Raw genomic sequence first — 144,179 nt, forward strand, 5'->3', positions numbered from 1 at the left:
CAAAATAGTCAACAGGGTCGCAAGAAGCGTGTGGAAAAACCAAGGAGCAAAATAACTGCCCATGAACTGAGAAAAGTCAAGTGTGCAGCTGCCAAGATGCCACTTGCCACCAGTTTGGCCATATTTCAGAGCTGCAACATCACTGGAGTGCCCAAAAGCACAAGGTGTGCAATACTCAGAGACATGGCCAAGGTAAGAAAGGCTGAAAGACGACCACCACTGAACAAGACACACAAGCTGAAATGTCAAGACTGGGCCAAGAAATATCTCAAGACTGATTTTTCTAAGGTTTTATGGACTGATGAAATGAGAGTGAGTCTTGATGGGCCCGTGGCTGGATTGGTAAAGGGCAGAGAGCTCCAGTCCGATTCAGACGCCAGCAAGGTGGAGGTGGAGTACTGGTTTGGGCTGGTATCATCAAAGATGAGCTTGTGGGGCCTTTTCGGGTTGAGGATGGAGTCAAGCTCAACTCCCAGTCCTACTGCTAGTTTCTGGAAGACACCTTCTTCAAGCAGTGGTACAGGAAGAAGTCTGCATCCTTCAAGAAAAACATGATTTTCATGCAGGACAATGCTCCATCACACGCGTCCAAGTACTCCACAGCGTGGCTGGCAAGAAAGGGTATAAAAGAAGAAAATCTAATGACATGGCCTCCTTGTTCACCTGATCTGAACCCCATTGAGAACCTGTGGTCCATCATCAAATGTGAGATTTACAAGGAGGGAAAACAGTACACCTCTCTGAACAGTGTCTGGGAGGCTGTGGTTGCTGCTGCACGCAATGTTGATGGTGAACAGATCAAAACACTGACAGAATCCATGGATGGGAGGCTTTTGAGTGTCCTTGCAAAGAAAGGTGGCTATATTGGTCACTGATTTGTTTTTGTTTTGTTTTTGAATGTCAGAAATGTATATTTGTGAATGTTGAGATGTTATATTGGTTTCACTGGTAAAAATAAATAATTGAAATGGGTATATATTTGTTTTTTGTTAAGTTGCCTAATAATTATGCACAGTAATAGTCACCTGCACACACAGATATCCCCCTAAAATAGCAATAACTAAAAACAAACTAAAAACTACTTCCAAAACTATTCAGCTTTGATATTAATGAGTTTTTTGGGTTCATTGAGAACATGGTTGTTGTTCAATACAACTTGCCTAATAATTCTGCACTCCCTGTATATGTATTGAAATACACACAGCTCCCCTCACCTGTTTTTTACCCCATCGACCCTGAGGTTGTGAAGAATCCTGCATAATGGTGAGGTTGCTTATGGTATCTTTCTTTGAAATTAAAGGGACGTGATAATAAGAAACTGTGTTCAATCTAAAATATATTACGTTTCAATGGATATTCCTGCGCTGAACAGATCAACTTTTTCTGTGGGAGTCGTCTCTGGAAGTCATTGGGTAATAAATACCTAGGTATCGGCTGTTATTATACTTAGTTTCACTTTAAATTAAAAAAAACTTTTATGCAGAATTTATTATCATAATCATTTATTTGAGTAGCGCCGCCAAATTCCATAACGCTGGGTACAATGATAGGGGTATACAATCACAAGGATTTGTGATAAAATACAAAACATAACAAAACTAAACAAATCTAGTACAGGAGAAAGAGGGCCCTATGCCGGAGAGCTTACAGTCTACAGGTTTAGGGTGCAGAGACATAAGGTTGGGGTAGCTTGTCACATCGGTTGTAGTTGCAGCAGTGAGTCAGGCAGTTCATGTATTAGTTTGGTTCGGATGAGGGATGGAGGAGAGATATAAAGCCTCTCTGAATAGGTGGGTTTTCAAGGAGCGTCTGAAGCTATACAAGGTTGGAGACAGTCTGATGGAGCAGGGTAGAGAGTTACAGAAAACAGGAGCAGCACATGTGAAGTCTTAGAGGCGGGAGTGGGACGTAGAGATAACAGTAGTGGAGATACGTAGGTCAGAGCTTGATCAAAGAGGACGGGATGGGAAAAAATTTCACGATGAGAGAGGAAATATAGTTGGGAGTTAGACTGTTGAGTGCTTTGTAAGTTGAGGGTTAATACTTTAAATTGTATTGAGTGTATGGGGAGCGAGTGTAGAGACTGGCAGAGTGGAGCAGGTGATGTAGAGCGGTGACTTCGGTGGATGAGTCTAGCAGAAGCATTCACAATAGATTGGAGGGAGGAGAGGAGGTGTTCTGGAAGGCGGTTTAGGAGTAGATTGTAATAATCAATTGTGACAAAATGAGGGAATGAATAAGTATTTTTGTAGTTTTTTGAGTAAGGTAGGGATGAATTCTGGAAATGTTGCGCTGGTGTGAATGGCAGGATTTGGTAAGTGCTTTTATATGTGGGTTGAATGTGAGCTCTGAGTCTAGTGTGACCCCCAAGACAGCGGACCTTGGGTGAGGTGTTGAGAATAGAGTCTTCAACTGTCAGAGAAATGTCAGGTGTTGGATGTCTTGAAGAGGGAGGAATAAGAAGCAGCTCAGTTTTGGACAGATTGAGTTAGAGATAGTGTGAAGATATTCAAGAGGAAAGTGCAGAGAGGCAGTTGGAAATCTGGTTGAGTAAAGAGGGAGAGATATCAGGAGAGGAAAGATAGATTTGGGTATCATCAGCATATAAGTGGTCCTGGAATCCAAAGGAGGCTATAAGTTTTCCAAGGGAGGATGTATAGAGAGAGAAAAGCAAGGGGCCCAAGACAGAGCCTTGCGGTACTCCCAACTGATATTGCAAGATATGTTGTTAAAGGAAACTGAAAACAAGTGGTTTGAGAGATATGATGGCAACCAGGAGATGGCTATGTCTTGGATGCCAAATGAATGTAGTATTTTTAGGAGGAAAGGATGGTCGACTGTGTCAAAAGCAGCGGATAGGTCAAGAAGAATTAGTAAGGAGTAGTGGCATTTTGCTTTAGCTGATAACAGGTCATTTGTTACTTTTAGCAAGAACAGTTTCTGTTGAGTATTTAGGGTGGAAACCAGATTGTAGTGGATCAAGTAAGGAGTTAGTTGTAAGAAATTGAGTTAGCCGATTATAGACCAGTCATTCCAATAATTTTGAAGCAAAAGAAAGTAAGGAGACGTGTTGATAGTTAGAATGCGTGAAGGGGTCAAGCGAGGCCTTTTTTAGGATTGGTATGATTGACGCCTGCTTGAATGTATCAGGAAATGTGCCAGCGGTGAGAGATTGTTGAAGGAATGAGTTAGGGTAGGGGTTAGTGAAGCAGAGAGAGAGCGAAGGAATAGGGTCAAGTGGGCAGGTTGTGAGATGAGCCAAGGATAGGAGTACAGAGACGTTTTCCTCTGTTACAGGAGGGAAGTAGCATAGAGTTTTGTTAATAGAAGGGGTGGGTAGGATTGCTGGGTTTGAGTGGTGTGAGGTGCATATATCTTTTCTTTTCTAAAGAGACTTCTTGTGCAAAAACGTCTTGCAGTTTTTTACTGCTGTTTTTTCATAAGAACAGTTTTGAGCACAATGTCATTTTAAGGGCCCTGAGAACTTTATGAACACTCATTATACAGTATTGTTTATCTATTATTCTTAGATCAATTTAGTTTGATTTATGTGTTATCTTATTAAAGCAAATAAATTAGCATGAATTTCAAAACTATGCAAAAGCAGAGGTTAGGGGCTGTTGCTCTAGGGAAGTTACCAAAAATATAAACCCTAAGTGGTGAAAATATTTTATTCATAAATTTTTACAAATACATAAACAGTAAACAGTGGTCATAAGTTCCAACATTCTCAAGTCGCTCGGTACAAATCACATACATTACAAAGAAAAACATACGGGTTCATATGTGTCTCCACTCTCCTAAGATGTTTTGTGGTTTCATTCTATATAAGTTTTGCTTGGCCTAGTTCATTCCTGCCCCCCCCCCCCCTCCTCCTCGAGGCTTCATAGTAATGTATGAAGGGTTCCCACTGCTGAAGAAATGTTTTTTTATCGTCTAGATATTCTGCTGTGGCGCTCGCCATATCAAAGTGATATATCATCTTTTGTTTGATCATATCAAAACTAGGGGGAGTTCCCTTCCAAAATTGGGCTATGCTCAGTCTGACAATAGTACAGATCCATCTTGCTAACTTATTATTATGCTTGGAGATTCCTGGAATCGGGAAGTGTAGGAGAGCCTGCTCCATTGTCAACGTTATTGTTTTTTGGAGAATCTCACTCACTAGGGAGGAGGCCTGATTCCAAACTTCCTTAACTAGTCTACAATCCCACCACATGTGGGCGTATGTCCCAGGTTCGCCGCACCCTCTATAGCAAAGTTTGGTGAGTGGGTCCCCCCCTCCTCCCGACCTAGTTGGGAATAAGTACCATCTGAAGGCTACCTTAACGAAATTTTCCTTAAGAGCCGCATTTTGTGAGAAAGATAACCCACTGGCTAATGTCTCCCTCCATGTCTCTATAGACCAGGTTTTCCCTGTGTCATTTTCCCATTTTAACATTATGGGTGGTTTGCTATCTTGTGGAGCGCTGTTAAATAGTGTATAAAGGGTAGAGATCCCACCTCTAACATTCTGATCAGAAAGGCAAAGCCTCTCTAGTGTGGTACTTATAGGAACCTTCTCCCCCCCCAAAATTTGTTGTGCTCTTGATTTTAATTGAAGGTAATGATACCAAATATTTCTATCTTCGCTATCTAAGGCTTGATACTGTTCGTAAGAAATTAACTTGCCGTCTTTGTATATGTCTGCTATTCTGTAAAGGCCTTTATTATGCCATTTCTGTTGTGTAATTTTATCGAGTGGGGTGTTTTTGGGTGTCAAGGGGGTGATAATTGATTTCCTATTGAGAAGGGGGAATTTGGAGTTCATAGTTTTCCAAATGTGTAGGGTATGCTGAATTGCAATAAATTCACATTTTTTATGGGTAATAAACTAACATATTTTATATACCAATATAACCAATAATAATGTATTATACAGACTAAGGATTGAAAACAAAACGTTAAGAGTCCTTAATGAGGATTCCAATTCACTCTTCATTGGGAATACCAATCGGGATCCGCCTCAAATAGAACAAGAAACAGCTACTGAACACCTGCAATGTGTGAAAGTCTCTATTGTAAAAAACCATGTCTAACCTGCTGCTATCATGTAGTTCAGACCCTTCCTTGTGATTCACCTGCTGACAATTCCCATGATCATTTCTAGTTTTGCTGGAGGTTTTTAAATAGAGAGCAGTAAAGCTGATGAGCGCTCCTGATGCACAGCTCTTCCTTTTTTTTTTTTTTTTTCTTTCTTCCAGAGGCAATTTTTTAAATCTATAGTGAGTTATGCAACAGTTTTTACGCAGTACGCTCTTCAGTATTCGACAGTCTCGCACTGTGGTCTAGTACTTTGTGGCTGGGTTTTTATTTTCTGCTAGACACTTCCACTTCACAATAATATCGCTTACAGGTGACCAGGGCAGATCTTGTAGGGCAGAACTTTCAATAAACTGTGGCATCCTTAAAGTCACAGTTATGCCACATCACAGTTTTTCAGTATGACATATTGTACTGCCTATGTTTACCAATGTTTCAGGGCTATGTGCTGGATTCTGTTAGCAATAGGTATCAGTGAGAACACCTGAACTCAATAATTATTAGGGGTGTCCACGTACTTTTGCTCATATATTGTGTGTAAATAAAATAAATTTGTTACACCTATCTTGACTAACTTATTTCAAGTTTGTTTATATAGTAGTGTGTATTTTTGTTTGATAATATAATTTTGAAAAAGTAAAAAAAAAAAAAACATTCAGAATGGCTCCACGGAAAATCTTAGTGAATTTAAATTCTTAATGTGGTGTGAGAAGTGCTAAAAAAAAGCTTAAGCGGTACTTTAATATTGTCAGATGGAGGCCAACATGTAATGAGGCCAAATTTGAGTGGCATAAAACAAATCCCACAAAGCATATATCTGTTTATCCAAACATATAGAATATGATGAGAGAGATCTCCGTATGTTCTATATGTATGTGTGTGTGTGTGTATATGTATATATATATATATATATATATATATATATATATATATATATTCTCAAAAAAGTGTCCTTTTCCAATGTGGGCAAGTGAATGTAGTGTATCCTTTCGTGTGGAAAAATATGATATAGTCCTATATTATCCTTAAGTGCCGGCTCCCCTGGATTCACCTTCCCAGCTGAAGAAGCTACCCCATGAGGCTTTCCGAGCCATCAAAGACAATGAAGAGGAGATCAATAGCTACCTCCAAGTATTTGAGTTCGAGTTGTAGGGTGTTGCCAATACTGACCGAGTCACTATCCTGCTCGGAAAGCTGTCTGGACGAGCCCTAGAGGCTTTCAAGACTGTTCCCTCGGGAGACCGAAAGAACTATGACCAGGTAAAGAAGCGCATCCTTTCCTGCTATGGTCTCACGCCGGAGGCTTACCGGCAGAGGTTCCAGGAATTAAAGAAACAAGAGTGGCAGCCTTTCACGGAGTGGACAGACCAGTTCACCCGTTCCTTGGACTCTTGGTTTGCAGGCTGCCAAGTAACTACTCTGGTTGAAGTCACCCAGCTCATCCTGTTGGAGCACTTCTATAACCTCTCTCCGCTGGAGCTACGAGACGTGGGTCAGAGATAGGGGCCCTGAGACAGCCGACCAAGCTGCCGTCCTGGCTGATCAGTACCTGGATGCCCGGTGTCAGGCCTGCCCTGAGGCAGGACCACTGACCCTCTCCTATACAACCCCTGCTCACCTCCCCGGTACCCCCAGATCCAACCAGCACCTGTCCGCCCTTCCAGGACCAACTCACCCCGGAGGCGCTTTTGAGTGCAGTCAGATGGGTCATATCTGACTATACTGCCCGGCGGCGGAGAAGCCAAAGTATCCCCCTCAGGCTCAGTGCACATGGGCCCCTGCTGAAGGCTACAGAGCCGCCGCTTACTGTTTAGACTCAGAGGGCTCTGCGGATTATGCCGAATGGGCGGATGAAGAGGTCGGATTCCTACATGAAGTGGACCCCACAATCAGAGACAGCTGCCTGCACTATCGTCTGGACCAATGGCGGCCCAGGGATTATGAGACAGTGGGGCAACTGTTACCCTTGTCCAGCCACACATGGTCACCAATTCGGACCAAACAGGGAAGTCCCTTGCAGTTCGTGTGGCTGGGGATAAGGTGCTCCAGATCCCTACTGCACGGGTGCACCTGGATTGGGGTGCCGGCTCCCGTGCTGTGGAAGTAGGGGTTATGAGGGCAGTCTCCCAAGCACCAGTTGGTGGTACCGCAAAAATATCAGTGCGACCTGCTGTGTATATGGCAGGACATCTAGGAGTCACTAGGACACGTTACCAACTGACTCGGACCTTCTTTTGGCCAAGGGTTACCGGGGATGTTAGGCAGTACTGATGGACCTGTGATGTTTGCCAGAGAGTAGGCAAGACAGGAGACTACTTCAAAGCCTCCCTGCACCCTCTCCCCATCATTGACTAACCCTTCAGCAGGGTAGCTGTAGATATTGTTGGTCCCCTGTCCCATGCCCAGCTCCTCCGGGAAGAAGTATATACTGACAGTGGTAGATTATGCCACCCGGTACCCAGAGGCAATCCCCCTGTCCAATATCCAGGCAGAGACCATGGCGGATGCCCTGCTCTGGATATTTGCCAGGGTGGGTTTTCCCTGGAAGTGATCTCAGACCAAGGAACCCAGTTCACTGCTAAGCTCAGCCAGCAGCTGTGGAGGCTTTGTTGGATAAAACCCCTGCAAAGCGCTCCATACTACCCCAGACTAATGGGTTGTGTGAGAGGTTCAACGGGACCCTGAAGCAGTTGCTTATGATGCTCTTGGCCTCTCACAAAGACTGGGAAAGGTACTTGCCACACCTCCTGTTTGCATACTGAGAGGTGCCCCAGGAATCTACTGGGTTCTTCCCCTTAGAATTAGTATATGGCCGGAGGGTGAGGGGGCCCCTAGATCTATTGAGAGCCCACTGGGAAGGATCAGTGGGGGAGGAAGTACCCTTCATTGTGGGGTACATCCTAGAATTCAGAGACTGAACTGAAGGACCTCACCGAGAGGGTGCGAAAGAACCTCCAGGTCGCTCAATGTAGGCAGAAGTGGTGGTACGACCGGAATGCTCATAACCGAACCCTAGAAGTAGGGCAGAAGGTCCTGTCCCTGAAGTCTGTCAAAACAGAGAAGCTACAGGCTTCCTGGCAGGGACCCTATCGAGTGGTAGAACAGCTGAATGACACAACCTATCTGGTGGCCAAATGCTCAGATGACTGGGTCCGTCTGACTTTTCATGTGAACATGCTGAAGGCATACCAGGAGAGGACGTAGCCACCATATGTGCCCCGGCCGTGGAGGACTCAGAGTCTTCTCATGCCGGAGCTCCCCGGGCAAAATAAGATGCCTCAGGCATGCTAGACATATAGTTAGATGAGAGGCTAGGGACAGAGGGAGCAAGTCAGACAGGTGCTAGGGAACCAGCAAGATATGTTCTCCACTACCCCTGGGTACACCACGGTAGTCCCTGAGGCAGTTAGGGAAAATATACGCAGCGAGCTCAGGGAGATGCTGGGCATGGGTGTTATTGAACAATCCAACAGCCCCTGGGCATCCCCGGTGGTACTGGTACCCAAACAGGACGGGACCACCTGGTTTTGCATAGACTACCATAGGCTCAATGACAGAACCACCACCGATGCCTACCCTATGCCCCGAGTTGATGACCTTCTAGATCGCATCACCTGCTGCAACTTCCTGACCACCTTTGCAAGGGGTACTGGCAGATCCCCCCCCCCCCCCGGACCCGGAGTCTATTCCAAAGACGGTGTTCATCACCCCCTTCGGCATATACCGGTTTACGGTCATGTCGTTTGGGATGAAGAATGCTCCAGTGACTTTTCAGAGGATGGTTGATCACCACCTGGATGGCCTCAGGATTATGCCTGCGCATACCTAGACGATATTGCGATCTACAGGGACACCTGGGAGGACTATTTGGTCCATCTAGGCATCGTTCTAGACTGCATCAGGGCCACTGGTCTGACCCTGAAGCCCGACAAATGTACGATAGGACGCTCGGAGGTCCAGTACCTTGGACACAGAGTAGGTTGCGGGAAGCAGCAAACGGAGCCGTCCAAGATTGAGGCAGTCGCGAACTGGCCAACCCCCAAGACCCAGGTCTTAGCTTTCCTAGGGACCGCAGGGTACTACCGCAAGTTTGTCCCCAACTACAGTGCCCTGGCCAAACCCCTGACCGACCTAACCCGAAAACAGTTGCCCCGACAGGTCCTGTGGTACCCTGAGTGTGAGGCCTCCTTCCAAAGCCTTAAGACAGCCTTGATCTCTGCCCCTATCCTGGCCACTCCTAACCTAATTAAACGTTTTTGTGTCCATACAAATGCCTCCATGTTTGTGTTGGGAGCAGTGCTGAGCCAGGTGGACTAAGAGGGACATTACCCCCTTTCCAGCTGGTTGGTCTACTGGAACTACTGACCGGCCACGCCTCCGTGAATACCCGCTAACCTTTACCCCAGGCCACTCCAGCGGCCCTTCACCCCAGAGCTCCACTCTTCTGGGGATTGGTGCCCCCTGGTGTGGGCAAGAGGTGGGGTGATTACCAGATGGGAGCTCCTTTGGGAACTTGGGGTTTTGGACCCCCCCACACCTCCTCCTTCCCATGGCTTTCCCGGTGTACATTTGATCACCCGTAGCTGTGGCCCCCATCAACAGATCATGTTGCGTTTTTGGACTGGGGCATCTGGGGACCAAGAGATTTCCAACGACACCCTGAAAGCACTGCCGCTCCCCCGGGATCACCCCGGAATAACCTCCTCCATATCACTGGGACTCTAAGGGACTTTAACTGCTATGGGGGGCGCCAACCTGTCTGTAGGGGTGGGAATGGCGGGAGATTTGGGGGTCTGATAAGGCTCCTTTATCAAGATGAGTTGGTGTATAAAAGTAGTGTCTTTCTACAATAAAGTTGTTCTTTGTTTCACCCGAATACTGGATATTTGGGTAGGCTCCGCTATCATCAAAGTGTGAGGTATTTTTTCTTTATTTGAGGCTAATAGTGCATAGGAGTGTTTCGGTGTGCAATGTTTATTTTGTCGGACAGAAACGCGCGCTTTTTTAGTGGCGCAGTTTCTTTTCTCAGTCCGATCACGTGTCATCTGCCTTTCTGCTTGCATTCAGTGAGAGCGGAGTGGATATCCAGTGCGGTTGTTTTCCTCTGTGGTTAAGACGATCCCATATTCTGACTATATTAACTGTTTTACCGATCTGGATCACAGTTTTCAGAGCTAACAGCATATCTGACAGCTGATTGAGTAGATCTGCATGTGAGAGTTCTTCCCTTTACTAGTGTCTACTCCACCGGTGCGGTAAGATCTCCTCAGCTAGTCTGAGGTATAGAGGTGCGAGGGACTCTGATTAAAATTTGCTTCAATAAACTTTAGCATAATTTTGTTTTTTCTGCACAGTTAAGGTTTTTCTTAAAGTGACTTAACAGTTTTTTTTTATTTTTCACTGTTTATTGAAGACCTTTCTCAGCTATGGACACAGACTAAGATTCTGTTTCTATGGATAAGTGTTTATTATGGTTAGAGGCCCAAATTGTTTTACCTATGCAATTTTTTGTTCCTCGTGTTTACCTAAGACTCTAAGATTCAAAGATAAATTACTCCCTTCTGAGCCAATTGTTTCTCATGATAATGCTGTTCAGGATATGCCACAGCTTTCTCCTCAGATGTCCCAAGCCTTAGTTGTTTCAAATACATTGCCCTGCAGTTCCTTTCAACCTCCTGGGGGTGTTTATTTTCCAGGAGATTTTGCTGCATAAATAACTTCTGCAGTGTCTGCAGCTTTATCTGCTTTCCCTACTGCAGGTAAGCGTAAGAGAAAATCTAAACATATTTCTGCTGGTAAGGTTTTCTGACCCCTCTAAATCTGCGTTGGTCAACCTTTCCCAAATGTCTGAGGAGGATACTTTAGTAGCTTCTGAAGGTGAAATCTCAGACTCTGACATGATGGGGGAAATCTCTTCAGAATCTGAAAAAGTTAATTTCAAATTTAAGCTTGAACATCTCCGTTTGCTACTGAAGGAGGTTCTAGCTACTTTGGATGACTCTGAACCTTCGGTTGCTGTCAAGCCTAAAAAGTCTACTAAACTTAATACAGTTTATGATTCTACCTCTTCTGTGGATGTTTTTCCTGTTCCAGATAAGATGTCTGAAATTATAGCTCAGGAATGGGATAAGCCAGGGGTTCCTTTTTCCCCTTTCCCTGATTTTAAAAAGATGTTTCCTGTTACTGACTCAATTCGTGACTCATGGCGCACTGTGTCTAAAGTAGAAGGAGCTATTTCTACTCTAGCTAAAATAACTACCATTCATATAGTGGATTGTTGTTCCTTTAAGGATCCCATGGATAAGAAGCTAGAGGCTTACTTAAAAAAAGATGTACATCCATCAAGGATTACAGTGGCAAGTAGAGCTTTGTGGTTAAAATCTTGGTCGGCTGATGCATCTTCAAAGAACAAGCTTTTGGCTTTACCTTATAAAGGTAAAACCCTATTTGGTCCTGGTCTGGCAGAAATCATTTCAGAGATTACGGGTGGAAAGGGATCTTTCCTACCTCAGGACAAGAAGAATAGACCTAAGGGTCGACAGACTTCTAATTTCTGTTTCTTTCGCAACTTTAAGGGACAGAAGTCTTCCTCCTCTTCTTCCAAACCAGACCAATCCAGGTCCTCTTGGAAGTCCAGCCAGCCTTGGAATAAGGGAAAGCAAAACAAGAAGCTTTCTGCTTACTCTAAATCAGCATTAAGGGCCCGCCCCAGATCCAATTTTGGATCAAGGGGGTGCAGGCTTTCCTTCTTTCGACAGCCTTGGATACGCGATGTCCCAGATTAGTGGGCTGTGGACATAGTATCCCAGGGTTACAAAATAGGATTCAAGTCTTGCCCTCCAAGTAGCAGATTTCTCCTGTCAAAACTATTCTCAAATGAGATAAAGAGGGAGGCCTTCTTAAATAACTCCTCCCTGGGAGTTATTGTACCAGTCCCTCTAGAGGAACAAGGTCAAGGATTCTATTCAAATCTATTTGTGGTTCCCAAAAAGGAGGGAACTTTCCGTCCCATCCTAGATTTAAAGTGCCTCAACATATTCCTCAGGGTTCCGTCCTTTAAGATGGAAACTATTCGTTCCATTCTTCCATTGGTTTAGGAAGGTCAGTTAATGATGACTATAGACCTGAAGGACGTGTATTTACATGTTCCCATTTACAGGGATCATCACCAGTTTCTAAGGTTTTGCTTTTCTGGACAAGTATTTGCAGTTTGCTGCACTTCAGTTTGGTCTTGCCACGGCTCCCAGAATATTCACAAAGGTTCTGGGGGCTCTATTGGCAGTGATAAAATCCCAGGGAATTGCTGTGGTGCCTTATCTAGACGACATCTTGGTTCAGGCATCATCTTTTCATCTAGCAAAATCTCATACAGAGATGTTGTTGTCTTTTCTATGTTCCCACGGGTGGAAAGTGAATCTGGAAAAGAGTTCTCTAGTTCCAGCTACAGGAGTGTGTTTCCTAGGGACAATCATAGATTCCCTGTCCATAAAGATTTTCCTGACGGACTTCAGAAAATCCACATTTTTTTTGCCTTTCTCTCCAGTCTGCTATTCATCTATTAGTAGCTCAATGCATGGAGGTGATTGGTCTGATGGTGGCTTCCATGGACCTTATTCCTTCTACGACCTCTGCAGCTTTGCATGCTCAGTCAATGTGACGGAGATCACTCAGATTTATCTCAGAGGATAAATCTGGATCCCCTAACAAGAAGCTCTCTCTTGTGGTGGATTTCACAGGAACATCTGTCTTGTGGCACTTGCTTCCTGAGACTTCCTGGGTGATTGTGACTATGGACGCCAGCCTGTTAGGCTGGGTAGCTGTTTAGGGTTCTTTAAAAGCTCAGGGCCTGTGGTCTTGGGAAGGGTCTTCTCTTCCCATAAACATCTTGGAGTTGAGAGCAATCTTCAATGCCTTGATAGCTAGGCCTCAATTATCCTTAGTCCGGTTAATCAGATTCCAGTCAGACATTACCTCAGTAGCTTATATCAACCACCAGGGAGGAACTTGGAGTTCCTTGGTGATGAAGGAGGTGACTCGCAGTGGGCAGAAGCTCACGATTGTCTCCTACCTGCCATCCACATTCCAGAAGTGGACAATTGGGAGGTGGATTTTCTGAGCAGACAGACCTTTTATCCCGGGGAGTGGGCTCTCCATCCAGAAGTGTTCTCAAGGATAACCCTCAGGTGGGGAGTTCCGGAGTTTGATCTGATGGTGTCTTGTCAAAACGCCAAGTTTCCAAAGTACAGATCAAGGTCAAGAGATCCTCAGGCCGCTCTGATAGATGCTCTCGTGGTTCCTTGGAATTTCGGTCTAGCATATGTTTCTTCCGTTTGCTCTCCTTCCACGAGGCATTGCTCGTATCAAATGGGAGAGAGCATCTGTAATTCTAATAGCTCCTGCCTGGCCTTGCAGTATCTGGTTTGTGGATCTGGTGAAGATGTCATCTCTTCCACCTTGGAGGTTACCTCTGAGGAAGAACCTTATAGTTCATGCAGATAAGGTGGTCCTTCGTACTAAATTGGGGTTTCTCCCTAAGGCGGTGTCAGATCGAAACATTAATCAGGAAATTGTTGTTCCTCCTTTTTGTCCTTATCCTTCTCATAAGAAATGTCTTTTGCATAACCTGGATTTTGTGCGTGCTCTAAAATTTTACCTACAAGCTACTAAAGATTTTCGGCAATCTTCTGCCCTGTTTGTTGTTTTCTCTGGAAAGCGTAAGGGTCAGAAGGCAACTTCTACTATTTTTTCCCTCTGGTTAAGAAGTATGATTCATTTGGCTTATGAGACAGCTGGATGGCAGCCTCCTGAGAGAATTACGACTCATTCCACTAGGGTTGTCTCCTCTTCTTGAGCTTTCAAAAATGAAGCTTCTGAGAAACAAATTTGCAAGGCGGCAACATGGTCCTCTTTGCATACTTTTTCTAAATTCTACAAATTTGATACTTTTGCCTTGGCTGAGGCCTCTTTGGGAGAAAGGTTCTTCAAGCGGTGGTGCCTACTGTTTGGGTCCTTCTGCCTTGCTCTCCCTCCCTTTTCATTCTGTGTCCTCTAGCTTGGTTATTGGTTCCCACTAGTAATTGGAATGACGTTGTGGACTCTCCATGCCATAGGAAAGAAAACAATTTATGCTTACCTGATAAATTTCTTTCTTTTCGGGCATGGAGAGTCCATGACCCCGCCCTTTTTTTAAATTATAATTCAGCAGTTTTTTTTAAATAAACCTCAGGCACCTCTATACCCTGGTGTTTCTTCTTTTTCCTTTGACTGAATGACTGGGGATTATGGGTAAGGGAAGTGACACTTAGCTTTTCTGGGGTGCTCTTTGCCTCCTGCTGGCCAGGAGTTGAATATCCCACTAGTAATTGGAATGAGGTCGTGGACTCTCCATGCCCGGAAAGAAATTTATCAGGTAAGCATAAAATATTTGTTTTTAGCAAATACATTCTCTTGGCTATATGTGGACTAAAACGGACAATATTTCTACCCACTTCAAAAAGCAAAGAAACAATATACCACAGTATACAACAACATCTAAGAACTAAATATTATTACCACAACATGAGTGAAGAAATTGATTTATCTGTAAACAAAAGTCTTATTTCGATCTCAATCAACATAGGTTCCGTTGTAACATATTATGTTTTCTGTTTGTAATTATACAGAATACAGAAGATATTTGTTAACATGGGTGATCAAGACACCATGACTGAGGTTCCAGCTGCCTTAAAGCGCCTTGCAAAGTATATGGTTCGTGGTTTCTATGGGTTGGAGTACTCACTGACTCTTGATGTGCTTATCAGATACCCTTGTGTGAAGGAAGAAGACATTGCTCTGCTACTCAAATTTGACAAGAAGCAGCTCCGGACCATTCTCAATACACTAAAATCTGATAAATTTGTCAAGTGTCGTATGCGTGTTGAGACACTACCAAATGGAAAGAGCACCAGACACAATTACTATTATATAAACTACAAGGTGCTTGTTGATGTTACAAAGTATAAACTTGACCATGTTCGCCGCAAGATAGAATCTGATGAAAGGGATTCCACTACAAGAGCTTCTTTTAAGTGTCCTGGATGTCTCAGTACCTATTCTGACCTGGAGGTGAACCAGCTCTTTGATCCATTCTCAGGTTAGTGGTTTAATTTTTAATATAGATGTATTACTAATAAATCTCATGTGTTCTGTAACAGTGAATTGTAACCGCAAATAATACAATAATTTAATAGTTTAAATACATATAAAATACACACAAAACAATGATTGTGATCATTTGAATCATTTAGCCTGGAAATGTTTAACTTCCTACCAAAAGCTATAAACGTACTAAATCCTCTGTGAGCCCTATCCACAACCTTCTTCAATCGCTTTAAAATCCTCAGTTCAACTTGAATGTGTTACCTTTGTTTCTAGTGTTTGTATAAATAAAATCCCCAGAAATGTGCTCCCCTTTTTTTTTTTTGCTAGACCACAATATAAACCTGAATAGATTTCCATTGTGTGAACAATAAAACGTTAGACTATTTTATTACTTTTTACCTAGATGAGTCCATATTATATTGTCAATATATGTCAACTTCTGTATGATTTTTATATGGGGGTTTTTCTGAACAGGATGATATTACTTTTTAGAGACAAAGTGGGGCTTAAAAAAGGATAATGGGTAATATTATCGTTTTTCAGTAAATCTGTAGAGCTTAGACCAACATTTGCAACTCTATCCTCCACAATTTACTTTGGAACTTCATTATTCTTCTATAATCCAGCTACCTTCCTTACTCTGAATGTTCCACACTATTCATGGACCATCATGTCACAATTTCAGTTTTAGTCTCTGCACCTGTCATTTATTTATCTGTACCCCTCAACTTAAGACTTAACTAGACATTTTTATATACAGAGATAGCTGTTGAACAGTATTCATATACTGCACTACACTGATGTTTATGTCTGCATAGTTTTACTGGTATACCTGCTTATTGTTTATGTATTTTCATTGGCTACTGCTGGTCTATAATAAAAAAATAAAATAAAAAAAAAGTAATGTGATATAGGCTTGGACAGATTTAATGTAAATATGTGTATATATTCATCTTATCCCATTTATATTAGTTTGGTTCCTAATAAACTCTTTGCAAATAATGGACAGGTTTTTCTGTGTTTTAATCACATTGTTGTAATGGTTTAGTAGTTTAATCATAAAATGATATTTGGTTTCTAAATACATCCGATTTAGAACATTCTGCTGTAATCCATAATATATAATTTGCTATTAAATGCATATTATATTAAAATAAATAGGGTCTATAGATACATTACAATGCATTTTACATATAGAATATATTACCTTTATTAATTAAAGACATTTGTATCTTCTGATAACAATTTGACATCCACCAATTACAGAATTATTTCGCTGTACCTACTGCAATATGGAAGTTGAGGAAGATGCATCTTCTCTGCCAAAAAGAGATGCCAGGACCTTACTAGCTAAATTTAATGAGCAGATAGAACCTATTTTTGTGCTTCTAAAGGAAACAGAAGATATAATCCTGCCCTGTGAGCTACTTGAACCCCAACCAACAGAAATCCCAGAGCTAATGGCAAGGTATTGCTTGGGTATACAACTGTATGAATGGTGGGTAAAGATTAAGGCACTCAGGAGGAAATGAGCAGATACACATGTAAAAGATAATTTAATTCAAAATACTTGCACTATCAATGGGGAATTTTTAAACACAGAGACCAATGGCAGCATACATACATGGATTGCTTTTAGGCAATTAAATAAGGGACACTAACGTAATTTTGTTTTGTATATCAACAATCAAGTACTGAATCGAAAAAATATTATTGTATTTACTACTGTCCCTTTATTAATTGATTTGCAAAATTGTGCACATTGTGATTGTGGCCATTTAGGGCTATCTGTAAATAAATTTTTGTACCGCTCTAAGCACACACTGTACTATTAAGCTGTAACAGGCAATTGGCAGCACCTGTGCAGTATTTGCCTTCTGAATTTTCTAGAGAGTTTGGGACAATCACAAATTTACAGCAAAATCAAGATATTTTACATAAAAAAAAATCAATATAAATGCAGTTTTGTTTCTTTTTCATTAAGTTTAATGTCTATTTTATCATCTGCTCTGTAGGTAGCTGTTTTTATTGATTTTCCTTGCCTAATCCAGAGTTAAAAATAAAGGTTTATATAAAAGCATCAGAATTTTATTTAATTTGTGTCAACTGATTGCATATGCTTGTGGCTTAGAAGAGTGTTACAGGTCAGGTTGCCAGCTCTCCACCACAAAAATACTGGGGGAGTTGGGTAAAATGTTAGGTAGAGCTCAGATCAGATATTTTCAGATCAGACCATGGTTCTGAGGCCTCTGTCAGCCTCCCCCCCCCCCCCCCCCCCCATTTAAATTTTAAAACAAACCTCATTCAGTTGGTTAGATCTTTGTTAGATCAGTTAAGATTAATTGTTGTTTTCGTTACAGCTAGCATAAAAGAAGTGGTATTAACAAAAAAAAATGATGGGGTCTAACCTATCAGCCCCCTCCTAACAGAAAAATGTACAAAAAGTTATATAATTTGATAGATATTTGTTATATCAGACATGATCAGTCATTTATTTTGTAGATCTAACACAATTACAGAGATATTAGGTATTAACTTAGGGAGCCAGCCCCCACTTAAACATTTCAGGTAAAAAAAATCATTCTGGCTTATAGACCTTTGTTAGATCAAGTGTTTATTAAAGGGACAGTCTACCATAGAATTTGTATTGCCTTAAAAGATAGATAATCCCTTTTATTACCCATTCCCCTGGTTTGCAAAAACAACAGTTATATTAATATACTTTTTACCTCTGTGATTACCTTGTATCTAAGCATCTTCTGACACCCCCTCATCACATGACTTTGTATTTATTATCTGTTGACTTGCATTTAGTACTGTGTTGTGCTAAATCTTAAATAACTCCTTGGGTGTGAACACAATTGGACTAGATTACGAGTTTTGCGTTAGAGGCTGTGCGGTGCTAACGAGCAGTTTATGCTCACCGCTCACTTACAGGCAGCGCTGGTATTACGGGGATTTTACAAACCCGGATTTTACAAACCCGGCGTTAACCGCAAAAAAGTGATCGTAGAGCAAAATTTTGCTCCACATCTCACCTCAATACCAGCGCTGCTTACGTTAGCGGTGAGCTGGCTGAACGTGCTCGTGCACAATTTCCCCATAGGAATCAATGGGGGAGAACCGGCTGGAAAAAAACCTAACACCTGCAAAAAAGCAGCGTTTAACTCCTAACGCAGCCCCATTGATTCCTATGGGGAAATAAAATTTATGTCTACACCTAACACCCTAACATGAACCCCGAGTCTAAACATCCCTAATCTTACACTTATTAACCCCTAATCTGCCGCCCCGACATCGCCGACACCTACATTATATTATTAACCCCTAATCTTCTGCTCCGGACACCGCCGCCACCTACATTATAGTTATGAACCCCTAATCTGCTGCCCCCAACATCGCCAATGCCTACATTATATTTATTAACCCCTAATCTGCCACCCCCAATGTCGCCGCAACCTACCTACACTTATTAACCCCTAATCTGCCGCCCCAACGTTGCCGCCACATTAAAGTTATTAACCCCTAAACCTAAGTCTAACCCTAACCCCCCCTAACATAAATATAATTTAAATAAATATAAATAAAATAACTATCATTAACTAAATTATTCCTATTTAAAACTAAATACTTACCTGTAAAATAAACTCTAACGGCTAGATTTAGAGTTCTGCAGCCAAAGGGGTGCGTTAGCTACGCGTGCTTTTTTTCCCCCGCACCTTTTAAATACCGCTGGTATTTAGAGTTCACAGAATGGCTGCGTTAGGCTCCAAAAAAGGAGCGTAGAGCATATTTACCGCCACTGCAACTCTCGATACCAGCGTTGCTTACGGACGCGGCCAGCTTCAAAAACGTGCTTGTGCACGATTCCCCCATAGAAAACAATGGGGCAGTTTGAGCTGAAAAAAAACCTAACACCTGCAAAAAAGCAGCGTTTAACTCCTAACGCAGCCCCATTGATTCCTATGGGGAAATAAAATTTATGTCTACACCTAACACCCTAACATGAACCCCGAGTCTAAACATCCCTAATCTTACACTTATTAACCCCTAATCTGCCGCCCCGACATCGCCGACACCTACATTATATTATTAACCCCTAATCTTCTGCTCCGGACACCGCCGCCACCTACATTATAGTTATGAACCCCTAATCTGCTGCCCCCAACATCGCCAATGCCTACATTATATTTATTAACCCCTAATCTGCCACCCCCAATGTCGCCGCAACCTACCTACACTTATTAACCCCTAATCTGCCGCCCCAACGTTGCCGCCACATTAAAGTTATTAACCCCTAAACCTAAGTCTAACCCTAACCCCCCCTAACATAAATATAATTTAAATAAATATAAATAAAATAACTATCATTAACTAAATTATTCCTATTTAAAACTAAATACTTACCTGTAAAATAAACTCTAACGGCTAGATTTAGAGTTCTGCAGCCAAAGGGGTGCGTTAGCTACGCGTGCTTTTTTTCCCCCGCACCTTTTAAATACCGCTGGTATTTAGAGTTCACAGAATGGCTGCGTTAGGCTCCAAAAAAGGAGCGTAGAGCATATTTACCGCCACTGCAACTCTCGATACCAGCGTTGCTTACGGACGCGGCCAGCTTCAAAAACGTGCTTGTGCACGATTCCCCCATAGAAAACAATGGGGCAGTTTGAGCTGAAAAAAAACCTAACACCTGCAAAAAAGCAGCGTTCAGCTCCTAACGCAGCTACATTGTTTTCTATGGGGAAACACTTCCTACGTCTGCACCTAACACTCTAACATGTACCCCGAGTCTAAACACCCCTAACCTTACACTTATTAACCCCTAATATGCCGCCCCCGCATATTATTTTTAACCCCTAATCTGCCGCTCCGTATACCGCCGCAACATACATTATAGTTATGTACCCCTAATCTGCTGCCCCTAACACCGCCGACCCCTATATTATATTTATTAACCCCTAATCTGCCCCCCACAACGTCGCCGCCAGCTACCTACAATAATTGACCCCTAATCTGCAGATCGGATCTCGCCGCTAGTCTAATAAATGGATTAACCCCTAAAGCTAAGTCTAACCCTAACACTAACACCCCCCTAAGTTAAATATAATTTAAATCTAACTAAATAAATTAACTCTTATTAAATAAATTATTCCTATTTAAAGCTAAATACTTACCTGTAAAATAAACCCTAATATAGCTACAATATAAATTATAATTATATTGTAGCTATTTTAGGATTAATATTTATTTTACAGGCAACTTTGTAATTATTTTAAACAGGTACAATAGCTATTAAATAGTTAATAACTATTTAATAGCTAAAATAATTACAAAATTACCTGTAAAATAAATCCTAACCTAAGTTACAATTAAACCTAACACTACACTATCAATAAATTAATTAAATAAACTACCTACAATTACCTACAATTAAACCTAACACTACACTATCAATAAATTAATTAAATACAATACCTACAAATAACTACAATGAAATAAACTAACTAAAGTACAAAAAATAAAAAAGAACTAAGTTACAAAAAATAAAAAAATATTTACAAACATTAGAAAAATATTACAACAATTTTAAACTAATTACACCTACTCTAAACCCCCTAATAAAATAACAAAGCCCCCCAAAATAAAAAAATGCCCTACCCTATTCTATTCTAAAATTAAAATAGAAAAGCTCTTTTACCTTACCAGCCCTGAAAAGGGCCCTTTTGCGGGGCATGCCCCAAAGAATTCAGCTCTTTTGCCTGTAAAAAAAAAAAACATACAATACCCCCCCAACATTACAACCCACCACCCACATACCCCTAATCTAACCCAAACCCCCCTTAAATAAACCTAACACTAAGCCCCTGAAGATCTCCCTACCTTGTCTTCACCTCACCGGGTTCAGCGATCGGTCCAGAAGAGGGTCCAAAGTCTTGATCCAAGCGGCGGCTGAAGAACTCCATCATCGGGCTGAAGTCGGAAGTCCATCATCGGGATGAAGTCTTCTATCAAGCCGCATCTTCAATCTTCTTTCTTCCGGAGCGGAGCGGAGCCATCTTCTTCCCAGCCGACGCGGATCCAACCTCTTCAAGTGACGCCTACTCGCCGAATGACGGTTCCTTTAAATGACGTCATCCAAGATGGCGTCCCTCGAATTCCGATTGGCTGATAGGATTCCATCAGCCAATCGGAATTAAGGTAGGCATATTCTGATTGGCTGATGGAATCAGCCAATCAGATTCAAGTTCAATCCGATTGGCTGATCCAATCAGCCAATCAGATTGAGCTCGCATTCTATTGGCTGATCTCCTCTTCTTCCTGGATAGGATGAAGACTTTGGAGCCTCTTCTGGACCTCTTCAGCCGACGCTTGATAGAAGACTTCAGCCAGATTATGGATCGCCAGCCCCTGCTTGGGCTTGGATGAAGACTTCGGAGCCAGGACGGATCGGTGTGATACCCGGTGTGGTGAAGACAAGGTAGGATGATCTTCAGGGGGGTAGTGTTAGGTTTATTTAAGGGGGGTTTGGGTTACATTAGGGGTATGTGGGTGGTGGGTTTTAATGTTGGGGGGGGTTGTATTTTTCTTTTACAGGCAAAAGAGCTGAATTCTTTAAGGGCTGGTAAGGTAAAAGAGCTTTGAACTTTTTTAATTTAGAATAGGGTAGGGCATTTTTTTATTTTGGGGGTCTTTGTTATTTTATTAGGGGGCTTAGAGTAGGTGTAATTAGTTTAAAATTGTTGTAATCTTTTTCTAATGTTTGTAAATATTTTTTTATTTTTTGTAACTTAGTTCTTTTTTATTTTTTGTACTTTAGTTAGTTTATTTAAATGTATTTATTTGTAGGTATTGTATTTAATTAATTTATTGATAGTGTAGTGTTAGGTTTAATTGTAGGTAATTGTAGGTATTTTATTTAATTAATTTATTGATAGTGTAGTATTAGGTTTAATTGTAACTTAGGTTAGGATTTATTTTACAAGTAATTTTGTTATTATTTTAATTAGGTAACTATTAAATAGTTATTTACTATTTAATAGCTATTGTACCTGGTTAAAATAATTACAAAGTTACCTGTAAAATAAATATAAATCCTAAAATAGCTACAATATAATTATAATTTATATTGTAGCTATATTAGGGTTTATTTTACAGGTAAGTATTTAGCTTTAAATAGGAATAATTTATTTAATAAGAGTTAATTTATTTCGTTAGATTTAAATTATATTTAAGTTAGGGGGGTGTTAGGGTTAGACTTAGCTTTAGGGGTTAATACATTTATTATAGTAGCGGTGAGCTCCAGTCGGCAGATTAAGGGTTAATGCTTGAAGTTAGGTGTCGGCGATGTTAGGGAGGGCAGATTAGGGGTTAATACTATTTATTATAGGGTTATTGAGGCGGGAGTGAGGCGGATTAGGGGTTAATAACTTTATTATAATAGCAGCGCGGTCCGGTCAGCAGATTAGGGGTTAATAAGTGGAGGCGACGTTGAGGGGGGCAGATTAGGGGTTAATAAATATAATATAGGGGTCGGCTGTGTTAGGGGCAGCAGATTAGGGGTTCATAGGGATAACGTAGGTGGCAGCGGCGTGCGGTCGGCAGATTGGGTGTTAAAAATTTTTAATAGAGTGGTGGCGATGTGGGGGGACCTCGGTTTAGGGGTACATAGGTAGTTTATGGGTGTTAGTGTACTTTAGAGCACAGTAGTTAAGAGCTTTATAAACCGGCGTTAGCCCAGAAAGCTCTTAACTACTGACTTTTTTCTGCGGCTGGAGTTTTGTCGTTAGATTTCTAACGCTCACTTCAGACACGACTCTAAATACCGGCGTTAGAAAGATCCCATTGAAAAATAGGATACGCAAATGGCGTAGGGGGATCTGCGGTATGGAAAAGTCGCTGCTGCAAAGTGAGCATTAGACCCTTTCCTGACTGACTCCAAATACCAGAGGGCGGTAAAAACCAGCATTAGGAGCCTCTAACGCTGGTTTTCACGGCTACCGCCCAACTCTAAATCTAGCAGTAAGCTAGCTACAATATAACTAATAGTTACATTGTAGCTTGCTTAGGGTTTATTTTTATTTTACAGGCATGTTTGTATTTATTTTAACTAGGTACAATAGTTACTAAATAGTTATTAACTATTTAATAACTACCTAGCTAAAATAAATACAAAAGTACCTGTAAAATAAAACCTAACCTAAGTTACAATTACACCTAACACTACACTATAATTAAATAAATTAACTAAATTAAATAAAATTATCTAAAATAAAAAAGCCCCCCCAAAAATAAAAAAACATAATTTATGTAAGAACTTACCTGATAAATTCATTTCTTTCATATTAGCAAGAGTCCATGAGCTAGTGACGTATGGGATATACATTCCTACCAGGAGGGGCAAAGTTTCCCAAACCTTAAAATGCCTATAAATACACCCCTCACCACACCCACAATTCAGTTTAACGAATAGCCAAGAAGTGGGGTGATAAGAAAAAAGTGCGAAAGCATATAAAATAAGGAATTGGAATATTTGTGCTTTATACAAAAAAATCATAACCACCACAAAAAAGGGCGGGCCTCATGGACTCTTGCTAATATGAAAGAAATGAATTTATCAGGTAAGTTCTTACATAAATTATGTTTTCTTTCATGTAATTAGCAAGAGTCCATGAGCTAGTGACGTATGGGATAATGACTACCCAAGATGTGGATCTTTCCACGCAAGAGTCACTAGAGAGGGAGGGATAAAATAAAGACAGCCAATTCCTGCTGAAAATAATCCACACCCAAAATAAAGTTTAATGAAAAACATAAACAGAAGATTCAAACTGAAACCGCTGCCTGAAGTACTTTTCTACCAAAAACTGCTTCAGAAGAAGAAATACATCAAAATGGTAGAATTTAGTAAAAGTATGCAAAGAGGACCAAGTTGCTGCTTTGCAAATCTGATCAACCGAAGCTTCATTCCTAAACGCCCAGGAAGTAGAAACTGACCTAGTAGAATGAGCTGTAATCCTTTGAGGCAGAGTTTTACCCGACTCGACATAGGCATGATGAATTAAAGATTTCAACCAAGATGCCAAAGAAATGGCAGAAGCTTTCTGGCCTTTTCTAGAACCGGAAAAGATAACAAATAAACTAGAAGTCTTTCGGAAAGACTTAGTAGCTTCAACATAATATTTCAAAGCTCTAACAACATCCAAAAAATGCAACGATTTCTCCTTAGAATTCTTAGGATTAGGACATAATGAAGGAACCACAATTTCTCTACTAATGTTGTTGGAATTCACAACCTTAGGTAAAAATTCAAAAGAAGTTCGCAACACTGCCTTATCCTGATGAAAAATCAGAAAAGGAGACTCACAAGAAAGAGCAGATAATTCAGAGACTCTTCTGGCAGAAGAGATCGCCAAAAGGAACAAAACTTTCCAAGAAAGTAATTTAATGTCCAATGAATGCATAGGTTCAAACGGAGGAGCTTGAAGAGCCCCCGGAACCAAATTCAAACTCCAAGGAGGAGAAATTGACTTAATGACAGGTTTTATACGAACCAAAGCTTGTACAAAACAATGAATATCAGGAAGATTAGCAATCTTTCTGTGAAAAAGAACAGAAAGAGCAGAGATTTGTCCTTTCAAAGAACTTGCGGATAAACCCTTATCTAAACCATCCTGAAGAAACTGTAAAATTCTCGGAATTCTAAAAGAATGCCAAGAAAAATGATGAGAAATACACCAAGAAATATAAGTCTTCCAGACTCTATAATATATCTCTCTGGATACAGATTTACGAGCCTGTAACATAGTATTAATCACAGAGTCAGAGAAACCTCTTTGACCAAGAATCAAGCGTTCAATCTCCATACCTTTAAATTTAAGGATTTGAGATCCTGATGGAAAAAAGGACCTTGCGACAGAAGGTCTGGTCTTAGCGGAAGAGTCCACGGATGGCAAGAGGCCATCCGGACAAGATCCGCATACCAAAACCTGTGAGGCCATGCCAGAGCTACCAGCAGAACAAACGAGCATTCCTTCAGAATCTTGGAGATTACTCTTGGAAGAAGAACTAGAGGCGGAAAGATATAGGCAGGATGATACTTCCAAGGAAGTGATAATGCATCCACTGCTTCCGCCTGAGGATCCCGGGATCTGGACAGATACCTGGGAAGTTTCTTGTTTAGATGAGACGCCATCAGATCTATTTCTGGAAGCCCCCACATTTGAACAATCTGAAGAAATACCTCTGGGTGAAGAGACCATTCGCCCGGATGCAACGTTTGGCGACTGAGATAATCCGCTTCCCAATTGTCTATACCTGGGATATGAACCACAGAGATTAGACAGGAGCTGAATTCCGCCCAAACCAAAATTCGAGATACTTCTTTCATAGCCAGAGGACTGTGAGTCCCTCCTTGATGATTGATGTATGCCACAGTTGTGACACTGTCTGTCTGAAAACAAATGAACGATTCTCTCTTCAGAAGAGGCTAAGACTGAAGAGCTCTGAAAATTGCACGGAGTTCCAAAATATTGATCGGTAATCTCACCTCCCGAGATTCCCAAACTCCTTGTGCCGTCAGAGATCCCCACACAGCTCCCCAACCTGCAAGACTTGCATCTGTTGAAATTACAGTCCAGGTCGGAAGAACAAAAGAAGCCCCCTGAATTAAACGATGGTGATCTGTCCACCACGTTAGAGAATGTCGTACAATCGGTTTTAAAGATATTAATTGAGATATCTTTGTGTAATCCCTGCACCATTGATTCAGCATACAGAGCTGAAGAGGTCGCATGTGAAAACGAGCAAAGGGGATCGCGTCCGATGCAGCAGTCATAAGACCTAGAATTTCCATGCATAAGGCTACCGAAGGGAATGATTGTGACTGAAGGTTTCGACAAGCTGAAATCAATTTTAGACGTCTCTTGTCTGTCAAAGACAGAGTCATGGACACTGAATCTATCTGGAAACCCAGAAAGGTTACCCTTGTCTGAGGAGTCAATGAACTTTTTAGTGAATTGATCCTCCAACCATGATCTTGAAGAAACAATACAAGTCGATTCGTATGAGATTCTGCTAAATGTAAAGACTGAGCAAGTACCAAGATATCGTCCAAATAAGGAAATACCACAATACCCTGTCTGATTACAGACAGAAGGGCACCGAGAACCTTTGTAAAAATTCTTGGAGCTGTAGCTAGGCCAAACGGCAGAGCCACAAACTGGTAATGCTTGTCCAGAAAAGAGAATCTCAGGAACTGATAATGATCTGGATGAATCGGAATATGCAGATATGCATCCTGTAAATCTATTGTGGACATATAATGCCCTTGTTGAACAAAAGGCAAGATAGTCCTTACAGTTACCATTTTGAACGTTGGTATCCTTACATAACGATTCAATATTTTTAGATCCAGAACAGGTCTGAAGGAATTCTCCTTCTTTAGTACAATGAAGAGATTCGAATAAAACCCCAGTCCCTGTTCCAGAACTGGAACTGGCATAATTACTCCAGCCAACTCTAGATCTGAAACACATTTCAGAAATGCTTGAGCTTTCACTGGATTTACTGGGACACGGGAAAGAAAAAATCTCTTTACAGGAGGTCTTATCTTGAAACCAATTCTGTACCCTTCTGAAACAATGTTCTGAATCCAAAGATTGTGAACAGATTTGATCCAAATGTTTTTGAAAAAACGTAACCTGCCCCCTACCAGATGAGCTGGAATGAGGGCCGCACCTTCATGTGGACTTAGAAGCTGGCTTTGCTTTTCTAGAAGGCTTGGATTTATTCCAGACTGGAGATGGTTTCCAAACTGAAACTGCTCCTGAGGATGAAGGATCAGGCTTTTGTTCCTTGTTGAAACGAAAGGAACGAAAACGATTATTAGCCCTGTTTTTACCCTTAGATTTTTTATCCTGTGGTAAAAAAGTTCCTTTCCCACCAGTAACAGTTGAGATAATAGAATCCAACTGAGAACCAAATAATTTGTTACCCTGGAAAGAAATGGAAAGTAGAGTCGATTTAGAAGACATATCAGCATTCCAAGTTTTAAGCCATAAAGCTCTTCTAGCTAAAATAGCTAGAGACATAAACCTGACATCAACTCTGATAATATCTAAAATGGCATCACAGATAAAATTATTAGCATGTTGAAGAAGAATAATAATATTATGAGAATCATGATCTGTTACTTGTTGCGCTAAAGTTTCCAACCAAAAAGTTGAAGCTGCAGCAACATCAGCCAATGATATAGCAGGTCTAAGAAGATTACCTGAACACAGATAAGCTTTTCTTAGAAAGGATTCAATTTTCCTATCTAAAGGATCCTTAAAGGAAGTACCATCTGACGTAGGAATAGTAGTACGTTTAGCAAGGGTAGAAATAGCCCCATCAACCTTAGGGATTTTGTCCCAAAATTCTAATCTGTCAGACGGCACAGGATATAATTGCTTAAAACGTTTAGAAGGAGTAAATGAATTACCCAATTTATCCCATTCTCTGGAAATTACTTCAGAAATAACACTAGGAACAGGAAAAACTTCTGGAATAACCACAGGAGATTTAAAGACCTTATCTAAACGTTTAGAATTAGTATCAAGAGGACCAGAATCCTCAATTTCTAAAGCAATTAGTACTTATTTAAGTAAAGAACGAATAAATTCCATTTTAAATAAATATGAAGATTTATCAGCATCAATCTCTGAGACAGAATCCTCTGAACCAGAAGAGTCATCAGAATCAGAATGATGATGTTCATTTAAAAATTCATCTGTATAAAGAGAAGTTTTAAAAGATTTTTTATGTTTACTAGAAGGAGGAATAACAGACATAGCCTTCTTGATGGATTCAGAAACAAAATCTCTTATGTTATCAGGAACATTCTGAACATTAGATGTTGATGGAACTGCAACAGGTACATTACTAAAGGAAATATTATCTGCATTAACAAGTTTGTCATGACAATTAATACAAACAACAGCTGGAGGAATAGCTACCAAAAGTTTACAGCAGATACACTTAGCTTTGGTAGTTCCAGCACCAGACAGCGATTTTCCTGAAGTATTTTCTGACTCAGATGCAACGTGAGACATCTTGCAATATGTAAGAGAAAAAACAACATATAAAGCAAAATTGATCAAATTCCTTAAATGACAGTTTCAGGAATGGGAAAAAATGCCAATGAACAAGCTTCTAGCAACCAGAAGCAAAGAAAAAATGAGACTTAAATAATGTGGAGACAAAAGCGACGCCCATATTTTTTAGCGCCAAATAAGACGCCCACATTATTTGGCGCCTAAATGCTTTTTGGCGCCAAAAATGACGCCACATCCAGAACGCCGACATCTTTGGCGCAAAAGAACGTCAAAATGACGCAACTTCCAGCGACACGTATGACGCCGGAAACAGAAAAGATTTTTTGCGCCAAAAAAGTCCGCGCCAAGAATGACGCAATAAAATGAAGCATTTTCAGCCCCCGCAAGCCTAACAGCCCACAGGGAAAAAAAGTCAAATATTTAAGGTAAGAAAAATAATTGATTCAAGTGCATTATCCCAAATATGAAACTGACTGTCTGAAAATAAGGAATGTTGAACATCCTGAGTCAAGGCAAATAAATGTTTGAATACATATATTTAGAACTTTATAAACAAAGTGCCCAACCATAGCTTAGAGTGTCACAGAAAATAAGACTTACTTACCCCAGGACACTCATCTACATGTTTGTAGAAAGCCAAACCAGTACTGAAACGAAAATCAGCAGAGGTAATGGTATATATATATAAGAGTATATCGTCGATCTGAAAAGGGAGGTAAGAGATGAATCTCTACGACCGATAACAGAGAACCTATGAAATAGACCCCGTAGAAGGAGATCACTGCATTCAAAATAGGCAATACTCTCCTCACATCCCTCTGACATTCACTGCACGCTGAGAGGAAAACCGGGCTCCAACCTGCTGCGGAGCGCATATCAACGTAGAATCTAGCACAAACTTACTTCACCACCTCCATAGGAGGCAAAGTTTGTAAAACTGAATTGTGGGTGTGGTGAGGGGTGTATTTATAGGCATTTTAAGGTTTGGGAAACTTTGCCCCTCCTGGTAGGAATGTATATCCCATACGTCACTAGCTCATGGACTCTTGCTAATTACATGAAAGAAAAGCCCTACCCTACACTAAATTACAAATAGCCCTTAAAAGGGCCTTTTGCGGGGCATTGGCCCAAAGTAATCAGCTCTTTTACCTGTAAAGAAAAATACAAATCCCCCCCAACATTAAAACCCACACAACCAACCCTACTCTAAAACCCACCCAATCCCCCCTTAAAAAAACCTAACACTAACCCCCTGAAGATCACCCTACCGGGAGACGTCTTCATCCAAGCCAGGCAGAAGTGGTCCTCCAGACGGGCAGAAGTCTTCATCCAGACGGCATCCTCTATCTTCATCCATCCGGCGCGGGGCGGGTCCATCTTCAAGACATCCGACGCGGAGCATCCTCTTCTTTCCACGGCTATGACTGAATGAAGGTTCCTTTAAATGACGTCATCCAAGATGGCGACCCTTCAATTCCGATTGGCTGATAGAATTCTATCAGCCAATCAGAATTAAGGTAGAAAAAATCCTATCCTATTGGCTGATGCAATCAGCCAATAGGATTGAGCTGGCATTCTATTGGCTGTTACAATCAACCAATAGAATGCAAGCTCAATCCTATTGGCTGATTGCATCAGCCAATAGGATTTTTTATACCTTAATTCCGATTGGCTGATAGAATTCTATCAGACAATCGGAATTGAAGGGACACCATCTTGGATGACGTCATTTAAAGGAACCTTCATTCAGTCATAGCCGTGGAAAGAAGAGGATGCTCCTCGTCGGATGTCTTGAAGATGGACCCGCTCCGCACCAGTTGGATGAAGATAGAAGATGCCGTCTGAATGAAGGTTCCTTTAAATGACGTCATCCAAGATGGCGTCCCTTCAATTCCGATTGGCTGATAGAATTCTATCAGCCAATCGGAATTAAGGTAGAAAAAATCCTATTGGCTGAGGCAATCAGCCAATAGGATTGAGCTTGCATTCTATTGGTTGATTGTAACAGCCAATAGAATGCCAGCTCAATCCTATTGGCTGATTGCATCAGCCAATAGGATAGGATTTTTTCTACCTTAATTCTGATTGGCTGATAGAATTCTATCAGCCAATCGGAATTGAAGGGTCTCCATCTTGGATGACGTCATTTAAAGGAACCTTCATTCAGTCATAGCCGTGGAAAGAAGAGGATGCTCCGCGTCGGATGTCTTGAAGATGGACCCGCTCCGCACCAGTTGGATGAAGATAGAAGATGCCGTCTGGAGGAAGACTTCTGCCCGGTTGGATAAAGACGTCTCCCGGTAAGGTGATCTTCAGGGGGATAGTGTTAGGTTTTTTTTAAGTGGGGATTTGGTGGGTTTTAGAGTAGGGTTGGTTGTATGGGTGGTGGTTAGGGCTTTGGGCCGCAAAAGCGCTAACTGCCCTTTTAAGGGCAATGCCCATCCAAATGCCCTTTTCAGGGCAATGGGGAGTTTAGGTTTTTTTAGTTAGCTTTTTATTTGGGGGGTTTGTTGTGTGGGTGGTGGGTTTTACTGTTGTGGGGGTGTTTGTATTTTTTTTTTTACAGGTAAAAGAGCTGATTACTTTGGGGCAATGCCCAGCAAAAGGCCCTTTTAAGGGCTATTTGTAATTTAGTGTAGGGTAGGGCTTTTTTATTTTGTTAGGGGGATTAGATTAGGTGTAATTCGTTTAAAAATATTGTAATTTTTTTTATTTTCTGTAATTTAGTGGGGGGGGTTGTACTTTAGATAATTTTATTTAATACATTTAATTATAGTGGTAGTGTTAGGTGTAATTGTAACTTGGGTTAGGTTTTATTTTACAGGTACTTTTGTATTTATTTTAGCTAGGTAGTTATTAAATAGTTAATAACTATTTAATAACTATTGTTCCTAGTTAAAATAAATACAAACTTGCCTGTAAAATAAAAATAAACCCTAAGCTAGATACAATGTAACTATTAGTTATATCGTAGCTAGCTTAGGGTTTATTTTATAGGAAAGTATTTAGTTTTAAATAGGAATAATTTAGTTAATGATAGTTATTTTATTTATATTTATTTAAGTTAGGGGGGTTAGAGTTAGACTTAAGGGTTAATAACTTTAATATAGTGGCGGCGACATTGGGGGTGGCAGATTAGGGGTTAATAAATGTAGGTAAGCGTCAGCAATGTTAGGGATGGCAGATTAGAGGTTAATAAAATTTAACTAGTGTTTGCGAGGTGGGAGTGGGGAGGTTTAGGGGTTAATATATTTATTATAGTGGTGGTGATGTCCGGTTCGGCAGATTAAAATCTCCTTTCCTCCAACCTTAAATTGTGACCTCTGGTCACAAACATTTTCTTGGAATAAACAGTGCTTCTGCCATCTCTGTGTATTTGATAAAGCCCTCCTGGGGTGAAACGCGTAGAAATTTACTCCAGTGTTTTGTTTTTACTATTGGACACTAAGAGACTTATACAACACTAATAGCTGCGATCCAGCCCCCTCTTGTGGACGAACAAAGCTAACTGCCACTTGAGGACCAGGGATCTGATCAGCGCCAATATTAGTGGTCCTATTTTGCTGCTCATACTGCATGAAGTGCAGTTTTTAAGGAACACTTCCACCAAATCTAAGGGTCACAGGCACCTTGGGACGTTGTAACAGTGACCGGACGGTTACACCTATCATCAGAGATACCGTCACACATACTCAGTAAGAGGATCCATCCGGCCTATCAAAGAAAGGGTGTGTGGCCCAAACCGCCAATCATCACGAAAGCGGGCGGTTTGTTGTTTAGCCGCGAAATACCCCGTAAGACACAGACGCCGAAGTAAGCACTAGGAATTAATATATGGTCGAGCTGTCAGCTCCCGTAACTCCGAGTTCAGTAAGGTACCTTACTAGTTATAAAACTGTGACCTTCCCATCATACAGGAACTTTGTTGTATCAGACATCTGTTGATATATTCATTCTATTTGGAGCCAATATTTGTTTCTTGCCTATTACACTCAAGGGAGACGTCCCTAGTGTGAGTTTTATATATCAGTCAGCCACTTTTTTATACGAATGTTTAATGTCTAATATTAAATATATTTATGATTTTTAAACTATAGTCAGAGAGATTTATTTGCATATACCGGAACCTATATACTGCAACAGATTTTTGTTTCACTTAGCAGACCGCTATACACCGCATTTGTATTTTGATGTATTTTGATACATTTTTTTACACATTGTATTTTGATATATATTCTTACACATTGTATCCTTTACACACTGTATCCTTTTCCTGCATTTTAATACTAGTTAAGGCTATTGTTAGATTCTAGTACACACTATAGCACGGTTTAGACCACAGAGTTTCATTATTTGCTTTTTAAGGTTTGACACCAAGTAGCAAGTGCACTTGTCATTTATAGGTAATTCACATACATGTGATTTTTGCCATACGAGTTTTTATTTACCACTGATATCTAATATATAGGTATTGAATCTATTTTTACCGTAGGTAGTGTAATCCTAGCTATTCATTTAGCGCCAGTTATTCAATTCCAGTTTTCTTTATTTAACTTTAATCAAACTACTAAGGAGGAGTAGTTTTCATAACTAGGCTTTTAGGATTACAGTTAGCGCCAACCCTTATTCTTTACCACCATCTCTGTATATGGGCCTTGAATATATTTATATAAAGTAATCATGTCACCTCTTAGGCACCTTTTTTCTAAAGAAAACAGACCCAGTTCGGCTAGCCTCTCCTCATAGGTTAAATTCTCCAATCCCCTTATTAGCTTTGTGGCCCTTCTCTGAACTTTTTCTTGTTCTGCAATATCTTTTTTTGCGATCGGTCCCCAGAACTGCACTCCATACTCAAGGTGAGGTCTTACCAGGGCTTTATATAGTGACATAATAATGCTTTCCTCCCGTGAGTCAATGCCTCTTTTAATACATGCTAGTATCTTATTAACCTTTGAAGCTGCTGCCCTGCATTGTGCACCTATATTTAGCTTGTTATCTATTACTACTCCCAAATCCCTTTCCTCCTGTGTTTGGCTAAGTCTTGTCCCATTTAAATAATACGTTGCCTGTTTATTTTTACTTCCAAAATGTAGAACCTTGCATTTTCCCGTATTAAATCTCATTTTCCATTTACCTGCCAATACTTCTAATTTTTGCAGGTCCCTTTGTAACAAACGTTCATCCTGCTCTGACCTAATGACCTTACTTAACTTAGTATCATTTGCAAAAATAGAGATGTCGCTATTTAATCCTAGCTCCAAGTCATTTATAAAAATATTAAAAAGAATAGGGCCCAGCAATGATCCCTGGGGTATTCCACTGATTACGTTTGTCCAATCTGAGTATGATCCATTTACTACTACTCGTTGCTCCCTATCTTTTATCCAGTTATTTATCTACAAACTAACATTTTCAGCTATTCCCAGTCCTTTAATTTTGTGCATTAATCTCTCATGTGGCACTGTATCAAACGCCTTTGCAAAATCTAAGTATATCACATCAACTGATTCCCCTTTATCTATATTTTTACTTACTTCCTCATATAATCTAATTAGATTAGTTTAACGTCTAATTAGATTTGTAAATATTTAAAAATTAATTTTGCTGTATGTCAATTCTTATCTATTAAGGGTAATTATCAATTTAAACCAGGGCTCTCCTCCAAAATATTCTCACAATGGAGAGATAACGGATTAGTCAATATAGTCCAAATGATAAGTAAGGATCAGTTAATACCTAAAATAATAGACTTTGAATTTGCTAAAAACAAATTTTCACTGCCAAATGAACATTATTTTGCCTTTTTCCAAGTTAGGCAGTACTGCTCGAAACGTATAAAGTTATTTGGGGGTACATGGGACTCCCCAATATTAGTACCAGTAATAAATGCTTTTAAAAAGGGCAATTAATCAATCTCATTATTATATAATATAGTGAACAATGCAGAATGTAAAAAATATCTTGATAGAGGGATTGCAAAATGGAGAGAATTGTACTTTGACGACCTCAATGAACAAACATTATTAAAAAGCATTGAAAGAGTAGAGGAAACATCACTGTCGTCACTTATGTGAGAATCGCACATTAAAACTATATGGATGGCATATATTACTCCTGAAATTTTTTCCAAATGGGTTGCCACTGGGGAAGGAATCTTTTGTGGGAAATGTAGACAAAAAAGAGGGAGAGAGAGGAATTTTTTTTAATTTTTTTTTTATTATTATTATTTTTTTATCCTCTTGACTTTTATGAATATAAGGCAACTTAAAATATACTCATAAATGGTTGAAGTGTACAATGTAGTAACAACTCCTATAAAAGATTATATAGCGTGTTTAAATTATTTTCTTTTGTGTTTCAATGTTAAATAGACTGGAAACCCTGGGGTAGGGTTTATCTGCATATTGCAATAGAATGCTATGAGCGTTAAGTACATGAAAATTGTATATTGATCTATCAAAATGAAGTATAGATGATGTATTGTAATATTGATGTTTTCTTTGTCCTAATGATGGCAGAGGTGATTGTCTATTGGTCTATTTTTCTGTTTACCCTGCTTATTGTTCATTAACTATATGAAAAATAAAGATTTAAAAAAAAAAAAAAAAAATACCTCTAGAACAAGGAGTGTAAAATACCCCAGCACTGAAAAGGTTAAGTTAACAATGTGTTTTATCAATTAACTGATAAACGAAAATGAACCCCTGATCCATTCAGAGGCTAAAAGGTTCATATGTGTTGCCTTCTTTAAAATTTGGATTACCGACCATAGGTAACCAATTTGAAATCTTATACAAAATTTAGAAAATAAGGTATAGCTTATGCCATGCCAGAATTGCAATTGCATATTTACAGATATCAATATTTAAAGGTAATTCTTTCAGATCCATTTGTATGATTGCATTAAGGTAATATGGTTTAATAAGATTTTCCTCAATTTATTAAGCAGTAATGACCTACTTTTAATATCCAATCAATGACAATTATACTTAAAATTAGTAAATTATATTTTCTGTATCTGGTAGTTTCAAACTGCCAAAATACTTACATAAAGTTAATTTCTTTCTGCTAATTCAATTTTTTTTGTATTTCAAATAACATTTACAAAGTTATTAATAGTTTTCAGGTCCTTCTTTCTAATTGGTAAAGGTAGATTTTGTAATAAATATAGTAAATGCAGAAAAATAACAGTTTTAATATTATTTACTCTGCCAGTTAAAGACAGAGAAAATGAAGCCCATCTCTTCAAGTCTAATTCATTTGATTTAATAATCTCAATAGTTTAGGTCATACCAATTTGACGGGGACAACTATATTATGATTCCTAAATACGTTAAATATGATTTAACTATCTTAAAAGGGATATCTTTGATGGAGTTCTTATTTTCATATATCTATAGAATTTCTGACTTAATCCTATTTATTTTGCATCCAAAAAAGAACCCTGATTCTTCTGATATTTGATAAAAATTGGTACATTCTTAGTATTTTGAATAAAAATTAGCAAATCACCATCATACAATAATGTTTTAATCTCTGAACTTGCTAAAGATATATCATCAATCTTCAAGCTAAAGGATCCAGTGCCATGTTAAATAAAAGAGGAGATAAGAGGCATCCCTGTCTTGTTCCACGGTATAGTGTAAATTTATCAGTAGTTTTGCCATTTATGATTAAAGGGACAGTTTTTTTCCCCAATGACCCATTTTACCTGCTGGAATGTATAAAATTATTTACAAATAGCTCCGTAGCCTTTTATTACTGGCAGTTGAAAATGCATATTTAGGGCCAGATTACAAGTAAAGCGCAAAAAAACGCTTTAGCTAAAGCGGTATTCGCGCTCCATTTTGTAATACCAGCAAGCGCTAATGTGCACTGGTATTACAAGTTTACAACAATGCAAACGTGAGCTTGCATTTGCATTGCTGGGAAGCACTGCGCTCACAAGAGTGCGCTTCCATAGGCTCCTATGGGATCCTCGTTCTGATGCCATCACAGACAGCATCAGAACCTCACACAGCAAAGGGGGTAAGTAGCACAGCGATGGGCAGCAGTTAGTAAATATAGATGTATATGACTATATACATATATATTTGTGTTAATATAAATATATATGTATATAAGCATATACATATATATTTACTGGGAGCACACAGTTCCCATAGGGCGCAATGTAAACACCCCACTCCCACCAACTTAAAGCCCCAAAACTGCCTAGTTTATTTTTAAAAAAAGCTACCTTTTTTAAATATAAAAACTATATTGCCCTCTATTTTGAGGGCATTTGGGGCACTTTTAGAAAATTAACGAGAGATCCGATCTTCGGAGCACTAATTGCTACCGTGAGCCCACTGTAGCAATAACCAGCCACTTGTACTGGTTGGTTAATTATCATTCTCGTGATAATTTAGCACTTCACTTGTAATCTAGCCCTTAACCTGTAGTTTCTATACCTAGGTATAGTCTATTGACAAACTATGTAAACAAAGCCAGCAGAAGAAATTACACTCCCAGTGGGAGGTTGAAGAGATAAAGCTCTAAAATGTTAATTTACAATTGTTCTTTCTAAGTATTGTACAGAGATAAGAAAGGGAAGAATTTTAGTGATAAGATAACGAGATCCCGCTACTAGACCAGAGCGGAAGCGAGCTACTTTCATTTTAATGGCGTGACCGGGCACACTGTGACTAGACAGTGTAGCCGCGATGCACTATGTAAAAACCAGACCTGCTCAGTAGAGCAAGGTCTCTACATACAATTTCTCTGAAATAATTGAAACTATACATCTGCCGGTAAGCTAATGTTATATAATTTTACTGCTCCTTTAATGCACATCATCTCTGCCAATCCTCTGTGGAAGGCATACCTACATATGCATTGTATCAGTTGTTGTGCTAATTGAATTTCTCTATCAGAGGTTTTTCTTTTTTAATCGCGCAACATATCCAATAATATTTCCTCTTAATACAGCTCTCGCTGTCTATCCAAAGAACCTCCGGCTTACACTGACTCTTTATTTAAAATGCAATGCTTTTTCAATTTTTAATGCAACAAATGTTTGACTTTGAAATTAGACGACAAGACAAAGGGTATATGTTAACATATTTGGACTATTATATTGATATTTTCTAAACAAATTCAATATAATTAGAGAATGATCTGAAATGGCTACATGTGAGATGTCAGCTTTACTAACACCCTTAATCATTCTATCAGAAACAAAACAAAAAAAAATCCATACGCAAACATGTCCGGTAAACTTTAGAGATACACGTAAACTCCCTTTCCATGGGATTTTGCGCAAAAGGTTCATAATGCATTTAACAATAATGGTTTCGTTCTTAGCACCCTTGAACCTCACATAACCAACATTTTCTTTTAACCTATCCAGTGAAGCAAGCGCTGCTAGATTAAAATCCATGTAAATGATTTATTTCTGTAATTTGTTAGATCTATGTTATGTTATATTTAACAAAACCACTTACTGATCATACCTGTTCTAACAAATATCTATCAGATTAAATAATTTTTCATCCATTTTTTTGTTAAGGGGACTGATGGTGGGTTATCCCCCTCCACCAAATAATTGTTAATACCAGATTTTACTTGCTAGGTTTACATAATAAACACTTGCTTTAAAGGGACAGTCTACACCAGAATTTTTATTGTTTAAAAAGATAGATAATCCCTTTATTACCTATTCCCTAGTTTTGCATAACCAACACAGTTATATAAATACACCTTTTACCTCTGTGATTGTCTTGTATCTAAGCCTCTGCAAACTGCCCCCTTATTTATTTTTTAGAAATTAGCATATGAACCTCCTAGGTTTAGCTTTTAGCTAAGAATACCAAGAGAACAAAGCAAAATTGGTGATAAAAGTAAATTGGAAATTTTTTTAACATGGCATTCTCTATCTGAATCATGAAAGTTTATTTTGGACTAGACTGTCCCTTTAACCTGATCTAACAAAGATCTATTTGCATAAATGATTTTTTACCTGGAAATTTTGAGTGGAGAGGGGACAATCCCACCTACTTTAATAGTTAATATCTCTGTAATTCTTAGATCTAACAAGGCAACTGACTGATCATACTTGATCTAACAAATATTTATGAAATTATATAACTTTTTGTCCAATTTTTTTGTTAAAGTGGACTGATGATGGGATACCCCCCCCCCCCCCCCACACACACACACACACACACCAAATAATTGCTAACACCACTTCTTTTATGCTAAATCTAATACAGAGATTGGGTCTAACCAACTTAACTTTAATGAGGTTTCTTTTAAAATGTTAGATTTGGGAGGGTTAACCTGGCTAAGGTCTCTGTCAACCATACACAGTCATTAGACATCATATACGAATCTCTAGCTTAAAGCTCCTGTCAGTAATATGCTCAGATCAGATCCTTTGAATCCCATAAATTTTATGTCCTGGTCAGACCTCAGTTCAGGCCCACTGCCATAAATCCCCTGTCATTTATGTGCCTTCAGCACACTAAAGGATATAATGTATCAATTATTGTGCTGATCCAAATTATTGTGCTGAGTTCAAAAGGAATGTTGTAAAATTAGTAAAACCATATCAAAGGATCTTGATGTGTAATATTGTGTAACTCTAATCATGCTATAAAAGTGCTAAAGGGACATAAATCTGTATTTTATTTTGTTTTTTAAAAAAATTCTGATACTTCTGAGACAAATTATTTTTCGGATTTTGTAGCTCTTCTAGCTCATAGCAATGTGTTTTTATCCAAAGTCACTTATGTGCAAAAACTACAGATTCAGTATGCACACCAACAGGGTCTTGTAAATCTGCTGCTAGAGAGTTATTTTTCATGACGAAACACTTTAAGATTTTTGAATAAATGGTGGAAAATACTGGAGAAAAACAATATATTCTTTTAACATATATGGAATAATCCAAATGTTAGTATAGGTTTCATGTGAGAGTCTCTGCAATATATGTGACCTCCAGTGGAAAAGCTTTAGATTAAGTCTAACAATAACTTTTTTATTGAAAGGTCATCATTATTATAAGGTTGGTTTGTAAGGTGTATTCTATTATAGTATTTAAAATGTATACTTAAATGCTATAGTGCTGTGAACACCACCTTGATAATATGCATGTGATTTTTTAAATATATATTGTGACCATTTCCTTGATCACATTCCAGGTGTTTTCAATTGGGATTCAGGTCTGGAGATTGGGCTGGCCATGACAGGGTCTTGATCTGGTTGTTCTCCATCCACACCTTTATTGACCTGGCATGGAGCATTGTCCTGCTGGAAAAAATGATCCTCAGAGTTGGAGGATTGAAAGAAACTTTGTACGTGGCTTGATTCATGCATCCTTTACAAAGATAAATCTCATGAATTTCAGGTAATCTTCTATGATTAGTCTAATTTTCACCTTTTGCCCAACACCTGGTCATCTAATGGTTAGACAGAGACCTGGAGAGGCCTACAAGCCACAGTGTTTCGCACCAATTGTGAAATTTGGTTGAGGATCCGTGATGATCTGGGGGTGCCTCAGCAAGGTTGGAATTGGGCAGATTAATCTTTGTGATCAACGCATGAATCAAGCCATGTACAAGGTTATCCTGAAAGAAAACTTGTTTCCTTCTTCTCTGACAATGTTCCCTAATTTCGAGGATTGCTTTTTCCAGCAAGACAATGCTCCATGCCACACAGCCAGGTCAATTAAAGTGTGGATGGAGGACCATCAGATCAAGATCCTGTCATGTCCAGTCTACAGACCTGAACCCCGTTGAAAACCTCTAGAATATGATCAAGAGGAAGATGATCACAAGCCATCAAACAAAGCGGAGCTGCTTGAATTTTTGCACAAGGAATGGCAAAAAGTCACCCAACAGCAATGTGACCGATTGATGGAAAGCATGCTAAGACACATGAAGGCTGTGATTGAAAATCAGGGTTATTCTACTAAATATTGATGCTGAACTCTTGCTAGATTAAAGCATTAGTATTGTGTTGTTTAAAAATAAATATGAACTTATTTTCTTTGCATTATTCAAGGTCTCACAACATCTTTTTTGTTGTTTTGAACAGTTGTCATTTTCTGCAATGCTCTAAATGAAAATATTTTTATTTGGATGTTTGGGAGAAATGTCAGTAGATTATAAAATAAAACAAAAAAAATATCATTTTACTCAAACTCATACCTATAAATCGTGAAACCAGAGAAACTGATAATTTTGCAGTGGTCGCTTGTATTTTTTTCCAGAGCTGTATATCTAGTGTTTTCAGACCTTGAATAATGCATAGAAAACAAGTTCATATTATTTTTTAAACAATACAATAATAATGTTTTAAGTTAGCAAGAGTTCAGAAATCAGTATTTCGTGGAATTTTAAATCACAGCTTTCGTGTGTCTTGGCATGCTTTCCACCAGTCTTTCACATTGCTGTTAGGTGACTTTATGCAACTCCTGGTGGAAAAATGCAAGCAGCTTTGCTTTGTTTGATGGCTTGTGACCATCCATCTTTCTCTTAATCACATTCCAGAGGTTTTCAATGACTTTCAGGTCTGGAGATTAAGCTGGCTATTACAGGATGTTTATCTGATGGTCCTCCATCCACAACTTGATTGACCTGGCCGTGTTACATGGATCATTTTCCTGCTGGAAAAAACAATCCTCAGAGTTGGGGAACATTATCAGAGCAGAAGGAAGCAAGTTTTCTTCCAGGATAACCTTGCACACGCCTTGATTCATACATCCTTCACAAAGATAAATCTGCCTGATTCCAGCTTTGCTGAAGCCCCCAGATCATCACCCATCCCGCATTAAAATTTCACAGTGGGTGCGAAACACTGTGGCTTGTAGGCGTCTCCATTTAAACATTAGTCGACCAGGTATTGGTCAAAGGTGAAAATTGGATTCATCAGAGATGATGACCTGGAATCGGGCAGATTTATCTTTGTGAAACCAGGAAGTGAGCTTATCTTTTGTCATAAAATGCTTATTGTTAGACATAGACATTAATATAGTTGGACATGTTCTAAACGGTCTAACTGAGCTGTCAAATGAAATGCAATGATGTTTGTCTCTAAAGTAATACCCATAATATATCACCTTAAAATCTTTGGATATTGACACAGATCAATAAATATACAATTCAATTACAGTAAAATAGCAAAAGTTAAAGGCTATGTATATGTACATATGTGTGTATGTATATGTATGTATATATGTGTATACATATATACATACATAACACATTTTAAAACTTCCCTCTTTTTGATTAAAAAACAGTTGAGTACAATGACCCATTAACCTTAGATTCAGTTCCACTGGAATTCGATAGGAAACACAAGATGGAAACCATTTAATGAACAAATTTCTGGATATTACTGTATGCATCTAAGCTTCAGTTTAGTAATATGATATTGCAACTGATCCTAATTTTTAGACTAAAATTGGGTAAATCTTAATCAAATAGTACAAATCTACCTACTATACAAAAGTTTAGAGACAGCAAACTGTGCTTCAGCTTGTATGGTAGGAGTCACAAAATTTTAGCTTAACTAATGAATCTTCTTTCTTAGCCTCTTAAAGCCACCAGAACTAAGTCCTTTGCAATTCGCTTCTTTGACATGGTTTAGGCCTTTTTCCGAGGTTCTTCCTTATCAATAGAAAAAAAAACAACATAATTTATGCTTACCTGATGAATATATCTCCTGACCAGCAGGAGGCGGCAAAGAGCACCACAGCAAAAACTGTTAAATACCACTCCCCTTACCCACAATCCCCAGTCATTCAACAAAAAGGAAAGGAGAAAGGAAATGATATAAGGTGCAGAGGTACCTGATGTTTATAGAAAAATAAACTGTCTTAAATAAAGGGTGGGCCATGGACTCGCCATATCCGGAAAGAAAGAAATTTATCAGGTAAGCATAAATTATGTTTTCTTGCCTAAGATATGGTGAGTCCACGGAATCTTCAATTAATTGGGGGAATCAATACCCAACCTAGAGGACACATGATAAGGGAGGGACAAGACAGGTAACCTAAACAGAAGGCACCACTGCTTGAAGAACCTTTCTCCCAAAAGAAAGTATCAAAATTGTAAAATATTAAAAAAGTGTGTAAGGATGACCAAGTAGTAGCCCTGCATATCTGTTCCATAGAAGCTCCATTAATAAAAGCCCAATAAGAAGAAATAGCCCTGGTAGAAAGAGAGCCGTGATTTCCTCAAGAGGCTACCGTCCAGCGAAAAATACTCCTCAACAAAAAAAAAGAGAAGCCATAGCTTTCTGACCCTTTCTCTTCCCAGAATAAACAACAAATTAGGAAGAAGACTGACGAAAATCCTTAGTTGCCTGTAAATAAAACTTTAAAGCACGTACCACATCTAGGTTGTGCAACAAACATTCCTTATGAGAAGAAGGATCAGGACACAAGGAAGGAACAACAATCACTTGATTAATATTCCCATCCGAAACCGCCTTAGGAAGAAAAACTAAGGCAGTACGCAGAACTACATAATCAGAATTAAAAATAAGGAAAAGAGATTCATACTGCAAAGCTGAAAGCTCCGAAACTCTTCGAGCAGAAGAAATAGCAACCAAAAACAAAACTTTCCAGGATAAACACTTAATATCCAAAGAATGCATAGGTTCAAAGGGAGTATGTTGAAGAACTCTAAGAACCAAATTGAGACTCCATGGAGGAGTAGCAAATTTAAACCTAGGCCTGACTCTAACAAGAACCTGGCAAAAAGACTTAACATCTGGCATATCTGCCAGACGTTTATGCAACAACATAGATAAAGCAGAAATTTGAACCCTCAAGGTACTAGCCGATAAACCCTTCTCCAAACCCTCTTGGAGAAAAGACAAAATCCTAGCAATTTTAACTCTATTCCAAGAAAAACCTCTGGAATCACACCAATACAAATATATACACCAAATCTTATAATAAATCTTTCTAGACACAGGCTTATGAGCCTGAATCATAGCTTCAATAACTGATTCAGAAAAGCCATGCTTAGATAATATCAAGTGTTCAATCTCCAAGCAGACAGCATCAGAGAAACAAGATTTGGATGAAGGAAGGGCCCCTGAAGTAGATTGCCCTTCCGTAACGGAAGACTCCAAGGTGGAAGAGATGACATCTCCACCAGATCCACATACCAGATTCTGCGAGGCCACGCCGGGACAATGAGAATCACCAACACCCTTTCCTGTCTGATTCAAGTAATGACCCATGGTAGGAGAGCGAACGGAGGAAAAACATACGCTAGACTAAAGTTCCAAGGAACGGCCAGAGCATCTAACAGTACAGCCTGAGGATCTCGAGACCATGACCCATACCTTAGAAGCTTGGCATTCTGATGAGATGCCTTGAGATCCAGCTCCGGCTGCCCCCACTTGAGAATCAAGTTAGAAAATACCTCCGGATGCAGTACCCACTCCCCTGGATGAAAAGTCTGTCGGCTTAGAAAATCTGCTTCCCAATTGTCCACCACTGGAATGTGGATCGCAGACAGACAACAATTGTGGGACTCTGCCCACTGAATAATCCTGGCTACCTCTGTCATGGCCAAGGAACTCCGAGTCCCCCCCCCTGATGATTGATGTAAGCCACAGATGTTATGTTGTCTGACTGAAATCTGATAAACTGGACTTAAGCTAACTGAGGCAAGGGCAGAAGAGCATTGCCCTCAGCTCTAGAATAGTTATAGGAAGAACCGACTCCTCCCGAGTCCAAAGACCTTGAGCCTTTAATGAACCTCAGACAGCTCCCCATCGCAAGACTGGCATCCATGGTCACAAACACCCAGGTAGGTTTGCAGAAGCAGGTTCCCAGAGAAGATCCTGGGAAAACCACCACAGAAGAGAGTTTCTTATCTCCTGATCAAAAACAATACGTGGAGACAGATCCGCATAATCCCCTTTCCATTGTCTGAGCATGCACAACTGCAGAGGCCTGAGATGGAATCAAGCAAATGGAATGATGTCTATAACTGACACCATCAGATCAATAACCTCCATACACTGAGCTACTGATGGTCAGGGAAAGGCCTGCAGAATAAGACAAGGATTGAAGATCTTTGATTTTCTGGCCTCTGTCAGAACAAAACTTCATTTCTAGAGAATCTATTATTGATCCCAAAAATAGCACTCCTGTAGCCGGAATCAAGGAAGTTTTTCCTAAATTCACCTTCCAACCGTGGGAGCACAGAAAAGACAACAATATTTCTGTGAGGGAGCTTGTTGAAGAGATGGCGTCTGAACCAGAAAAATTGCCCAGATAAGGCACCACTGCAACACCCTGTAACCAAAGAACCGCCAAAACCAAATGGAAAAGAACCGCCAAAACCAAATGGAAAGGCCACAAACTGAAAATGTTTGTCTAGAAATGCAAATCTTAAAAACTTGTGATAATCCTTGTGGATAGGAAAATACAGATACACATCCTTTAAATCCACTGTGGTCATGAACTAAAGGAAGAATGGAATGAACGGTCTCCATCTTGAAAGACGGAACGCTGAGAAACTTGTTCACACTCTTGAAATCTAGAATAGATGGAATGTTCCCTCTCTTTTGGGAACTACAAACAGATTGGAATAAAAACCCAGACCCTGCTCCTGAAAAGAAACAGAAACTATTACTCCCATATCAGAAAGATCCTGGACACAACACAAGAACGCCTCTCTCTTTATCTGGTTTACAGATAACCTGGAGAGAAGAAACCTGCCCCCCTGGGTTAAGTCCTGAACTCTAGCTTGTAACACTGGGATACAATGTTCACCACCCAGGGATCAGAACATCCCAAACCCAAGTGAAAAAGAAAATCTGTCCCCCACAAGATCCGCTCCCGGATCGGGGGCAGACCATTCATGCTGACTTTGAGTCGGTAACAGGCTTTATAAATTGCTTCCCCTTATTCCAGGAATGATTGGACTTCCAGGAAGACTTAGAATGCTCCTGCTTGGAAGGGGAAGGTTTAGCTTAGAAGTTCCGAAAAGAATGAAAATTACTTTGAAGTTTTTGCATATGTCTGTAGAATAGAATCAGATAACGCATCAAAGCAATAAGCTGCTGAGCTAGTGACAGTAGCAATACACACTGCAGGCTGCCATAGCAACCCCTGATGAACATACATCCTCTTAAAAAAAGCTTCAAGCTTCTTATCCATAAGGTCCTGAAAATAACAACTATCCTCAATGGGAATAGTAGATCTCTTAGCCAAAGTAGAAATAGCACCCTCAACCTTAGGCACTGTCTACTCTTTTTTTTTTTTTTTTTTTTTTTTTTAAACTGACTTTATTGAAAAACTTGCATATTACATTGTAGGAGTCGCAGCTCCTTATAATGCTATAACATTGTCAGTTAGCTTTTACATAATAAACAACAATAACAGTAAGAGAAAAAAGAAGCCTCCTTGTACTTGCAGGATATGTGAAGTATATTTGGTATAAGGAGGTTAAGAAAGTGAGTAAGAAAATACTCATACCCAAGAAAGGGTACAAAGAAAAAGAAAAGAAAAAGAAGCTGCTATGACCTCGACCACATGCAGTTGTTATATTAAATTTATCTGAAACGTATTATCACCTAAAAGTGCCGGCTAGGTATGCTTATGTCTTTAGTTACTAAGTGGGTGTTGAGCTAGGTATCTGCTCTGTATTCATTCAAGCCATAGGCATGATATTATTACTCCCCGTTCAGGGTTAAAATCCCCATACTAGGTACTATGTCGAAGATAGTGCTCCCAGGTGGCTAGAATTTCTGCATAGGAGTCCATTTTGTCGTTTATCATGTAGTAGTATTCTTCTAATTCTAAGAATTCGGACACCCGATGCACCCACATCTTCAAGTTTGGAGTAGTTCTGCCTTTCCAGTTTTTGGCTATCAAATATTTTACACTATTTGTCATAATGTAAAATAACTTGTAATAAGGTTTGTATTTAATTTTGGGCGGTTTGCCCAACAACCATATTAATGGATCCAAGGTAAATGTAGTGTCCAGTATTTTTTCTATTTCAGTTATAACAGATCTTCAAAAAAAAGTTCCGAATTGCATTGCACCACCACCACATATGTGCCATGTCACTACCCCTGTGTCCACATCTCCAGCAGTGGTCTGATCTGAGGTGAAATAAGCGGTGGAGTTTCCGAGGGGTATAATACCATCTGTGTAATAATTTTAGGTTGATTTCAACTAGTGAAAGTGATACAGATGATTTGATAATATTCTGAAAAATGGAGATGCTTGTTTGAGGAAGAATTATAATGCCTAAATCATCTTCCCATTTCTCCATATATGGTGGGGTGTAGCCTGGGGGGTTAATAGTTAACATTTTATATATAATGGAGAGTGTGTGTGAAAGGGGGGGTGTTCTAGTGCATAGGTGCTCAAAATTTGTTAGTGGCCTCACCATGTTTCTGTTTTGCTCATGTCGGCTAATATATTGATGTACTCGATAATAATTATACCAATTTTGAAAGTAGAGAAATCCCTTTTCCAATAATTCAGATTGAGAGAGAACCCTCTCTCCAGTTGTTAACATATATATATTAATGTCGCGAGTATTGTTATCTGGCAAGATGCAAGTATTGTTGTGTCCTAGGGAAATTTGATCATTTTCTATGAGAGAGGTTAGAGGGGACGGCTTGGATGATATATAGTTGTTGTGGGTCAAAATGTGTTCCCACATAGCATAGGTTTCTGCTACCAATGGGGGAGTGTAAGTTAGTTTATTTTTTTGTTTCTCCATAGTCCAGCATAGTCGCCCCAAGTGTGGAGTCCCAGAGATTAAATGTTCCAAATGTACCCACCGTTTATGTTGGAAGTGTATGTGCCAGTCAACTATTCTCTGCAAAAAGATGGCTTGTCTGTAAAGGGAGATGTTAGGGATCCCCAGTCCACCCTGAAGTTTAGGAGATTGCATAATGTTAGTATTAATTCTAGGTCGTTTTCTATGCCAGACAAAGTCACTGAATGCTTTTTGTATGCTAGGAATATAGTTTTTGGGCAAAGAAATTGGTAGTGATTGAAGAACATATAGTAGCCGAGGAAAAATGTTCATTTTAATAACATTTATCCTGCCTGTCCATGTTAATTTTTTGGACAACCACGATGAAAGATCCCTAATAATATTTTTTTTAATCTGTTCATAGTTTTCTTTGAAAGTTACTTCCATTGTGTTTGCTAGGTCAATGCCTAAGTAGTGTAATGTCTGTCGAAACCACGTGAAAGGAGTTAACTGTTTAACTTTATGTAACATGTTGTCATCTAAGTTAATGTTTAGAACCTCTGACTTCGCTGAATTTATCTTGAAATTGGAGAGGGAATGGAATAGTTCAAATTCTTGTAATAGTGGTGGGATGGATGTTTCTGGTTCAGAAAGTGAAAATAATATATCATCCGCAAAAAGGGATAAGACATATTCCTGATTGTCAATCTGTATTCCTGTTATGTGGGGGTTTTGTCTGATTTTGGTCGCAATAGTTTCAATAAAACAGGCAAATAAGAGAGGAGATAGAGGACACCCCTGACGGGTGCCGTTTGAGATGGAGAAAGGCTTTGACAGGGTCCCATTAATTAACAATTTAGCATTAGGGTTTGAGTATAAGGAAAATATTCTGTCCAACATTTTAGGGCCGAAGCCCATGTGTGTCATGGTGAGGCGCAAAAATTCCCAGTCAACACGGTCAAAGGCCTTTTCTGCATCCATAGACAGTAAAACTGCCGGGATACGTTTATCTTGTGCATAAGAAATTAGGTTTAAGGCCCTGACTGTGTTATCTTTAGCCTCACGTCTAGGGATAAATCCCACCTGATCCTGGTGGATTATGTCCGGTAAAAGGCAATTTATCCGATTTGCTAAGATCTTTGCATAAATTTTAATGTCGGAATTTAAGAGTGAAATTGGCCTGTAATGCGAGGGGTGGTCTAGCGATTTATTTGGTTTTGGTAGTAATATAATATGGGCTTCTAGGGCTCTTGGAGATAGTATTTTGACTTTGTCAATGTATCGAAAGAATTGAGTAAGGTGTGGGGTTAGTTCCTCTTGGAATTGCTTATAATATATATTACTGAATCCGTCCGGACCAGGTGCCCTGCCATTTGGGAGATCTTTAATTACTAATTTAATTTCCTCTGCTGAAATGGGTTCCTCTAACTGTTTCATTTGAGGGGAGGAGATATGAGGGAGATGGAGGGAAGAAAGATATGCGTTTATAGCTTTAGTTTTTATCGTTTGGTCAGAGGTTTTCAAATCACTTGGGTTATTTAAATTATATAATTTTTGATAGAATTCCCTAAAGACGGTCGAAATGGATTTAGAGGAAAAATGTTCTATGTTACAATCATCTTTTATACGCAAAATATAGGATTTATGTGCTTTTTGTTTTAGATATCGTGCTAGAGAACGACCAGCTTTGTTTCGTCCTTCATAATGCGTTTGCTTTAGCTTTAATGTTTGCCTTTTATGTTCTTTATTGTAGAATGCTGCTAGTTTTTCTCGCTCTGCTTGTAAAGCTAATAACAAAGAATGATCAGATGGGCATAGTTTATGTCTTCTCTCCAGAGCCTCTAAGTTAGATAATAGAGATGCTAAGTATGTACGTTTTTGTTTTAATGTGAATGCCTTAATACCCATAAGCTCTCCCCGTATCACACATTTGTGAGCCTCCCAGACATCAGACTCAGAGACATCCGGTGTGCTGTTATTGACAAAATATTCAGTGAGTCTCTCGGAAATCTGTTGCTTTACCAATGGATCTAATAAAAGATAGTCATCTAGTCTCCATACAAAGTCTTGTATTGGTTTAGATGGCCAAGTTAGCGTACCAATCACTGACGCATGGTCAGACCAGGTTAGCGGGGTAATCTGTGAAGAGTCGAACAACGACAAACCGGTTACATCTGTAAATATGTAGTCAATCCTGGTATAAATCTTATGGGGGTATGAGTAGAATGTATAAATCACATTTCTCAGGATTAGAGACCCTCCAAAGGTCGTGCACACATAATCTTTGAAGATATTTAGTAGTGCGAGTAATTTGTGCTACAGGAATCGAAGAACTTGCGTTCGAACAATCTAATGGAGGGTTTAGTGGCAAGTTCAAGTCTCCAGGCACTGTCTACTCTTTAAGCAATAGAAAACAAAAAAAAATTAAATTGGAGAAGGGGAAGGAGAAAAAGGAATCCCAGGCTTCTCCCACTCCCGTGCAACAATCTCTGAAACACGCACATGGACAGGGAATACCTCCACTGCGGAAGGAAAATCAGAATATATAATAAGCTTGCTAGATTTCTTAGGAGTCATTACAACCATAGAATCAGAATCATCTAAAGTAACAAACGGAGGTGCTCTATTTTGAACCTTAATGACACAACTTCAGCATCAAAAAAAGGAAATATACTGTTAGAGTCAGAGATCTCACCCTCAGACAATAAAGAAGAATCCTCTTCCTCAGACTTCTGAGAAGAGACATTAGAAAAAAACAACCCCTAAAATAGGGGTCTCCAAATTTTTAAATTTTCTCTTGCGGTTCATCTGCAACATAGGGAAAGCAGATATAGCGCTTCAAAAACTGCAGAAGATATATGAGAAGCCATATCCTGCAAATAAAAATCCAGCTGGAGCATGAGAGGAACACAGGGTATAACATGCGGGCAGACAATTGTAGGGATGCCTGAGAACAAGGCTGCACTTGAACAGCGTCTTCCCCAGAAAAAAAAAAAACGGCTCAGATTCAAAAAGTTTATCTTTGTAATGCAATGTTCCCTCAATACATGAGGAACAGAAAGAAATAGGAGGTTCCACATTAGCCCCCAACAGAGTACAAATAACATTTTGCAGGGCCCCATCAAAACACTAAAAATAAATTACAAATAATTTATACAAAAAAAGAAGCCTAAAAAACATCACTATCCCTTTAAAAAAGTAACATTAACACAGACATTTATAGCAACAAACTTAAACTTTATAAAAGTAAAATAAACATGGGCACCTCTACACCTCAGCCAGATTGCTGAAGTGCCTACCCGAACCTGCTGATCAAACACAGAAAAAATAGGAACACTCCGGACTGAAACCACACTGCAGCAAAGAAACAGCCACTTGTACACAGCCCAGAGGTGCACTAAAAAACAAACACTTCCTGGTTTGAAAAAGTGCGCCAAAACTACCTCCTCAGCAGGCTCCTCCCACCAAAACATCACAACACACCCGGACACTCATAACCTTACCCAGGGAAAAAAATGTTGCAAAAAAACATTAAACTGAAAATCGCATACAAAGTAATAAAAAAATCATGAGCCAGAACTTTGTCAATGCCCTGTAATATATAACCCCTCGTCAGAAAAACTGAATTAACCGTTTAAGTGCCAATATAAGAATATAATATAATATAGCACTTATCATAAAAGCAGTGGCGTCGTTTACAGGGGGGCCAGGGGGGGGCATTTGCCCCCCTTGTATTATGGCTTGCCCCCCGCCCAGCACTTGCATAATGCTGAATGTGAACTGTCTGATATATACTTTTTTTTATAATTGTTTTATTCTGGGACAGAGTTTTTTCTTTCAAGAATGACTTAGAGTGACTGAGTAATATGCGCAGCAGCAGTGCGTCTCCCTATGTTCCCCATGTATGCTGGCGCTATTTGCTCCTCCTCTCCAGTTCCGGGCAGGTCATGTTCCTACACAGCACAAGGAACTGCTATACTAAGGGACTATGTGCTAACAGAAACTAATGTTAGCTATTTGGAATTCTATAATTATTGTGTAGGGCTAAGCTGCTGCTGGCAATGTTTGTGTTTTATACATACACAAACATTTTATATATATCCACTATCTTCCTTCTAGGGATGACTATAAAATTATACATCTAAACACACATACACATATAAATATTTTAACTTGAGAGAAAACATAATTTATGTAAGAACTTACCTGATAAATTCATTTCTTTCATATTAGCAAGAGTCCATGAGCTAGTGACGTATGGGATATACATTCCTACCAGGAGGGGCAAAGTTTCCCAAACCTTAAAATGCCTATAAATACACCCCTCACCACACCCACAATTCAGTTTAACGAATAGCCAAGAAGTGGGGTGATAAGAAAAAAGTGCGAAAGCATATAAAATAAGGAATTGGAATAATTGTGCTTTATACAAAAAAATCATAACCACCACAAAAAAGGGCGGGCCTCATGGACTCTTGCTAATATGAAAAAAATGAATTTATCAGGTAAGTTCTTACATAAATTATGTTTTCTTTCATGTAATTAGCAAGAGTCCATGAGCTCGTGACGTATGGGATAATGACTACCCAAGATGTGGATCTTTCCACACAAGAGTCACTAGAGAGGGAGTGATAAAATAAAGACAGCCAATTCCTGCTGAAAATAATCCACACCCAAAATAAAGTTTAATGAAAAACATAAGCAGAAGATTCAAACTGAAACCGCTGCCTGAAGTACTTTTCTACCAAAAACTGCTTCAGAAGAAGAAAATACAACAAAATGGTAGAATTTGGTAAAAGTATGCAAAGAGGACCAAGTTGCCGCTTTGCAAATCTGATCAACCGAAGCTTCATTCCTAAACGCCCAGGAAGTAGAAACTGACCTAGTAGAATGAGCTGTAATCCTATGAGGCGGAGTCTTACCCGACTCAACATAGGCAAGATGAATTAAAGATTTCAACCAAGATGCCAAAGAAATGGCAGAAGTTTTCTGGCCTTTCTAAAACCGGAAAAGATAACAAATAAACTAGAAGTCTTTCGGAAAGACTTAGTAGCTTCAACATAATATTTCAAAGCTCTAATAACATCCAAAGAATGCAACGATTTCTCCTTAGAATTCTTAGGATTAGGACATAATGAAGGAACCACAATTTCTCTACTAATGTTGTTGGAATTCACAACTTAGGTAAAAATTCAAAAGAAGTTCGCAACACCGCCTTATCCTGATGAAAAATCAGAAAAGGAGACTCACAAGAAAGAGCAGATAATTCAGAAACTCTTCTGGCAGAAGAGATGGCCAAAAGGAACAAAACTTTCCAAGAAAGTAATTTAATATCCAATGAATGCATAGGTTCAAATGGAGGAGCTTGAAGAGCCCCCAGAACCAAATTCAAACTCCAAGGAGGAGAAATTGACTTAATGACAGGCTTTATACGAACCAAAGCTTGTACAAAACAATGAATATCAGGAAGAATAGCAATCTTTCTGTGAAAAAGAACAGAAAAAGCAGAGATTTGACCTTTCAAGGAACTTGCGGACAAACCCTTATCTAAACCATCCTGAAGAAACTGTAATATTCTCGGTATTCTAAAAGAATGCCAAGAAAAATGATGAGAAAGACACCAAGAAATATAAGTCTTCCAGACTCTATAATATATCTCTCTGGATACAGATTTACGAGCCTGTAACATAGTATTAATCACAGAGTCAGAGAACCCTCTTTGACCAAGAATCAAGCGTTCAATCTCCATACCTTTAAATTTAAGGATTTCAGATCCTGATGGAAAAAAGGACCTTGAGACAAAAGGTCTGGTCTTAACGGAAGAGTCCACGGTTGGCAAGAGGCCATCCGGACAAGATCTGCATACCAAAACCTGTGAGGCCATGCCGGAGCTACCAGCAGAACAAACGAGCATTCCTTCAGAATCTTGGAGATTACTCTTGGAAGAAAAACTAGAGGCGGAAAGATATAGGCAGGATGATACTTCCAAGGAAGTGATAATGCATCCACTGCCTCCGTCTGAGGATCCCGGGATCTGGACAGATACCTGGGAAGTTTCTTGTTTAGATGAGAAGCCATCAGATCTATTTCTGGAATTTCCCACATTTGAACAATCTGAAGAAATACCTCTGGGTGAAGAGACCATTCGCCCGGATGCAACGTTTGGCGACTGAGATAATCCGCTTTCCAATTGTCCATACCTGGGATATGAACCGCAGAGATTAGACAGGAGCTGGATTCCGCCCAAACCAAAATTCGAGATACTTCTTTCATAGCCAGAGGACTGTGAGTCCCTCCTTGATGATTGATGTATGCCACAGTTGTGACATTGTCTATCTGAAAACAAATGAACAACTCTCTCTTCAGAAGAGGCCAAGACTGAAGAGCTCTGAAAATTGCACTGAGTTCAAAATATTAATCGGAAATCTCACCTCCTGAGATTCCCAAACCCCTTGTGCCGTCAGATACCCCCACACAGCTCCCCAACCTGTAAGACTTGCATCTGTTGAGATTATAGTCCAGGTCGGAAGAACAAGAAGCCCCCTGAACTAAACGATGGTGATCTGTCCACCATGTCAGAGAGTGTCGTAAAATCGGTTTAAAGATATTAGTTGAGATATCTTTGAGTAATCCCTGCACCATTGGTTCAGCATACAGAGCTGAAGAGGTCGCATGTGAAAACGAGCAAAGGAGATCGCATCTGATGCGGCAGTCCTAAGACCCAACATTTCCATGCATAAGGCTACCAAAGGGAATGATTGTGACTGAAGGTTTTGACAAGCTGATATCAATGTTAAACTTCTCTTGTCTGACAAGGACAGAGTCATAGACACTGAATTTATCTGGAAACCTAAAAAGGTTACCCTTGTCTGAAGAATCAATGAACTGATTGGTAAATTGATCCTCCAACCATGAACTTGAAGAAACAACACAAGTCGATTCGTATGAGATTCTTCGAAAATGAGAAGACTGAGCAAGTACCAAGATATCGTCCAAATAAGGAAATACCAAAACCCTATTCTCTGATTACAGAAAGAAGGGCACCGAGAACCTTTGAAAAAAATTCTTGGAACTGAGGCTAGGCCAAACGGTAGAGCCACAAAACTGGTAATGCTTGTCTAAAAAGAGAATCTCAGACACTAAAAGTGATCTGGATGAATCGGAATATGCAGATACACATCCTGTAAATCTATTGTAGACATATAATGCCCTTGCTAAACAAAAGGCAGGATAGTCCTACAGTAACCATCTTGAATGTTGGTATCCTAACATAACGATTCAATAATGATAGATCCGGAACTGGTCTGACAGAATTGACCTTCTTTGGTACAATGAAGAGATAAAATAAAACCCCAGCCCCTGTTCCAGAACTGGAACTGGCATAAATACTCCAGCCAACTCTAGATCTGAAACACATTTCAGAAATGCTGATCCTTTGCTGTGTTAACTGGGACACGGGAAAGAAAAGAATCTCTTAGCAGGAGGCCTTAACATGAAGCCAATTCTGTACCTTTCTGAAACAATGTTTCTAAAACCAGAGATTAAGAACGGAATTGATCCAAATTTCTTTGAAGAAAACGTAATCTGCCCCATACCAGCTGAGCTGGAATAAGGGCCGCACCTTCATAGGTACTTAGGAGCTGGCTATAGGTTTCTATAAGGCTTGGATATATTCCAAACTGGAAATAGTTTCCAAACTGATACCGCTCCTGAGGATGAAGGATCAGGCTTTTGTTCCTTGTTGTGAGGAAAGGAACGAAAATGATTATTTACCCTGGAAAGAAAGGGAAAGCAAAGTTGACCTAGAAGACATGTCAGCATTCCAAGTTTAATCCATAAAGCTTTTCTAGCTAAAATAGCTAGAGACATATACCTGACATCAACTCTAATGATATCAAAAGATGGTATCACCAATAAAATTATTAGCATGTTATAGAATAATAATAATGCTATAAAATTATGATCTGTTACTTGTTGCGCTAAAGCTTCTAACCAAAAAGTTGAAGCTGCAGCAACTTTCGCTAAAAATATAGCAGGTCTAAGAAGATTACCTGAACATAAGTAAGCTTTTCTTAGAAAGGATTCAATTTTCCTATCTAAAGGATCCTTAAATGAAGTACTATCTGCCGTAGGAATAGTAGTACATTAGCAGGAGTAGAGACAGCCCCATAACCTTAGGGATTTTTGTCCCAAAAAACTCTAATCTGTCAGATGGCACAGGATATAATTTGCTTAAACGTCTAGAAGGAGTAAATAAATTACCCAAATTATTCCATTCCCTGGAAATTACTTCAGAAATAGCATCAGGGAGATAAAAACACTTCTGGAATAACTACAGGAGATTTAAAAACCTTATTTAAACGTTTACATTTAGTATCAAGAGGACCAGAATCCTCTATTTCTAATGCAAATAACACTTCTTTAAGTAAAGAACGAATAAATTCCATCTTGAACAAATACAAAGATTTATCAGCATCAACCTCTGAGACAGAAACCTCTGAACCAGAAGAACCATTATCAGTATCAGAATGATGATGTTCATTTAAAAATTAATCTGAAAAAAGACAAGTTTTAAAAGACTTTTATGTATACTAGAAGGAGAAATAACAGACATAGCCTTCTTAATGGATTTAAAAAATAAAATCTCTTATGTTATCAGGAACACTCTGAAAATTAGATGTTGACGGAACAGCAACAGGTAATGTAACAGTACTAAAGGAAATTTTATCTGCATTAATAAGTTTGACATGACATGCAATACAAATAACAGCTGGAGAAACAGATACCAAAAGTTTATAGCAGATACACTTAGCTTGGTAGCTCCAGCACTGTGCAGTGATTTTCCTGAAGTATCTTCTGACTCAGTTGCAACGTGGAACATCTTGCAATATGTAAAAGAAAAAAACAACATATAAAGCAAAATTGATCAAATTCCTTAAATGACAGTTTCAGGAATGGGAAAAAAATGCCAGTGAACAAGCTTCTAGCAACCAGAAGCAATAAATAATGAGACTTAAATAATGTGGAGACAAAAATGGCGCCCATATTTTTTAGCGCCAAAAAAGACGCCCACATTATTTGGCGCCTAAATGCTTTTGGCGCCAAAAATGACGCCACATCCGGAACGCCGAAATTTTTGACGCAAAAAAACGTCAAAAAAATGACGCAACTTCCGGCGACACGTATGACGCCGGAAACAGAAAAAAAATTTTGCGCCAAAAAAGTCTGCGCCAAGAATGACGCAATAAAATGAAGCATTTTCTGCCCCCGCGAGCCTAACAGCCCACAGGGAAAAAGTCAAATTTTTTAAGGTAAGAAAAAATGATTGAAACAAATGCATTTATCCCAAATATGAAACTGACTGTCTGAAAAATAAGGAATGTTGAACATTCTGAGTCAAGGCAAATAAATGTTTGAATACATATATTTAGAACTTTATAAATAAAGTGCCCAACCATAGCTTAGAGTGTCACAGAAAATAAGATTTACTTACCCCAGGACACTCATCTACATGTTTGTAGAAAGCCAAACCAGTACTGAAACGAGAATCAGCAGAGGTAATGGTATATATAAGAGTATATCGTCGATCTGAAAAGGGAGGTAAGAGATGAATCTCTACGACCGATAACAGAGAACCTATGAAATAGACCCCGTAGAAGGAGATCACTGCATTCAAATAGGCAATACTCTCCTCACATCCCTCTGACATTCACTGCACGCTGAGAGGAAAACCGGGCTCCAACTTGCTGCGGAGCGCATATCAACGTAGAATCTAGCACAAACTTACTTCACCACCTCCATCGGAGGCAAAGTTTGTAAAACTGAATTGTGGGTGTGGTGAGGGGTGTATTTATAGGCATTTTAAGGTTTGGGAAACTTTGCCCCTCCTGGTAGGAATGTATATCCCATACGTCACTAGCTCATGGACTCTTGCTAATTACATGAAAGAAATATACATCTGTATATAATTAAAGGGACATTAAATCCAATTTTTTTTTCATGATTCAGATAGAGAATACAATTTTAAACAACTTTCTTTTTAACTTCTATTATCTCATTTGCTTCATTCTCTTGATATTCTTTACTGAAAAGCATATCTAGATAGGCTCAGTAGCTTCTGATTGGTGGCTGCACGTAGATGCCTCATTGAAAGTACTCACAGTAGTTTTATAAATTATCTAAATTCTTTAGATTAATTACATACTCTCTCCCTATCTTTGTACTATTTAAAAAATAAATATAAATATATATATATATATATATATATAATATAACTCAATGTGTTATGCAAAAAATCTGTACATTTTACAGGGAATTTAAATTTTGCTCTTTTCTGCTGCAGAAAAACATTGATTTTAAAGTCCCTGTAAAATGAACAGATTTGTCTCATAACACATTGTGAGTTATATTATATGTGTATATCTGCAATGATTTGCAGACAAGTCTACCAATCTTTTTCTCAAAGGGGTCTAAAACAGCTCCTAAAAGTAGCAACACTACCCAGAGTAGGCTTTTTATTATACTTTTGACTGACAATGGAGTACAGCCAATAACCTTATGAACAGTCAGTACCATAGGTTTTACAGAGCTGCTACCCTTTATTTATTGTATGAACTAAGGCTTAGGAAGGGCAATGTGAGCGCTCTGTGTTACCTATGGAGCAGGATGTACTGAATTTTCCACCCGTCACTTTTAGGTAGCATTTTTAACACCTTGGAGATAAGCTTTTTAGTACCTTTTACTTAAAAGCTGGTGAAATATTCTCTTTCACTCATGGACTGAAAACAATTAAAAGCTATTTAAATTAAAATAACACAATAGTATGTGTATGTATGTATGAGTGTCTGTATGCATTAATGTGTGTGAGTGTGTATGCACTAGTGTGAGTGTGTATGCACTAGTATGAGTGTGTGAGTGTGTATGTCTGTATATGTGAGTGTGTTATGCATTAGTGTGTGCGTGCATGTGTATGTGTGAATGCATTAGTGGGAGAGTGTGTATGTGTCAGTGTGTGTATGCATTAGTGTATGTATGAGTATTTTGTGAGTGTATGTATGAGTGTGTGTGATGTATGTGTGAATGCATTAGTGGGAGAGTGTGTATGCATTAGTGTATGTATGAGTATTTTGTGAGTGTATGTATGAGTGTGTGTGATTTATGCATGAATGTGTGAGTGTGTATTGTGTGCATGCGTGTGTGTTTATATATGTATGAGTGAGTGTGTATGAGTGTGTGAGTGTGTGTATGTATGAGTGTTTATATGTATGAGTGCGTGAGTGTGTATGTATGTATAAATGAGTGTGTATGTTTGTATATTCAGGGGTATAATTTAGTTGTAAAATTTATTAGTGTCCCCTCAGTTTTGACTGTGGTATCTTATGTGCTGCCCCTATATATTGTTCCTAGAGTCGCCACTGCATAAAAGTAACTGCCCTGCAGCAGGCAGCTCACAAAGTTAAAGAGGCACCCTCCTCCTATGGACCTGTGAAAAATGAAAAGACTGTGCAAACTTAAACAGGCTTTCTGACAAGGGCAGCAATAAATCAATTGGGAGGCACAGAGGGGATTATACCCCCCAAGTTACCAAATGCTTAAAAGCCACCAATGCTCTACTGAAGAGACTGAAATGGACTACGGCTAAACCCTTAGCAAAGATCAGAACAGCTTGTCCTGCTTTGAAAATAACAAACTCTTGATTATAGAATCGTACAGACACCTAACTTTACCACCTCCTTGCAACTACTACAGGCAAAGAGAATGACTAGGGATTGTGGGTAAGCGGGGTGGTATTTAACAGTTTTTGCTTTGGTGCTCTTTGCCGCCTCCTGCTGATCAGGAGAGATATTCCCACTAGTAATTGATGATTCCGTGGACTCACCATATCTTAGGAAAGAAATAATCATTTGGGGCCAGAGCCGGCCTAGCACCTATATGACCGCCTTTCTGTTAGCTCCAATGGTCCCGCAAGCGACTCCTAATGCCAATACCTCTTCAGACTGCCATGTAAGCCACCCTGAGGTGCCCAGGAGGTCCCGGTAGATAGCAGTGGAGCTATTCTGGCCACGACGAGGAGGTTAAAGCCCCTATGCACATCTGGCATCATGGCACTCGCTCCTCCTCCACGAGGTCTAGGCGCAGCACACAGTTAGTTATAAATAGACGCACCCTGCAGCTGCTATAAGACTTCCTTATGACAGGCTACAAGATGACATGCATTTTAATACAATGAGTGAGTCCTATAACCCTATTCACAGTTTTTATTGCACACCATACTTAAGATTGGGGCCTTGATAATGATAATATAAAAAATTGAGCACAAGGTATATATGAAGTTGGGAGCTCTCCACTGAGTTTTCAACAGCAGAGAGACTTACTCTACACCGTTGTTTTGTGAGGTTTTACTTGCAGACTCCCTCTCAATTAAGGCTGAAACCACCAGATAGAGCCCCACTGCGTGACATCATTCTTCAATTCAGAGACTATAAGGATTAAGAGGAAATCCTGCAACTGGCCACAAGGCAACAACTAGTGTCCTTTTAAGAACTGCTTCTTACAATTTTATACTGATTTAGCTTGTCAGACTCTGTTGAAGCGTAAATCCTTAGCTTCTCAGAGAGCAAAGTATTCCATATCTCTGGGGTTTCCCTTTTCACATTTCAGCAACCCTTAACAGGAAAAGATAATCTTGTAAATCCACTCATGTGATTGTCTCTTTCTGTGATACTTTGGGAATAAAATCACCAAGCACCACTATATCTTCAGTCTAAAACCCCAAAGAAATCTCCAAGGAATCAATCTTTCAATCTCCTAAACCTCAGTGTCAGGCCTGGACTACAGTTGCCTCCAAGCAGGGTAAACTGAAAACTACTGTTGTGCAAGCAGAAGTACATTCGCACACCCACCTGTGTCTACCTAATAAGATCTGACACCTGTGATTCCAACAAGCGAAGTTCCGCATATCATGAGCGAGTTGCAAAATGTAATAGGAGATAGTGCTTTTATTATTATTTATATGGGATGCCATGCATCTTCAATTCTTTATCTTTCTCTATGTATTCTTGCCCCTGAGCTAGGGTAAAAAGTCAGCGGTATCCTCTAGAAACCCATTGACGATTAATAATGACACCCAACAGGGATGCCCACTTGTTTGCACTCTACATAAAACCTTTTGCTTCTAAAATACTGATGATGAAAAATACTTTTATGACCAGAGCTTGACATTTCCAGTGGTCCAGGACAACTTAGAAATTTGACTTTTTCCTATCTTTAAGGCTGAGTGGACTACTAACTTTTTCTCCCTCTGCGGCTGCGCTAGTAGCTTTTAAACCCTGACTAGTAAACCATAGTGATATTTTTCCACCCCTGCTTACGACACTCACTTTGCTTTTGCAATCTCTCTTTGCAGTGCAAGCTGAACAAAATTAAATTGGATGAGTGTCTTAATTTCTCTGTAAATCTTGCAAAATCTGAGATTTTACACCTAAATGTAAAGGTATGGATGGTCTGAGAGACTTGACCCCCTTCTCTATCATCACCTCAGCATTGAAATACTTGGGAATCTTGTTAACAAAGAACAGACGTTTGCTTTTTTAGGTGCCCTATGAAACGCTCTTTTTTAAAAAAAAAAAAAATCTTTTTATTCTGTTTCCGTACATAGAGCAATAAGAAACAGACAACAACAAAAAAATTACCAAGAATGAGTATATGTCAAGTTACCCTTATACATCCAAGAATTAACTTGTTACATCATAATACATCAGAAAATAAAATTCCTTCTAACATAATTCTTCTTTGCATAATTTTGTATCTATATTCACTGAATCAAATAAATAATGAGTTTTACATTTGCCTTTGTCCAGGGGAGGGAGGGGGCAAGCAGGGGGAAAAAAACAACAACAAAAAACAAAGGGCTCATGCTTCTAACCAAATGTTTGGGAAGTGGCCTGCATTAATGTTTTGAAGTACAAATTCAGTTTTGTTAAAGGATCTTACTAACTGAGCGTGTACGTTTTCCGGTAATGATTTAAAGGGATAGGAAAGTCAAAATTAAACTTGCCTGATTCATATAGAGCATGTAATTTTAAGACACTTTTAAATTCACTTCTATTTTCAAATGTGCTTTTGTTCTCTTAGTATCTCTTGTTGAAAAAGAATACGCACATATCATACACCAGTGGGAGCTGCTGCTAATTGGTGCCTGCACAAATTTATATCTTGTGATTGACTAGATGTATTTAGCTTGCTGCCAGTAGTATAATTCTGTTTTTTCAGCAAAGGATAACATAAGAATGAAGCAAATTTGATAATGGAAGTAAATTGGAAAGTTGTTTGAAATTGTATGCTCTATCAGAATCATAAAAGAAAATCTTTGGGTTTACTATCCCATTAATAACTGGTATCCATTAATTAAAAAAAATCTTCTTAGCTGGGTATTTTTGCTTTATGCTGTAAAGAATATTGTTCCATCATACAATGTGATACCAGAATTTTTTTAAGCTCAATAAAGTTTGGAAGTCTAGAAGACTTCCAATTTTTAAGAATAAGATTCTGTGTTGTTAGCATAATAGTATTGACTAGTTCATTATTTCTGTACTAATCTGAGAACGTAACTAGAAAGACTACTTGGAGTACATGGATCTCTGTTTCTATTAAAAGTATTTCCTTAAGGCAGTAATTGATTTGTGCCCATAATTGTAATACTTTAGGACAGGACCAGAAATAGTGGACCAGGTCTGCTATTCTTGAGCTACATTTAGGACATACTTGATTCACTTTATACCATTTATTCAAGGAATTTGCCGTTATGTAGCTCCTTTGATTTGTACCAAGTAGTTGGGACCTAAGTTTAAAACTTTCCTGTATCCCTTTTATCATTGATATTAGGAACATCCTTATGCCACTTAACTTTTATTTCTTCTATTTGTTTTGTGTTCAAATATGTGTTGATTAGTTTATACAAACAAGAGAGAGAGTGGTTCCCAGACTGGTATAATTTATTCCTGCTACCTAGTATTCCTGTTGACCAGTCTGGATTATACTGCCTTTTAAGATCGTTAATAAAATGTCTTACTTGTAAAAAAAGCAAAAAAAAATCATTTTTGTGTAGTTAAAATTGAGTTGCAATATTTTGGAAGGAGTTAACCATCCGGTCTGGTGTTAATAATTGTTTAATATTTATTAAGCACTTACTCTTTCAATGTTTAAAGATCACGTATGAAGTTCTTGGGGAAAACTCAGGATTTCCTAAGATTGTTAAGAATTCAGTACAAAATAGATTGTTTATTTCCATACAGTATTTTTGCCAGGCTATGACTATATTTTTAATAGAAAGGAAATTACCAACATTATTTGGCAGTTTAGTCTTGGAACAGTGTAGAATAGCTTTTAAATCATAAGGGGCAATCAGTTTGGTCTCACATTGTAGGAATGAGACATATTCCTGTTCCGTAATCAAGTCTATTGCAATTTTTAGCAATGCCATTAGATTACAATATTTAATATTAGGGAGAGCTAATCCTCCAACTTCGGTGGATCGCATCAGTTTTTAGTGCAATCCATGGTTCTTCCTATTCCAAATAAATTTTGAACAAAGTTGATTAAATCTAGATCTCTTTAGAAAAATCGGGATATTTTGCAATAAATATAGTAGTTTGGGAAACCAAGATAGTTTTGAACAATGTAACACGTGCGGTCAAAACGATTGGTAAATTTTCCCAATCCTCCATTTTCCTTTTACATTCTCTAAAAAAATTAACACAATTTAATTTGTATCAATCTTGCGGATTCCTGGTTAATGTTATTTCTAACTATTTTATTTGATTGACCTCTTTAAATGGGTGTTTTATCATAAGTTTCAAGGATTTATTTAACCACAGTAGTTCAGACTTCCCCAGGTTAATTCTGTAACCCGAGATAGCGCCAAATAGATGTATCTCCATTAGCAATTTGGGTAACGAGTCACCCAGATTACTTAAGTAAATTAGGAGATCATCAGCATATAATGAAAGAGTGAACTTCTGACCACCCACTTGAATACCTGTTAGCTGTTGTCTTAATAGTATTACCAGTGGTTCTACAGACAGATTAAAAATCAGTGGTGATAAAGGGCATCCCTGTCTCGTTCCTCTTTACAATCATGGCTTAAGTACCTCCAACCTAATAATATTTAATAAGTCTATAATAATAAGTCTTGAAAAATTGAGAAGTCAATACACTAGACCTCTTACCCCTTTTGAGCTAATATGTTACTTTTTTACAATTATTAGACAACCCTTGACTTATGCTCTCCTTCTTGCGCCTGCACAGCATACACGCCGCTCCTACACTAAATCATGGAATAGAGAGCTGCCACAACCACTCTCTGCTAAATATTCAATCTATTATAAGACTCTCTTGAAACTAATAAACACACAATGTGGGGAAATTGGTTCTATGTACCATATATGGTGGTGGTGGGGGGGGGTTATTACTTTTTATAACTTATGGTTATAACTTTTAATTAAAGGTACATAAAACCTAAAAATCATGATTCAGATAGAACATAAAATTTTAAACAGCTATCCAATGTTCTTTTTTTTATCAAATTATCTTTGTTTTCTTGTTAGCCTTTGTTGAAAAGCATTACTATATGGCATCAGTTTTCAACAATGTTATACATTAGAGCACTAGATGGCAGCACTATTTCCTGTCATTTAGTTTTTCAAGCATGTGCACACTACCTATCTAGATATCTTTTCAACAAAGAATAACATAATGAAGCAAATTTGATAATAAACATAAACTGGAAACTTTTTTAAAAATTGTATTCTTTATCTGAATCATGAAAGAAAAATTTTGGTTTTAATGTTTAAGAACTATGCTAATAATGAAAGGATTAATAATTAAAATTTGAAACACACAAAAGACTGGTTTGGTTATTCCTGGAAAAGAGTAATACTCTTGAACAAGGCCACCATCAGGGGGTGAAAAGGGTGACTGGCTTCAGAAGCCCTGTGTCAAGGGGTTACGGGCGGTCTGTGGGCCATTCTAACTCAGTTACTTTTTTCCCTGGAGTGTGAGACACTTTTTTATTTTTACTTTTTCTTGTGGTGTGGTAGAGTGCTCTAATTCAGAATGCAGGGCAGGAGGCCCCAGGCTGCGCTAATCAGTAACTTTTCTGGAGTCTGACTGGAACACTTTTTTTGTTGTTGTTTTTTTTTTGTTTTGTTATTGTGTCAGAGCACAGGGCAGGAGTACCCCGGACCCAGAGCAGCGGTTACCTAACACAACCCCCCTAGCCAGCATCCTGTTGTACTGTCTTTCTACGTTGAAGGGGGGAGGGTGTCTGGGCTACGCTAAGTTAGGCAATGTGTTTGGCCTACTTGTTTCTTAAAGTATCGGGGGTCAATTTTCTTTCCTTTTTTTTTAAATGGCAGCAGGAAGCAGAGCCAGGGACCAGATTAATATAGGAGCTATTGGAGATTATATGTAATATATATATATATATATATATTTACATATAGCATCACATGTGCCATTTAGAAGGTGCCCATGCAGCCTTTACCTGCACATCAGTTAGCAGTTTGTAAGTGCCTCAGCCTGATGTGCAGACTGCTTAGACCAATGTCTGCTTAGACCAATGAAAAGGTAAGTGGGAATCTATTTTTCTTAAATTGACAGCAGCTGTTCATGTCAGTGTTGCTCTGTAGTTCTGTCCCACAAGATAAGGTTATACGATTGCTTGCATATCTTTTCTTTTACATTTTGTGATTAAAAATTAAGGAAAGGAAATGTGTTAGTGTCTCTGTGTGTGTCTGTGTCTATGTGTGTGTGTATGCATTATTGTCTGTGTGTGTGTGTCTTTGTTTCTGAGTGTCTGTGTTAGTGTGTGTATTTATTAATGTGTGTCTGTGTGTGTGTATGCATTATTGTCTGTGTGTGTGTGTCTTTGTTTCTGAGTGTCTGTGTTAGTGTGTGTATTTATTAATGTGTGTCTGTGTTAATGTCTCTCTGTGGGTGTATGTATTTGTGTTATTGTGTGTGTGTGTGTGTGTCGGTGTGATTGTCTCTGTTTGTATTTCTGTGTTTGTGTTGGCACACACTTACCAGACCCAAAAATTAACAGGGGGGCCTATTAATGGTTTTAGTATGGGGCCCCAACATTTCTAGTGGAGGCCCAGCTCATGAAAGCATGTGAAAAGGTTATGATTGCTTAATTATATTATAACATAAGTAAGGACAGATAAATATTGTGTTAATTACTTGTTCTGTAATTGACTGTCTATAATTTTAAAATCAAATTATTTTAGCCATGAATCGAGCTCTGGGTCACTAGTATTTGATCTGCAAGGAAATCATGGAAAATGGGCCAATAAGACTGCAGGCAATATGTATGTTCAAAATGTGACTATTAATGTCCGAGACTCTGATCTTAAGAAAAAAGTTAAGGATAAGAAGCCTAAGGAGCAACCAATATGGATGAAAGAGAGTACTATACAAGGAGCCCCTGTAGAAGAAACCAATAACATCAAAGGTGAGTAGTTATAAATAATATGGTGCATACAATTTAATAAAATGGTCTAAGATGTTCTAATTGTTGGTTGGTGAAGAACATTTCTGGCTTTCACTGCTTCCTTTACACAATGAAACATCATTAAATTAAATTTGTGTTCTTTCTAATAATAATAATAATAAATGGCTGTCTGTGGTACTACTGCATGTAGCTATGTCTGAAGTAAAACTCACACACTCAACAGCTTATATTAAAGGGACATGAAACTTAAAATTATAGTTTAATTAAAATGAAAAATACAATTTGTAAACACTATGGGCTAGGCTACAGGTGGCACACTAAAGTTAGTCTAAATATGTGTATGGGTGTGTGTATGTATGTATATATATATATATGTGCATATGTATGTGTGTGTGTGTGTGTGTGTGTGTGTGTGTGTGTGTGTGTATGTATGTATGTATGTATGTATGTATGTATGTATGTATGTATGTATGTGTATATATATATATATATATATATATATATATATATATATATACCTGTGTATATATATTCATATATATATATATATATATTTTACAATATATATATATATATATATTAAAATAAAAAGAACATTTTCTTCTATGTGAGGTACATTGGAACGGAAAATATTTATAATTACCTTCGAATTTAGCGTTGTGGGTCTAACACAGTGTCGGGTTAGCATGCAAACGATAAGTCTAAAAGATGAATATAAAGGGACAGTCTAGTCAAAATTAAACTTTCATGATTCAGATAGAGCATGCAATTTTAAGCAATTTTCTAATTTACTCCTATTATCAATTTTTCTTCGTTCTCTTGGTATCTTTATTTTAAGGTAAGCTTAGAAGCCGGACCATTTTTGGTTCAACACCTAGGTAACGCTTACTGATTGGTGGCTACATTTAGAGACCAATCAGAAAGCGCTACCCAAGTACTCAACAAAAAATGGGCCGGCTCCTATACTTACATTCCTGCTGAGTGTGTCTTGTCAGAGACAGAGCCATGGACACTGAATTTATCTGGAAACCAAAAAAGGTGACCCTTGTCTGAGGAATCAAGGAACTTTTTGGTAAATTGATCCTCCAACCATGTCTTTGAAGAAACACTAGTTGATTCGTGTGAGATTCAGCAGAATGTAAAGACTGAGATAGTAGCAAGATATCATCCAAATAAGGAAACACTGCAATACCCTGTTCTCTGATTACAGAGAGTAGGGCACTGAGAACCTTTGAAAAAATTCTTAGAGCTGTCGCTAGGCCAAATGGAAAAACGACAAATTGGTAATGCTTGTCTAGAAAAGAGAATCTCAGAAACCGATAGTGGTCTGGATGAATCGGAATATGAAGATATGCATCCTGTAAGTCTATCATGGACATATAGTGACCTTGCAGAACAAAATGCAGAATAGTCCTTATACTCACCATTTTGAAAGTTGGCACTCTTACAAAACGATTCAAAATTTTCAAATCCAGAACTGGCCTGAATTAATTTTCTTTTTTTGGGACAATGAATAGATTTGAATAAAACCCCAGACCCTGTTCCTGAAACGGAACTGGTTTGATTACCCCTGAAAGCTCTGGATCTGAAACACACTTCAGAAAAGCCTGAGCCTTCACTGGATTTGCTGTGACATGTGAAAGAAAAAATCTTCTCACAGGAGGTCTTACTCTGAAACCTATTCGATACCCTTGAGAGACAATACTCTGAATTTTGGACAGAATCTGCCCAAATGTTTTGGAAAAATTTTAATTTTCCCCCCACGAGCTGAGCTGGAATGAGGGCCGCACCTTCATGCGGACTTGGGGGCTGGCTTTGGTTTCTTAAAAGGCTTGGATTTATTCCAACTTGAAGGTTTCCAATTGGAACCAGATTCTTTTGGAGGAAGGATTGGCTTTCTTTTCCTTATTCTGTCGAAAAGAACGAAAACGATTAGAAGCTTAGATCTTTTATCCTGAGGTAAAGAAAATTCCCTTCCCCCCAGTGACAGTTGAAATAATTGAATCCAACTCAGAACCAAATAAATTGTTATCTTGGAAAGAAAGCGATAGTAATCTAGACTTAGATACCATGTCAGCATTCCAATATTTAAGCCACAAAGCTCTTCCTGCTAAAATAGCTATAGACATAGATTTAACATCGATATTGATCAAAAATAGCATCACAGATAAAATGATTAGCATGTTGAAGCAAGCGAACAATGCTATACAAATCAGGATCTGTTTCCTGTTGCGCTAAGCTTTCCAACCAAAAATTTGATGCAGCTGCAACATCAGCCATGGATATAGCAGGCCTAAGAATGTAGCCAGAAAATAAATAAGCTTTCCTTAGATAAGATTCATGTTTCCTATCTAAATGGTCCTTAAAAGAAGTATTATCTTCCATAGGAATAGTAGTACGTTTGGCAAGAGTAGAAATAGCCCCATCAACTTTGGGGATTTTCCCCCCAAACTCCAAACTAACTGCTGGCAAAGGATACAACTTTTTAAACCTAGAAGAAGGAATAAAAGAAGTACGAGACCTATTCCATTCCTTTGAAATCATATCAGAAATAGCATCAGGAACTGGAAAAACCTCTGGAGTACCCACAGGAGGTTGATAAACAGAATTTAACCCATTTACTAGTTTTAGTATCAAGAGGACTAGTTTCCTCAATATCCAAAGTAATCAACACCTCTTTTAACAAGGAACAAATATACTTCATCTTAAAGAGATAAGTAGATTTGTCAATGTCAATATCTGAGGTAGGATCTTGTGAACCAGATAGATCCTCATCAGAGGAGGATAATTCAGTATGTTGTCTGTCATTTGAAATTTCATCAACTTTATGAGAAGTTTTAAAATACCTTTTTACGCTTTAGAAGGCGGAATAGCAGACAAAGCCTTCTCAATCGCATCAGCAATAAAATATTTTATCTTCACAGGGATATCATGTACATTAGATGTTGAAGGAACAACAGGCATTGTACTAGTATTGATGGATACTTTCTCTACATGTAAAAACTTATCATGACAACTGTTACACACTACAGCTGGAGATATAATCTCCGCTAATTACACCAGATACACTTAGCTTTAGTAGAACTGTTATCATGCAGCAGGGTTCCAACAGTGGTTTCTGAGACAGGATCAGATTGAGATATCTTGCAAATGTAAGAGAAAAAAAACAACATATAAAGCAAAATTATCAATTTCCTTATATGGCAGTTTCAGGAATGGGAAAAAAATGCAAACAGCATAGCCCTCTGAGCATAAAAAGTGGCAAGAGGCATATAGGAAGTGGGGTTTAAATAATTAATTTGGCACCAAGTATGACGCACAACGCAAAATGAAATTTTTTGGCGCTAGCAACATCCGGAAATGACGCAACTCGCATCATGGCAGACGCAACCTTGTGCAAGGAAACCTGGCGTCAAACGAATTTCATAACCAAACATACCTTGTGCCAAGAATGACGCAATAAATATCAGCATTTTGCGGCCTCGCAAGCCTAATTTTGCCCACGAAAATTTATGAAAAAGCAGTCAATTTAAAAAAAAAAAAAGACTATACCCCAGGTAAGAAAAAATAACTTCCTAAATATGTTTCCCAAATTTGAAACTGATTATTTGTAAAAAGGAAATATACATAAACCTGACTCATGGCAAATATAAGTACAATACATATATTTAAAACTTTATATTAATACATAAAGTGCCAAACCATAGCTGACAGTGTCTTAAGTAATGAAAACATACTTACCAAAAGACACCCATCCACATATAGCAGATAGCCAAACAAGTACTGAAACCGTATCAGTAGAGGTAATGGTATATGAGAGTATATCGTCGTTCTGAAAAGGGAGGTAGGAGATGAATCTCTACGTCTGATAACAGAGAACCTTTGAAAAGATTTCCCGTGAGGAAAACCATAGAATCAATAGGTGATACTCCCTTCACATCCCTCTGACAAACACTGTACTCTGAGAGGAATCGGGCTTCAAAATGCTGAGAAGTGCATATCACAGAAGAAAATCAAACACAAACTTACTTCACCACCTCCATAGGAGGCAAAGTTTGTAAAACTGAATTGTGGGTGTGGTGAGGGGTGTATTTATTGGCATTTTGAGGTTTGGGAAACTTTGCCCCTCCTGGTAGGATTGTATATCCCATACGTCACCAACTCATGGACTCTTGCCAATTACATAAAAGAAAAAGCTTACTTCTAGTGCAATTAACGCTCAAGTGGGAGCTTTATAGTGCCATAAAACAGGTTGAGATCTGTGCATATCCTAAAAGGGCTAATTAATTAAAAATAGTTTGCAGAAAAAAATTGTTTAAAAATTGCTGGTAAGTATTTTAAAATAATTTTCAAAAATAAGCAAAAATATTTACTTAGTCATGCTGTCTGAAACACTGTGCTCCACCCCCCTTATCAGTGTTTAGACACAGGCATTGTATTTCAACTAAGTTCACAGCTTCTAGTCATGCTCCAGCAGATAATCCCTGTGCACTTTTGCCTTCTACCAAAACATCAATATAGATATAGATACAGCCATAGAAGGAAATGTGTGGGGAGAGTTAGAGCTTTACAATTCGGAAACTTAAATGAAAGGGTTAATGGCAAGGCACTGCAGTATAAATTTGCAGGTAAAGTAATTAAAAGTACATATTATTATATTTTGTCTCTATCCCAACTTGTTTTATGTCCCTGTAATATGCGCTCCACTCATTTCCAAGCCAAAAGGGACAGTCACGAACAAATGGTATTTGTATAGAAAGCAAATTTCAGGAACATGAAATGATCCCTGTGAATAGGGAAATAATCATATTTTAAGTCTCTGGTGGACATAGACCTTTCTGCACTAAAGGAAGTAAAGTGTGTCTCCATCTTGAAAATAGGAATTTCAAGAATTCCAAAACAGGCCAAAAATTACCCTCTTTCTTTGGTACTAGAGATTTGAATAAAACCCCTGGTCTAATTATGGAATTAGAACTCAAGAAATCACTCCCATTCATTCCAGATCTCTCATACAAGCCAAAAAAGGTTGGGCCTTTAAATGATCTTGAGGCACTCAAGACAGAAATAATCTTCCCCGAGGAGGCCTTGAATGAAAAATGTTTTGCAATACTCAGGGATCCTGAACAGAACTCTCCCAAGCCCCTCAAAAAAGACTCACTCTGCTCCCCACCAGAGTCTGATCTTTTATGGGGGCCATACCTTCATGCAGTCTTGGGGGCTGCGGAATACTTGTTGGACTGTTTATTTTTTTACCAAGAAGAAGATTTGGAATAGCCAGAACTCTTGGCAGATGGGGAATCAGAGCCTTAGATTGTCTAAAGGAACAAAATCGCCCAACAGATCTAAGCTTACCCTTTAATTTCTTATCCTGGGGCAGAAAAACATAATTTATGCTTACCTGATAAATTTATTTCTCTTGTGGTGTATCCAGTCCACGGATCATCCATTACTTGTGGGATATTCTCCTTCCCAACAGGATCACCCACAGCAGAGCTGCTATATAGCTCCTCCCCTAACTGCCATATCCAGTCATTCGACCGAAGACAAGCAAGAGAAAGGAGAAACCATAGGGTGCAGTGGTGACTGTAGTTTACAGTTAAAAAATACCTGCCTTAAAATGACAGGGCGGGCCGTGGACTGGATACACCACAAGAGAAATAAATTTATCAGGTAAGCATAAATTATGGTTTTCTCTTGTAAGGTGTATCCAGTCCACGGATCATCCATTACTTGTGGGATACTAATACCAAAGCTAAAGTACACGGATGAAGGGAGGGACAAGGCAGGTACCACTGCCTGTAAAACCTTTCTCCCAAAAATAGCCTCCGAAGAAGCAAAAGTATCAAATTTATAGAATTTTGAAAAAGTATGAAGCGAAGACCAAGTCGCCGCCTTGCAAATCTGTTCAACAGAAGCCTCATTTTTAAAGGCCCATGTGGAAGCCACAGCTCTAGTAGAATGAGCTGTAATCCTTTCAGGAGGCTGCTGGCCAGCAGTCTCATAAGCTAAGCGTATTATACTTCTTAGCCAAAGCGAAAGAGAAGTTGCCGAAGCCTTTTGGCCTTTCCTCTGTCCAGAGTAGACAACAAACAAAGCAGATGTTTGACGAAAATCTTTAGTAGCTTGTAAATAATACTTTAAAGCATGAACCACGTCAAGATTGTGTAATAGACGTTCCTTCTTTGAAGAAGGATTAGGACACGACGGAACAACAATCTCCTGATTGATATTCTTACTAGATACCACCTTAGGTAAAAACCCAGGTTTGGTACGCAAAACTACCTTATCTGCATGGAAGATCAGATAAGGGGAATCACATTGTAAGGCAGATAACTCGGAAACTCTACGAGCCGAGGAAATAGCTACCAAAAAACATAATTTATGTAAGAACTTACCTGATAAATTCATTTCTTTCATATTAGCAAGAGTCCATGAGCTAGTGACGTATGGGATATACATTCCTACCAGGAGGGGCAAAGTTTCCCAAACCTCAAAATGCCTATAAATACACCCCTCACCACACCCACAATTCAGTTTAACGAATAGCCAAGAAGTGGGGTGATAAAAAAGTGCGAAAGCATATAAAATAAGGAATTGGAATAATTGTGCTTTATACAAAAATCATAACCACCACAAAAAAAGGGCGGGCCTCATGGACTCTTGCTAATATGAAAGAAATGAATTTATCAGGTAAGTTCTTACATAAATTATGTTTTCTTTTATGTAATTAGCAAGAGTCCATGAGCTAGTGACGTATGGGATAATGACTACCCAAGATGTGGATCTTTCCACACAAGAGTCACTAGAGAGGGAGGGATAAAATAAAGACAGCCAATTCCTGCTGAAAATAATCCACACCCAAAATAAAGTTTAATGAAAAACATAAGCAGAAGATTCAAACTGAAACCGCTGCCTGAAGTACTTTTCTACCAAAAACTGCTTCAGAAGAAGAAAATACATCAAAATGGTAGAATTTAGTAAAAGTATGCAAAGAGGACCAAGTTGCTGCTTTGCAAATCTGATCAATCGAAGCTTCATTCCTAAACGCCCAGGAAGTAGAAACTGACCTAGTAGAATGAGCTGTGATCCTCTGAGGCGGAGTTTTACCCGACTCAACATAGGCAAGATGAATTAAAGATTTCAACCAAGATGCCAAAGAAATGGCAGAAGCTTTCTGGCCTTTTCTAGAACCGGAAAAGATAACAAATAAACTAGAAGTCTTTCGGAAAGACTTAGTAGCTTCAACATAATATTTCAAAGCTCTAACAACATCCAAAGAATGCAACGATTTCTCCTTAGAATTCTTAGGATTAGGACATAATGAAGGAACCACAATTTCTCTACTAATGTTGTTGGAATTCACAACTTTAGGTAAAAATTCAAAAGAAGTTCGCAACACCGCCTTATCCTGATGAAAAATCAGAAAAGGAGACTCACAAGAAAGAGCAGATAATTCAGAAACTCTTCTGGCAGAAGAGATTGCCAAAAGGAACAAAACTTTCCAAGAAAGTAATTTAATGTCCAATGAATGCATAGGTTCAAACGGAGGAGCTTGAAGAGCCCCCAGAACCAAATTCAAACTCCAAGGAGGAGAAATTGACTTAATGACAGGTTTTATACGAACCAAAGCTTGAACAAAACAATGAATATCAGGAAGAATAGCAATCTTTCTGTGAAAAAGAACAGAAAGAGCAGAGATTTGACCTTTCAAGGAACTTGCGGACAAACCCTTATCTAAACCATCCTGAAGAAACTGTAAAATTCTCGGTATTCTAAAAGAATGCCAAGAAAAATGATGAGAAAGACACCAAGAAATATAGGTCTTCCAGACTCTATAATATATCTCTCTAGATACAGATTTACGCGCCTGTAACATAGTATTAATCACAGAGTCAGAGAAACCTCTTTGACCAAGAATCAAGCGTTCAATCTCCATACCTTTAAATTTAAGGATTTCAGATCCTGATGGAAAAAAGGACCTTGCGACAGAAGGTCTGGTCTTAACGGAAGAGTCCACGGTTGGCAAGAGGCCATCCGGACAAGATCCGCATACCAAAACCTGTGAGGCCATGCCGGAGCTACCAGCAGAACAAACGAGCATTCCTTCAGAATCTTGGAGATTACTCTTGGAAGAAGAACTAGAGGCGGAAAGATATAGGCAGGATGATACTTCCAAGGAAGTGATAATGCATCCACTGCCTCCGCCTGAGGATCCCTCTGACATTCACTGCACGCTGAGAGGAAAACCGGGCTCCAACTTGCTGCGGAGCGCATATCAACGTAGAATCTAGCATAAACTTACTTCACCACCTCCATAGGAGGCAAAGTTTGTAAAACTGAATTGTGGGTGTGGTGAGGGGTGTATTTATAGGCATTTTGAGGTTTGGGAAACTTTGCCCCTCCTGGTAGGAATGTATATCCCATACGTCACTAGCTCATGGACTCTTGCTAATTACATGAAAGAAATAGAACTTTCCAAGATAAAAGTTTGATATCTATGGAATGAAGAACTTTAAGAACCAAATTTAAACTCCATGGCGGAGCAACAGGTTTAAACACAGGCTTGATTCTAACTAAAGCCTGACAAAATGCCTGGACGTCTGGAACATCCGCCAGACGCTTGTGCAAAAGAATAGACAGAGCAGAAATCTGTCCCTTTAAGGAACTAGCTGACAATCCTTTTTCCAATCCTTCTTGGAGAAAAGATAATATCCTGGGAATCCTGACTTTACTCCATGAGTAACCCTTGGATTCACACCAATAAAGATATCTACGCCATATCTTATGATAGATTTTCCTCGTGCCTGAATTAAGGTATCAATGACTGACTCGGAGAAGCCACGCTTTGATAAAATCAAGCGTTCAATCTCCAGGCAGTCAGTCTCAGAGAAATTAGATTTGAATGGTTGAAAGGACCCTGAAGTAGAAGGTCCTGTCTCAGCGGCAGAGTCCATGGTGGAAAGGATGACATGTCCACCAGATCTGCATACCAAGTCCTGCGTGGCCACGCAGGCGCTATCAAGATCACCAATGCTCTCTCCTGCTTGATTTTGGAAATCAGACGAGGGAGCAGAGGAAACGGTGGAAACACATAAGCCAGGTTGAAAGACCAAGGTGCTGCTAGAGCATCTATCAGCTTCGCCTTGGGATCCCTGGACCTCGATCCGTATCAAGGAAGTTTGGCGTTCTGGCGAGACGCCATGAGATCCAGTTCTGGTTTGCCCCAACGATGAATCGATTGTGCAAACACCTCCGGATGGAGTTCCCACTCCTCCGGATGAAAAGTCTGATGACTTAGAAAATCCGCCTCCCAGTTCTCAACACCTGGGATATGGATAGCTGATAGGTGGCAAGAGTGAATCTCTGCCCAGCGAATTATCTTTGAGACTTCTAACATCGCTAGGGAACTCCTTGTTCCTCCTTGATGGTTGATGTAAGCCACAGTCGTGATGTTGTCCGACTGAAATCTGATAAACCTCATTGTCGCTAGCTGAGGCCAAGCCTGAAGAGCATTGAATATCGCTCTTAGTTCCAGAATGTTTATTGGAAGGAGTGTCTCCTCCTGAGTCCACAATCCCTGAGCCTTCAGGGAGTTCCAGACTGCCCCCCAGCCTAGAAGGCTGGCATCTGTCGTTACAATTGTCCAATCTGGCCTGCGAAAGGTCATACCTTTGGAAAGATGGACCCGAGATAGCCACCAGAGAAGAGAATCCCTGGTCTCTTGATCCAGATTTAGTAGATGGGACAAATCTGTGTAATCCCTATTCCACTGACTGAGCATGCAGAGTTGCAGCGGTCTGAGATGTAGACGTGCAAACGGCACTATGTCCATTGCCGCTACCATTAAGTCGATTACTTCCATACACTGAGCCACCGAAGGGCGAGAAGTGGAATAAAGAACACGGCAGGAATTTAGAAGTTTTGATAACCTGGTCTCTGTCAGGTAAATCCTCATTTCTACAGAATCTATTAGAGTCCCCAGAAAGGAGACTTTTGTGAGACGGGATAGAGAACTCTTTTCTTTGTTCACCTTCCACCCATGCGACCTCAGAAATGCCAGAACTATGTCCGTATGAGACTTGGCAATTTGGAAATTTGACGCCTGTATCAGGATGTCGTCTAAATAAGGGGCCACTGCTATGCCCCGCGGTCTTAGGACCGCCAGAAGTGACCCCAGAACCTTCGTAAAGATTCTTGGGGCTGTAGCTAACCCAAGGGAAGAGCTACAAACTGGTAATGCCTGTCTAGGAAGGCAAACCTGAGAAACCGATGATGGTCTTTGTGTATCGGAATGTGAAGATTAGCATCCTTTAAATCCACAGTAGTCATGTATTGACCCTCCTGGATCATAGGTAGGATGGTACGAATAGTCTCCATCTTGAATGATTGGACTCTGAGGAATTTGTTTAGGATCTTGAGATCTAAAATTGGTCTGAAGGTTCCCTCTTTTTTGGGAACCACAAACAGATTTGAGTAAAATCCCTGTCCCTGTTCCTCCTTTGGAACTGGATGGATCACTCCCATAACTAGGAGGTCTTGAACACAGTGTAAGAATGCCTCTCTCTTTATCTGGTTTGCAGATAATTGTGAAAGGTGAAATCTCCCTTATGGAGGAGAAGCTCTGAAGTCCAGAAGATATCCCTGGGATACAATTTCCAACGCCCAGGGATCCTGGACATCTCTTGCCCAAGCCTGGGCGAAGAGCGAAAGTCTGCCCCCTACTAGATCCGTTACTGGATAGGGGGCCGATCCTTCATGCTGTCTTAGAGGCAGCAGCAGGCTTTTTGGCCTGCTTACCTTTGTTCCAGGTCTGGTTAGGTCGGTCTGGGCAAAAGTTCCCTCTTGTTTTGCATTAGAGGACGTTGATGCTGCACTCGCCTTAAAGTTTTGAAAGGCACGAAAATTAGTCTGTTTGGCCCTTGATTTGGACCTATCCTGAGGAAGGGCATGACCTTTTCCTCCAGTGATATCAGAAATGATCTCTTTCAAACCAGGCCCGAATAGGGTTTGCCCCTTGAAGGGAATGTTAAGCAGCTTAGACTTTGAAGTAACGTCAGCTGACCATGATTTAAGCCATAGCGCCCTGCGTGCTTGAATAGCTGTGCCTTTAAGAAAAATAAAAAAGGTCAGAATTTGAAAAACAGTGAAAAAAAGCAGTAAATCAAACGAAATTTTTACAGTGTGTATAATAAGCTAACAGAGCATTGCACCCACTTGCAAATGGATGATTAACCCCTTAATTAAAAAAAACGGATCAAAAAAACGATATAGACGTTTTTTAAAAGTCACAACAAACTGCCACAGCTCTGCTGTGGCCCTACCTTCCCAAACAAACGACTTTGGAAAGCCTAAGAGCCCTTTAGAGATGTCCTAGAGCATTCAGGGGACTCCTTGAGGAAAGCTGGATGTCCCAGTTTGTAAAAGTTACTGCGCAATTAAGCGCTAAATTAGGCCCCTCCCACTCATGTCTAAACAGTGGAAAGCCTAAGAAAACTGTTTCTATGCAAATTTAGCCAGCCATGTGGAAAAAAACTAGGCCCCAATAAAGTTTTATCACCAGAACATATATAAAAACGTTTAAACACTTCCAGCAAACGTTTTATATAACAGGAATTGAAAATGTATAAAAGTATTACCTCTGACAGTAAGCATGATACCAGTCGCTATTAAATCACTGTATTCAGGCTTACCTTACATAAATCTGGTATCAGCAGCATTTTCTAGCATTTACATCTCTAGAAAAAAATATTAACTGCACATACCTCATAGCAGGATAACCTGCACGCCATTCCCCAGCTGAAGTTACCTCTCTCTTCAGTTATGAATGAGAACAGCAATGGATCTTAGTTACAACCTGCTAAGATCATAGAAATCACAGGCAGATTCTTCTTCTATTTTCTGCCTGGGACAAAAATAGTACAACTCCGGTACCATTTAAAAATAACAAACTTTTGATTGAAGAAAAAAACAACTACGTTTCACCACTTCTCTCTTACTACTTCCATGCTTGTCGAGAGTTGCAAGAGAATGACTGGATATGGCAGTTAGGGGTGGAGCTATATAGCAGCTCTGCTGTGGGTGATCCTCTTGCAACTTCCTGTTGGGAAGGAGAATATCCCACAAGTAATGGATGATCCGTGGACTGGATACACCTTACAAGAGAAAGCTCCCTTACCCCCTGTGACGGTTTTAATGGTAGCATCCAGTCCAGGCGTAAACAGAACTTCACCCTGAAAAGGGAGAGTAAGCAGTCTGCACTTAGAAACTATATCAGCAGTCCAAGACTTAAGCCGCAAGGCTCTCCTAGCTAAAAAAAAAGCTAATGCTAATCATTTCCACTACTGCATCACAAATAAAGTAATTTGATATTCTCAGGAGATTTATACGATCCTAAATCTCCTCCAGAGATGATCACACCAAAGAGCAGTGGCAGCAGCGACACAGGCTACATTGATCTTCATGTTTGCTATCTAAAGGATCATTAAAAGAGAAAATAGCCTCTTAAGCAGTTTTTCCCAAACCCAGTCCTCATGACCCTTAACAGGACAGATATTCATTACATCTTACCTAGTGCACAGGGGAAATAAGCAGCTCATCCATCAGCTGATTATTTCACTTGTGCTCTAGTTAAGATATAATGAATATCTGGCCTGTTAAGGGTCTGAGGAAATGAGTTTGGGAACACTGCTCTAAAGGAATCGTGGTACTCCTGGCCAAAAAGGGAATAGCTGTGTCTACTTTAGGAACAGTTTCCCAGATCTCTGTATTAACAGAGAGGAAACCGATTTTAAGGGAGAGGAAACCAATTTAAATTTGATAGACAGAACAAAAGGAATATGTGCCTTCTGCCATTCCTTAGTAATAGTTTTAGAAATAGAGGAAGGTTGCTTAAGAGCAACAGCAGGGTCTGAGACTCAGAGAGACTATGCTCAGAGTTAGAGACACCCCTATTATTAGTGGGTAACTTAGAGTAACCATTGCTAAGGGAAGTCCCTGCTGAGCTAAAGGCTCATCAGCTGCACTAACAGCTGGAGGCAAGCAAGGTAAAACTTTACTAATAGCAGAGTTAGTATAATCCTTATGTTTTGGAAAAAGTTCAGATGAACTTTCCTGACAACTCTGAATAGCCAATCCCTGCACACTCTGAAGCGCAATAAAGCCCTGTTTAGGATAAGCAATAGACTAAGTACATGAGATACAAAGCAGAGCAGGGACACACACCTGAGAATCCTTACAAAGAAAACACAAACTGGAAGGGTTTAAAGGTAACAGAGGATCTCCCTTCTAGGTGATGAGCTGATAGACCCGAGGCTGGAGCTGCACCAGTGTGCTCCAAACCACCATTAACCCCTTAATGACAACAGTACTTTTCCATTTTCTTGTCCGTTTGGGACCAAGGCTATTTTTACATTTTTGTGGTGTTTGAGTTTAGCTGTAATTTTCCTCTTACTCATTTACTGTACCCGCACATATTATATACCGTTTTTCTCGCCATTAAATGGAATTTCTAAAGATACCATTATTTTCATCATATCTTATAATTTACTATAAAAAAATTATAAAATATGAGGAAAAAATGAAAAAAACACACACTTTTTCTAACTTTTAGCCCCAAAATCTGTTACACATCTGCAACCACCAAAAAACACCCATGCTAAATAGTTTCTACATTTTGTCCTGAGTTTAGAAATACCCAATGTTTACATGTTCTTTGCTTTTTTTGTAAGTTATAGGGCAATAAGTACAAATAGCACTTTGCTATTTCCAAACCACTTTTTTTCAAAATGAGCGCTAGTTACATTGGGACACTGATATCTGTCAGGAATCTCTGAATATCCATTGACGTGTATATATTTTTTAGAAGACATTCCAAAGTATTGATCTAGGCCCATTTTGGTATATTTCATGCTACCATTTCACCGCCAAATGCGATCAAATAAAAAAAAATTGTTCACTTTTTCACAATTTTTTTCACAAACTTTCGGTTTCTCACTGAAATTATTTACAAACAGCTTGTGCAATTATGGCACAAATGGTTGTAAATTGTTATCTGGGATCCCCTTTGTTCAGAAATAGCAGACATATATGGCTTTGGCGTTGCTTTTTGGTAATTAGAATGCCGCTAAATGCCACTGCGCACATACGTGTATTATGCCCAGCAGTGAAGGGGTTAATTAGGGAGCATGTAGGGAGCTTTTTGGGGTAATTTTAGCTTTAGTGTAGTAAACAACCCAAAGTATTGATCTAGGCTAGACTTTGCTATTTCCAAACCACTTTTTTTCAAAATTAGCGCTAGTTACATTGGGACACTGATATCTTTCAGGAATCCCTGAATATCCATTGACATGTATATATTTTTTTTTAGAAGACATCCCAAAGTATTGATCTAGGCCCATTTTGGTATATTTCATGCCACCATTTCACTGCCAAATACGTTCAAATAAAAAAAAAATCTTTACATTTTGCACAATTTTAGGTTTCTTACTGAAATCTTTTACAAACAGCTTGTGCAATTATGGCACAAATGGTTGTAAATGCTTCTCTGGGATCCCCTTTTTTCAGAAATAGCACACATATATGGCTTTGGTGTTGCTTTTTGATAATTAGAAGGCTGCTAAATGCCGCTGTGCACCACACGTGTATTATGCCCAGCAGTTCAGGGGTTAATTAGGGAGCTTGTAGGGTTAATTTTAGCTGTAGTGTAATAGACAACCCAAAGTATTGATCTAGGCCCATTTTGGTATATTTCATGCCACCATTTCACCGCCAAATGCAATCAAATAAAAAAAAAAAGTTTCCTTTTTCACAAATTTTAGGTTTCTCACTAAAATTTACAAACAGCTTGTGCAATTATGGCACAAATGGTTGTAAATGCTTCTCTGGGATCCCCTTTATTCAGAAATAGCAGACTTATATGGCTTTGGCGTTGCTTTTTGATAATTAATAGGCCGCTAAATGCCGCTGCGCATCACACGTGTATTATGGCTAGCAGTAAAGGGGTTAATTAGGTAGCTTGTAGGGAGTTTGCAGGGTTAATTTTAGCTTTAGTGTAGAGATCAGCCTCCCACCTGAAACATCAGACCCCCTGATCCCTCCCAAACAGCTCTCTTCCCTCCCCCACCCCACAATTGTTCCCGCCATCTTAAGTACTGCCAGTACTAAAATAAAAGGTATGTTTGTTTTTTGTTGTTGTTTGTTTTATCATATTTACATATGCTGCTGTGTAGAATCCCCCCTTAGCCCCCAATCTCATGGATCCCCCATCAAACAGTTCTCTAACCCTCCCCCTCTAGCCTAATGGGCGCCATCTTTATTAAAAAAAAAAAATATGCTTTAATTTTTTGCCCTTTTCTGTAGTGTAGCTATCCCCCCCCCACCCTCCCTCCCTCCCTCCCAGAACCCTTCGATTGCTTTAGAAATTAAAATTCCTCCCCTTTTCTCCCAATTTTTTATTTCAATTTTTCCCACATGCTCCCGCCCCGTGTACGCTCCCGTGGACTCCCGTCTCCGATCCCGCCCCCTCCACATGATCACAGGCCCATTGCAGGCCGCCCACCCGCCTCCCTGCTTTGCTCCCACCCACCAACGACGCTCTGGTGTAGAGAGGGCCACAGAGTGGCTCTCTCTGCATCGGAGGCTTGTAAAGGTGTATTGCAGGATGCTTCCATATCGAGGCATCACTGCAATACCCTAAGAGCTGCTGGAAGCGATTGCGATCGCTTCCAGCACTCGGTTAGACAACTGACGTACCTGGTACGTCAGTTGTCATTAAGGGGTTAAAGGGGCAGTAAAGTCATAATTAGACATTTGTGATTTAGACAGAACATACAATTTTAAACAACTTTCCAATTTACTTCTATTATTTAGTCTGCTTCTTTCTCTTGTTATCCTTTGCTGAAAGGTTTATCTAGGTAAGCTCAGGAGCAGCAAAGAACATAGGTTCTAGCTGCTGATTGGTGGCTGCATATATATATATATATATATATATATATACTGATTGTCATTGGCTCAACCAGTGAGAAACCAGTAGTGCATTGCTGCTCCTTCAACAAATGATACCAGGAGAATGAAGCAAATTTGATAATAGAAGTAAACTGGAAAGTTGTTTAAAATTGTATGTTCTACCTAAATCATGAAAAATAATGTTTTTGTTTCATGTCCCTTTAAGGAAATAGAATCATAAGTATCAGAGGTAGACTGGAACACATAAGCAGTAAAAAGCACAGAAATGGTTAACCCCGACAGAAAAAAGGCACAATATAAAACTGATTAACCCTTCAAAGGTAAACAATATAAACATAAGGTGCTGTTGACAAAAGTGCTAAAAACAGTAAAAAGACTTATACAGCAAATATCAGCACAAAACGGGATAAATACATTTGTACCTCAAATTAATGCCAAGCTCTGATTATCAAAGTGCCTTACCACTTCCAGCAGTCCTGAGAACCTTTTTACTGCAACACAGGAAAGGATTATAACAGAGTAAAGCAACACTAAAAGGCGCACTAAAATGGTAACTCAATGCGTCTGCACTACTGGTGAGTGCTAAAAGCTAAAAAGCCAAAGGTAACAAGCAGAAAATAGTGCAGGTGAAGAGTAAACATTTTGTGCGTAGCTCAGAAGCAACTTCTGAACGTACTACTACGCTAAATTTAAAGCAACAGTAACCTCAAAAAACAAAGTTTTTTTTAAAGTGCTATAGACTGCTAGTATAAGCTCTATGATGTATAAATATATATCCCTAGATTATTTGAACATGTTCATAGTAATAGCTGATGGGCTATGAAGGTGCAGGTACTTACCTCTCAGCCCCTCCATCCACTGCGCTCACCTCAGCTGCAGCAACTTGCTTCCAGTAGACGAGCCCATTCTAGGCAGTTCAAGCTTGATGCCAAGGATCTAAGCTTAGTAACAGCATCACAACCCAGGAGGCCTGTCAATCATCCACAAGGAGCTGCTCACTGTATACTAGGTGATTAGTGGACACATTTCACATGTGAGGCCTGTAAATCATCCACAAGGAGCTGCTCCCTGTATACTAGGTGATTAGTGGACACATTTCCCCTGTGAGGCCTGTCAATCATCCACAAGGAGCTGCTCCCTGTATACTAGGTGATTAGTGGACACATTTCCCCTGTGAGGCTTGTCAATCATCCACAAGGAGCTGCTCAATGTATACTAGGTGATTAGTGGACACATTTCACCTGTGAGGCTTGTCAATCATCCACAAGGAGCTGCTCACTGTATACTAGGTGATTAGTGGACACATTTCACCTGTGAGGCTTGTCAATCATCCACAAGGAGCTGCTCACTGTATACTAGGTGATTAGTGGACACATTTCACCTGTGAGGCCTGCCAATCATCCACAAGGAGCTGCTCACTGTATACTAGGTGATTAGTGGACACATTTCCCCTGTGAGGCTTGTCAATCATCCACAAGGAGCTGCTCACTGTATACTAGGTGATTAGTGGACACATTTCACCTGTGAGGCTTGCCAATCATCCACAAGGAGCTGCTCACTGTATACTAGGTGATTAGTGGACACATTTCACCTGTGAGGCCTGTCAATCATCCACAATGAGCTGATCACTGTATACTAGGTGATTAGTGGACACATTTCACCTGGGAGGCTTGTGACATTTCTTCACTCAGAAAAGACCTTTCACTGTTAAAACTCCTTGTCTGCCCTCTTAAAACAACAGGTGACTGTAAGGCGGATTAGAGCCTGAGATCAGTTAGAGGATCCACGTTCAAACGATCAGTAGATCTTGTAATTCACTTTCACCTCCTCATCAAGAAGGCAAAAGAAAATGGCTGAGGATCATGAGAAGTTGGAGGGATTTAAGGGGACATGAAACACAAAATTGTTCTTTTATGATTCAGATAAAGCATTCATATTTAAACAACTTTCCAATTTACTTTTTATTATTGATTTTGCTTTATTCTCTCAGTATCCTTTATTGAAGAAGGAGCAGTGCACTACTGGGAGTTAGCAGAACACATCGGTAAGCCAATGACAAGAGGCAAATATGTGCAGCCACCAATCAGCAGCTAGCTCCCAGATCCTGAGCCTACCTAGGTATGCTTTTCAACAAATGATACCAAGAGAACTAAGCAAATTAGATAATAAAAGTAAATTTGAAATTTGTTTAAAATTGCAGACTGTACCTGAATCATGAAGGGAACATTTCAGGTTTCATTTCCCTGGTGTGTTGGGGTGTCTTTTGCCTCCCAATTTTGGTTCAGCACCCTGGATAGTGCTCGCTTATTGGTGGCTACATTTAACCACCAATAAGCAAGCGTAACCCAGATTCTGAACCACAAATGGGCCAGCTCCTAAGCTTTACATTCATGCTTTTTAAATAAAGACAGCAAGAGAACAAAGAAAATTTGATAATAGGAGTACATTAGAAAGTTGCTTAAAATTGCATGCTTTATCTGAATCGTTAAAGATTTTTTTTTTTGGTTTAGTAACCCTTTAAATCACTTGTGCTTCTAAACATTCAATTCTAGAGTTATCTGGATTTGTTGTGAATACTACTACCCAAACAAGTTTACTTATTCACTACTGTTTATACCTAGCCAGGGGTAATTGTTTGTATTATGTGTACCTGGTGCCTTGACTTTTTAGTGAAATCTTTTTTTTGTCTATATTGCATTCTAATTGGTAGTGCCACTTTTTTATAACAATAAGTAAAGTCATAAATAAAAAGTCAGAACCCCTAAGCTTCTTTATTCTACCAAAGTTTACTGTAAACCAGAATTCCTTTTGGGAATAGGGAGAATAGTCCCCATATTCAAGCCTTCCATGCAAATAGTCAAGTGGATAAAAAAACACTTAAGTAATATTCATTTAATAAATCTATATTGTAAAGTGGTAGTACCTCAGTGGAGTGTATGTAGCCCATTTTTGAGATTTTGCTTCAATAAGGCTGCAGATCACCTATCCTCAATATTTTATTTACACGTCTATGACCATATTATATTATATTATATCGGCGTTAACATTTATTAGTTTTGTTGTGCATATGTTTTTGTTAATGTGGCAACAACTATATAATTCCTATTGATTTTGTTTCCTCAGTGGAAGATTCAGTGACTTTAGATGAAAACTCAAACACTGTGGACATCAGTGGCGATAACGAAGTAATAAGAACACTACTAATTCATGAGATGAAATCTACATCAGCGCCAGCTGTTGCTCAGTTTTCCAAAAGTGATTCTGGAAGTGATACCAGCGAATCTGATGAAGAAAAGAAACGTGCTAAGCCTGTGCAGAGTAAACAAAGTATTAACGTAGAACAAGAGGAGGAGGCGGAGGCAGTTGATCCAGTAGTAATGGTTGGTGGTCAACCTCATGTTTATAGTGAGGTCAGTCAGAACCCAGGACTTGTTTCTTTCATGAGTGATGAAGAAAGGGAAGTGTATATTAAGGTGGGACAAAAAATGTTCCAATCTGCTTTTGAATGATAGAAAATGCAGTGTATAATCAGTAAAACTCCATACTTTTTATTTCAAAAGAAGCATTTTCACATTTGGAAAATTATTTCAGAGGTTTTTTTTCCCCAGTAAAATGCTACCTCCCCCCCCCCCCATCCATTTGAATGTATTTCATAAACCTACTGTTCATATTACAGTAACAGATGGCAAAATGTATTTATTTACAGCCTTTTTTCAGATTTATTTTCTAATGGTTAATTTAAGTGGAGTAAATCTTTAAAGAACTTCATAATATGTAAAAAAAAAAAAAAGCTCTAATACTAAATAAAGATATGCAGCAATTAAATGGCTGGTAGTTTTCACTTGCTCAATAGTCACAACTCCTAAGTCATTAAAGTCATGCATTTATGTATCATGTATTTAATTGCAGTGAATCTTTAACCCCCCCCCCCCAAACCCCTATAATTCATTATGTAGGTAAGAGTTAAACTTAAAGTAATGGTAAACTTTTACATGTTTTAAAATAAATCCCGGAATCTAATTTCAGAGGGACTTTTATTGATTACTTCTGATAAAGATGAGCGATAAGTTACTTTTTAATCTTGCCATTCCATTATTATACCCTGCGCTCCGACTGCCCACTTCAAAACTCATATTTTTAGTGAGCTAACAGTTTGGACTGTTCTCCAATCGGTACTCTAGCTACAAAAAAAAGTGCAGTACGGCTAGAGTGCCGATGGGAGAACAGTTCAAACTATTAGCTCACACACACACACACACACACACAAAAAAAAAATTATGCTTACCTGATAAATTTAATTTATTTTATGGTGGTGAGAGTCCATGATCCATTACTCCTGGGAATTACTGTTCTCTACCACTAGGAGGAGGCAAAGATTCCCAAGAGCCCTCACACACATTACATACACATCCCCAATAAAAAATAAATAAATAAATAAATGCACTAAAAATAAATCAAATGGGCAAAAAAAATCAAACTGAGACAGCTCCCTGAAGAGCCTTCCTACAAAAGGCTGCTTCAGAAGAAGAATAAACATAAACATGGTATTCTTTGCATACTTTTACAAAATTCTACCAAGTAGCTTCCTTTCAAATCTGGACAACTAAGCATAATTTTTGAAAGCACAAGAAGTGGTAACTGATCTAGTAGAATGAGCAGTAATCTGTTGAGATGGAGGTTGACCTGCCTCCAAGTAAGGCTTGTGAATCAAAAGTTTAAACCAAGAGGCCAAAAAACAGCAGAAACTTTCTGACCTTTCCTAGGACCAAAAAAATTAATGAACAAACTAGTTTGTCCAGAGTCCTTAGTAGCATATGTAAATGTAATATAAGGAAGCATTATAGATAAAAAGTTTTAACCAAGAAACCAAAGACACAGAATCTTTCTGACCTTTCCTGGAAAACCTTAAAAGTTTGAAAACCTTAGAAGTGTCAACATAATATTTCAATGCTCTAACAACATCCAAATTATGAAGAAGTCTGAAGAATTCTAGAGATAAGGACACAAAAAATGGACAAGTTCCTGACTTATATTGTCTACCTTATTTTGATGAAAAATTAGATAAGAAGAATCACATGAAAGAGCAGATAACTCAGATATTCTTTTAGCAGAAGAAATAGCCAAACGAAACAAAACCTTCCAAGAAAGAAGTTAAAAAAAAATCCACATTATGAATAAGGTCAAAGGGAGAAACATGCAAAAGCCTTAAAAACCAAATTTAGATTCCAAGAATGAGAAATTGGTCTAAGAACAGGCATAATTCTAGCCAAAGCCTGAAGAAAACCACAAATTTCAGGAAGATTAGCAATCTTCTTGTAAAACAAAAATTAAAGAGAAGACATTAACCTTTCAAAGGACTGGTGTATAAACCCTTATCCAGGGCCGGATTTACCATTAGGCAGAGTAGGCATGTGCCTACAGGCGCCTTACATAGAGGGGTGCCTGTCTGCTAAAATGCAAAATGCCAGGGCTGTTACACACACAGGATAAACACACTTTAACAAAACAACTGACCCTTGGTTGATTTTGCACATTGCAGGCTTGGTCAGCAAAGTTTCTAAATGAAGCCCCAGTCTAGACAACCTGCACTTTTCTTGTATAAATTATATATTAAAAAAAAAATTACTGTTCTGACTGGAATCTCATCATACTGGGTAAATACTGTCTGGATTTTTTTGTTATAGATCATGGACTGCCTCTTATGTGGCAAAATTAGCAGCTGCTGTAAAAAAAAAAATCATAATTCTATAAAGTTTTAGGGTGTATCTATAGGTTCATATATGTGAACCGGGAGTGTGTGGGGGGCACTGAATGCCAGGAAAAAACATGAAACAAACTTATAAATAAAGGCCCTCCAGACCTTAGGATAAAACATAATTTATGTAAGAACTTACCTGGTAAATTCATTTCTTTCATATTAGCAAGAGTCCATGAGCTAGTGACGTATGGGATATACATTCCTACCAGGAGGGGCAAAGTTTCCCAAACCTTAAAATGCCTATAAATACACCCCTCACCACACCCACAATTCAGTTTAACGAATAGCCAAGAAGTGGGGTGATAAGAAAAAAGTGCGAAAGCATATAAAATAAGGAATTGGAATAATTGTGCTTTATACAAAAAAATCATAACCACCACAAAAAAAGGGCGGGCCTCATGGACTCTTGCTAATATGAAAGAAATGAATTTATCAGGTAAGTTCTTACATAAATTATGTTTTATTTCATGTAATTAGCAAAAGTCCATGAGCTAGTGACGTATGGGATAATGACTACCCAATATGTGGATCTTTCCACACAAGAGTCACTAGAGAGGGAGGGATAAAATAAAGACAGCCAATTCCTGCTGAAAATAATCCACACCCAAAATAAAGTTTAATGAAAAACATAAGCAGAAGATTCAAACTGAAACCACTGCCTGAAGAACTTTTCTACCAAAAACTGCTTCAGAAGAAGAAAACACATCAAAATGGTAGAATTTAGAAAAAGTATGCAAAGAGGACCAAGTTGCTGCTTTGCAAATCTGATCAATCGAAGCTTCATTCCTAGACGCCCAGGAAGTAGAAACTGACCTAGTAGAATGAACTGTAATCCTTCGAGGCGGAATTTTACCCGACTCGACATAGGCATGATGAAATAAAGATTTCAACCAAGATGCCAAAGAAATGGCAGAAGCTTTCTGGCCTTTTCTAGAACCGGAAAAGATGACAAATAGACTAGAAGTCTTTCGGAAAGACTTAGTAGCTTAAGCATAAAAATACAAAGCTCTAACAGCATCCAAAGAATGCAATGATTTCTCCTTAGCATTCATAGGATTAGGACATAATGAAGGAACCACAATTTCTCTACTAAGGTTGTTAGAATTCACAACCTTAGGTAAAAAATTCAAAAGAAGTTCGCAGCACCGCCTTATCCTGATGAAAAATCAGAAAAGGAGACTCACAAGAAAGAGCAGATAATTCAGAGACTCTTCTGGCAGAAGAGATGGCCAAAAGAAACAAAACTTTCCAAGAAAGTAATATAATGACCAAAAAAAAATGCATGGGTTCAAAAGGAGGAGCTTGAAAAGCCCCCAGAACCAAATTCAAACTCCAAGGAGGAGAAATTGACTTAATGACAGGTTTTATATGAACCAAAGCTTGTACAAAACAATGAAATATCAGGAAGATTAGCAATCCTTCTGTGAAAAAAGAACAGAAAGAGCAGAGATTTGTCCTTTCAAGGAACTTGCGGACAAACCTTTATCTAAACCATCCTGAAGAAACTGAAAAATTCTCGGTATTCAAAAAGAATGCCAAGAAAAAATGATGAGAAAGACACTAAGAAATATAAGTCTTCCATATATCTCTCTAGATACAGATTTACGAGCCTGTCACATAGTATTAATCACAGAGTCAGAGAAACCTTCTGTGACCAAGAATCAAGCGTTCAAACTCCATACCTTAAAATTTAAGGATTTGAGATCCTGATGGAAAAAAGGACCTTGCGACAGAAAGTCTGGTCTTAACGGAAGAGTCCACAGCTGGCAAGAGGCCATCCGGACAAGATCCGCATACCAAAACCTGTGAGGCCATGCTGGAGCTACCAGCAGGACAAACGAGCATTCCTTTAGAATCTTGGAGAATACTCTTGGAAGAACTAGAGGCAGAAAGATATAGGCAGGATGATACTTCCAAGGAAGTGATAATGTATCCACTGCTTCCGCCCGAGGATCCCGGGATCTGGACAGATACCAGGGAAGTTTCTTGTTTAGATGAGAAGCCATCAGAACTATTTCTGGGAGTTCCCACATTTGAACAATCTGAAGAAATACCTCTGGGTGAAGAGACCATTCGCCCGGATGCAACGTTTGGCGACTGAGATAATCCGCTTCCCAATTGTCTATACCTGGGATATGAACCGCAGAGATTAGACAGGAGCTGGATTCCGCCCAAACCAAAATTCGAGATACTTCTTTCATAGCCAGAGGACTGTGAGTCCCTCCTTGATGATTGATGTATGCCACAGCTGTGACATTGTCTATCTGAAAACAAATGAACAACTCTCTCTTCAGAAGAGGCCAAGACTGAAGAGCTCTGAAAATTGCACGGAGTTCAAAATATTGATCGGTAATCTCACCTCCTGAGATTCCCAAACCCCTTGTGCCGTCAGAGACCCCCACACATCTCCCCAACCTGTAAGACTTGCATCTGTTGCGATTATAGTCCAGGTCGGAAGAACAAAGAAGCCCCCTGAACTAAACGATGGTGAACTGTCCACCATGTCAGAGAGTGTCGTATAATCGGTTTAAAGATATTAATTGAGATATCTTTGTGTAATCCCTGCACCACTGGTTCAGCATACAGAGCTGAAGAGGTCGCATGTGAAAACGAGCAAAGGAGACTCTTGCTAATATGAAAGAAATGAATTTATCAGGTAAGTTCTTACATAAATTATGTTTTCTTTCATGTAATTAGCAAGAGTCCATGAGCTAGTGACGTATGGTATAATGACTACCCAAGATGTGGATCTTTCCACACAAGAGTCACTAGAGAGGGAGGGATAAAATAAAGACAGCCAATTCCTGCTGAAAATAATCCACACCCAAAATAAAGTTTAATGAAAAACATAAGCAGAAGATTCAAACTGAAACCACTGCCTGAAGAACTTTTCTACCAAAAACTGCTTCAGAAGAAGAAAACACATCAAAATGGTAGAATTTAGAAAAAGTATGCAAAGAGGACCAAGTTGCTGCTTTGCAAATCTGATCAATCGAAGCTTCATTCCTAAACGCCCAGGAAGTAGAAACTGACCTAGTAGAATGAACTGTAATCCTTCGAGGCGGAATTTTACCCGACTCGACATAGGCATGATGAAATAAAGATTTCAACCAAGATGCCAAAGAAATGGCAGAAGCTTTCTGGCCTTTTCTAGAACCGGAAAAGATGACAAATAGACTAGAAGTCTTTCGGAAAGACTTAGTAGCTTAAGCATAAAAATACAAAGCTCTAACAGCATCCAAAGAATGCAATGATTTCTCCTTAGCATTCATAGGATTAGGACATAATGAAGGAACCACAATTTCTCTACTAAGGTTGTTAGAATTCACAACCTTAGGTAAAAAATTCAAAAGAAGTTCGCAGCACCGCCTTATCCTGATGAAAAATCAGAAAAGGAGACTCACAAGAAAGAGCAGATAATTCAGAGACTCTTCTGGCAGAAGAGATGGCCAAAAGAAACAAAACTTTCCAAGAAAGTAATATAATGACCAAAAAAAAAATGCATGGGTTCAAAAGGAGGAGCTTGAAAAGCCCCCAGAACCAAATTCAAACTCCAAGGAGGAGAAATTGACTTAATGACAGGTTTTATACGAACCAAAGCTTGTACAAAACAATGAAATATCAGGAAGATTAGCAATCCTTCTGTGAAAAAAGAACAGAAAGAGCAGAGATTTGTCCTTTCAAGGAACTTGCGGACAAACCTTTATCTAAACCATCCTGAAGAAACTGAAAAATTCTCGGTATTCAAAAAGAATGCCAAGAAAAAATGATGAGAAAGACACTAAGAAATATAAGTCTTCCATATATCTCTCTAGATACAGATTTACGAGCCTGTCACATAGTATTAATCACAGAGTCAGAGAAACCTTCTGTGACCAAGAATCAAGCGTTCAAACTCCATACCTTAAAATTTAAGGATTTGAGATCCTGATGGAAAAAAGGACCTTGCGACAGAAAGTCTGGTCTTAACGGAAGAGTCCACAGCTGGCAAGAGGCCATCCGGACAAGATCCGCATACCAAAACCTGTGAGGCCATGCTGGAGCTACCAGCAGGACAAACGAGCATTCCTTTAGAATCTTGGAGAATACTCTTGGAAGAACTAGAGGCGGAAAGATATAGGCAGGATGATACTTCCAAGGAAGTGATAATGTATCCACTGCTTCCGCCCGAGGATCCCGGGATCTGGACAGATACCAGGGAAGTTTCTTGTTTAGATGAGAAGCCATCAGAACTATTTCTGGGAGTTCCCACATTTGAACAATCTGAAGAAATACCTCTGGGTGAAGAGACCATTCGCCCGGATGCAACGTTTGGCGACTGAGATAATCCGCTTCCCAATTGTCTATACCTGGGATATGAACCGCAGAGATTAGACAGGAGCTGGATTCCGCCCAAACCAAAATTCGAGATACTTCTTTCATAGCCAGAGGACTGTGAGTCCCTCCTTGATGATTGATGTATGCCACAGCTGTGACATTGTCTATCTGAAAACAAATGAACAACTCTCTCTTCAGAAGAGGCCAAGACTGAAGAGCTCTGAAAATTGCACGGAGTTCAAAATATTGATCGGTAATCTCACCTCCTGAGATTCCCAAACCCCTTGTGCCGTCAGAGACCCCCACACATCTCCCCAACCTGTAAGACTTGCATCTGTTGAGATTATAGTCCAGGTCGGAAGAACAAAGAAGCCCCCTGAACTAAACGATGGTGAACTGTCCACCATGTCAGAGAGTGTCGTATAATCGGTTTAAAGATATTAATTGAGATATCTTTGTGTAATCCCTGCACCACTGGTTCAGCATACAGAGCTGAAGAGGTCGCATGTGAAAACGAGCAAAGGAGATCGCATCCGATGCGGCAGTCCTAAGACCTAAAATTTCCATGCATAAGGCTACCAAAGGGAATGATTGTGACTGAAGGTTTTGACAAGCTGATATCAATGTTAAACTTCTCTTATCTGACAAGGACAGAGTCATAGACACTGAATCTATCTGGAAACCTAAAAAGGTTACCCTTGTCTGAGGAAACAATGAACTGAATGGTAAATTGATCCTCCAACCATGATCTTGAAGAAACAACACAAGTCGATTCGTATGAAATTCTGCGAAAAAGTGAAGACTGAGCAAGTACCAAGATATCGTCCAAATAAGGAAATACCAAAACCCTGTTCTCTGATTACAGACAGAAGGGCACCGAGAACCTTTGAAAAAAATTCTTGGAGCTGACGCTAGGCCAAACGGTAGAGCCACAAAACTGGTAATGCTTGTCTAAAAAGAGAATCTCAGAAACTAAAAGTGATCTGGATGAATCGGAATATGCAGATATACATCCTGTAAATCTATTGTAGACATATAATGCCCTTGCTAAACAAAAGGCAGGATAGTCCTACAGTTACCATCTTGAATGTTGGTATCCTTACATAACGATTCAATATAGATAGATCCGGAACTGGTCTGAAGGAATTGACCTTCTTTGGTACAATGAAGAGATAGAATAAAACCCCAGCCCCTGTTCCAGAACTGGAACTGGCATAATTACTCCAGCCAACTCTAGATCTGAAACACATTTCAGAAATGCTAAGCCTTTGCTGTGCTTACTGGGACACGGGAAAGAAAAAAATCTCTTTGCAGGAGGCCTTAACTTGAAGCCAATTCTGTACCTTTCTGAAACAATGTTCTGAAACCAGAGATTGTGAACGGAATTGATCCAAATTTCCTTGAAGAAAACGTAAACTGCCCCATACCAGCTGAGCTGGAATGAGGGCCGCACCTTCATGGGTATTTAGGAGCTGGCTATAGGTTTCTATAAGGCTTGGATATATTCCAAACTGGAAATGGTTTCCAAACTGATACCGCTCCTGAGGATGAAGGATCAGGCTTTTGTTCCTTGTTGTGAGGAAAGGAACGAAAATGATTATTAGACCTAAATTTACCTTAGATTTTTTATCCTTTGGTAAAAAAGTTCCCTTCCCTCCAGTAACAGTTGAGATAATAGAATCCAACTGAAAATCGAATAATTTATTACCCTGGAAAGAAAGGGAAAGCAAAGTTGACTTAGAAGACATATCAGCATTCCAAGTTTTAAGCCATAAAGCTTTTCTAGCTAAAATAGCTAGAGACATATACCTGACATCAACTCTAATGATATCAAAAGATGGTATCACAAATAAAATTATTAGCATGTTATAGAATAATAATAATGCTATAAAATTATGATCTGTTACTTGTTGCGCTAAAGCTTCTAACCAAAAAGTTGAAGCTGCAGCAACATCCGCTAAAAATATAGCAGGTCTAAGAAGATTACCTGAACATAAGTAAGCTTTTCTTAGAAAGGATTCAATTTCCCTATCTAAAGGATCCTTAATGAAGTACTATCTGCCATAGGAATAGTAGTACGTTTAGCAGGAGTAGAGACAGCCCCATTAACCTTAGAGATTTTGTCCAAAAACTCTAATCTGTCAGATGGCACATGATATAATTGCTTAAACGTTTAGAAGGAGTAAATGAATTACCCAAATTATTCCATTCCCTGGAAATTACTTCAGAAATAGCATCAGGGAGAGAAAACACTTCTGGAATAACTACAGGAGATTTAAAAAACCTTATTTAAACGTTTAGATTTAGTATCAAGAGGACCAGAATCCTCTATTTCTAATGCAATTAATACTTCTTTAAGTAAAGAACGAATAAATTCCATCTTGAACAAATACAAAGATTTATCAGCATCAACCTCTGAGACAGAAACCTCTGAACCAGAAGAACCATTATCAGTATCAGAATGATGATGTTCATTTAAAAATTCATCTGAAAAAAGAGAAGTTTTAAAAGACTTTTATGTATACTAGAAGGAGAAATAACAGACATAGCCTTCTTAATGGATTTAAAAAATAAAATCTCTTATGTTATCAGGAACACTCTGAAAATTAGATGTTGACGGAACAGCAACAGGTAATGTAACAGTACTAAAGGAAATTTTATCTGCATTAATAAGTTTGTCATGACATGCAATACAAACAACAGCTGGAGAAACAGATACCAAAAGTTTATAGCAGATACACTTAGCTTGGTAGCTCCAGCACTGGGCAGCGATTTTCCTGAAGTATCTTCTGACTCAGTTGCAACGTGGAACATCTTGCAATATGTAAAAGAAAAAACAACATATAAAGCAAAATTGATCAAATTCCTTAAATGACAGTTTCAGGAATGGGAAAAAAATGCCAGTGAACAAGCTTCTAGCAACCAGAAGCAATAAATAATGAGACTTAAATAATGTGGAGACAAAAATGACGCCCATATTTTTTAGCGCCAAAAAAGACGCCCACATTATTTGGCGCCTAAATGCTTTTGGCGCCAAAAAATGACGCCACATCCGGAACGCCGACACTTTTGACGCAAAAAAACGTCAAAAAATGACGCAACTTCCGGCGACACGTATGACGCCGGAAACAGAAAAAAATTTTTGCGCCAAAAAAGTCCGCGCCAAGATTGACGCAATAAAATGAAGCATTTTCAGCCCCCGCGAGCCTAACAGCCCACAGGGAAAAAGTCAAATTTTTTAAGGTAAGAAAAAATGATTGAAACAAATGCATTTATCCCAAGTATGAAACTGACTGTCTGAAAATAAGGAATGTTGAACATCCTGAGTCAAGGCAAATAAATGTTTGAATACATATATTTAGAACTTTATAAAAAAGTGCCTAACCATAGCTTAGAGTGTCACAGAAAATAAGCTTACTTACTTACCCCAGGACACTCATCTACATGTTGTAGAAAGCCAAACCAGTACTGAAACGAAAATCAGCAGAGGTAATGGTATATATATATAAGAGTATATCGTCGATCTGAAAAGGGAGGTAAGAGATGAATCTCTACGACCGATAACAGAGAACCTATGAAATAGACCCCGTAGAAGGAGATCATTGCATTCAAATAGGCAATACTCTCCTCACATCCCTCTGACATTCACTGCACGCTGAGAGGAAAACCGGGCTCCAACCTGCTGCGGAGCGCATATCAACGTAGAATCTAGCACAAACTTCACCACCTCCATAGGAGGCAAAGTTTGTAAAACTGAATTGTGGGTGTGGTGAGGGGTGTATTTATAGGCATTTTAAGGTTTGGGAAACTTTGCCCCTCCTGGAAGGAATGTATATCCCATACGTCACTAGCTCATGGACTCTTGCTAATTACATGAAAGAAATCCTACTTGTCACAGGCTTACAGGCATGAATCAGATTCTCAAACCCCTCTATTCCTAAGAACTAACCATCAATTTCCATGCCGTCAAGCTTAGAGACAGAAGGTCTGGACACAGAGAAAGAGGCCAAGGAGGACAACGGGACATCTGAACCAGATCTGCATAACAAACTCTACAAGACCAAGCCGGAGTAATCAGAATTACTGATGCCTACTCTTTTCTGTGGCAATCACTCTGGGAAGAAAAACAAAGGCTAGTTGAAATGACCATGGAGCCACCAGGGCATCCACAAACAATGCTTGCGGATAGCTGGAACTCGCACAGTACCTGGGGAAGTTCTTGATTTAACCGAGAGGCCACTAAGATTCACTATCTGATTGAAAACATTCAGATGGAGAGACCATTCTCCTGGATGCAGGGACTGACAACTGAGAAAACAGCTTCACAGCTGTCCACTCCTGGAATATGGTTTAACAGAATACAATCGATATTGTGCATAGATTATGGACAGCAACTCCAAGGTGTTATCTTCCAACAATAACCTGATGAGCAAATGTAGACAAAAGTGAAGGAGGGCGCTTTAAAAGAGCTAGGCTAGTTAGAATTTAAAATTTGATTTAATAATGTAAAATACACATAAAATAGACATAAAAATAAACATAGGGGGGCGGAGCCGACTGCCGAACATGGTGGACGTGTAGAGGCAAGCTCCGCTGTGTTCAAGAGGGGAATACAGCTGATCAAGATAGCACAATATAAATATCTAGCACATCGGTCCTCCTCAGATATACTGAAGATCAACCCAGCTGAAAAAGATCTCTGCAGCGCATAACGCGCACAGCACAAGCTACACAGGAGTCATAAACCGCCGGTCGCGGTCTCAGGTATAATAGCGGGGCCTAACCACGCGGCTCCCATCAATCATAGCAGAGGGTGAAAAGAGAGAGCGGACAGGGCTATTAAGCCTCAGAGCACAATAATCAGCCTGTCTACACCTAGCACATACACGGGGGAAGCGGGACAAGTCCGCCCATCAGATCCCCATTCATTGCACTGACCGGACACTTTTATAGCATCAGCCATTATACACATGGCTGCTATCTAGCACAGTGGAAGCCGAAAACGGCGCTTAAGGGGTCCCTATGGATAACGCATAAAATATTTCACCATAGACTCTGATGATATTACCAACTCATTTATAGCTCCTGCAATTTATTCTGAAATATACCCTCAGGGCCTACGTATAACCCTGCTGCCTGTGGGTCTCACCTACCTAATAAGAGCATTGGGGCACCAGGGGCACTACTACTGACAATGTCAGCACGGAAAAATACCAGGCCTGGGAAAGATCTAAAGCCCAGTAAAGGCCCCCAACGTGCTTCCACAGTACTAAAAGATTTTTTTAAGCCAGTAGAGCAGGCACCTGTGACAGACTCTCTGGACAATATTAGCGAGTCACCAATCCCTACTAAACCCCTCAGTCCATTAACCAAGGAAGACCTCAGCTCCCTACCTACAAAAGAGGAGTTTGAAAACTTATTAGCCCAGGTGAGCCAATTAATTAAAGATGGGCTTAAAGAAGTCAGAAAAGATTTAAATGAATTAGGGGAAAGGGTGGAATATCTTGAAGAGGGTGCGGATCACATAAACAATGAATTTGACACCATGTCAAGACAACTCTGCCAACAATCTACAATTATTGAGGGGTTGCAGTCACATGTAGAAGATTTAGACAATCGAGGAAGGAGGCAGAACCTGCGCATCAGGGGAATACCCAAAAAAATTCTGCCACAGCAATTGGAAACCTATTTGCAGAGCCTGTTCCACCATCTTACGGGCTCCACAGATGACACCATAATGCCTCTAGATAGAGCTCATAGAGCCCTCAGACCCCCACCCAAAGACTCTGACCCACCCAGAGATGTAATCCTGAAGTTCCAAGCTTACAAGGACAAAGAAAAGGTATTTATGGCTGTTAGAAAGACTCAAAACACTGCATTTGAAGGATCACAGATACAAATATATGCAGACCTCAGTCCCCTAACACTCGCTAAAAGAAAAGAAATCAGGTACATCACTCAGCATCGGCAGTCTCAACAAATCCCATACAGATGGGGCTTCCCGTTCTGCCTGAAGGTAGTGAGGGGATCACAGGTGTTTATATACAAGACACCAGACGACCTTGAAAACTTTTGCAAGAGCTTAAACATTGCACTACCCTCATTGCCTAGGTTAAAATGAAGACACAGACATAGACAGATCATCAAGCAATCACCTACCCAAGCCTCAAAGACCAAACTGGTCTAGAGTAAATAGAAAAAGAAGCAGGAAACACCCTGAATCATCTCAGGAATCTTCAACATCTCGCCCCTCAACATGAATCTCCTACGGATCTTTTGTATGAACTGTAATACAAGTCCCTTCTCCCCAGCAGGAGACGAAATCTAAATTTAGTTAGATTCTGGCGTTCCCGTGATACATAAATCCTTTTTTTTTTTTTTTTTTTTTCTTTTTTAAAAGAAGAGTGCAGCTCTAAGTGAAATAAAAAAAAAAGAAAAAAAAAAAAAGGGGAAAGGTTTTGAAAGCCGTGACTCTCATCCAGAAAATTTAGAGGTTTGGAACACGTGCTTTTATACTTGTTATATTATTTTTTGTGTTAGGTTACACATTCTGCTGAGCGACTCTTATTATTGAAATTAGGTTTTTAGATTTTGTATGTGTGAGATAATCTCTACTGCTATGTATAGTTCTTGCCTAGAATAAGTATTTCACACGCCTAAAGACCTCCTATAAAGTTATAATAATCCTTGGTTAGGTTGGGACTATGAAGCAGACTCCATTTTAACTCCCCTAATAATAATCCTAGAGACCACTAGAATACGGATCTTGTCATCTCTTCCACGGATAGACTCTTCATAAGAGAAGTTGTAAGCAACTCCTAGGTCCTCACTAGTTAAATGTCCCTTGTATTCTTAACTCCTTAAAGATCTTTAATGACAGAAAAGAATCTTAGTAGTGCAACCAATAGGACTGTTAAGATTATTAGTCTTATAGAGATGTTTTCTATATAATTCCCCTCTCTGAACTCAGTTCTCATTGTTAGAGAGCTAGAACCCCCTAGTTGTATATATATGTTTGTGGTTCAATGTTACCGCCTTCTTACTGATGCATTTAAATGTTATGTCAATGCATTTACATTGTTTTTTCATGCTATTAGCAGATCTTTATCTACTCTACTCCCAGAAGCCGTTCATCTGCTTTCTCTTCAACCTACTTCCCGTCTATCCCTCTACTTGACCTCCTCCAAGAAGCAGTTACAGTACATTGTGAGTGTCTCCTTTGTGTACAACATTCTAAAAGAACTCATCGGTCACACAATATCAGAATCTCTGAGGCTCATTTAGGTCTTATTCCATGAGTGGTCAGAACATTAAGTTTATATCCCAAAATGTAAAAGGGCTCAATTCCCCGACCAAGAGGTCAGTCGCTTTGAATTGGTTTAAAAGGCAGGGTGGGGACATAATTTTTATTCAGGAGACCCACTTTAGTCAGGACCTGGCACCCAAATGCTCCTCCAGCACTTACCCTTTGGGATATTTTAACCACAACACAGAAAAGAAAAATGGGGTAGGAATACTCATCCACAGACGCATACCATTTCAGCGTACCTCCAAACACCAAGATGATGAGGGGAGAGTATTGATTATTAATTGGGTTCTCATTAACCAATCAGTCACGTTGGTTAACGTATACGCCCCGAACAAAAAACAAGCAAAATTCTTCAAAAAAACACTTGACACGTTAATGACTTTGATACGGGGGATTGTCCTGATGGCAGGAGATTTTAATTTAGCACAAATTTCAAAATCCTTAAAGGAATACTTTAGGTTCAATCAAACTGACTCCATTTACCCTGCTACCCTTTGGGATGCTCATAAGGTGGTGATACGGGGAGAGTTTCTAAAACACAAAGCAAGGTTAGTGAAAACCAAAAGATTAGAATACAATGCCCTATTTGGTGCCCTACAGGATTTAGAAAAGAAGCACGCCTTATCCCCTATGGATGCTGGCTTACTTAAGGAGCTAACTAAGGCCAGATCTACATTTAACTCATTCCTCTGCAAAGAGGCACAAAGACGGGCCTTCTTCCTTAAAAAAACATAATTTATGTAAGAACTTACCTGATAAATTCATTTCTTTCATATTAGCAAGAGTCCATGAGCTAGTGACGTATGGGATATACATTCCTACCAGGAGGGGCAAAGTTTCCCAAACCTTAAAATGCCTATAAATACACCCCTCACCACACCCACAATTCAGTTTAACGAATAGCCAAGAAGTGGGGTGATAAGAAAAAAGTGCGAAAGCATATAAAATAAGGAATTGGAATAATTGTGCTTTATACAAAAAAATCATAACCACCACAAAAAAGGGCGGGCCTCATGGACTCTTGCTAATATGAAAGAAATGAATTTATCAGGTAAGTTCTTACATAAATTATGTTTTCTTTCATGTAATTAGCAAGAGTCCATGAGCTAGTGACGTATGGGATAATGACTACCCAAGATGTGGATCTTTCCACGCAAGAGTCACTAGAGAGGGAGGGATAAAATAAAGACAGCCAATTCCTGCTGAAAATAATCCACACCCAAAATAAAGTTTAATGAAAAACATAAACAGAAGATTCAAACTGAAACCGCTGCCTGAAGTACTTTTCTACCAAAAACTGCTTCAGAAGAAGAAAATACATCAAAATGGTAGAATTTAGTAAAAGTATGCAAAGAGGACCAAGTTGCTGCTTTGCAAATCTGATCAACCGAAGCTTCATTCCTAAACGCCCAGGAAGTAGAAACTGACCTAGTAGAATGAGCTGTAATCCTTTGAGGCGGAGTTTTACCCGACTCGACATAGGCATGATGAATTAAAGATTTCAACCAAGATGCCAAAGAAATGGCAGAAGCTTTCTGGCCTTTTCTAGAACCGGAAAAGATAACAAATAGACTAGAAGTCTTTCGGAAAGACTTAGTAGCTTCAACATAATATTTCAAAGCTCTAACAACATCCAAAGAATGCAACGATTTCTCCTTAGAATTCTTAGGATTAGGACATAATGAGGGAACCACAATTTCTCTACTAATGTTGTTGGAATTCACAACCTTAGGTAAAAATTCAAAAGAAGTTCGCAACACCGCCTTATCCTGATGAAAAATCAGAAAAGGAGACTCACAAGAAAGAGCAGATAATTCAGAGACTCTTCTGGCAGAAGAGATCGCCAAAAGGAACAAAACTTTCCAAGAAAGTAATTTAATGTCCAATGAATGCATGGGTTCAAAAGGAGGAGCTTGAAGAGCCCCCAGAACCAAATTCAAACTCCAAGGAGGAGAAATTGACTTAATGACAGGTTTTATACGAACCAAAGCTTGTACAAAACAATGAATATCAGGAAGATTAGCAATCTTTCTGTGAAAAAGAACAGAAAGAGCAGAGATTTGTCCTTTCAAAGAACTTGCAGATAAACCTTTATCTAAACCATCCTGAAGAAACTGTAAAATTCTCGGAATTCTAAAAGAATGCCAAGAAAAATGATGAGAAAGACACCAAGAAATATAAGTCTTCCAGACTCTATAATATATCTCTCTGGATACAGATTTACGAGCCTGTAACATAGTATTAATCACAGCGTCAGAGAAACCTCTTTGACCAAGAATCAAGCGTTCAATCTCCATACCTTTAAATTTAAGGATTTGAGATCCTGATGGAAAAAAGGACCTTGCGACAGAAGGTCTGGTCTTAGCGGAAGAGTCCACGGATGGCAAGAGGCCATCCGGACAAGATCCGCATACCAAAACCTGTGAGGCCATGCCGGAGCTACCAGCAGAACAAACGAGCATTCCTTCAGAATCTTGGAGATTACTCTTGGAAGAAGAACTAGAGGCGGAAAGATATAGGCAGGATGATACTTCCAAGGAAGTGATAATGCATCCACTGCTTCCGCCTGAGGATCCTGGGATCTGGACAGATACCTGGGAAGTTTCTTGTTTAGATGAGACGCCATCAGATCTATTTCTGGAAGCTCCCACATTTGAACAATCTGAAGAAATACCTCTGGGTGAAGAGACCATTCGCCCGGATGCAACGTTTGGCGACTGAGATAATCCGCTTCCCAATTGTCTATACCTGGGATATGAACCGCAGAGATTAGACAGGAGCTGGATTCCGCCCAAATAAGAATTCGAGATACTTCTTTCATAGCCAGAGGACTGTGAGTCCCTCCTTGATGATTGATGTATGCCACAGTTGTGACATTGTCTGTCTGAAAACAAATGAACGATTCTCTCTTCAGAAGAGGCCAAGACTGAAGAGCTCTGAAAATTGCACGGAGTTCCAAAATATTGATCGGTAATCTCACCTCCTGAGATTCCCAAACTCCTTGTGCCGTCAGAGATCCCCACACAGCTCCCCAACCTGTAAGACTTGCATCTGTTGAAATTACAGTCCAGGTCGGAAGAACAAAAGAAGCCCCCTGAATTAAACGATGGTGATCTGTCCACCACGTTAGAGAGTGTCGTACAATCGGTTTTAAAGATATTAATTGAGATATCTTTGTGTAATCCCTGCACCATTGATTCAGCATACAGAGCTGAAGAGGTCGCATGTGAAAACGAGCAAAGGGGATCGCGTCCGATGCAGCAGTCATAAGACCTAGAATTTCCATGCATAAGGCTACCGAAGGGAATGATTGTGACTGAAGGTTTCGACAAGCTGAAATCAATTTTAAACGTCTCTTGTCTGTCAAAGACAGAGTCATGGACACTGAATCTATCTGGAAACCCAGAAAGGTTACCCTTGTCTGAGGAATCAATGATCTTTTTAGTGAATTGATCCTCCAACCATGATCTTGAAGAAACAACACAAGTCGATTCGTATGAGATTCTGCTAAATGTAAAGACTGAGCAAGTACCAAGATATCGTCCAAATAAGGAAATACCACAATACCCTGTTCTCTGATTACAGACAGAAGGGCACCGAGAACCTTTGTAAAAATTCTTGGAGCTGTAGCTAGGCCAAACGGCAGAGCCACAAACTGGTAATGCTTGTCCAGAAAAGAGAATCTCAGGAACTGATAATGATCTGGATGAATCGGAATATGCAGATATGCATCCTGTAAATCTATTGTGGACATATAATGCCCTTGCTGAACAAAAGGCAAGATAGTCCTTACAGTTACCATTTTGAACGTTGGTATCCTTACATAACGATTCAATATTTTTAGATCCAGAACCGGTCTGAAGGAATTCTCCTTCTTTGGTACAATGAAGAGATTTGAATAAAACCCCAGCCCCTGTTCCAGAACTGGAACTGGCATAATTACTCCAGCCAACTCTAGATCTGAAACACATTTCAGAAATGCTTGAGCTTTCACTGGATTTACTGGGACACGGGAAAGAAAAAATCTCTTTGCAGGAGGTCTTATCTTGAAACCAATTCTGTACCCTTCTGAAACAATGTTCTGAATCCAAAGATTGTGAACAGAATTGATCCAAATTTCTTTGAAAAAACGTAACCTGCCCCCTACCAGCTGAGCTGGAATGAGGGCCGCACCTTCATGCGGACTTAGAAGCTGGCTTTGCTTTTCTAGAAGGCTTGGATTTATTCCAGACTGGAGATGGTTTCCAAACTGAAACTGCTCCTGAGGATGAAGGATCAGGCTTTTGTTCTTTGTTGAAACGAAAGGAACGAAAACGATTATTAGCCCTGTTTTTACCCTTAGATTTTTTTATCCTGTGGTAAAAAAATTCCTTTCCCACCAGTAACAGTTGAGATAATAGAATCCAACTGAGAACCAAATAATTTGTTACCCTGGAAAGAAATGGAAAGTAGAGTCGATTTAGAAGACATATCAGCATTCCAAGTTTTAAGCCATAAAGCTCTTCTAGCTAAAATAGCTAGAGACATAAACCTGACATCAACTCTGATAATATCAAAAATGGCATCACAGATAAAATTATTAGCATGTTGAAGAAGAATAATAATATTATGAGAATCATGATCTGTTACTTGTTGCGCTAAAGTTTCCAACCAAAAAGTTGAAGCTGCAGCAACATCAGCCAATGATATAGCAGGTCTAAGAAGATTACCTGAACACAGATAAGCTTTTCTTAGAAAGGATTCAATTTTCCTATCTAAAGGATCCTTAAACGAAGTACCATCTGACGTAGGAATAGTAGTACGTTTAGCAAGGGTAGAAATAGCCCCATCAACTTTAGGGATTTTGTCCCAAAATTCTAATCTGTCAGACGGCACAGGATATAATTGCTTAAAACGTTTAGAAGGAGTAAATGAATTACCCAAATTATTCCATTCTCTGGAAATTACTTCAGAAATAGCACCAGGAACAGGAAAAACTTCTGGAATAACAACAGGAGATTTAAAGACCTTATCTAAACGTTTAGATTTAGTATCAAGAGGACCAGAATCCTCAATTTCTAAAGCAATTAGCACTTCTTTAAGTAAAGAACGAATAAATTCCATTTTAAATAAATATGAAGATTTATCAGCATCAATCTCTGAGACAGAATCCTCTGAACCAGAAGAGTCATTAGAATCAGAATGATGATGTTCATTTAAAAATTCATCTGTATAAAGAGAAGTTTTAAAAGATTTTTTATGTTTACTAGAAGGAGGAATAACAGACATAGCCTTCTTGATGGATTCAAAAACAAAATCTCTTATGTTATCAGGAACATTCTGAACATTAGATGTTGATGGAACTGCAACAGGTAATGGTACATTACTAAAGGAAATATTATCTGCATTAACAAGTTTGTCATGACAATTAATACAAACAACAGCTGGAGGAATAGCTACCAAAAGTTTACAGCAGATACACTTAGCTTTGGTAGTTCCAGCACCAGACAGCGATTTTCCTGAAGTATCTTCTGACTCAGATGCAACGTGAGACATCTTGTAATATGTAAGAGAAAAAACAACATATAAAGCAAAATTGATCAAATTCCTTAAATGACAGTTTCAGGAATGGGAAAAAATGCCAAGGAACAAGCTTCTAGCAACCAGAAGCAAAGAAAAATGAGACTTAAATAATGTGGAGACAAAAGCGACGCCCATATTTTTTTAGCGCCAAATAAGACGCCCACATTATTTGGCGCCTAAATGCTTTTGGCGCCAAAAATGACGCCACGTCCGGAACGCCGACATTTTTGGCGCAAAAGAACGTCAAAAATGACGCAACTTCCGGCGACACGTATTTTTTTGCGCCAAAAAAGTCCGCGCCAAGAATGACGCAATAAAATGAAGTATTTTCAGCCCCCGCGAGCCTAACAGCCCACAGGGAAAAAAGTCAAATTTTTAAGGTAAGAAAAATAATTGATTCAAGTGCATTATCCCAAATATGAAACTGACTGTCTGAAAATAAGGAATGTTGAACATCCTGAGTCAAGGCAAATAAATGTTTGAATACATATATTTAGAACTTTATTAAAAAAGTGCCCAACCATAGCTTAGAGCGTCACAGAAAATAAGATTTACTTACCCCAGGACACTCATCTACATGTTTGTAGAAAGCCAAACCAGTACTGAAACGAAAATCAGCAGAGGTAATGGTATATATATATAAGAGTATATCGTCGATCTGAAAAGGGAGGTAAGAGATGAATCTCTACGACCGATAACAGAGAACCTATGAAATAGACCCCGTAGAAGGAGATCACTGCATTCAAAATAGGCAATACTCTCCTCACATCCCTCTGACATTCACTGCACGCTGAGAGGAAAACCGGGCTCCAACCTGCTGCGGAGCGCATATCAACGTAGAATCTAGCACAAACTTACTTCACCACCTCCATAGGAGGCAAAGTTTGTAAAACTGAATTGTGGGTGTGGTGAGGGGTGTATTTATAGGCATTTTAAGGTTTGGGAAACTTTGCCCCTCCTGGTAGGAATGTATATCCCATACGTCACTAGCTCATGGACTCTTGCTAATTACATGAAAGAAACTATATTTTGGGGAAGGGAACAAAGTAGGGACACTTTTGGCAAGGGCCTTGAAACAGAAAACGCTTAACTCATATGTAAGATGTCTCTCCACACCCGATTGTCCCAATGTCCAAGATAGTAGGGAAATAGCTTCACTTTTTAAAGAATACTATCAAAAATTATATAACCTCCCACCAATAGCAAGCAATCAAGACATTTCCCTAATATATATTATAAAATGTTTAAAAGTATATTAGCTCCACAATTGACCAAACTCTTCCAGTTTATATGCAGATGACATTTTTCTCACTATAACAGACCCCTTACATTCGATCCCTCCACTCCTTACCGAATTTCACAGATTTGGTGAATTTTTCCATTTCCATATTAATTGCCAGAAATCAAATATACTAAACATTAACTTATCCTCTCAGAAAATACTAGAATTAACTAAAATATGTCCTTATCAAATTCGAGAAGATAACATGAAATACTTGGGCATACATCTGACTCCGAAATTATCCTCGTTATATGCAATGAACTATCAACCTCTGCTAAAAAAAATTCAAAATGACTGTCAGGCATGGCAACCTAAACCGGTCTTCTGGTGGGGAAGAGTGCAGATAGTTAAAATGTCTATTCTACCACGCATTTTATACATATTTCAAACAATTCCAATCACCCTCCCACAAACATATTTTACTCAGCTACAAAGCATACTCAACAACTTTGTATGATGTGATAAAAAACCTAGAATAGCTAGAAACACGATGAACAGATCTAGAAAGGCTGGAGGAATGGGATTACCCCACATTCGCCAATATTATCAAGCGAATAGCCTACAACGAGTAATAGACTGGAACACGAAACACCAAGATAAGGCTTGGGTGTCTGTGGACTCTCAGATCCTTAAAACTCCGCGGGTGGGCCCCTTGTGTTGGATGCCCTCCGGCATTAACTAAATCTTCTCCATTGTAAAAACACATCTTCTCGACTTGGCATAACATTATTATGCAAACTCCAGGAATTTCCTCCACTTATTCTCCCTTGACCCCAATATTTCAAAACTCTGAACTCTTGATAAGTATTTTAGGGGCATCAGGTAACACACAATACAATGATTTAGGTTATTCAGCCCCGATTGCTGACTTTCCTCACAAGGGAACACTACGACCACGTCAAGATTTAGCAGACATTTTAGGGGGGATTTATGCCCAATGGTTAAAGTACTCCCAACTACATCACTTTATCACGCATTCACCTCATAAACTCTCCCTCTTAAGACCTCTTACTAAATTTGAGGAAATCTGCAGAAAATCTAATATTTTGAGAGGCACACTTGCTACATCCAGAAAAATCCTGGATGAATGCATATATGGACACATCCCCACCTTTACCCGTAGTTGGCAAGAAGAACTTAGGCTGGACATCCCCCAGGCAGAATGGAATAGATATTTTGAATACACACATAAATACTCTTCATCAGCACAAATCCTCTAGATGAATTATAAAATATTAACAAGGTGGTACTTGACCCCAGCTAAGATAAAATTACTGTTCCACAGTGCTTCCCCCCTTTGCTGGAGGGGCTGCGGGGAGACGGGAACTATAGCTCATGTGGGGTGGTCCTGCCCTAGGCTGCTGCCCCTTTGGACCTCAATAGAAAAAACTGTGAGCCTGTTATTTGATCCCTTATTTAAGTTAAAGGGACAGTCAACACTAAAGATAAACTAGCTTGAATGCATTACTTACAACACGAATAGTGCAAACATCCTTATTCACATCCTATAATCCATACTGAACCGATTTTGTAAAAAAAAACTGCCGTTCTGAGCCGTTTGGGTAAAAAAACATGGCTCCATAACTCCTCCTCTCATCTTCTTCTTCCCCATGGCTAGTTTGAAGCTCTGTAGTGCCCGCCAAAGATTCTAACAACTGACGCATGCGCATAGTGTCCGTTTTTTTTTTCTGCAGGAAGAGGTTGGGATGTATTTTAGTGTTGCACCAGTCCCACGCTGCTTATTTTCCTTTGTGCAGTTTTTTTATTTTGGTATCAGTGTGTAGCCACCAGCAGAATCAGAACCTATCTATTAGGGGATATATAACTCTTCTAAGTGATACAAGCTTTCCCTTTGATGCTAAGCTCACTCTCTGTTTCTGATGGCGTTTGCCTTTACTACGTGAACTGGGGCAGTATGTATAGTTAACCCCTCTCCTGCTCATAGGGTCGTTGTAATGGCGCCCGTTTTCAGTGTCCTGAGGGGTTCTCGTCTGGGTGCAGATGGACACACAATTATTTTTATTGAAAAGTAGCAGACTCAGAAGTGATTTTCTGAAATAATTCCTTATAGAAAAGATAGCTTATGGAAAGTTCTTCCTGTAACAGCTGTCTGGATAAATAACATAATTTATGCTTACCTGATAAATTCCTTTCTCCTGTAGTGTGATCAGTCCACGGGTCATCATTACTTCTGGGATATTAACTCCTCCCCAACAGGAAGTGCAAGAGGATCACCCAGCAGAGCTGCTATATAGCTCCTCCCCTCTACGTCACACCCAGTCATTCGACCAAGAACCAACGAGAAAGGAGAAGCTAAAGGGTGCAGTGGTGACTGGAGTATAATTTAAAAATTTAGACCTGCCATAAAAAACAGGGCGGGCCGTGGACTGATCACACTACAGGAGAAAGGAATTTATCAGGTAAGCATAAATTATGTTTTCTCCTGTTAAGTGTGATCAGTCCACGGGTCATCATTACTTCTGGGATACCAATACCAAAGCAAAAGTACACGGATGGCGGGAGGGATAGGCAGGATCTTTATACAGAAGGAACCACTGCCTGAAGAACCTTTCTCCCAAAAATAGCCTCCGAAGAAGCAAAAGTGTCAAATTTGTAAAAAGTATGAAGCGAAGACCAAGTTGCAGCCTTGCAAATCTGTTCAACAGAGGCCTCATTCTTAAAGGCCCAAGTGGAAGCCACAGCTCTAGTGGAATGAGCTGTAATTCTTTCAGGAGGCTGCTGTCCAGCAGTCTCATAGGCTAAACGTATTATGCTACGAAGCCAAAAAGAGAGAGAGGTAGCCGAAGCTTTTTGACCTCTCCTCTGACCAGAGTAAACGACAAACAGTGAAGATGTTTGTCGAAAATCTTTAGTTGCCTGTAAATAAAATTTTAGGGCACGAACTACATCTAGATTGTGCAGAAGTCGTTCCTTCTTTGAGGAAGGATTAGGACACAAGGATGGAACAACAATCTCCTGATTGATATTCCTGTTAGTGACTACCTTAGGTAAGAACCCAGGTTTAGTACGCAGAACTACCTTATCCGAGTGAAAAATCAGATAAGGAGAATCACAATGTAAGGCTGATAACTCAGAGACTCTTCGAGCCGAGGAAATAGCCATTAAAAATAGAACTTTCCAAGATAACAATTTTATATCAACGGAATGAAGGGGTTCAAACGGAACGCCCTGTAAAACGTTAAGAACAAGGTTTAAACTCCATGGCGGAGCAACATTTTTAAACACAGGCTTAATCCTGGCCAAAGCCTGACAAAAAGCCTGGACGTCTGGAACTTCTGACAGACGTTTGTGTAACAAAATGGACAGAGCTGAGATCTGTCCCTTTAAAGAACTAGCGGATAAGCCCTTTTCTAAACCCTCTTGTAGAAAAGACAATATCCTAGGAATCCTAACCTTACTCCAAGAGTAACCTTTGGATTCGCACCAATACAGGTATTTACGCCATATTTTATGATAAATCTTTCTGGTAACAGGCTTCCTAGCCTGTATCAGGGTATCAATTACTGACTCCGAGAATCCACGTTTTGATAAAATCAAGCGTTCAATCTCCAGGCAGTCAGCTTCAGAGAAATTAGATTTTGATGTTTGAAGGGACCCTGAATCAGAAGGTCCTGTCTCAGAGGCAGAGACCAAGGTGGACAGGATGACATGTCCACTAGATCTGCATACCAGGTCCTGCGAGGCCACGCAGGCGCTATTAGAATTACTGATGCTCTCTCCTGTTTGATTCTGGCGATCAATCGAGGAAGCATCGGAAAGGGTGGAAACACATAAGCTCTCCCGAAGGTCCAAGGTGCTGTCAAAGCATCTACTAGGGCCGCTCCCGGATCCCTGGATCTGGACCCGTAACGAGGAAGCTTGGCGTTCTGTCGAGACGCCATGAGATCTATCTCTGGTTTGCCCCAACGTCGAAGTATTTGGGCAAAGACCTCCGGATGAAGTTCCCACTCCCCTGGATGAAAAGTCTGACGACTTAGGAAATCCGCCTCCCAGTTCTCCACTCCCGGAATGTGGATTGCTGAGAGATGGCAAGAGTGAGACTCTGCCCAACGAATTATCTTTGATACTTCCATCATCGCTAGGGAGCTTCTTGTTCCTCCTTGATGGTTGATGTAAGCTACAGTCGTGATGTTGTCCGACTGAAATCTGATGAACCCCCGAGTTGTTAACTGGGGCCAAGCCAGAAGGGCATTGAGAACTGCTCTCAATTCCAGAATGTTTATTGGCAGGAGACTCTCCTCCTGAGTCCATGATCCCTGAGCCTTCAGGGAATTCCAGACAGCGCCCCAACCTAACAGGCTGGCGTCTGTTGTTACAATTGTCCAATTTGGCCTGCTGAATGGCATCCCCTTGGACAGATGTGGCCGAGAAAGCCACCACAGAAGAGAATTTCTGGTCTCTTGATCCAGATTCAGAGTGGGGAACAAATCTGAGTAATCCCCATTCCACTGACTTAGCATGCATAATTGCAGCGGTCTGAGGTGTAGGCGTGCAAAGGGGACTATGTCCATTGCCGCTACCATTAAGCCGATCACCTCCATACATTCAGCCACTGACGGGTGTTGAATGGAATGAAGGACACGGCAGGCGTTTTGAAGTTTTGTTAACCTGTCTTCTGTCAGGTAAATCTTCATTTCTACAGAATCTATAAGAGTCCCCAAGAAGGGAACTGTTGTGAGTGGAACGAGAGGACTCTTCTTTTCGTTTACCTTCCACCCATGCGATCTTAGAAATGCCAGTACAAACTCTGTATGAGACTTGGCAGTTTGAAAACTTGAAGCTTGAATCAGAATGTCGTCTAGGTATGGAGCTACCGAGATTCCTCGCGGTCTTAGCACCGCCAGAAGAGCCCCCAGAACCTTTGTGAAGATTCTTGGAGCCGTAGCCAACCCGAATGGAAGAGCTACAAACTGGTAATGCCTGTCTAGGAAGGCAAACCTTAGATACCGGAAATGATCTCTGTGAATCGGTATGTGAAGGTAAGCATCCTTTAAATCCACTGTGGTCATGTACTGACCCTTTTGGATCATGGGTAGGATTGTCCGAATAGTTTCCATTTTGAACGATGGAACTCTTAGGAATTTGTTTAGGATCTTTAAATCCAAGATTGGTCTGAAGGTTCCTTCTTTCTTGGGAACCACAAACAGATTTGAGTAAAACCCCTGTCCGTGTTCCGACCGCGGAACCGGGTGGATCACTCCCATTAGTAAAAGATCTTGTACACGGCGTAGAAACGCCTCTTTCTTTATTTGGTCTGTTGACAACCTTGACAGATGGAATCTCCCTTTTGGGGGAGAGGATTTGAAGTCCAGAAGATATCCCTGAGATATGATCTCTAACGCCCAGGGATCCTGGACATCTCTTGCCCAAGCCTGGGCGAAGAGAGAAAGTCTGCCCCCCACTAGATCCGTTCCCGGATCGGGGGCCCTCAATTCATGCTGTCTTAGGGGCAGCAGCAGGTTTTCTGGCCTGCTTGCCCTTGTTCCAGGACTGGTTAGGTCTCCAGCCTTGTCTGTAGCGAGCAACAGCTCCTTCCTGTTTTGGTGCAGAGGAAGTTGATGCTGCTCCTGTCTTGAAATTACGAAAGGAACGAAAATTAGACTGTCTAGCCTTGGGCTTGGCTCTGTCTTGAGGCAGGGCGTGGCCTTTACCTCCTGTAATGTCAGCGATAATTTCCTTCAAACCGGGCCCGAATAAGGTCTGCCCTTTGAAAGGTATGTTGAGTAACTTAGATTTAGAAGTAACATCAGCTGACCAGGATTTTAGCCACAGTGCTCTGCGTGCCTGAATGGCGAATCCGGAATTCTTAGCCGTAAGTTTAGTTAAATGTACAACGGCATCTGAAACAAATGAATTAGCTAGCTTAAGTGTTTTAAGCTTGTTTGAAATTTCCTCTATAGTTATTGAGTCAAGAGTCTCTTCCAGGGACTCGGACCAAAAGGCTGATGCGGCCGTGACAGACGCAATACATGCAAGAGGTTGCAATATAAAACCTTGTTGAACAAACATTTTCTTAAGGTAACCTTCTAATTTTTTATCCATTGGATCAGAAAAAGCACAGCTATCCTCCACCGGGATAGTGGTACGCTTAGCCAGCGTCGAAACCGCTCCCTCCACCTTAGGGATCGTCTGCCATAAGTCCCGTGTGGTGGCGTCTATTGGAAACATTTTTCTAAATACAGGAGGGGGGGAAAAGGGCACACTGGGCCTATCCCACTCCTTAGTATTTATCTCTGTAAGCCTCTTAGGTATAGGAAATACGTCAGTACTCGCCGGTACCGCATAGTATCTATCCAGCCTACATAATTTCTCTGGAATTGCAACGGTGTTACAATTATTCAGAGCCGCTAATACCTCCCCTAACAGTACACGGAGGTTTTCAAGCTTAAACTTAAAATTAGAAATGTCTGAATCCACTCTAATGGGATCAGAACCGTCACCTGCAGATTGAAGCTCTCCGTCCTCATGTTCTGCATACTGTGACGCAGTATCTGACATGGCCCTATTATTATCAGCGCACTCTGTTCTCATCCCAGAGTGATCACGCTTCCCTCTAAGTTCTGGTAATTTAGACAAAACTTCAGTCATAACATTAGCCATGTCCTGCAATGTGATTTGTAATGGCCGCCCTGAAGTACTCGGCGTTACCATATCACGCACCTCCCGAGCGGGAGATGCAGGTACTGACACGTGAGGGGAGTTAGTCGGCATAACTTTCCTCTCGTTGTCTGGTGAAAGCTGTTCAATTTGTACAGATTGACTTTTATTTAAAGTAGCATCAATACAATTAGTACATAAATTTCTATTGGGCTCCACTTTGGCTTTAGCACATATAGCACAGAGATATTCCTCTGAGTCAGACATGTTTAACACACTAGCAAATAACCAGCAAACTTGGAAATACTTTTCAATTCACTTTTATATATAGTATGAAAAAAACGCACTGTGCCTTTAAGAAGCACAGAAAGATATGACAGTTGAGTACAATAAAACAGATAATTTTATGAAAACAAACTTTTTTCTCAGTAAAAATACAATTTTAGCAAAGGATTGCTCCCATTAGTAATGGATAACTAGCCCTTTAATAGCAGAAAAAAAGTACAGAATGTAACGTTTTTTATCACAGTCAAGCACAATCTCACAGGTCTGCTGTGAGTGATTACCTCCCTCAAAATAACTTTTGAAGACCCCTGAGCTCTGTAGAGACGAACCGGATCATGCAGGGAAGAAGAACAGACTTGTGACTGAATTTTTGATGCGTAGTAAAAGCGCCAAATTCAGCCCCTCCCCCTCGCACACAACAGTGAGGGAGATCAGTAAACTGTCATAAATCAAACAAAATGCCCGCCAAGTGGATAAAACTAATGCCCAAATAAGTTTTCACCCAGTACCTCAGAAATATAAACGATTTCACATGCCAGCAAAAAACGTTTAACATCAATAAATGTATTTGTCATAAAAAGCCTGCTGCAAGCCGTTTTTACTGTAAAATAGGCTAAAGCTTTATGTAAACAGTATTATATCAGTGAAATGCCAGAATACTGAAGTGAAAATATACATACATGACAGCCTGATACCAGTTGCTACTACTGCATTTAAGGCTGAACTTACTTTATATAGGTATTTGCAGTATTTTCTAGTCAATTCCATTCTCAGAAAATAATATGCTGCTACATACCTCTTTGCAGGTGAACCTGCCCGCTGTCCCCTGATCTGAAGTTTACCTCACTCCTCAGATGGCCGAGAACAGCAACATGATCTTAACTACTCCGGTTAAAATCATACAGAAAAACTCAGGTAGACTCTTCTTCAAATTCTCCCTGAGAAGGAACAACACACTCCGGTGCTGTTTTAAAATAACAAACTTTTGATTGAAGTTATAAAAACTAAGTAAAATCACCACAGTCCTCTCACACATCCTATCTATTAGCTGGGTGCAAGAGAATGACTGGGTGTGACGTAGAGGGGAGGAGCTATATAGCAGCTCTGCTGGGTGATCCTCTTGCACTTCCTGTTGGGGAGGAGTTAATATCCCAGAAGTAATGATGACCCGTGGACTGATCACACTTAACAGGAGAAATAGTATTCAGGCATGACAGTATGCACCTCCTCCTACCTGCCATTGGGTTTCTACATCTCCGCTCGCCACTAAAGTTATCGCCCTCTTTAGGTTTCCTTCCTCCCAACAGGATGTTACAGCTGCTTTCCCCTGAGCTCAGGGCAGAGCCATACACTGTTTCCCTACTGCGCCCCGGGGTGACGTAGTCACATACACAAGTCTGAAAAAAACAGACGTAAACTAGAGAGACCGACAATCTTCAGGCACCGCTGTGAAACAGTTATTAAAAATGTATATGGTGTATGGCTCTGCCCTGAGCTCAGGGGAAAGCAGCTGTAACATCCTGTTGGGAGGAAGGAAACCTAAAGAGGGCGATAACTTTAGTGGCGAGCGGCGGTGTAGAAACCCAATGGCAGGTAGGAGGAGGTGCATACTGTCATGCCTGAATACTATATTTATCCAGACAGCTGTTACAGGAAGAATTTTCCATAAGCTATCCTTTCTATAAGGAATTATTTCAGAAAATCACTTCTGAGTCTGCTACTTTTCAATAAAAATAATTTCTCCATGTTCTGGTGTGAATACTATATTTATCCAGACAGTGCTGGTCCGTCGCTGAATAGGGAACCTTTACACTGTTCCGGGTATAAAGAGGCAGATACTGACGTAACATACGATTTACGCATGCTCAATTGGGTGTGAACGCTCAGGAGTCGTCGTGGCCGACACTCCTGTGATTTGCAGTTAGAATTAGCCTGAGAGTGACGTCAACATAGAAGGAGGTTATGATCGTTTTTTTTGCTTAGAACGGCAGTTTTTTTTTTTTTTAAAAATCGATTCAGTCTGCATTATAGGATGTGAATAAGGATGTTTGCACTAATCGTGTTGTAAGTAATGCATTCAAGCTAGTTTATTTTTAGTGTTGACTGTCCCTTTAACTCCCCGCTATGTCTTGTTTAATGACAGACCCAAACACTCTGGCAAATTTCACGCACAGCTCCTCCAATTCTGCCTAAATGGAGCTAAATCATTACTGGCTAGATTGTGGAAATCAGATCTAGTACCTACACACTTAGACTGGATTAAAAGAACACAGGAGCTACTGGACCTAGAAGAATATTCTTGCTACAAAACAAACAGATTAGACATATACCACAATATCAAATTTTATTGGGAGACGCTAAAATAATAGAAGTAGATATATGCACCATACATGGCGGAGACACTTACAAGCTTCATATTTGGAGAAACGACCGGATTTCCACACCTTCCCTCCTTATTCTTCTCTCTTCATCCTTTATTCCCTCTACTCCCACTCTTCCTCTCTTTTTCTCCTTTTGTGTTTGTTTTTGAGATATGTTGGTTTTTTGATGATGCCAGAAGACGATTATATGGACTAGACTAAAGGTACCTGAACTCTAAAGCTTGTTTGGTTGTACTTCATGGACTTTTGAATCCAATTTGTATCACCTAGTAGGTACAATCCAAGCCATGTAATCTATATAGAGGACTCTTGATCTTGTTAATACTTATACGGAACAGCTCTGTACCTTATTTTTTTTTTTGAACACTTATGTCTTCTGTCTTATCATATTGTACAAATTCTCTGAAATGAATAAAAAGATGTTTACAAAAAAATAAAAATAAACATAGGGACGTCTCCCTATTACTGGACTTTAAAGTTTCTTTTTATGATTGTGGAAGTGAGTGGTTTAGAGAGACGTCCCTATGTTTATTTTTTTAATAATATTTTTATTGAGATAATTAGCAATACCAAACATAAACATATGTCTGTATACAGATGAAATCAAGACTCAAAAAAAGATATTATACAGAATACAAATACAGTACCAGATATTACCATTGAGAAGGGAAGAATCTGCTACAGGTATGTCAACATCAAATTTACACATATAACCAATACATAACCAGTATAGATGTGCTTCCTCTACATATCTATCTAAATGGATTCACATTGATCATTTATGAGAACATAGAGGTATAGTAGCATAGATTTGATTATTAAACCAAAGAGAAAACCAACCCCAAGCCTGATCAGAGCCTGAGAGTGCAATCTGGTACAACAAGCTCACGTATATCTAGTACTTGCACAACATTCTAACAAGTGTCTATAAATATGAATCCGCTATAATAATAAGTATGGACCTAAAATTATGATATCTCATTGTTTATTATATTTCTAGAGGTCTAGAAAACCTCCTAAGGTAAATATGGTTACTCTTGTACCAAGATGAAGTGAATGTGGTTCAAGGAAGGCTCTTAATTGATTAGAATATTCAATGTAGAATTTGAATGATACAAACGGTCACTCTTCGACCTATGGTAGCTTAAAATATATCACAGTCAAACGACAACAGAATTTGTAAGTAGCTTAGAGAGTGGTGTACTGGCCTAGTGACTTAATACTCTTAGTGTAAAACAGTTTATGATAAACAAATGAAATACATTGGATTTTATAGCAGACTAAGAGCTGCTAGGAATTAAACCCAAAAAATAAACTGGGAATTTTTCTTAAACATAAATTGCTGATATTGAAAAACTGTTCATATATCATAGTGGGGAAGAAGCTATAAGATGTTATATTTTTGAGGACACTCATAAAATATATAAAAGCACTATAATTGGCACTAGGCATATATATGTTAGGTAAGGCAATCCCAATCTCCATTTAGTTATCATCTTAACTAGGATTCCCTTGTTTGGGGTATCGAAATGGCTGCTTGGAGGTATCTTATCAGGAAGAGATCTATTGAAAAAATCCCTAAGTATTAGAATTGTAAATAGAGTATTGTGGTATGTAATCATATACCCATCTAAATGATATTAGCTCAGTCAAACGTCTAGGTAATATTTAGTGAAGGTAAAAATGTACCCATATCATACAGTTATAAATCCAATAGTCTCGCAGGTTAGCTATATATACAGTATGGAAGCTTGGCAAAAGGGAAGGCATGAATACAATATGTCTATGTGAATAGTTATAGGCTGTTAAAACAAAATTTAAATTTGAGTTTCAGCTTGAAACATATAAACTGCAGTGCAAATAACATAATTTATGCTTACCTGATAAATTTATTTCTCTTGTAGTGTATCCAGTCCACGGATCATCCATTACTTATGGAATATATTCTCCTTCCCAACAGGAAGTTGCAAGAGTCCACCCACAGCAAAGCTGCTATATAGCTCCTCCCCTAACTGCCATATTCAGTCATTCGACCAAAAAACATGCAGAGAAAGGAAAAACCATAGGGTGCAGTGGTGACTGTAGTTCAAATGAAAAATTACCTGCCTTTAACGTGACAGGGCGGGCCGTGGACTGGATACACTACAAGAGAAATAAATTTATCAGGTAAGCATAAATTATGTTTTCTCTTGTTAAGTGTATCCAGTCCACGGATCATCCATTACTTATGGAATACCAATACTAAAGCTAAAGTACACGGATGATGGGAGGGACAAGGCAGGTACTTAAACGGAAGTTACCACTGCCTGTAAAAAAACCCCTTTCTCCCAAAAATAGCCTCCGAAGAAGCAAGGTATCAAATTTGTTAAATTTGAAAAAGTATGAAGCGCAGACCAAGACTCCGTCTTGTAAATCTGTTCAACAGAAGCCACATTTAAAAAAGGCCCAAGTGAAAACCACAGCTCTAGTAGAATGAGCTGCAATCCCTTCAGGAGGCTGCAGTCCAGCAGTCTCATATGCTAAATGAATTAAGCTTTTTAACCAAAAAGACAGAGAGGCTGCTGAAGTCTTTTGACCTCTCCTCTGTCCAGAATAGACAACAAACAAGGTGAACGTTTGATGAAAACTGTAGTAACTTGTAAGTAAAACTTTAAAGCACAAACCACGTCCAATATTGTGTAATAGACGTTCCTTCTTTGAGGAAGGATTAGGATACAAGCATGGAACAACTATCTCTTGAGTGATGTTCTTGTTAGATACCACCTTAGGAAAAAACCCAGGTTGGTACGCAGGACTACCTTATCCGTACGAAGGACCAGATAAGGAGAATCACATTGTAACACAGATAACTTGGAGACTCTATGAGTCGAGGAAATAGCTACCCAAAAGGAACTTTCCAAGATAAAGATTGATATCTATGGAACAAAAAAGGTTCAAACTGAACTTCTTGAAGAGCCTTAAGAACCAGGTGTAAGCTCCATGGTGGAGCAACAGTTTTAAACACAGGCTTGGATCTAACCAAAGCCTGACCAAATGCCTGACCATCTAGAATACCTGCCAGACGCTGGTGCAAAAAAAAAAAAATAGACAGAGTAAAAATCTGTCCCTTTTAAGGAAGTAGCTGACAACCCTTTTCTCAAAAACATCTTGAAGAAAAGATAATATCCTGGGAATCCAGGCTTTACTCCATGAGTAACCCTTGGATTCATAACAATCAGATATTTACACCATATCTATGTTCAATTTTCCTAGAGACAGGCTTTCATGTCTGTATTAAGGTATCAATGACTGACTCGGAGAAGCAATGCTTTGATAACATCAAGCGTTCAGTCTCCAGGCAGTCCATCTCAGATTGATTCTATTTAGATGGTTGAAAGGACCCTGAGGTAGAGGGACCTGTCTCAGAAGCAGAGACCGTGATGGAAAGGATGACATGTCCACCAGATCTGCATACCAGGTCCTGCGTGGCTACGCAGACGCTGTCAAAAACACCAAAGCCCTCTCCTGCTTGGTCTTGACCTCCGGAGGAAATCCCACTCCCCCGGAAGAAAAGTCTGACGACTTAGAAAATCCACCTCCCAGTTCTCAACACCTGGGATATGGATAGCTGATAGACAAGAGTGAGTCTCTGTCCAGTGAATTATTGTAAGACTTCTAACATCACTAGGGAACTTCTGTTCCCCCTTGATGGCTGATGTAAGCCACAGTCATGTATATTGTCCGACTGAGTATGATGTACCTCAGAGTTGCTAACTGAGGCCAAGTCTGAAGAGCATGGAATATCACTCCCAGAATATTTATTAGAAGGAGGGTCTCCTCCTAAGTCCACTATCCCTGAGCCTTCAGGGAGTTCCAGACTGCATCCCAACCTAAAAGGCTGGCATCCATTGTAACAATTGTCCCATCTGACCTGCGGAAGGTCAACCCTTGGAGAGATGGACCCGACATAGTCACCAGAGAAGAGAATCTCTGGTCTCTTGGTCCAGGTTCAACAGGGGGACAAATCTGTGTAATCCCCGTTCCTCTGACTGAGCATGCATAGTTGCAGCGGTCTGAAATGTAGACGTGCAAACGGTACTATGTCCCTTGCCGCTACCTATTAAGCCGATTTCATTCATGTACTGAGCCACCGAAGGGCGCGGATGGGATGAAAAACACGGCAGAAATTTAGAAACTTTGACAACCTGGACTCCGTCAGGTAAATTTTCATTTCTACAGAATCTATCAGAGTCCCTAGGAGGGAAACCCTTGAGATTGGGGATAGAGAACTCTTTCCTTGTTCACTTTCCACCCATGTGATCTCAGAAATGCCAGTACTACGTCCGTATGAGACTTGGCAATTTGGATGTTTGACGCCTGTATCAGGATGTCGTCTAGATAAGGGGCCACTTCTATGCCCCGCGGCCTAAGGACCGCCAAAGCGACCCCAGAACCTCCATAAAGATTCTTGGGGCTGTAGATATCCCAAAGAAAAGAGCTACAAACTGGTAATGCCTGTCTAGAAAGGCAAACCTGAAAAACGAAGGTGATCGTTATGCATCACAATGTGAGGATAAGCATCCTTCAAATCCATTGTAGTCCTCTATTGACTCTCCTGGATCATAGTTAAGATGGTACGAATAGTTTCCATCGTAAATTATGGAATTTTGAGGAATTTGTTTAAGATCTTTAGATCCAAAATAGGTCTGAAGGTTCCCTCACCTTGGGAACCACAAACAGATTTGAGTAAAAACTCTGTCCCTGTTCCTCTCTTGGAACTGGATGGATCTCGTACACAATGTAAGAATGCCTCCTTTTTTATCTGGATTGCAGATAATTGTGAAAGGCGAAATCTCCCCTTTTTTGGGGGGGAATCTTTGAAATCCAGAAGATATCTCTGGGATATAAATTCCAATGCCTAGGGATCCTGGGCATCTCTTGCCCACGCCGGGGCGAAGAATGAAAGTCTGCCCCCTATAGGATCCGTTACCGGATAGGGGTCCGTTCCTTCATGCTGCCGTAGAGGCAGCAGCAGGCTCCTTGGCCTGATTATCTTTGTTCCAGGTCCAATTGTCTCCAGACCGCCTTGGACTGAGCAAAAATTCCCTCTTGTTTTGCCTTAGAGGAAGTGGATGCCACACCTGCCCTGAAGTTTTAAAAGGCACGAAAATTAGAACTTTTTTGGCCCTTGATTCCTATCCCGAGGAAGGGCATGACGTTTTCCTCCAGTGATATAAGCAATAATCTCCTTCAAACCAGGCCCGAATAGGGTCTGCCCCTTGAAGGGAAGTTAAGTAGCTTATTTATTAAAGTCACGACAGCTGACCATGATATAAGCCATAGCGCTCTGCGCGCCAGTATAGTAAAAAACAGAATTCTTAGCCGTTAGTCTAGTCAAATGAACAAAGGCATCAGAAAACAAAGGAATTGGCTAGCATAAGCTTGTCAAATATATTCATCCAATGGAGTCGCTAACTGTAAAGCCTCATCAAGAGACTCAACCCAGAACGCCGCAGCAGCAGTGACAGAAGCAATGTATGCCAGGGGCTGCAGGATAAAACCCTGTTGAATAAACATTTTTTATCCATTGGATCTAAAAAGCACAACTGTCCTCGCCAGAGGTAGTGGTACGCTTAGCTAGAGTAGAAACTCTTCTCTCCACCTTAGGAACTGTCTGCCAGAAGTCCAGTGTGGTGGTAACTATTAGAAAACATTCTTCTAAAAAATAGGAGGGGAAGAGAACGGCACACCTGGTCTATCCCATTCCTTATTAAAAAATTTTTTAGTAAACCTCTTTAGGTATTGGAAAAACATCAGTACACACCGGCACTGCATATTATTTATCCAGTCTACACAATTTCTCTGGCCCTGCGATTGTACACATTCATTCAGAGCAGCCAAAGCCTCCCTGAGCAACAAGTGGAGGTTCTCAAGCATAAATTTTAAATGTAAAAATATCAGAATCAGGTTAAATCATCTTCCCTGAGTCAAAAAACATAATTTATGTAAGAACTTACCTGATAAATTCATTTCTTTCATATTAGCAAGAGTCCATGAGCTAGTGACGTATGGGATATACATTCCTACCAGGAGGGGCAAAGTTTCCCAAACCTCAAAATGCCTATAAATACACCCCTCACCACACCCACAATTCAGTTTAACGAATAGCCAAGAAGTGGGGTGATAAAAAAGTGTGAAAGCATATAAAATAAGGAATTGGAATAATTGTGCTTTATACAAAATCATAACCACCACAAAAAAAGGGCGGGCCTCATGGACTCTTGCTAATATGAAAGAAATGAATTTATCAGGTAAGTTCTTACATAAATTATGTTTTCTTTCATGTAATTAGCAAGAGTCCATGAGCTAGTGACGTATGGGATAATGACTACCCAAGATGTGGATCTTTCCACACAAGAGTCACTAGAGAGGGAGGGATAAAATAAAGACAAGCCAATTCCTGCTGGAAAATAATCCACACCCAAAATAAAGTTTAACGAAAAACATAAGAAGAAGATTTAAACTGAAACCGCTGCCTGAAAGTACTTTTCTACCAAAAACTGCTTCAGAAGAAAGAAAATACATCAAAATGGTAGAATTTAGTAAAAGTATGCAAAGAGGACCAAGTTGCTGCTTTGCAAATCTGGTCAACCGAAGCTTCATTCCTAAACGCCCAGGAAGTAGAAACTGACCTAGTAGAATGAGCTGTAATTCTCTGAGGCGGAGTTTTACCCCGACTCAAACATAGGCAAAGATGAATTAAAGATTTCAACCAAGATGCCAAAGAAATGGCAGAAGCTTTCTGGCCTTTTCTAGAACCGGAAAAGATAACAAATAGACTAGAAGTCTTACGGAAAGATTTCGTAGCTTCAACATAATATTTCAAAGCTCTAACAACATCCAAAGAATGTAACGATTTCTCCTTAGAATTCTTAGGATTAGGACATAATGAAGGAACCACAATTTCTCTACTAAATGTTGTTGGAATTCACAACTTTAGGTAAAAATACAAAAGAAGTTCGCAACACCGCCTTATCCTGATGAAAAAATCAGAAAAGGAGACACACAAGAAAGAGCAGATAATTCAGAAACTCTTCTGGCAGAAGAGATGGCCAAAAGGAACAAAACTTTCCAAGAAAGTAATTTAATGTCCAATGAATGCATAGGTTCAAACGGAGGAGCTTGAAGAGCTCCCAGAACCAAATTCAAACTCCAAGGAGGAGAAATTGACTTAATGACAGGTTTTTATACGAACCCAAAGCTTGTACAAAACAATGAATATCAGGAAGAATAGCAATCTTTCTGTGAAAAAGAACAGAAAGAGCAGAGATTTGTCCTTTCAAAGAACTTGCGGACAAACCCTTATCTAAACCATCCTGAAGGAACTGTAAAATTCTCGGTATTCTAAAAGAATGCCAGGAAAAATGATGAGAAAGACACCAAGAAATATAAGTCTTCCAGACTCTATAATATATCTCTCGAGATACAGATTTACGAGCCTGTAACATAGTATTAATCACAGAGTCAGAGAAACCTCTTTGACCAAGAATCAAGCGTTCAATCTCCATACCTTAAATTTAAGGATTTCAGATCCTGATGGAAAAAAGGACCTTGTGACAGAAGGTCTGGTCTTAACGGAAGAGTCCACGGTTGGCAAGAGGCCATCCGGACAAGATCCGCATACCAAAACCTGTGAGGCCATGCCGGAGCTACCAGCAGAACAACGAGCATTCCTTCAGAATCTTGGAGATTACTCTTGGAAGAAGAACTAGAGGCGGAAAGATATAGGCAGGATGATACTTCCAAGGAAGTGATAATGCATTCACTGCTTCCGCCTGAGGATCCCGGGATCTGGACAGATACCTGGGAAGTTTCTTGTTTAGATGGGACGCCATCAGATCTATTTCTGGAAGTTCCCACATTTGAACAATCTGAAGAAATACCTCTGGGTGAAGAGACCATTCGCCCGGATGCAACGTTTGGCGACTGAGATAATCCGCTTCCCAATTGTCTACACCTGGGATATGAACCGCAGAGATTAGACAGGAGCTGGATTCCGCCCAAACCAAAATTCGAGATACTTCTTTCATAGCCAGAGGACTGTGAGTCCCCTCCTTGATGATTGATGTATGCCACAGTTGTGACATTGTCCTGTCTGAAAACAAATGAACGATTCTCTCTTCAGAAGAGGCCAAAACTGAAGAGCTCTGAAAAATTGCACGGAGTTCCAAAATATTGATCGGTAATCTCACCTCCTGAGATTCCCAAACTCCTTGTGCCGTCAGATGATCCCACACAGCTCCCCAACCTGTGAGACTTGCATCTGTTGAAATTACAGTCCAGGTCGGAAGCACAAAAGAAGCCCCCTGAATTAAACGATGGTGATCTGTCCCACCATGTTAGAGAGTGTCGAACAATCGGTTTTAAAGATATTAATTGAGATATCTTCGTGTAATCCTTGCACCATTGCTTCAGCATACAGAGCTGAAGAGGTCGCATGTGAAAACGAGCAAAGGGGATCGCGTCCGATGCAGCAGTCATAAGACCTAGAATTTCCATGCATAAGGCTACCGAAGGGAATGATTGTGACTGAAGGTTTCGACAAGCTGAAATCAATTTTAAACGTCTCTTGTCTGTCAAAGACAGAGTCATGGACACTGAATCTATCTGGAAACCCAGAAAGGTTACCCTTGTCTGAGGAATCAATGATCTTTTTAGTGAATTGATCCTCCAACCATGATCTTGAAGAAACAACACAAGTCGATTCGTATGAGATTCTGCTAAATGTAAAGACTGAGCAAGTACCAAGATATCGTCCAAATAAGGAAATACCACAATACCCTGTTCTCTGATTACAGACAGCAGGGGCACCGAGAACCTTTGTAAAAATTCTTGGAGCTGTAGCTAGGCCAAACGGCAGAGCCACAAACTGGTAATGCTTGTCCAGAAACGAGAATCTCAGGAACTGATAATGATCTGGATGAATCGGAATATGCAGATATGCATCCTGTAAATCTATTGTGGAAATATAATTCCCTTGCTGAACAAAAGGTAAGATAGTCCTTACAGTTACCATCTTGAACGTTGGTATCCTTACATAACGATTCAATATTTTTAGATCCAGAACTGGTCTGAAAGAATTCTCCTGCTTTGGTACAATGAAGAGATTTGAATAAAACCCCATCCCCTGTTCCGGAACTGGAACTGGCATAATTACTCCAGTCAACTCTAGATCTGAAACACATTTCAGAAATGCTTGAGCTTTTACTGGATTTACTGGGACACGGGAAAGAAAAAAATCTCTTTGCAGGAGGTCTCAACTTGAAACCAATTCTGTACCCTTCTGAAACAATGCTCTGAATCCAAAGATTGTGAACAGAATTGATCCAAATTTCCTTGAAAAAACGTAACCTGCCCCCTACCAGCTGAGCTGGAATGAGGGCCCGCACCTTCATGTGGACTTAGAAGCAGGCTTTGCCTTTCTAGCTGGCTTGGATTTATTCCAGACTGGAGATGGTCTCCAAACTGAAACTGCTCCTGAGGATGAAGGATCAGGCTTTTGTTCTTTGTTGAAACGAAAGGAACGAAAACGATTATTAGCCCTGTTTTTACCTTTAGATTTTTATCCTGTGTAAAAAAGTTCCTTTCCCACCAGTAACAGTTGAAATAATGGAATCCAACTGAGAACCAAATAATTTGTTACCCTGGAAAGAAATGGAAAGTAAAGTTGATTTAGAAGCCATATCAGCATTCCAAGTTTTAAGCCATAAAGCTCTTCTAGCTAAAATAGCTAGAGACATAAACCTGACATCAACTCTGATAATATCAAAAATGGCATCACAGATAAAATTATTAGCATGCTGAAGAAGAATAATAATATCATGAGAATCACAATGTGTTACTTGTTGCGCTAAAGTTTCCAACCAAAAAGTTGAAGCTGCAGCAACATCAGCCAAAGATATAGCAGGTCTAAGAAGATTACCTGAACACAGATAAGCTTTTCTTAGAAAGGGACTCAATTTTCCTATCTAGAGGATCCTTAAACGAAAGTACCATCTGACGTAGGAATAGTAGTACGTTTAGCAAGGGTAGAAATAGCCCCATCAACTTTAGGGATCTTGTCCCAAAATTCTAATCTGTCAGACGGCACAGGATATAATTGCTTAAAACGTTTAGAAGGAGTAAATGAATTACCCAAATTATCCCATTCTTTGGAAATTACTGCAGAAATAGCATTAGGAACAGGAAAAACTTCTGGAATAACCACAGGAGCTTTAAATACCTTATCTAAACGTTTAGAATTAGTATCAAGAGGACCAGAATCCTCTATTTCTAAAGCAATTAGTACTTCTTTAAGTAAAGAACGAATAAATTCCATTTTAAATAAATATGAAGATTTATCAGCATCAACCTCTGAGACAGAATCCTCTGAACCAGAGGAATCATCAGAATCAGAATGATGATGTTCATTTAAAAATTCATCTGTAGGGAGAGAAGTTTTAAAAGATTTTTTTACGTTTACTAGAAGGAGAAATAACAGACATAGCCTTCTTTATGGATTCAGAAACAAAATCTCTTATATTATCAGGAACATTCTGCACCTTAGATGTTGAAGGAACTGCAACAGGCAATGGTACTTTACTAAAGGAAATATTATCTGCTTTAACAAGTTTGTCATGACAATCAATACAAACAACAGCTGGAGGAATAGCTACCAAAAGTTTACAGCAGATACACTTAGCTTTGGTAGATTCAGCACTTGACAGCGATTTTCCTGTAGTATCTTCTGACTCAGATGCAACGTGAGACATCTTGCAATATGTAAGAGAAAAAACAACATATATATAAAGCAAAATTGATCAAATTCCTTAAATGACAGTTTCAGGAATGGGAAAAAATGCCAAAGAACAAGCTTCTAGCAACCAGAAGCAATAAAAAATGAGACTTAAATAATGTGGAGACAAAAGTGACGCCCATATTTTTTCGCCGACATTTTTGGCGCAAAATAACGTCAAAAAAATGACGCAACTTCCGGCGACACGTATGACGCCGGAAACGGAAATAGAATTTTTGCGCCAAAAAAAGTCCGCGCCAAGAATGACGCAATAAAATGAAGCATTTTCCAGCCCCCGCAAGCCTAACAGCCCACAGGGAAAAAGTCAAATTTTAAGGTAAGAAAAATGTTAAATTAAAATGCATTATCCCAAATATGAAACTGACTGTCTGAAAATAAGGAAAGTTGAACATTCTGAGTCAAGGCAAATAAATGTTTGAATACATATATTTAGAACTTTATAAACAAAGTGCCCAACCATAGCTAGGAGTGTCACAGAAAATAAGACTTACTTACCCCAGGACACTCATCTACATATAGCAGATAGCCAAACCAGTACTGAAACGAGAATCAGCAGAGGTAATGGTATATATAAGAGTATATCGTCGATCTGAAAAGGGAGGTAAGAGATGAATCTCTACGACCGATAACAGAGAACCTATGAAATAGACCCCTTAGAAGGAGATCACTGCATTCAAATAGGCAATACTCTCCTCACATCCCTCTGACATTCACTGCACGCTGAGAGGAAAACCGGGCTCCAACTTGCTGCGGAGCGCATATCAACGTAGAATCTAGCACAAACTTACTTCACCACCTCCATCGGAGGCAAAGTTTGTAAAAACTGAATTGTGGGTGTGGTGAGGGGTGTTATTTATAGGCATTTGAGGTTTGGGAAACTTTGCCCCTCCTGGTAGGAATGTATATCCCATACGTCACTAGCTCATGGACTCTTGCTAATTACATGAAAGAAATCACCCACAGACTAAGCATATTGTGAGGTAGTATCATACATGGTTCTTAAAGCGTCTGTATGCTCTGTATCTACCCCCAGAGCTATCTGCTTTCCTTTAATTTCAGGTAGTCTGACTAATACTGCTGCCAGAGTATTATTCACCACCTTTGCCATGTCTTGTAAATAAACGCTATGGACGCCCTTATTGTTTAACATGAAATCAGTACATCTGGTACACATTCTAAGATGGGGTTCCACCATGGCTTTAAAACATAATGAACACAGAGCTTCCTCTATGTCAGACATGTTAGAACAGACTAATAATGAGACTAATAAGCTTGGAAAACACTTTAAATCAAGTTAACAAGCAAATATATAAAACGTTACTGTGCCTTTAAGAGAAACAAATTTTGTCAAAATTTGAAAAACAGTGAAAAAAGGCAGTAAAACAACCGAAATTTTTACAGTACATGTAATAAGGTAACAGAGCATTGCACCCACTTGCAAATTGATGATTAACCCCTTAATGCAAAAAACAGATTAAAAAAACGACATAGACGTTTTTAAAAACAGACACAACAAAACTGCCACAGCAGAGCTGTGGATTACCTTCCCTATAAACGATTTTGGAAGTCTTTTTAGCCCTTTAGAAATGTCCTGTAGTATTCATGGGACTGCTGAGGGAATCTGGATAATTCATTTTGTAATTTTAACTGCGCAAAAAAGCGCTAAATTAGGCCCCTCCCACTCATATTACAACAGTGGGAAGCTTCAGTTAACTGTTTCTATGCAAAATTTAAGCCAGCCATGTGGAAAAAACTTAGGCCCCAATAAGTTTTATCACCAAACATATGTTAAAAAACGATTAAACATGCCAGCAAACGTTTTAAAACACATTTTTACAAGAGTATGTATCTCTATTAATAAGCCTGATACCAGTCGCTTTTACTGCATTTAAGGCTATACCAACATTAGTGTTATCACCAATGTACGTTAAAAAAACGATTTAAACATGCCAGCAAACGTTTTTAAAACACATTTTTATAAGAGTATGTATCTCTATTAATAAGCCTGATACCAGTCGCTATCGCTGCATTTAAGGCTTTACTTACATTACTTCGGTATCAGCAGTATTTTCTTAGTCAATTCCATTCCTAGAAAAATATTTTACTGCACATACCTTATCTGCAGGAAAACCTGCACGCCATTCCCCCTCTGAAGTACCTCACTCCTCAGAATGTGTGAGAACAGCAAATGGATCTCAGTTACGTCTGCTAAGATCATAGAAAACGCAGGCAGATTCTTCTTCCAAATACTGCCTGAGATAAACAGCACACTCCGGTGCCATTTAAAAATAACAAACTTTTGATTGAAGAATAAACTAAGTATAAATCACCAGACTCTCACGACCTCCTATCTATGTTGAGGCTTGCAAGAGAATGACTGAATATGGCAGTTAGGGGAGGAGCTATATAGCAGCTTTGCTGTGGGTGGACTCTTGCAACTTCCTGTTGGGAAGGAGAATATATTCCATAAGTAATGGATGATCCGTGGACTGGATACACTTAACAAGAGAAATATAGTTATACAAGTTGTACACGATCTTAGCAAAACATGTATATTACAGTAACAAAAGATTATCATATAGGACTCTGAATTCAAGCTAGTTAGAGAGATAACCCTCAACTGGAGGAGTTAACAATAACAAACATTTCTCCAGGGCCATATAACCCCAATTAGAAATAGGGTATAGATCGGTCATTCCCCTCCAGAGGCATGAAAATGGCCTGAGTGCCGTGAATCCCTGGACAATACTAAGGGCTGGATCAATTTCTAAAGACAGTTTGTTGGTAGAAAACCAACCCAAATCAAGCTGAGGATGTAAGCGTAAGGGAGTTGTAGTGAAGAATTATATCTTGGTAATTATATGTATTGGTGATAGAGCTTCATATGCCCCTTGGCATATTAATGTTCGGGATAGTCTCAGATCCCTATTTAGGCTTAATCTCCTAAGGTGCTCTGGAATTTCCTTAAGCAAGTAAATGAGGCTTGGCATAAAATCGGTTTAAGTCCACCAGCACGGCCACTGATAGGAGCAACCTAATGCCATTAGAATGTAATCATTGCATGTAAGCTCCCACTGAGATCTATAAAACACGTGCATTTATATATAGATATATTCTACAACACATGGGACTAGCATACAAGAGATATTAATTTTTCCAGGAAATATAAAGCCCCTGGGACTAGGAATGGTCAAGTGTCGTGATAGATGTGTTCACTATATGGTCTATAAAAGTGACCAACATATATTGTAGAGTTACTTTCTTATGAAATATACTGACCCATTATTGGAATTTCCCACAGAGAATTACAATGGCACGCTAATCTAAATACAAATAAACCAAGAGCATAGGTATGAAACAAAGAGAACCCAGTGAGTCACTTCCTCTTAACAACTGAGTAAAACATCTTATACTCTCTTTTATTCTAACGTACAACTAACTCCACCAATATGAGTTTGAATAACTGTAGAGGCATAGGCCTCTAGTTATCAAGCCGTCAACCGCAAATACACTGAAATTCCGCAGCGTATTTGTGGCGAGGCTGATTCGCCTTCGTTATCAAGCCCTACTGCCCGGCAAAAGTAGAATATAGGCTTCGTAAGCTTCGATCCGCCGGACTCAATCCGACACAGATCGATGCTTACGTCACTCCAGATGTTCCGAACGCAAGTTCGGCACAATCTGACTACTTATGGTAGTTATCAAACTACTAGCAGGTACGCTCGCCACTATTCCGGGCCAGCGTACCTGGATTTCAATCCGCCGCCCTGGAGGCGGCAGATCCCATAGGAATCAATGGGAGTCTGACCATAGTGAAAGCTCATGTTCGCTGCTTCCCGATATCCCATTGATTCCTATGGGAAATGTCTGCACCTAACGCCCTAACATGTACCCCGAGTCTAAACACCCCTAATCTGTCCCCCCTACACCGCTGCAACTAAATAAAGGTATTACCACCTAAACTGCCGCTCCCGGACCCCGCCGCAACTATAATAAATATGTTAACCCCCAAACCGCCGCTCCCGGACCCCGCCGCCACCTACATAATACCTATTAACCCCTATCCTGCCCCCCTATACCACCGCCACCTATAATAAATTTATTAACCCCTATCCTGCCCCCCCTACACCGCCGCTACTATAATAAAATTATTAACCCCTAAACCTAAGTCTAACACTAACCCTAACACCCCCCTAACTTAAATATTAATTAAATAAATCTAAATAAATTTACTCTTATTAACTAAATTATTCCTATTTAAAACTAAATACTTACCGATAAAATAAACCCTAATATAGCTACAATATAACTAATAATTACGTTGTAACTATTTTAGGATTTATTTTTATTTTACAGGCAAGTTTGTATATATTTTAACTAGGTACAATAGCTATTAAATAGTTATTAACTATTTAATAGCTACCTAGCTAAAAGAAATACAAAATTACCTGTAAAATAAATCCTAACCTAAGTTACAATTACACCTAACACTACACTATCATTAAATAAATTATTCCAATTTAAAACTAAATACTTACCAGTAAAATAAACCCTAAGATAGCTACAATGTAATTAATAATTACATTGTAGCTATCTTAGGATTTATATTTATTTTACATGCAACTTTGTATTTATTTTAACTAGGTACAATAGTTATTTAATAGTTATTAACTATTTAATAACTACCTAGCTAAAAGAAATACAAAATTACCTGTAAAATAAATCCTAACCTAAGTTACAATTAAGCCTAACACTACACTATCATTAAATTAATTAAATAAATTAGCTACCAATACCTAAAATTAAATACAATTAAATAAACTAAACTAAATTACAAAAAAACAAACACTAAATTACAGAAAATAAAAAAATATTACAAGAATTTTAAACTAATTACACCTAATCTAAGCCCCCTAATAAAAAAAAAATAAAAAAAAAAATAATAAAAGTCCCTACCCTATTCTACATTACAAAGTAATCCGCTCTTTTACCAGCCCTTAAAAGGGCTTTCTGCGAGGCATGTCACAAAGTAATCAGCTCTTTTACCTGTAAAAAAAATACAACCCCCCAACATTAAAACCCACCACCCACATACCCCTACTCTAACCCAAACCCCCCTTAAATAAACCTAACACTACCCCCCTGAAGATCTCCCTACCTTGAGTTGTCTTCACCCAGCCGGGCCGAAGTCTTCATCCAATGGGGCAGAAGAGGACATCCAGACCGGCAGAAGTCTTCATCCTATCCGGGCAGAAGAGGACATCCGGACCGGCAGACATCTTCATCCAAACGGCATCTTCTATCTTCATCCATCCAACGAGGAGCGGCTCCATCTTCAAGACCTCCGGCGCGGAACATCCTTCCTGCACGACGACTACCCGACGAATGGCTGGTCCTTTAAATGACATCATCTAAGATGACGTCTCTCGAATTCCGATTGGCTGATAGGATTCTATCAGCCAATCGGAATTAAGGTAGTAAAAATCTGATTGGCTGATGCTATGATAGCATTCGTCAGGTTAGCCGTCGTGCAGGAAGGATGTTCCGCACCGGAGGTCTTGAAGATGGAGCCGCTCCTCGTCGGATGGATGAAGATGTCTGCCGGTCCGGATGTCCTCTTCTGCCCGGATAGGATGAAGACTTCTGCCGGTCTGGATGTCCTCTTCTGCCCCATCGAATGAAGACTTCGGTCCGGCTGGGTGAAGACGACTCAAGGTAGGGAGATCTTCAGGGGGGTAGTGTTAGGTTTATTTAAGGGGGGGTTTGGGTGGGTTAGAGTAGGGGTATGTGGGTGGTGGGTTTTAATGTTGGGGGGATTGTATTTTTTTCTCTTGTTAAGTGTACTCCAGTCCACGGATCATCCATTACTTATGGGATATTAACTCCTCCCCAACAGGAAGTGCAAGAGGATTCACCCAGCAGAGCTGCTATATAGCTCCTCCCCTAACTGCCATTACCAGTCATTCTCTTGCACCCAACGAATAGATAGGATGTGTGTGAGGGACTGTGGTGATTATACTTAGTTTCATACCTTCAATCAAAAGTTTGTTATTTTATAATAGCACCGGAGTGTGTTATTCCTTCTCTGGTAGAATTTGAAGAAGAATCTACCTGAGTTTTTCTATGATTTTAGCCGGAGTAGTTAAGATCATATTGCTGTTTCTCGGCCATCTGAGGAGAGGTAAACTTCAGATCAGGGGACAGCGGGCAGATTAATCTGCAAAGAGGTATGTAGCAGCTTATTATTTTCTGACAATGGAATTGATGAGAAATTCTGCCATACCGATATAATGTAAACTCAGCCTTAAATGCAGTAGCAGCAACTGGTATCAGGCTGTCATGTATGTATATTTTACACTTCAGTATTCTGGGGAATGGCACTTCACTGGAATTATACTGTATGCATAAAACTTTAGCCTAATTTGCAGGGACTAGCAACAGGCTTTTTAATAACACTCAATTTATTAATGTTAAACGTTTTTTTGCTGGCATGTAAAATCGTTTAATTTTCTGAGGTACTGGGTGAAAAATGTTTTGGGCACTATTTTTTTCCACTTGGCAGTCGTTTTATTTAATTTATGACAGTTTACTGATCTCTCTCACTGTTAGCTATCAGGGTTAGTTATCCTTTGCTAATGGGAGCAATCCTTTGCTAAATTGTGTTTTTTACAAAGATTTGATGCTATAACTTTTCAGTTTATTAATTTTCAACTGTCATAACTTTTTCTGTGCTTCTTATAGGCACAGTACGTTTTCATATTATAGTAAATTACTTGAAAAGTATTTCCAAGTTGCTAGTTTATTTGCTAGTGTGTTAAACATGTCTGATTCAGAGGAAGATATCTGTGCTATATGTGCTAAAGCCAAAGTGGAGCCCAATAGAAATTTATGTACTAACTGTATTGATGCTACTTAAATAAAAGTCAATCTGTACAAATTGAACATATTTCACCAAACAACGAGGAGAGAGTTATGCCGACTAACTCGCCTCACGTGTCAGTACCTGCATCTCCCGCTCGGGAGGTGCGTGATATTGTAGCGCCGAGTACATCTGGGCGGCCATTACAAATCACATTACAGGATATGGCTACTGTTATGACTGAAGTTTTGGCTAAATTACCAGAACTAAGAGGTAAGCGTGATCACTCTGGGGTGAGAACAGAGTGCGCTGATAATATTAGGGCCATGTCAGACACTGCGTCACAATTTGCAGAACATGAGGACGGAGAGCTTCATTCTGCGGGTGACGGTTCTGATCCAAACAAACTGGATTCAGATATTTCAAATTTTAAATTTAAGCTGGAAAACCTCCGTGTATTACTAGGGGAGGTGTTAGCGGCTCTGAATGATTGTAACACAGTTGCAATACCAGAGAAAATGTGTAGGTTGGATAAATATTTTGCGGGGTAACTGGCGAGTACTGACGTTTTTTCCTATACCTAAGAGACTTACTGAAATTGTTACTAAGGAGTGGGATAGACACGGTGTGCCGTTCTCACCCCCTCCGATATTTAGAAAGATGTTTCCAATAGACGCCACCAACACGGGACTTATGGCAAACGGTCCCTAAGGTGGAGGGAGCAGTTTCTACTTTAGCTAAGCGTACCACTATCCCGGTGGAGGATAGCTGTGCCTTTTCAGATCCAATGGATAAAAAGTTAGAGGGTTACCTTAAGAAAATGTTTGTTCAACAAGGTTTTATATTGCAACCTCTTGCATGCATTGCGCCTGTCACGGCTGCAGCAGCATTTTGGTTTGAGTCTCTGGAAGAGGACACTTGAATCAGCTCCATTAGATGAGATTACACACAAGCTTAAAGCCCTTAAGTTAGCTAACTCATTTATTTCAGATGCCGTAGTACATTTAACTAAACTTACGGCTAAGAATTCCGGATTCGCCATTCAGGCACGCAGAGCACTGTGGCTAAAATCCTGGTCATCTGACGTTACTTCTAAATCTAAATTGCTTAATATACCTTTCAAAGGGCAGACCTTATTCGGGGCCCGGGTTGAAAGAAATTATCGCTGACATTACAGGAGGTAAAGGCCATGCCCTGCCTCAAGACAGAGCCAAACCTAAGGCTAGACAGTCTAATTTTCGTTCCTTTCGTAATTTCAAAGCAGGAGCAGCATCAACTTCCTCTGCACCAAAACAGGAAGGAGCTGTTGCTCGCTACAGACAAGGCTGGAGACCTAACCAGTCCTGGAACAAGGGCAAGCAGGCCAGGAAACCTGCTGCTGCCCCTAAGACAGCATGAATCGAGGGCCCCCGATCCGGGAACGGATCTAGTGGGGGGCAGACTTTCTCTCTTCGCCCAGGCTTGGGCAAGAGATGTCCAGGATCCCTGGGCGTTAGAGATCATATCTCAGGGATACCTTCTAGACTTCAAATTCTCTCCCCCAAGAGGGAGATTTCATCTGTCAAGGTTGTCAACAAACCAAATAAGAAAGAGGCGTTTCTACGCTGCGTACAAGATCTTTTATTAATGGGAGTGATCCATCCGGTTCCGCGGTCGGAACAAGGACAAGGGTTTTACTCAAATCTGTTTGTGGTTCCCAAAAAAGAGGGAACTTTCAGGCCAATCTTGGATTTAAAGATCCTAAACAAATTCCTAAGAGTTCCATCGTTCAAAATGGAAACTATTCGGACAATTTTTACCCATGATCCAAAAGGGTCAGTACATGACCACAGTGGATTTAAAGGATGCTTACCTTCACATACGATTCACAAAGATCTTTACCGGTATCTAAGGTTTGCCTTTCTAGACAGGCATTACCAGTTTGTAGCTCTTCCATTCGGATTGGCTACGGCTCCGAGAATCTTCACAAAGGTTCTGTGTGCTCTTCTGGCGGTACTAAGACCTGCGAGGAATTGCGGTAGCTCCGTACCTAGACGACATTCTGATACAAGCTTCAAGCTTTCAAACTGCCAAGTCTCATACAGAGTTAGTACTGGCATTTTCTAAGGTCGCATGGATGGAAGGTGAACGAAAAGAAGAGTTCTCTCTTTCCACTCACAAGAGTTCCCTTCTTGGGGACTCTTATAGATTCTGTAGAAATGAAGATTTACCTGACAGAAGACAGGTTAACAAAGCTTCAAAATGCATGCCGTGTCCTTCATTCCATTCAACACCCGTCAGTAGCTCAATGCATGGAGGTGATCGGCTTAATGGGTAGCAGCAATGGACATAGTACCCTTTGCACGCCTACATCTCAGACCGCTGCAATTGTGCATGCTAAGTCAGTGGAATGGGGATTACTCAGACTTGTCCCCTACTCTGAATCTGGATCAAGAGACCAGAAATTCTCTTCTATGGTGGCTTTCTCGGCCACATCTGTCCAGGGGGATGCCATTCAGCAGGCCGGACTGGACAATTGTAACAACAGACGCCTGCCCTACTAGGTTGGGGCGCTGTCTGGAATTCTCTGAAGGCTCAGGGGACAATGGAATCAGGAGGAGAGTCTCCTACCAATAAACATTCTGAATGAGAGCAGTTCTTAATGCCCTTCTGGCTTGGCCCCAGTTAACAACTCGGGGGTTCATCAGGTTTCAGTCGGAAAACATCACGACTGTAGCTTACATCAACCATCAGGGAGGACAAGAAGCTCCCTAGCAATGATGGAAGTATCAAAGATAATTCGCTGGGCAGAGTCTCACTCTTGCCACCTGTCAGCAATCCACATCCCGGGAGTGGAGAACTGGGAGGCGGATTTCTTAAGTCGTCAGACTTTTCATCCGGGGGAGTGGGAACTTCATCGGAGGTCTTTGCCCAAATACTTCGACCGTTGGGGCAAACCAGAGTAGATCTCATGGCGTCTCGACAGAACGCCAAGCTTCCTCGTTACGGGTCCAGATCCAGGGATCCGGGAGCGGTTCTGATAGATGCTTTGACAGCACCTTGGACCTTCGGGATGGCTTATGTGTTTCCACCCTTCCCGATGCTTCCTCGATTGATTGCCAGAATCAAACAGGAGAGAGCATCAGTGATTCTAATAGCGCATGCATGGCCACGCAGGACTTGGTATGCAGATCTAGTGGACATGTCATCCTGTCCACCTTGGTCGCTACCTCTGAAACAGGACCTTCTGATCCAGGGTCCCTTCAAACATCAAAATCTAATTTCTCTGAAGCTTACTGCTTGGAAATTGAACGCTTGATTTTATCAAAACGTGGTTTTTCTGAGTCAGTTATTGATACCTTATACAGGCTAGGAAGCTGTTACCAGAAAGATTTACCATAAGATATGGCGCAAATACTTATATTGGTGCGAATCCAAGAGTTACTCATGGAGTAAGGTTAGGATTCCGAGGATATTGTCTTTTCTACAAGAAGGTTTAGAAAAGGGTTTATCCGCTAGTTCCTTAAAGGGACAGATTTCAGCTCTGTCCATTCTTTTACACAAACGTCTGTCAGAAGTTCCGGACGTTCAAGCTTTTTGTCAGGCTTTAGCTAGGATCAAGCCTGTGTTTAAAACTGTTGCTCCACCATGGAGTTTGAACTTAGTTCTTAATGTTTTTACAGGGGGTTCCGTTTGAACCCCTTCATTCCATTGATATCAAGTTGTTATCTTGGAAAGTTCTGTTTTTAATGGCGATTTCCTCGGCTCGAAGAGTCTCTGAGTTATCTGCCTTACATTGTGATTCTCCTTATCTGATTTTTCATTCAGACAAGGTAGTTCTGCGTACTAAACCTGGGTTCCTACCTAAGGTGGTCACTAACAGGAATATCAATCAAGAGATTGTGGTTCCATCTTTGTGTCCTAATCCTTCTTCGAAAAAGGAACGTCTGCTACACAATCTATATGTAGTCCGTGCCCTGAAATTTTATCTACAGGCAACTAAGGATTTTCGACAAACGTCTTCCCTGTTTGTCGTTTATTCTGGTCAGAGGAGAGGTCAAAAAGCTTCGGCTACCTCTCTCTCCTTTTTGGCTTCGTAGCATAATACGGTTAGCCTATGAGACTGCTGGACAGCAGCCTCCTGAAAGAATTACAGCACATTCTACTAGAGCTGTGGCTTCCACTTGGGCCTTTAAGAATGAGGCTTCTGTTGAACAGATTTGCAAGGCTGCAACTTGGTCTTCTCTTCATACTTTTTCCAAATTTTACAAATTTGACACTTTTGCTTCTTCGGAGGCTGTTTTTGGGAGAAAGGTTCTTCAGGCAGTGGTTCCTTCCGTATAAAGAGCCTGCCTGTCCCTCCCGTCATCCGTGTACTTTAGCTTTGGTATTGGTATCCCATAAGTAATGGATGATCCGTGTACTGGATACACTTAACAAGAGAAAACATAATTTATGCTTACCTGATAAATTTATTTCTCTTGTAGTGTATCCAGTCCACGGCCCGCCCTGTCACTTTAAGGCAGGTAATTTTTCCATTAAACTACAGTCACCACTGCACCCTATGGTTTTCCTTTCTCTGCATGTTTTCGGTCGAATGACTGGTAATGGCAGTTAGGGGAGGAGCTATATAGCAGCTCTGCTGGGTGAATCCTCTTGCACTTCCTGTTGGGGAGGAGTTAATATCCCATAAGTAATGGATGATCCGTGGACTGGATACACTACAAGAGAAATAAATTTATCAGGTAAGCATAAATTATGTTTTTTACAGGCAAAAGAGCTGATTACTTTGGGACATGCCCCGCAAAAAGCCCTTTTAAGGGCTGGTAAAAGAGCTGATTACTTTGTAATGTAGAATAGGGTAGGGACTTTTATTATTTTTAATTTTATTAGGGGGCTTAGATTAGGTGTAATTAGTTTAAAATTCTTGTAATATTTTTTTATTTTCTGTAATTTAGTGTTTTTTTTTTTTTGTAATTTAGTTTAGTTTATTTAATTGTAGGTATTGGTAGCTAATTTATTTAATTAATTTAATGATAGTGTAGTGTTAGGTTTAATTGTAACTTAGGTTAGGATTTATTTTACAGGTAATTTTGTATTTCTTTTAGCTAGGTAGTTATTAAATAGTTAATAACTATTTAATAACTATTGTACCTAGTTAAAAAAAAATACAAAGTTACCTGTAAAATAAATATAAATCCTAACCGCTAGATTTAGAGTTCTGCGTTAGCCGTCAAAACCAGCGTTAGGGGCTCCTAACGCTGGTTTTCGCCGCCCGCTGGTATTTAGAGTCAGTCAGGAAAGGGTCTAACGCTCACTTTGCAGCCGCGACTTTTCCATACCGCAGATCCCCCTACGCCATTTGCGTATCCTATCTTTTCAATGGGATCTTTATAACGCTGGTATTTAGAGTCTTGGCTGAAGTGAGCGTTAGAAATCTGACAAGACTCCAGCCGCAGAGAAAAGCCAGGAGTTAAGAGCTTTCTGGGCTCTTAACTACTGTGCTCTAAAGTACACTAACACCCATAAACTACCTATGTACCCCTAAACCGAGGCCCCCCACATCGCCGCCACTATTACATTTTTTTTAACCCCTAATCTGCCGACCGCACACCGCCGCCACCTACGTTATTCCTATGTACCCCTAATCTGCTGCCCCTAACACCGCCGACCCCTATATTATATTTATTAACCCCTAATCTGCCGCCCCCAACGTCGCCGCCACCTACCTACAATTATTAACCCCTAATCTGCCGACCGGACCTCACCGCTACTATAATAAAGTTATTAACCCCTAATCCGCCTCACTCCCGCCTCAATAACCCTATAATAAATAGTATTAACCCCTAATCTGCCCTCCCTAACATCACCAACACCTAACTTCAAGTATTAACCCCTAATCTGCCGACCGGACCTCACCGCTACTCTATTAAATTTATTAACCCCTAAAGCTAAGTCTAACCCTAACACTAACACCCCCCTAAGTTAAATATAATTTTTATCTAACAAAATAAATTAACTCTTATTGAATAAATTATTCCTATTTAAAGCTAAATACTTACCTGTAAAATAAACCCTAATATAGCTACAATATAAATTATAATTATATTGTAGCTATTTTAGGATTAATATTTATTTTACAGGCAACTTTGTATTTATTTTAACCAGGTACAATAGCTATTAAATAGTTAATAACTATTTAATAGCTACCTAGTTAAAATAATTACAAAATTACCTGTAAAATAAATCCTAACCTAAGTTACAATTAAACCCAACACTACACTATCAATAAATGAATTACATACAAATACCTACAATTATCTACAATTAAACCTAACACTACACTGTCAATAAATTAATTACATACAAATACCTACAATTAAATACAATTAAATAAACTAAAGTACAAAAAATAAAAAAAGAACTAAGTTACAAAAAAATAATAATTTACAAACATTAGAAAAATATTACAACAATTTTAAGCTAATTACACCTACTCTAAGCCCCCTAATAAAATAACAAAGCCCCCCAAAATAAAAAAATTCCCTACCCTATTCTAAAATACAAATAGAAAAGCTCTTTTACCTTACCAGCCCTTAAAAGGGCCTTTTGCGGAAATAAATCCTTCCAAAAAAGCAATTTAATATCCACCTTATGCATAGGTTCAAAAGGGGAACACCAAGTTAATATTCAATGGAGGAGAAATTGGCTTGATTACAGGCTTAATATGAATCAATGCCTGAACAAAACCATGAATATCAGGAAGATAGCCTGAACAAAACCATGAATATCAGGAAGATTAGCAATCTTTCTATGAAACAAGACTGAAAGAGCAGAAATCCGCCCCTTCAAAAAACTGGCAGATAGGCCCTTCTCCAGACCATCCTTTAAAATTCTAAGAATCCTGAAAGAATGCAAAGAATAACCAAGATAAACACCTTGAGTGCTAACGATGGCTCTGAGCTGTCGCAGAGTTTCCCACTCTGGTGCTAATGATGCCTCAGAGCCGTCGCTAGCACGAGCTCCCACCTTGAGGGAGATCTTGGGGCTCCCACCCGCTCCTACCCCGGTGATTGGGCCTGCAAAATGACAGGCATCACCGGGGCTTCACGTTATGCGCGGTGACATCACGTGCAATGACGTGATGACGTCGCCGTGCAACTTTATTTAAAATTAACAATGTTAAGTAAAGGAGCAGGGTGCATGCTGCTTAGATGCCTGTATCTCAGGCATCTAAGCAGCTACAGACCCCCAAGACACACTGTTGGAAAAGTAATCACCTAACCTTTCCAGCAGTGTAAGTCTTGAGAATCTGGAGAAAAAAAAAGTTAATTTTTTTTAAAAATATATAAAATAAAACCCTTAAAACAGCTTAGGACCCAGGTGGGAAAGTGCTTAGCACTCAAAGGGTTAATACAACAAGAAATAAAGGCCTTTCAGACCTTATGATACATTTTTCTAGTTACAGGCTTACGTGCATGAATTAGAGTTTCAATCACAGAAACTCTATGTTTTAGGACTAACCGTTCAATCTCCATGCAATCAAGTTCAGGGACTTGAGATTCGGATGGAAAAATGGACCTTGAAAAAGAACTTCTGACTGCAGACAAAGAGGCCAAGTCTCAGAGACTTCCAAACAGCTCCCCAACCTGAAAGACTTGCATCTATAGAGATCACAGTTCAGGTAGGATAAGCAAAAGTAGCCCCCTGAATAGTGAACTGATGATCAAGCCACCAAATTAGAGACTGACTTATACTGGAATGAGGGATCCAGAAATATATTTTGAGACAGCTGAGTATGATCCCTGCACTAATGAGGAAGCATACAAAGCTGAAGGGGTCTTCTTTTGCTCATCCTACCTACCTGGCTGGACTGTGATCTCTATAGATGCAAGTCTTTCAGGTTGGGGAGCTATTTGAGAGTCTCTTGAGTGTTTTGCAACATTTGTAGCTTTGTTATACAATGTTGGAAAACACTACTGCCATAATAAAGTACTTTAAAGACACATGCACACTCCTGAGCTCTTATGAACATACCTATTTTTACTCTCCAATAAAAGATACCAAGATAACTAGGCAAATTTGATAACAGACGTAAATGGGAAAGTGTAAAATTGCATGCCATCTTCTGCCATCAGCAGTGTTGCGAGGATAGCATTAGTCCTATTTGTGATCTGTGGCAGCGGATTCTACATTGTCGTCTGAATGTTTTAGAACCAGACCGCTAGCACGATCTTAACATTGAAAAGGTGACTGTCATTCATTCATTCAGGGCCTTATATTCAAAACCTCAATGCTCAGGTGAGATATTCTAAGAAGTCTCTGTGGTACGGCAAGGCCAAAAAATAAAAGTTAGAAACACAAATTTTATCTTGACAACTGTTTATGTTCCTATATAGTGTTCTTTAAGTGAATCAGAGACTCCTACGTTAAAATGCAAGGTCTAAAAAAAAAATCCCAAAGATTTTGTGTGATCTCTCTCCATGCTGGCAAGGTTTTAAATATTAGGCGCTTAGCCCCTTAACGACCAGCGTCGTACCCTGTATGACACTGGTCGTTAAGCCCTTAAGGACCAGCGTCGTACCCTTTACGATGCTGCTGTCCTGGGCCTCTCCCTGCTGCGATCTTGCTAAAAATAGCGAGATTGCGCTATTTCTGCATGCCCCATGAGTGCAGAAATAGAGTTGCAGAGGTACTGATGCAGAGAGGGCTATGGTGGTGCCGATCGTTAGTGGCATGGGAGGGTAAGGAGGGAGGTGAGTGGGCGGCCCATCTCTGGAGGGGGGCGGGAGGGGAGGGAACAGGTGGGACCGCTACGCTACAGAAAAAAAACCTCAGAGCGGCAGGAAGGTTGAAGGAGGGAGGGAGAGGGGGATTATACAGAGGAGGTGGGATTAGAGGGTGAGAAACCGATCTGGGAGGGGGCTAAATTAGGTGGGGGCAGCTATACTACAGAAAACATGTGTGGCTTTTTGTATTAAATAAAATTCACAAATTTAGAAAAACTGGGTACTGGCAGACTGCTGCCAGTACCTAAGAGGGTTGTAATTAGTTAGAGGGGGAGGGTTTAGAGAGCTTTTTGGGAGGGAATTGGTAAGGTAAGGGGGTAATCCTATACAGAAGAAAATAATAATAATAAAAAAGTACCAGTACTTAAGATGGGTGTGAACAGTGATGGGGGGGGGGGGGGGGAGAGCTGTTTGAGAGGGATGAAGGGGTGGGAAGTGTCAGGTGGGAGGCTGATCTCTACACTAAATCTAAAATTAAATTTACAAGCTACCTAATTAAACCCTTCACTGCTGGGAATAATAAAAGTGTGGCACGCTAATTACCAAAATGCAATGGAAAAGCCATATATGTCTGCTATTTCTGAACAAAGGGGACCCCAGAGAAGCTTTTACAACCATTTGTGCCATGATTGCACAAAAAAACATAATTTATGTAAAAACTTACCTGATAAATTCATTTCTTTCATATTGCCAAGAGTCCATGAGCTACTGACGTATGGGATATACAATCCTACCAGGAGCGGCAAAGTTTCCCAAACCTCAAAATGCCTATAAATACACCCCTCACCACACCCACAATTCAGTTTAACGAATAGCCAAGTAGTGGGGTGATAAAGAAAGGAGTAAAAAGCATCAACAAAGGAATTTGGAAATAATTGTGCTTTATACAAAAAAATCATAACCACCATAAAAAAGGGTGGGCCTCATGGACTCAGGTAAGTTCTTACATAAGGTGTGCTAGCTGGAGGCGCTGGTTTAGCTTGTATCAGTCGTTGGTATCTTCCTTTCCTTTCTCGGTTGTATAACTAGTGTATATTGCAGGTTACCGGCTCCTTCCCAATATGAAAAGACAATATCACAGATTCAGTAAAAAAGTTTGTCTTTATTTGGCTCAACGCAAAAGCGTTTCAACGGTCCCAGCCGTCTTTCTCAAGAGCAATAAAAGTGCTTTACAAACCAAAGCATACCTTTCCGCTGCACAGGCGGCCTTTAAATACATGTCAGTTACGCTACATGCTTCCCCATTGGAGGAGAGCAGGTTTACACCCGATTCAAAATTTCAATTGTAAATTTAAAATAAACATCTAAAAAAACATAAAAAACAATATTAATTATATTAGAAACTATAAGTTTGTTTTAAAATATAAAATTTCTGTAGATATCATCATTTTTGCCGGTTTTGTAGTTCCCTTTCAGGTAGTTTTCTGTTTCAAGTTCTCTTTCAGGTCCGGTATGTCAGTGAAGATCACATGTTATAGGTTGTCCAATGAAATTCAGTTTCTGGTATAGTGATGTTTTGTAGTTCCCTTTCAGGTAGTTCTCTATTTTAGGTTCCCATTCAGGTCTGATATGTCAGTGGGTATCACATGTTATCGAATGTCCAATGAAAAACAGTTTCTGATATAGTGATATTGATTGCCTTTTCTTTTTTTCTCAAAATAAAAAGACATAAGTGTTATTCACAGATACAAAGTTTCTTATATGAATTCTGCTTATCCAAATATTTAGAGGAGGTAGAATAAATTGCCACTTAGAAGTTTGTTATAAGTTGGAATAGATACTTTTCATAATTAAACATTCATATTATAAATAGACTTCTATACTTATTGAATGTTAAATATTGACTCAGCGACTTGTGTGTTGCATATAATTTCTTGAAATTAAGTGTGAGAATTATATTCTTTTGTACAATATGTGTATATATAAACATTAAGTGTGATGATATAAACATGAACTGTCTGTATAAATACATGTTTATTTTGCCCCCCTTTCATGTACTAATGTTTTTCAGTATTCACTTTACACAAATTTTACTGGTTTATTCGGGCCCCAATTTTTCTTAGGAACACATTATAGATTATCATCTGTTTTGCCCCCCTTTCATATGTTGAAGGTTTTTAAGACAAAAACAGCTTTTTTTTTTTTTTGTGTGTGTGTGTCCTTATACTCATATTCACCTCAACAAGAACAAAAAATGTTACGGATTTATTTAGGCCCCATATTTTCACCTTTTGAATTTATCATTTATTTTGCCCCCCCCCCCCCCTTTCATATGTTAAGAGTTTTTAAGACAAAGGCAGCAATTTTTGTGTCCTTATTTAGACCCCATTGGGCATATGTTGTAAGTGTATGTATCCATTTTAATTCTCTTTGGTCTAGTTGTTTTGCCAGATTACCACCCCTCCAATGAAGTTCAACCTTCTCAATTCCTATCCATAGAAAGGATTCTTTTGTGAAATGTTCACAATTGTTACATTTCACAAAAGAATCCTTTCTATGGATAGGAATTGAGAAGGTTGAACTTCATTGGAGGGGTGGTAATCTGGCAAAACAACTAGACCAAAGAGAATTAAAATGGATACATACACTTAGAACATATGCCCAATGGGGTCTAAATAAGGACACAAAAATTGCTGCCTTTGTCTAAAAAACTCTTAACATATGAAAGGGGGCGCAAAATAAATGATC

At 39.5% G+C, this 144,179-nt stretch overlaps 1 protein-coding gene across 1 annotated transcript; it reads left to right on the top strand.

Moving 5' to 3' along the window:
* Positions 1 to 14,766: 14,766 nt before the first annotated feature.
* On the top strand, positions 14,767 to 85,027 carry LOC128648210 (general transcription factor IIE subunit 1-like). Its single transcript, XM_053700853.1, has 4 exons — positions 14,767 to 15,214; positions 16,489 to 16,690; positions 65,332 to 65,555; positions 84,642 to 85,027. The coding sequence occupies exons 1-4, from the start codon at positions 14,767 to 14,769 to the stop codon at positions 85,025 to 85,027; spliced, it is 1,260 nt and encodes a 419-aa protein (XP_053556828.1).
* Positions 85,028 to 144,179: the final 59,152 nt, after the last annotated feature.

Source organism: Bombina bombina, chromosome 2, assembly GCF_027579735.1.
Source record: "Bombina bombina isolate aBomBom1 chromosome 2, aBomBom1.pri, whole genome shotgun sequence".
NCBI classification, from domain to species: Eukaryota; Metazoa; Chordata; class Amphibia; order Anura; family Bombinatoridae; genus Bombina; species Bombina bombina.

What these genes read in the sequence shown, in the direction of transcription:
- LOC128648210 (XM_053700853.1), top strand. Translation starts at nt 14,767, where the DNA reads ATGGGTGATCAAGACACCATGACTGAGGTTCCAGCTGCCTTAAAGCGC. An exon ending in GCTCTTTGATCCATTCTCAG is followed by an intron (nt 15,215 to 16,488) that starts GTTAGTGGTTTA and finishes CACCAATTACAG; the next exon opens with AATTATTTCGCTGTACCTAC. An exon ending in ATCCCAGAGCTAATGGCAAG is followed by an intron (nt 16,691 to 65,331) that starts GTATTGCTTGGG and finishes AAATTATTTTAG; the next exon opens with CCATGAATCGAGCTCTGGGT.